The sequence below is a fragment of the Cyprinus carpio genome, chromosome A11 (genome assembly GCF_018340385.1).
Source record: "Cyprinus carpio isolate SPL01 chromosome A11, ASM1834038v1, whole genome shotgun sequence".
Lineage (NCBI taxonomy): Eukaryota > Metazoa > Chordata > Actinopteri > Cypriniformes > Cyprinidae > Cyprinus > Cyprinus carpio.
This window is the reverse complement of record NC_056582.1, coordinates 13,252,456-13,396,634: the sequence shown is the minus strand read 5'-3', so window position 1 is coordinate 13,396,634 and position 144,179 is coordinate 13,252,456. Positions and strand designations below refer to the sequence as shown.

General features: G+C 37.2%; 1 protein-coding gene across 6 annotated transcripts; it reads left to right on the top strand.

Annotated features, from left to right (window-relative positions):
- The first annotated feature begins 33,520 nt into the window (after positions 1-33,520).
- LOC109104447 (plasma membrane calcium-transporting ATPase 2-like) lies at positions 33,521-140,952 on the top strand. 6 transcript variants are annotated; one of them, XM_042766309.1, is made up of 22 exons: positions 33,521-34,193; positions 77,902-78,359; positions 106,565-106,762; positions 108,233-108,490; positions 108,988-109,113; positions 112,326-112,451; positions 113,575-113,610; positions 116,323-116,502; positions 117,184-117,398; positions 117,551-117,793; positions 118,559-118,803; positions 119,144-119,372; positions 121,541-121,720; positions 121,801-121,888; positions 122,058-122,164; positions 123,081-123,272; positions 124,313-124,526; positions 125,059-125,270; positions 125,939-126,046; positions 127,960-128,142; positions 130,967-131,056; positions 137,795-140,952. In XM_042766309.1, the coding sequence occupies exons 2-22, from the start codon at positions 78,164-78,166 to the stop codon at positions 138,035-138,037; spliced, it is 3,669 nt and encodes a 1,222-aa protein (XP_042622243.1). In that variant the 5' UTR covers positions 33,521-34,193; positions 77,902-78,163; the 3' UTR covers positions 138,038-140,952. The 6 variants fall into 6 exon arrangements, with proteins under 6 accessions (XP_042622243.1, XP_042622240.1, XP_042622242.1 ...); XM_042766306.1 differs by having other exon boundaries at positions 130,967-131,168; positions 137,795-137,934; XM_042766308.1 differs by lacking the exon at positions 113,575-113,610 and having other exon boundaries at positions 130,967-131,168; positions 137,795-137,934.
- The last annotated feature ends 3,227 nt before the right edge of the window (positions 140,953-144,179 follow it).

Here is a 144,179-nt window from a genome sequence, read left to right as displayed (position 1 = left end):
TCGAGAGCCGAGGCAGACAACGCACAAACTGTGTATATCCCCACCCATAATGTAAAGCGGGCAGGGAGGAACACACAGCTTGAAATGCTGCCTGCCCTCGCCTAGTTTGTGTTTAGTCTTTTGGGATGCTTTTGACATGTTGGGAGGGACAACAACACTAAATAAGACTCACAAACGAAAATGGTACAGACACACACAGAGCGCTTACTGAAAGACAGAAGGTTGAATGCCGGTTTCACCGCACATGCATTTAAGCTTCTTGGTCTCAGACGTCACCCGCCTATGACGTCTAGCCCATCCATTGGTCTGATAACACACGTGATTCAGAGCCTGTCATGCTGAAGGTGTTCCCAAAGCGTTCTCCGACACAGCTCGAGTTCCTGAAGAGGAATCCATTTTTCTCATTGTCTTTTTTTTGCATTTGATCATATTGCAGTGTTTTGTAAGAATCACAGTGTGACAGCATATGATCATTAGGGTCGAAGGATCTACTGGACAAAACATGGAACTTCATACTTTGGTTCCCATGGAGACCATGTTCTCTGAAAGAGATGTGGAAACGAAAAGGAATTCCATGGAGCCATAAAATGAGCCAGGCATTTGTTTGTGCTTTCATTTTTCCTCAGCTACTCTTAAAAAAGGGGGGAGAAATATCCATTCACAAGCAACCATCAATTACACTTTTAAAGGCTGTCTACCTTTTGCTAAAGTAGCACAATGACATTGCCAGTGGGTTGGGGGTTGCAGGGGGGACCATGTTTTGTCCAGGTATGTGTGTTTGCTTAAGTGTGTGTGTATTCCTTTGTGTCGAGTGGGGAAAAAGGTCACTCTTGTAAGGGGTAAATGGCAAAAATCCTTTCTAAATCAGAGGGTCAGGGAGAAAACAAGTCAAGTAGGCAGTAGTCGTGTAGATTTTCTTATCCCAACTTAATGTGTGGCTGCTCTATGTCAGTAATAATGTACACGGTGTTTTCTATTCTAGTCACTTGCCTGGCTCTGTGGTGCATTTACATAGAAATTGCATTGGCTGATGTTTTTTTTTTTTTTTTTTTTTTATTTAATGGCACACTGTTTAGTGCTGCTGCTGAAGTCTAAAGGCATCTAGGATGATGATGGTTGGATTGCACTCTAAGAAAAGTCTGTAAAAATAAGGCACAATGTACTGTGTTAATGTAAAGGAATTTTCCGAATCAATTTTTCAGTTTTTTTCCCAAGTGTTTTACCCATATTTTGAATTATGCATTGCATTCTGTTGTGTTTAGGGTTAAAGGAAATATTCATGGATAAATGGATAACTTCCCCGCAGAAATTCACCCGATTTTTTCTTACAGTGTGGGAGTCTCTGTCTATGACTGTATAAATTAAAAGTACATTTGAAAAATTAAAAATTCTTTCTATTACTATTTATATTTAAACAGAGTAATTATGGTTAATTATCCCTTTTAATCATTAGAAACTAATTCTGCAAAGAACTAGGGCCAGTGCCGTGGGTGCAATTTCTGGGAATACTTTCTGTTCTTACAATTACTTTGCAGAAAATAAGCATTGTGTATATGTGAAAAGTGCTTAAATAAAATCACACCATTAGTACTGTTATCGATAGTCCAACGGGTGATTCGAATCAGATTCAATTTTAATACATTTTGGTAGGCTATATTTCTTACACGTGAAATTCTCTCTCTCCCTTTATACGCCAGTGTTTCAGACTGAAATACCAGCAACTTGGTACTATTTATTAAAAGAACCAACTTAAAGAGACATTCCTTTCTAAATAGGACTAAACAGATCATGCTGGTTTGACTCAGTAAAAAGCACCAGTTTAAAAGAGCTATTCGTTTTCGGAAATCTGTCTACATTGTTGCTGTAGCATGTTTTGACACACTTAAAAAAAAAAGAAAAATTAAAAACGGCTCATAGGAGTCGTTTGCTTGAGAATCAGATACACTGGTCATACTGTATGTTTTAGAGTCATTTGTTCATGGCTTGGCGTACACTGGGTTGTGCTGTGTATTTTTAATTCGATACTACTGCTGTTACAGAGTTAGTTCAGCAAAACATAGAGACACCTGCATGATGGAAACTGCTGAAAACTACTGAAAATAGACAGTAAAAGATCAGTCTTGAAAACTTAAGAATCAAATTTTAAGAATCTTTCTTTTTTTTATATGACACTTTCATAACAAAATCATGTTGACTAGTGAGTATGTGAATCGTTTTATTAGATGATAATGTTAGGCTGTCATTCCCACGGACGTTCCACCTGTTACAAAATGTGAAATGCCACATACTGATTGGAGCGACTTCCAGTTTTCCTGGTGTGCTCACTAGCACAAAATAACATGGACATGTCCTCGCCAGCTCTGCTGTCCTTCTGGAGGCACAGTCACAAATATGCACATACGTACTCACTCGGGGCCGGCCGGAGTCTCTCGGGATAGGCATACGATGCTGGGGGAGTTGCTGAAAGGTCATAGCGGATAATTGTGTTAGTTCCTACTGTGCACCTCAGTGCCACTGAGGTTTGATGAAGAACAGAGCACTGCCAGAGCATGCATGTTTATAGGGCCCGGAGTGTGACCAGTTCTCATTAGCTTTACGAGTATAAAGTGAGAGAAAGAGGAAAAATACAGACAGAGCAGAAGGGAATTAAATAAAGAGATTATTCATTTACAAAACAGCATGGAGGTGGAAGTAAAGGAATAGTTCATCCAGAAATGAAAATCTGTCATCATTTACTCACCGTCACGTTGTTCAAAACAAATCGTCATCTCCCAGAGCTTTCAAGCTTTGAGGATGCAAATACACTGTAAATGTATAAACAACTCGTGCACAATGTTCCAAGATTTCCAAAGTAATGTAAGTTATTGTAAGACACAAACTAAAATTCAAGTTTTTATTCAATGTTAATATTCAAGTTATTATTCATAATAACTGATAAAATTCTCTGCCAGCGAGAGGTTTTGCGATTCACTGAATATTCATTGGATTGTTCACAAATCATACATAAAACAGTTGAAATACTAAAATTACTAAAACTGAAATAAAAATAAAGCTAAATAGAAATATAAAAAATAAAAATAGCAAAAGCACATAACATTACTAGAACTACAATTAAAATGAAAACTGAAACGAAAATAAAAAAAACTTAAATAATAGTATAATAATAGTATAATAATATTCAAATAACAGAAATTGAACATCACTACTTCTATCATCAGTTAATAACAGATTATATTTTGGTCTGTTACTCACGTTATTGCATGCCTTTAGAAAATGTAGAATATAGTACATTAGTTGAACAAATCATATGATGATTTTTTTTTTTTTTAGCATCTAGTTCCCTGTACAATTACTTATACTCTTAAAAAAATATTATATGGATATTCCTATTAAAAGGAAATGTATTAAAAAATTCACCATTTGTGTTCTGCAGAAGAAATGAAGTCATGCAGGTTTGGAATGACATAAGGGTGTGTAGAAGTTGATAGAGTTTTGGTTTTTGTTTGTATGGAAATTTTTAAAGGTCTGAATTTTCCTCTCTCTGAGCTCTGGCACATGTGAGTCTGTATCTCGCATCATCTCTCCCTGATTCTTGTTGTTCTCACTCTCCTTTATCTCACCCCCTCTCTCTCCTTCTGTCTATCTACCTCCCTTTCTTGCACTGCTGTACGTACAGTAACTCAGCGTTAGTCACAACCAGCCTCCTCTCACCCCGCCCCTTCTCACTGACATGTTCTATTTCTGTGATTTGCGTGCAAGCTTGAGTCTGGGTGTGTGAAATGTGATATAATTTTAATCATACTAATTACAAACTACACCAACATCACCCATATTAATTCATTCTCTCAATCTGAACAACAACATGGTGGGAACTTGAAGGGGGGGATTTAGTGCCTAAAACCAAGCAGAGAGAATATGCAGTAAATGGCTTCATTTCAGGAACATTGTGGGAAAATTTCTCTTCACAGGCTGCACATTTGTGCTTGTGCCTGATGAATAACTCTAAACAAAAACAAAACGCAGGGGGAAATCCTAGTGAAAATGCCCAGAATGCTAAAGCGAGCACTTTTCATTGTTTTGGTTCTATCGGTTTTGTCCTGAGGGTGGAATCGGGTGTCAGACTGATGACTGTGTGAACTCTGCAGAGGACTGCAGGCGTAAACTTCAAACTTTTGTTGACACCTCAGGAAATGGTATTTTAAATGAGCTTCATGTTGTTAAACCCAGGGGTCAAGGTTTGGCTGGATTGGCCAATTACCCCCTGCTGGTAGATGCTGTTAATATATCTTACATATACAGAAGGCATCTTTTCCTGTGGTGAAATAGCAATTACAAATGGGTCAGTGACATGACATTTACATTTACATTTATTCGTTTGGCAGATGCTTTTATCCAAAGTGACTTAGAGTTGAGGAATACAACAAGCAATGTATTATAAAATGGCAATAAACACAAGAAGTTTAGGTTTTTTAGTTTTTCAGTGTTTGTTTAATATTTTAAAATGGTAGGAAGGAGGATAAGAGAACAGAAAAAGGCATAGAATTATTATTTTTTTTATGCTCATTTGGTTTTTTGTCCTAGCTGTAATGACTTGAAAACACATCCTCGAGGATGAGCAGGTTCTTAATTTCTGAATTAAAATTAATGAAAACATCAGGGTGATTCAGCTGACCTTATATCGCAATAAACAAAAAAAGGCTTATCGAACGTAAAATTAATTATTTTGATTCATAATCTTTTATTAATAACATAACAATAATTATACATTTTTAAACCTGAAAAGCTGCTTATTAACATTTGAAAAACTTTTGTCCACCAAAGGAAAGAAAAGTGTCATGACCAAAAGTCATGTGGTCCAAACACAACAAAAACACAAAAACTGGAAATATCGACCCAACCACTCATGCCTGTTTCAAAGTCAATTTCTTTTTAAATTTCACCTTTTGATGACAAGGCAAGGATATTTTAGGCTGTAAAATGTCACATGGTGCAATTTTCATGAATAACACATGATATTTTTTCCACTTTTTAATTTTTTTGTGGACACTCTTGTATGCCATTGACCCAAGTATATAAATGCAAACGTATCACATTAATGTACAGTGTTCTACTAGTGTCATTTTTGAGGGCTCTTAAAATTGTGAAGTGCGAAATGTATTACTGTATTGAAGAACTGCCATTAAGATGAATGGGAATGCTAACAAATAGCTTTCTCCTGCTATTACCGACCTCCTTGTGTTAAATCATACTGTGGGGATTTGTGTATGATGGTATTGGCTATGAAAGAAACAGTTAGGAGAGCTTTGTACACATATACATACCAACTGCTGCTGGTGAACAGGATGACACATTGAGTTGTGGTCCCCTAGCCTGAAGTAATAACAGCACATGGGCTGTTAATCTGAGCATGTCATCAACAAGAGCAGGCTAAACTGTCCATCAGACTTTGCCCCACACCAGCGGTAGCATCTTGTTCCAAGAACTCATGGAAGGATTTATATCTTCAATGGTGTTGGAGGAGATTATGGAGAGACTTTTCTAATTCCCCATCCTTCATATCAAGCCCAGGCTTCCAGCAAGAATGGGCAGAAACCAGCCCATAGCATCTACTAGCTGGTTCACAATACAAGCACTGGCTCAGCTAATAGATTTCTCTATTATTTTAGTATTTAGCATATAATTTTCATTTTTTCACTTTCCACGCTATATTAGTTCTACATCGTGCACCAAAATTGAAATATCACAGTTTTTAAAGACCATAGTTTTCACTACTGTAATGTATAGGCTAACCACCGTTCCTTGAGAGATGTTAAGAGGAACGGACTTTGATCATAATAACAAACAGCTGGAGATGGTCGTGCTGTTCCAAAACCTAATGAGCTGTCTCTGTACTAGGAAGAATTTTAAGGCATCACAGGCAATCTTCCTACACAAAGAGTGTTTCAAAATTTAATTTATGCCTCTGAAAATGTTTTTGCCCAATTCTATGGCAGCATCACATACTTCATAAAGAAGGCATTTTAATAATGCATCACAACAAGCACAGGGAAAAAAATAAATCCAAGATGGCAGAGAGGTTTGAGAGAGTAAATCTATCTAAATGTTTTTTTTTTTTTTTTAAATAAAATCAATACTGGAAACATTTTGAAATAAATAAATAAATAAAAATCCATCCATATTACACAAAATCAGCTGAGTTTCCAGTGTGCTCTCTGTACAAGTTTTTGCCCATGTAGACAGGCTTGTAAGCCTTTCACAACTTAAATGAGAACTGAAGTGCCTTTAAAATTGCATTTGAATTTCTGAATTTGAATTGAGGTAGCAAACACTTGAAATTCATTTGTATATACTGTAATATTTGACTAGAAAAATGAAGTTTGTCAGAGACTTTGAATGCTGACTTCACAAAGCCTTGTTTGAAAGCTTTTAAAAACATTAAAAATCCTTAAAAACAACTTCTAGAAGTTTGTCCCTTTACAGGCTTTACAGACTGAACAATAGATAAAAAGATAGATAGAAAGTATAGTATATGTCAAACAGTATATGATGTTTTCTGGATATATGTACATAGTATATGTACATGTTAGGCTTTTATGTGCTTGTGTCTGTGTGTGTGTGTGTGTGTGTGTGTGTGTGGTGTGTGTGTGTGTGTGTGTGTGTGTGTGTGTGTGTGTGTGTGTTTGTGTCTGTGTGTGAGCATACTAGCATATTTGTTTAGTTTGAGAGCGTCTGGTGTTTTATTCATAGTAGGAGGGTACAAAGCCAGCAAACACAGAAGCTCTCATCAAAAAGAACCTCACTGCTCCTCACCACAGCAAACAAAATCCCTGCAAGCAAGAGAGAGAGAGAGTGAATAACTTATCATGAAATGAAAACAATATCTCATTATGGTCATGAGGGGACCATGTATATGTGCTACTGAATCCAAATCATTTCTATCTCCTTGGATATTTACTGTTGCGTGAGATGCAGAAGGCATCTTTTGATGTCTGTGCTTTCTCAAAGACACACTGTGGTGCTCTTTAGATGCTGGTGGAATAGATTCAGTTTAGATATAAATGGAAGGTAGATCGCCCCATCTGTTAGTGCTGCTACTTTGTCCTTATCACCTCTCCCTGCTTTAATTTGGAGAGCAACACAGCTTTGTTATTCTGACATCGCACTGCTGTAATGCTGACAGCACAGTGTTTGAATCATGGAGGCTTACAACTGAAGCAATTTGTCAAAAATAATGCAGGAATCTGAGCAAAATTCAGAAATGTTTTATGAAAGAAAACTAAATGTTGTAATGATTAAGGAATGTTTTTTGTAAGAGAACTACTAACTAATGCATCATGTTTTGGTGTTGTAATGCTGCATAGACTTTTGGGTCACTGTCAAGTTATTTGATAGTGTACAGCAGCACTCATGAGCATCCTTAATAATCATAAAATGACAAATAGAACACACTACAGTCTTCAGAGAAATGAGCAAGTGAATGTCTCTAAAACAGCAAATACACATCAAATACGCCATGAAACGGCACTCACAAAACCATTCTACATCTGTAATCTGATGTTTTACCAAGTATATTAAATTTATAAATAAGTGTTTTGATATTTATTTTTTGTTTGTAATGATGTGCAACAGTGAACAATGTTCATTAATTTATTTATTTTTTTACGTTTCTTTTTTTGTGAAATATTGGAAATATTTATCATATAATACAACATATATTTATTTTTGAACAATATTGAATTTTCATTTGGAATAAGGTGCAACAACAAACAGTGTTCGGTAATTTGTTTTAAATATGGTCAATTTTGATTTTGGTAAAATATTGGGAATATTTATTATGTAATATTTAATATGATAATATTTATTATTTAATAATATTGCATTTTTATTTAGAATAAGGTGCAACTACAATCAATGCTTGATAACGTATTAAATATGATAAATTTTGATTTTAGTCAAATATTTTGAATATTTTATAATATTGTAATGTTTATTATTAAATAATATTGCATGTTGTAGTTTGAAAAAGGTGCAATAAAGATCAGTGTTCAGTAATGCGTTTTAAATATGGTCAATTTTTATTTAGGTAAAATATTAGGACTATTTATTATATAACATTTAATATTATAATATTTATTACTTATTGATATTGAAATTTTTTATTTTGAAGAAAGTGCAACTATCAATGATCAATAAGTTGTTTTAAATATAATCAGTTTTAATTTTGGTAAAATATTAGGTGTATATATATTATATTACATTTAATATTTTAGTAAGTTTATGTTTATTTATCGGAATGAGGTGCAACAACGTTCAATGATGTTATTTTATTTTTTTTATGTACATATATTTGTTTGATTTGATATTATTGTGTTTTTTCTGTGATGTGTTTTTATTTTTAAAATATACATTATTGTGAGAATAAGGGGTATTGAGGGAGGGTGGGGAGGGTCAAGGAGAGCAGTGTGTTAAGCAATCAAGCAGAAAATGGAGCAACTGATTTATGCACTCTTTCCTTTTCACATACCATTGCTCTTAATGAAGAAAGACCCTGTTTCATCAGGTCAAAAGCTACATTTTACTTCTTGATCACTGTGCCTTTGTGCTCCGAAGACATTTTCTTCAGTCCCATAAAATACACATTATTTTTCATTTAAGCCAAATGAATTAAATGGTTCTGATAGCTTCACGGGCTGTTTCCATTACATTCACTCTGTGCGGGATCCACCATTTTGTTCAGCTCACCATATATTTGTTTGGCAAAGTTCCAGCAGTATGTCGCTGTTAAAAATGTATCAAAGTGCATTTATTATTAATATGTAGTGAGTTAATTATGGATAAACATTCCTAAAGAAGGCCTAATGATATTCAGTTGTGGTGATAATTAAGGAGGTTGCCGATTCTCTTTGACTATGTCCTCTTTAGTGTCGTTTGGCACCTGCCGTGAGGAGTCTTCCCGCCTGCCAGTGAGAACCTCCATCCATCAGCTACATTGGCATTTTCACAAATGTCATCAGTTACGTTCTGCTTCTTTTCTTGCCTGTCTTTCCAGTTTTTTCCACCTCCCTCTCTCTCTCTCTCTCTCTCTCTCTCTTTTGTATCATTTTTTTTAAAACCAACACACACATCCACACATCTTCAACAGAGTGATATTTTCCTCTCATTAATCAATAAAGAATAATGTTATTTTGTTTTTGCTCTTTTAGAATAAATCATGCATGTCAGTGTTTGTAGACAGACCCTATTACACAGATGCTGCAGTATCTGTTTAAAAACTCTCCATCTCTTGAAATGACAAAATAAACCGCAATCAAATACACCAGTAATACAGAAAGAAAAAAAAAGAAAAAAAAAAAAAACTGTCAGTCAGGCATGAACTCAGGTCCCCTTGCTCTTAAAGCAAAAACCAACCCTCTGAGTCACAACAGCTCATTTTGTTTGAAGGTAAAGCTAAAGCTGAAATCCAGAATGTCCCCTGGAATGCTCTCTTGTATGATGTGTTGCATTCATGTCTGAATGAATGTCTTTACGAGTTGAGTGTCACCATAAAGATATAATTAACAGTAGGCAACTGCTGATTTTCCTTAAGCCCAGACATTCCAATTAGAGGCCATGTCAGTAAATAATTACGGCAGAAGATTTGTTCATTATATATTCTAATTGTAAATGTGAGTTGGTTTAATTTAGTTTAGTTTAGCCTCAGTTTTAGCATTGGAGTGAGATTTTTTTTTTAGCAAGGATACATTAAATTGATTGACAGTGACTAAAACGGCTGTTCTTCTCACACAATATGCAGCTGATATTTGACATTTCTATTCATCAAAAAATCCAAAAACAAACAAAAAAAAATGAATCATGGTTTCTACAAGAATATTAAGCAGCACGACTGTTTTCAGCATTGATGATGATATAATGAAAGTTTCTTGAACAACAAATCAGCATATTAGAATGATTTGCAAGGATATGTGACACTGAAGTCTAAAGCAATTCAGCTTTGCCATCGCAGGATTAAATTATATTTAAATATATTAAAATATAAAACAGTTATTTAAAATTGTAATCATATTTCACTATATCAGTATTTCACAGTACAGCAGCATGAGAACAAGTAAATCCTTGTATAAACATCAAATTTAACACCTAATGTGTATAATCTTTTTTTTTTTTTACAGAATCTTTTGTATGTTTAATTAGCATCACTTGCTTATTTTGTTGTATTGGAATTGGAATTTGAAATTGATTAGCTGTATGTTTTATTTTTTTTTTGGATAGATTATTTTGATTGGATGTATGTTTTTTTTTTCGATTTCCAAACTTGTGAGGAACTTCCCAGAAAAACTTGAGCACAGCTATTCATCCCTTCTGCATCTAAAGTGGTAGTGGTGAGCCTTGATTAGTGTTTAGCACTGAAACTGGGAATTTTCTGATCTAGGTTTCTCAGAGGAACCAGAAACACAAGTGCAGAGCAGTCATCGTTAATTAGCTTAAACGGCATTCTGTAAAATAGCTAGGGTTACAGAGTTCCCTCTTGAATCCAAACAGATTTCAAAAACGGCTTCTTTCCCCTCTTCTCCTGCTCTTTCCTTCTCATTCTCATTCTTCTCTTCCCTCTCCACCCTCTCTTTCTGCACCACTTCACACAGACCTGCTTGCTAGCTATCAGGACACATAATCAATAGAGCGAATGCCAGGGAGAGAACCACTACATGGATTTCCAATGGTTGGCCACTGGCTTAGCGGAAAAAATAGATGGACAAAAATAAAATATGAGCACTATAGCAGCACAACCACACATGCTGACCTTTCACCTTTCACTCTAATTGGGTCGAATGGAAAACTGAGGTGATCCCTGCTTTATAGCGGGCAGTGATATAGAGGAATAGATTTGTTCACAGTGTGTGATGCACAATGAAGCTATGCAGACTATAAACAGTGCTCAACAAACGGTTCAGTTTATCTCAAAAAGAGTTTCCTTCTCACTTAAATTGATGTTGAAATAGTTTCTTCCATCATGAGGGTTTATATTATTGCATTATGTTGTGTTTGGATTAATTCTTGCCAAACCACAAGTCCTGCAAGTGTCTTATCTCTCAGAGGTTATAATGTGGATTAAATGACTCATCAAGGCTGTTTAAATGGTTTTTAATGTAGAGTCTGAGTTGTTGATGAGTTGTATTCCCACCACAATGCAGATTTGGGATTGCTGATTGGTTTGGTTGAGTAACATTAGTGGTAATGGTATAGTCTTCAACAACCCTGCTGCCGTCTTATTTGGAATATCACTGAGGCAAGCTGGTGTCTCTGAATGAGTTCCCATCTGACCGTCTGGGCCATCTGACCAATCAGAGCAGAGTAGGTTCACAGAAAGGAGGGGTTTAAATAGACTGAATCTTAGAACTACTTGGAAAATGATATTAAATGCATATTTTGAGAATATTTTGACCTTGCATTTATGTAAACCTATTGTAGGAGATTTCAAAACAATATTAAAGGGGTTAATGTGATGCGATTTCAAATTTTCCTTTCTCTTTGGAGTATTACAAGCTTTTGGTGCATTAAGAAGATCTGTACAGCTGCAAAGACTACAGTCCCAAACCCAAAGAGATATTCTTTATAAAAGTTAAGGGTCAGCCACACACCCCTAAAATGGTTTGTTCTAACACGCCCCCACATCTCTACGTCACTATGTGGGAAGATTTGCATAACGCCGCCCAAATGTTCACGCAAAGAAAGAAGGCCTAACATTCCATGTTGTGGAGTTGCTGTGTTTCGTTGAAGTGAAACTTTGTTTGGCCTTCCAAAAGAGGACATGACTAGAAATCAGTGGTTAGGTTGTATTTCAACACTGTTCCAAAACATTTCAACCCAAATATTCCGATGTATGCTGCGCATTTTATGGAGGATGAGGACTGTTTCCTGAACCAGTAGCCTGCAATGCGTCGGTGGCACAACAGCTGTTTCTTCTTAAGTGGGGCAGTTCAAACTTTGCAAGGACAGTCTGGCAATTCTCACTCACAGCCTGTAGGTACATTTATTCTATTTAAATAACTTGCCAATGATGATTCAAACGCGAGTTTTGAGCAGTAGAGTAGGCTTGTTGTTTCTGCGATAACAAATGCAGACATGGTTTTATGTTTATGCAGCGCGATACGCAACTCAACACATAAAAAGACAGTAGAAATCATCATAATCTGTAATTATGTCCCCACTGGATGCAACAAATGCTTCGTTTGTAATGGGTTTTATTTGTTTTGAACTAATCTTTCTATAACCGAATCTTCTTAGTGAACCAGTCAAACCAGTTCATCAAATTTATCTGAATCATTTGAAACGGTTCGCATCTCCAGTACGCACTAATCCACAAATAACTTAAGATATTCGGTTTATAAATGTGCCTTACACTCCCTCTAACGCGAAATAAACCAATATCCCGAGTTATTTAGCTACTCCTAACAGTACATTGACTGAACTGCTAAAAGAAAACCGATCATGGGATGTGCAAGAGCAGAGCAGCTGGACTCTGGAGTCTCATGCTGCTGGGAAACGCATCACAGTATGGTGAGGGGCGTAACATTTCCGTTAAACGCTTGAGGCATTTGGCCAATCACGATGCACTGAATAGCTGGCCAATCAGAGCACAACCTCGCTTTTCAGAATGATGAACTTTATAAAAATTGCCGCGTTTCAGAAGGTGTTTTCTGCCGTGTTTCAAAAATTGCCGCATTTCAAAAACATGTACCGTTGCTCCCCTAGTAAGGGAAGTATACTCTTAAAAACATTTGCAAGTCACCACCTACTGGTGTAATAATGATGTAACATCATTTTAATCAGATAAACAAACTCATCCTGACATCACAAGACAAAGTTAATAAACGTAACAACAAAACCAACAACAAAAGTGTTGTTAAAACTGGCAAGTGATGACACTATGCTAATCATTAATACATTAAGTGCATGCTGGGAAAGGAAACTGGACTGAACTACAAAACCTTTCTTAATGTCTATATTAACTAAAAAGGCATTAATATAGCTTACCTGCAATACTTGTTTAGCAGAATAGAGCATATAATAGAATCTGCATCAAAAAATATTAAGAGAAGTGCTTTATCTAATTTAGGATGTGGAACCATTGCATTCTAGCTTTTTAATAACTCACATTTGAGTGTGCATTGATTATGAACATAATTGCATATCAAATAATAAGGGATTCTAATGTTTAGTATTGTTAAATGTGGATGTGATTGCAAGAGTGTGATGGCATCCTCATTGTAAATTTACAGCAGCCCGAAACATAAAAATTCAGCATATGCTTGGCTCCCACAGGCTTAGCCAGCGCCTTGAAGTGGAACTGCTGAACAAAATGTGTAGGTCCTCTTTATCTAGGTTAGGGATGAATAAATCTCTCTTTACAATTAAAAAGAGCAGCTGAGATTTGATTTCTACCTTAAAGCACCCTAACCATTATATAACAGCTTAGAGCAATGTAGAAAAGTTATTTGAGAAATTATTGAAATTTCATATTGTGTTTCATAGTTTTTTTTAGATTATTTAATCAATAAAAGATCCTATGTACTAGATGCATTTAGCTGAGTACTCATAATATTTGAGAGGAAGGTGAATTAATTGCAACCTGATCAGTTGCTAATAAGGCTTAAATAGCAAATCAATACAAAATGCACACTGTGGTAGCTACAATCTGCTATAGTATAGAAGTTATATCTCACAGACATTAAAAAAGAAATGCACAATCATAAATCCACAACAGGGAGTGAAAACCTTTTGAACACAGACTTTTAATGAGCTCCTTTTTTCATTCTCCACCACTTGGCTATAGAATTTTCAGAATTTCCCCAGACCCAAAATGAAAGACTTTTTCCCCAAGGCATAAGGCATGCAAATCAATTCATGCCGTATTTCTTTTATTGAGACAGCACTGTAATTTGAACTTAACGGAGTGGTGTTCATGACAGCAGACTGTAAAAGGGTTTCACAGTTTCTTTCTAGGTCATTGAGGCTTAGGATATTCATTTTTGATGGTGCTGAGGGAAAACCCTAGAAAACAGCGTAAACGGGTTCTGCATGCAAATGTAAACGTGTAAAGGTAGAAAATGTTTGCATTCAGCATCATCAGTTATCTGAGAACAGTGTGCACAGAGGCTAATGATCACAGAGGTTAAATAATTTCAAGAACAGGGTTTTCTGAGGCATTATAGATAAGACAAAAGCTCTGTGTTTCTTAGTGTTTTAGATATCTCTAAAGCGATGAAGACAGCTGTCAAACTGCTCTGTTGCTATTATTGTGATATAGATTTTTTTTATACAGCTTTTATTGTAATGTAAAAAAGTTGTTTGGAAAATCTTTTTTTTTTTTTTATACTAGAAATATTCGCAAATAAGTCGCTTTTATTGTCATTGTACTAAAACCAAAAGATTGCAATTAAAATATCATCTGGAAATAACAATATATTTGTAATATTTATTTGTAAAATCTATTAATTGTCTATGGATTTCCTATAGAAATATGTCTTAATTTGTCTATAGATCCAATTTTAAAGACCCTTGCTGTATGTTATACTGAGGAATAATGTTAACAAATTGTTCGAAGCTACCATGAAATCATAATTAAATACTTTTAACCCTAATACTTTCAGCTAATGTCAAGGATCCATCTTACTTTTCATCCATTTAATCAGCTGGCTTCATTATAGTTAGCATGTAATGCGTAGATTAGATTACAGATTGATTAAATGCTATTTCATGTTGACTTTACGCTTTAGACACTCCCCTTTAGACACTCCTGGAGATCACTGGGTTTTTTTCAGTTAAGAATGAGACAGAACTTCTGCTCACCAGTAAAATGATCAATACTTGCCAGTGTTGGATGGCAGTTTACATATTTTGCATTGATTTTTCCATTGGGCTTAATTCCCCTTTACCTGCACATTGTATCCGTCTAAATAAAAGTTGCTATTTAAAGTACAGACTTTTTCTGCATGCAAAAAATTACAAATAAAAAAATAACAAACAAACACGTGAACAGCTGTTTACAAACTGGGGTTTGCAGACCACCATTGGGCACTAGGGGGACATGTTAGAGGGAAACAATAATACTTTTAACAGTAGCTAAAACAAAACTTTCTAGAATTGCTTATTTATATTTGCATTAGCCTGTATCTTCAATCTTACAGATCTTACCGTTTTTCCCTGGCCACATTCCTGTTTACTGAGTATTCTGAGACTTTATTGCTTCCACTGTCATTACTGATGATAATGAAAAGGTCCTATATCATTTTACCATGAAAAGCAGTATAAAAATATATTGAATTCAAAATATTTCTTGTCTGACTTTTACATCTAAGCCCATAATCGGTCACACTCGGATGTACAGTATGTCATAATACTGTATGAAAGAAAAGATCTGTTACTGCCGCTGTTTCATTGCGACTTTGAAAAGTTTGAGAACCCTTGAAGACCCCAAAACTCATATGTTTGTTTGATGCAATGCGACTCCTTCAACACTTAAGCCCTATGCAAAACAACCAAAAATCATATGAATATATAAGCTGACCACTAATATCATTTATTTCATTATTATATGTATCTCTCTAGCTCTGTTATACAATCACCTGAAGGGATTCCCAGCAGCTCTCATCTCTCTTGTTATCGTCATAACTCGGTGAGCACTGGACCAGCTCCAGGCTCCAGGGACGATGACTCCCCTCCCCATGCTGACTCAGTCTGTTTCCTGGCAAACTTGTTCTCTCTCTCTCTCTCTCTCTCTCTCTCTGGCACAGAGCATCAACAGTTGGACGTTTGGAAGCAAAACATCTTTAGGACAACAGTGGGGCACTGCGGACAATGTGACAAATACAGTCTTCTTATTAGGCTGCAGATTGCAGTGATATTGAAAAGTAGATGTAGTAGTATAGCAGAAGTAGACACCAATATAGAACTCAAAAACAGTGACGGGAAGCAAATGATCCTACAAAGCTGAGGGGCAAGCTGACTCACTGGTGAGGTAAATTTGTTAGGTGCCATTTGCAGAGGAAATAAAGAAAAAAAAGACAAGATGTCACCAGAGTGGTTGGATTCTACAAAATGTGCACCTGTAAATGGGTTTAGTAATGTCAGGATACTTGAGCCAAAAGCACTGCTGTAATTCAATAAATCCAACACTGCTGCATGCTAATGCCTGCCTTCATCCAGTAACCGTTTGCACTGTCACTTTTATCTCATTTTAGGCTTGAAAGCTAAACATACGTGTACAGAATTGACTATGCTTTTTTGAAGTATACCCTTTGGTTACAATTACCCAGAATACAACAGTGCAAGTAGTATTCTCTGACATTACTGCTATGTATAGCATACAAAAGAGTTTTATTTGTGTCCATTTATTTATATTTCTCTCTGGTTTGCGTTTTTGTGTTCAAGAGACATGGTGGACTCTTTTATTCCTACTGGGTCATGAGCTTTATATGAGCTTCATATGATTACAGATGTCAAATAAACAAAGCCATCCACTGGAACTCATTCTCCAATTAATGCCCTCGGTCAAAGAAATTGCGGGAGTAATTAGAAAATCTCATTTGCGGCTCGCATCAGCCTTGAGACTCACACACTGTGGTGATGAATGGGCGCAGCCCTTTCAGGCCAGCGAGTGTATATAATGAATGCCACAGGCGTGCAGTGTGTAATTGATAGCCATGATAACTGTCACTTCGCCTGTTCTCCGAGATGTCCCTGGGTTGTATCTGACACGGAGTCATGGCATTACAGTTCCTCACACCTTCTCGCTTCAACTGAACTCCAGCTAACACAATACAACTGGAATATGTTGGCTGTTTCATACATATTTTCATCTTGTTCTGCTTGTTTATGAAGTTAAATGCATCATTAATTATGTTTTGTAAGATTTCTAGTTTATGTCTACATGTTGTCTATGTGTTAATAGTTTATTACATTAAGTAATAAATACATACAATTAGCAAATTTTTGTGAGCAGAATAGCTACCACCCAAAAAAACAGGTGTAACAGTTATGGATTTTTGTTGTGTTTCTCTTTCTTCCTGTTCACCTGCCCTATTTAGTTCTGTTGCCCTAGTTTCCTATGAGTCCTGATTTGTCTCTATGGTGGTGTATTAGTTTCAGGTGTGTCTCATTTATTTACCCAGTATGTATACTCCCTGTTTTATTTTGTTCTCAGCCGGTTATTTGCTTTACCATTGTGTGTGCTACATTTGCTCCTGGGATTATTCTGTGTGTATTCCTTGTGGATTTATAATTATAAGACTGTTATTGTTAATACTTCTTTGTCATGCGCTTCACTCACAACAACCAAACATAACAAAAGAACGGACCAATACAGTTTCTAGCGGCATTTTTCTTTCTTTTTGTTCTCTCTTCCCCACCCTACTTCACCCCTCCTCACCCATGGACCTGCCCACAGTTCAGCTGCTCTGCCTGGAGCAGAAAGACCTTTCATTGGAAAACCATACCAGGGACTTTTTAGATCTAGCACGCATCATGCACTATCCTGACTGCTCGTTCTATGTTTTTTCAGCAAGTGGTCTAAGGCACACCTTCCAGCGTACAGTCCCAGAGAGGATTTCGCCGCATTTGTGGAGTGGGTGCTGGAGAATAATGGACTACATTTCTCAGTCTCCCCTGCTGAGGAGGACATCTCCAGCCCCACTCCTGACCCAGAGCACAGCCAGCCAGCCACCACCACCCAGCTGCAAGGAGTACTCTCTGAGGGAGTACTAGTGGAGATCGACAGCTTGGAGGGAAGCACCACCCACACTCCCGCCACTGAGGGTGGGGTTGATGTAAGTGCCTCAGCTCAACCATCAGGGCACTCTGATTTGTCTCTGGCCTTACAGTCTGGACTTCACCTCAGTCCTCCAACCCATCAGCTCCACCATGGCCGTCATCCCACTGGCTCCACCGGGCTACCTCGTCCCTCCAGTTCCACCTTGGTCAGTCGTTGGCCTTCCTCCACTACGGGATTCCACTCCTCCACCTTTGCCTCATCCCTCCATCCCTCTGGCTCCTCCTTCCTTCCGGTTCCACCGTTGTCCTCAGTCATTCCATCTCCCTTTCTCCACCTCGGTTAGCTCTGCCTTGGCCCTCCAAACCTCTGGTGTCACCCTGGCTCCCAGTCTGCTCTGCTCCACCAAGGTCTCCACCTCCAGTTGCTCCATCTCCATCGCTCATCCCCATCGCTCATCCCCATGGTGTCATCCAAGCTTTCTCTACCATGTCAAGTCACCTTTGTTTATATAGCGCTTCATAACATACTGATTGTATCAAAGCAGCTTTACAGTGTCAAACAGGAAAAAAGTTTGTCAATAATGCAAGAGGAGTCATTTTTCCAGCAATAACAAAGAGTAATTTTTGGATGTCATCATCCAGTTCAGCTCTCTTCCAACACAAACCACATCCATATAAGGAAGTTTAACCTAGCACAGAAGCTGCTGAAACAGTTCTACTCAGCCGTCATTTAGTCTGTCCTGTGCACTTCAGTTACTGTCTGGTTTGGTTCAGCTACAAAATCAGACATCAGAAGACTACAGAGAACAGTTCGGATTATTGGTGCTCCCCTGCCCACCCTTCAAGATATTTATTTATAAAATTATATTTACATATGTGCTTTTTTTTTTTTGTCTGTGTGTTGTTGTTGTCTCTGTGTAGTGGAAGCTTATGTTACTAAAACAAATTCCTTGTATGCGCAAGCATACTTGGCAATAAAGCTCTTTCTGATTCTGATAAGGTCTTTCTATAGCAACTCACCTATCTCTAGCTCACTGGCCTGAGAATTTTCATTAAAAAACCCCACAAAATTTTAAGTTAAAATTTCAATAAATAAATATGAGTGTTTGGTTAATCTAGTCCTCAATGCAGCTAGCGATGATCAACAGTTCCCTTGGTCTTTTTTTTCCACAAAACATATAAAAATATTGATGACTCATCCTGTTCATTGCTACACTAAGTCACACAAATTTGTTATTGGCCTACAATTCAGAGCGGATTGCGATGCAGAATCAACAGGGAAATCACATAGTGGTGGGACAATCTTCTACATCAATGAAAGGTGGTGTACAGATGTAACAGCGTTGAAGAAGATGTGCTGTCCTGATCTAGAAGCATTTTTCATCAACTGTAAGCCATTCTATTCACCGCGGGAGTTTTCCTCATTCATTCTCATAAGTGTTTTCCTTCCACAGTTACGACAACTGATTGATCAAATCACAGGTAATGAGCAACAATACCGGACTCTGTTATAACCATTCTCGGGGACATTAATAAAGCAAATCTTTCACGTGAACTGCCAAATTACAGACAGCACGTTACATGTCCTATCAGAGACAGTAATATACTGGACCACTGTTACACTCTCTGATCACTGTCTGGTTCATCTTATACCGACCTACAGGAAGAAACTGAAATCAGCAAAACCTATAACAAGGATTGTAAAAAGATGGACTAATGAAGCAGAGTAGAATTTACAAGCCTGCTTCGAATGCACTGATTGGAGTGTTTTTGAAGTTGCAGTCACCGATCCAGATGAGCTCAAAAGGACTATAACATCATGCATTAGTTACTGTGAGGATATGTGCATTCCTACCAGGACTCATTTAACTTACAACAACGACAAACTATGGTTCACTGCAAAACTCATCAGGCCAGAGAAGATGCCTAGAGGAGTGGGGACAGAGTCTTGTATTGGTAAGAGATGGACTAACTGAGAAGGGAGGTATTGGTGGCAGAGGGAGGATTGTTAAAAGATGTGATAAATATGTTTTGAGGGATTGGGGGTGCATCAGTGTGGAAAGGACCGAAAGGCATCTCCAGTTACAATCCCCCAGCACAGTTGAATCAACAACTGGCCGACGTTTGGCTTACGTGAAAAACCCTGTCTCACACTCCACACTCATTCTGACCTTCTGTCCTAGGATCTATTAACACCACCAGCAACCTAGTGGATGATGCAGTCAACATGGGACTGCATTATATCCTACAACATCTGGACAGACCAGGGACCTATGTGAGAATCCTATTCATGGACTTCAGCTTTGCCTTGAAACACTATAATCCCAAACCTACTCTTGTCCAAGTTAACTCTCTGTGCCTACCTCCATTTGTCAGTGGATCACCAGCTTCCTGACAGACAGGCAGCAGCTAGTAAGACTGGGAAAATTCTCATCCAGCACCCACACCATCAGCACTGGTGCCCCTCAGGTTGCTCCACTGCTCTTCTCCTTCTACAACAACAACTACTCTGCAAAAGAACCCCCTCCTGAAGTTTGCAGATGGCACAACACTTTTTGGCCTCATCCAGGATGATGACGAGTCTGCTTACAGACATGAGATTAAAGAGCTGGCTGTCTGGTGGGGTTATAACAACCTGGAGCTGAACACATTCAAAACATTGGAGATGATAGTGGACTTCAGTAAAAAAAAAAAAAAAAAAAAAAAATGCACTCCCCCACTCAGCATCATGAACAGCACTGTGGCAACAGTAGGCATGGGCCGGTATGAGATTTTGACAGTTTGATAACCTTAAGCAAAAATATCATGGTTTCACAGTACCACTGTTGAGATTTTGACAGTTTGATAACCTTAGTAAATTATTATAAAAAAAAAAAAGAATATATATTTTATATATATTTTTTTTGAAATGTGTGTATTTATATAATTGATATTTTTTCCCACTGACCACAATATTCTTTTGTTTCTGAGCAATATGCAGAAAAATTTGGAATAGTATTTGTTTATTTGATTTGTTTCCTAAAAAGAAGAAAATACACTGTAAATTAAAAAAATTCAACCTAAATCTGTAATTACAGTTATTTAATTTTAGTTATATAATTCATATACATATTATTTATATAATTTCCTATCATTTAGTTATATAATTTCATATACATAATTTGATTTAATAATGAACCAATTTGAAGCAAAAACAGAATGTTCTGACTAGCTTTGTGAAATTATACTACATGCCTGAAAGAAACAAACAGCAGACTGGGTGAATGAGACGCAGATTCACTCTCTGACAGCAGGTGGCGCTTATGTAACAGCAGATACAGCGTTTCCTTGGTTTCCACTGTTAACAAAGCAGTGCTGCACTGAAACACTATTTTAATATGAATTATAAAAGACAATACAATCAAAATTTTTGTGAAGACAGTTTATAAACACATATAAACCCCGAAACCAGTATTTACGATTTTCGTTCAATAATTTGTGCATCATGAACAGTAATTGATCTGTTTGCTACAGTATTTTTCTCTTTGGGTCTGTCTTCAGTGTCTCTGTCCTCTGTTAACAGCCATTTACAGACTTCATATTTTCACATAAATGACAGTTTGGAAAATGATTGCATTGCAATGCAGTTTGTGCAAGTCCAGAATAGAGATCAGCTGCTATAAAACAAAAAACGTCCGGTTGCTGATCGCGTAAGTTCCAGGGGACGCTCTTTCTGCCATCCTACACACACGTGACTGACTGCTCGCAGGTTTTCACAACAAAAGCCATCCAATTGCTACTCAAAACTAGCCCAAACCTAGCCCAATTGCGTTTCGATGGGGGTCCCCCATTAAAAATATTTTATGGTTTTGTTTCAGGTTTTAAATTTTGAATTTTGGGTTTTAGGTGTTAAGTTTTTGTTTTTTGTTGTAGCTTAAGAAATGACAGAAATGACCCGCGGAAAGAGTGTTAAGTGTTGAGAGTTTCCAATTTAAAATGTGCAGATTTGGCAGCACTGGCCATAATAGACTTCCACTTAAGCACATTAATCGGCAAAGAGTGTTTCTCTTGATCCTCTTTCTTTCAGTGTAAACGAGAGAGATTGAGCCTCCTAAGGAACTTTTTCTATCCACCTTTTTCTTGTCATAAAATGATGTACAGTCACAATAGAAGCACATTTTGTAAAGCAGGCACTCCTTTTCTCTTACACCTGAAGGTATCATTTTCCACTTACACACAAGTTCACATGACTAGGGTGATTGGCCAGGCCAGAAAATCATTTTAACACCAATCATGCATCAGTGTTATCCTGTCAGCATATCTGCAATAGACTGTAATTGTAAAACTTTGCCGCATTCACATTTAGGACTATAACGTACACCATAATAACTGGAGCGAAACAGAGCAATGACGCAGTGGGCTTCCAGTGAATATCTGGGCCTGGCATGCGATTCAGAGCGTGCCATTATTTTGTTATTCATGCATACAGGGTCACATGGATCTCAGCTGTTAACAAATGCAAGAGTTCTTGTGGTAACCCCTGCAATATCCTCTGTTCCACAGTTCAGCAGAACCATAGTTTGATTTATATTATTGATCTGGTGCAACAAACAGAAGATGAAGCATGCCCATTGACTTAAAAACAAGCAAAAATGGCATGGTTTTAAGTGATGACTATTGGATATCTTTAATTAACTCTAAGTTAATTAGCCTAGCATGAAAAGCAGCTAATTTAAAATACATCAAACTTAAAGGGGTGATTTTAATATGTCCCACCAAGGTCTTGACCTTTTCGATTAAATCTAACCATTTAAAACGTCATAATTTTGACATAATTTGTTAAATCTATGTTCCAATTAAATGTGATAAAAGCTATTTTTAATAGTTAACAAATTTATAATAATAATAATAATAATTTGGAATTTTTTTTTTACTGTTGGTTGAAATTTACAAAAAAAAAAAAGAGCCACAATTTTGTATCCCAAATTTTGGTAGCAGGGTTGCAAAACAGCACATTTTGAATATAGAGTGCTGCTGAGGTTATGAACCATGTAAATATGTAAAAATATAGTAAGTGCATGATGAAATGGCAGAATGTAAGCACTGCACAGCGGCAGAGCCTTATTAGAATATAAAGGAGCTGGTGTTCTTTTGTCACTCTGGCTGATACTAAGTAAGTGTTTTTTGACTTGTTCCCTCTGCACTGTGAACTTATTATGATTAAAAGTAATTCTAGAGTAGAATTCTATCCGAGCAGCTCCGTGTGAAATAAGCCACTGGCAAACTCAAGCATGTAAATGGTTTGGGAGGTACATTACATTTGTGAAAAAAAGCACGATTCATGAAAATGATTGGAACCTACATGTTTGTATACTCAAATTTTGCAGGGCCACAGGCTGTTGTGGGTTTTGTAACAAGCGTATGTTTAAATGAGCATATTTATCTGTTTCACGTGCATTTGGCTAATTGAACTTGCTTACATTCATGCACAAGTTCCTGATTTGCAAACACGCCTTTTACATGTTTTGAATGTGGTATGGTTTCCTAACTGCAGTATCCAGAGCTCTGATGTTGCTGGCTGCATGCGGACAGAAGCTGCGCCTGTGTTTGAAGTCAATGCCTGGGTACAGGATTGTATGTGTGTGTGTGTGAGTGTTTGTGGCTTGCATGCTAATGATGAGGCAGTGGTACCGAGCGTGGGAGAGAGGGAAAAAGGTCTAACAGCCCACATTGGTGAGGTTACTCAAGAGAGGCTTTGCTGCAGCAGAAACACAATTTCACACTTTCCTTTTAGGATTACGGATTTCAGAAAACATATCATAATTCAAACCAAATGTGCGCTACTGCAAGCAAATTTCACTTCAGCTGTATAAAGTGGAGGATTTGATTCAGAATTTACAAAAGAAATGATTGTTATTCAACCGAGAAGACCGAGAAGAGCTTTAGGACAGCAACAGAGAACCATCATGACAAAGAAATAGATGGAATCTATTGGGTCCCATCTAAGAGTGGAAATCTATAGATGAATTCTCTTGTGTCGTCTCATGTTTCATAGTCTCAACCACTTCAACTTAAAGGCAGAATATGACTATAAGATCATCCATATGGAAGAACTGTTGCATCAGAAACGGAGAAGGTTCCCGTTTTACTGATTTACTAGCACAACCGGTCAATTCTGTTTTCAGCAAGGTCATAAAACAAGACATATGCTTGTCATAAATCACATAAAATGTCTGTGCCTTTTCCTGACTGGAACATGTTGACAGAAATAGTCCTGCACTCTTCTGTAGCTATAGTAACACTAAAGTATCCAAATGCTTTTGTTCTCGGAGTTCCAAAACTCTGAAAATGACAGTCATTATCAAAATGTCCCATGAATTTCATATTATGGCTTTAAAAATGTAAGGTATTTCATATCTGAAGGATTTCTTATGCCAGATTTGTGTTAAAATGTTTATGTAAAGTGTACTCAGCTTGTTTCATGGAGTCAATAAATCATTAAAAAGCATATGTTTATGGCCAAAATTAATTTGTGTCAAATCAACTATTAAGTATCACTGTCAAAATGATTTTTCAAACTTGTAAATAAAAAAGAAAGATCAATGGAGTAAAAATTCAATTTTAGTTCTTCAATTTAAAATTTTCATGTTTGATTCAAGGTGTTTCTTGCAGTTTCTTTCTGATTGGTTTTGAAATTTACTAGCTGTTTATGAGTGAAAATAGTTTCCCCACCCATTTTTTTTTTTTTTTTTTATATGACGATAGTGTCATTTTGTACTAAAAACCAATGAGCTCGTGCTCATAACATGGAAGGGTGGACAAAAGGAATTCTGCTGGTAGTGTGTGATGAGGTGCACTTGATGCTTATTGGAACTCTTGTGATAAGAGAAGAGCCTACAAATTAGGAAATTAGTCTCCGACACACTGTCCCGACTGTAATCACTTGCTAATTTTCAGCCACACTGTTGGTGTTCTGCTCACGGTAGATAACAATTCATTCAAAAGTCAATGAACTGAAGAATGAGAGTGCACAAACTTCAAATTAGTGTTTGGAAAAAGCTTTGTCACAGCTGCACCACAGAGCTCATGATATTCTGAGCATCAAAATCAGCCTGGCACCACATATAATTGTATTGCCGGCAGCAAAAGGTTAGAGCAACAATTGTGGCTGCAGGCCGGAAAAATATTCCTCTGAGGGTGTCATACTTTTTGTGAATTTTAAACTCCTTTCAAACCCCTTTTAAACTCCAGTTAAATTCCTGAATTTGAATTCAATTTGAATTAAAGTAGCAAACAGAATGCAGAATTGCATACATTTAATTGTATTTTTTATTTTAATTAATTTATTTATTTGTGTAGAATTTATCATTAAATGCTGACTTTTTAAAAAATCTTGAAAATGCCTTGAAGTTTGAAGTTTCCAACGTTCTGTTTGTTGTGGCCAATATAAATTCCAACTCAGACAATACATTTAATTTAAATTCTAACTCATAAACTCTACTTGAATTTTGCACATTAAAGAAAAAATCCACCCAAAAAGAAATTTAGCTGAAAATGTATTCACTGTCAGACCATCTAAGATGTAGAGGAGTTTGTTTCTTTATTGGGACAGGGGTGCATTCCCAAAAGCATAGTTAGCCAACTACAGTTACAAGTCCTGTTGTTACCAACATAGTTCAATGATTCGGTGTTTCTCGAAACCATAGTTCAAACACACATTCGAAAACAGCATCGCAAACTTACATGGTTGGAGCTACTGTACAGCTCTCAACCTGTGGTTAGACGCATAGTTATTTGTTAGTAAGACATTATGCTCTTGGGCACAATAAGCAAGCTACAGTAGCATGCAGTTCAATCTATTTTCCATTCTATTTAAATATATATACAGTTTTTGAAGAGTGCGCATGTGTAAGACCCATGAAGAATCAAACATCAAATTAAGCAAAATGACAGATAGCAAAAAAAAATAGTAAATTGGTCTTCAGGTGCCATGTTCAACACAGCAGCATCTCAGAGATCTCAAATCAATTAATTAGCAGAAGTTATTACTCCACCACATGCAACGGACTTACACTGTTGAACCCATGTGGTTCAAACGACAGAGATACAACTGTGTTTGGGAAACAGGTCTGACTAGCTAGTTTGTTTCCACAACAATGCATTGTACTGTGGTGGTTAATCAGCGAGTTACTTCTTTGTACAGGAATTGCACAGCAAATTTTCAATGGATCCTCTGCAATGAAAGGATGCTGTAAGAATAAGAGTCCGAACAGCTGAGAAAAATATCACAATAATCTACAACACAACTCCAGTCCATCAGTTACTGTAAATTCTTGTGAAGTGAACAATGTGTTTGTAATAAACAATTCCTTAAATCTTTAAGATGTTTTTAACTTCAAACCACTGCTTCCAGCTAAAATAATAGTCCATAATCCATAATACTGCTTTTTCCAGTGAAAAAGTCATCTCATCTGAATCAGGAGAGAAGAATGCACAGATCAAGCAGTTAAAAAGTGAAAACAGCCTAAAACAGTTCTAAACAAATATTTTGGTGGGTTTTGATATGAGAGGACAACGGGATAGAACCATTATGGGCTATGGACTAGTATTTTGGCCAGAAGTGACAGTTTAAACGCCTTGATGATGTATTTGTTTCTTACAGACACACAGTTTTTAACTTAACAAGATGTTAACTGATGAACTGGAGTCATATGGGTTACATGTGGATTATTGTGATGTTTTTATCAGCTGTTTGGACTCTCATTCTGACGGCACCCATTCACTCCAGAGGATCCATTGGTGTGCAAATGATGTAATGCTAAATTTTTCCAAATCTGTTTCATTTTTGTGTGAATTATCTTGATTAGCAAATAATAACATCAAATTATAGTAACAATTTACATTGCTATTATTATTAAACATTTTTGTGTTCACACCGTTTATTATAACACTTGTCATCACATCATTTAATTTTTCAGCGAAAAAATCCCAAAAGGCAATCATTAAAGGGGTCATGAACTGAGAAATCAAATTTCCCTTGATCTTTTGACATATAACTGTTCAATGTACCATAAAAACTCAAAACTCAAAACTTTCTTGTTAGTTTAAAAACAGCTTTTATTAAAACCAAGCTCAGAAAATGACTCGTTTTGGAATGTGCCACTTTATGACGTAATAGTGTTCTACATCACTGCATATATAATATATATATAATATATATATACTGAGTATTTATACGTTTTTAACCCAAATGACCCATGTTGTTTTCAGAGCAAAACTGTTAGCCAATCATAGCAGTGGGCGTTTACTTATGAGTCTTGAATGCGCCCCACTTGTAAAAACAGACCGTTCTGCAGAGAGTCTAAAAAACAGGAAGGAAAATACAGTAGCCTATTACTTCTAAATTATTTTTTTTATAACATTATAATTGAACCTCAGAGAACATTATAAAATTAAAAAAATGCAATTCATGATCCCTTTAATAGATCAAAGCATGCATACCATGTTGCAGGAGAGAAATAAAGGTTGAATTCCAGACGGCATTTTTGTTCCCACTTGGGGAAGGGGACGCCATTTGTAGGGACGTTCCAAACGAAAGTGAACAACTGGATCCTTTCGCGAAGGGCCCTTTCAGAAGTCGGTTAGCGAAGAGAACATGTGATAGCACTTCACGGAAGTGAGTTCTGTTTGTGATCATGTGATCTTCAGTTAGGAGATCTTTGAATGCTTTTTAAAGCAAAGTTGTGCTTGATTTAGACTTCACATACAAACATAAGTATAATAGGCTAATTAAATTTGTCTTTATTTTAATACAAAATATTTTTCGTCAGAAATATTTAAAATGGTAGTGTAAGCAAGTTTAAGCAAGTTTAGTTTGAAAAAGCTTAATAGTAAATAAGACAATTAGACAATTTTTGAATAAATTAATAATAATGAGAAGAAATATATATTTGCAACAACTGGTGGAGTGCTGAATGCTGCACACACGCGCAGCGTTGTCAAGGTAACACTTGGTCAGTCATTCCCTTCACCAAGGGAGTTCCAAACGCTTATTTGAGACAGCTTATATGTAATGGCCTACACCGTTCAAAGAACACACTTCAAGGTTTCTGCCCTTCGAAGGGAGTAGGGCATGGAAGCTCATTTCCGTGTGGAATTCGCCCATAGATTGCCTGTCAGAGTAGCCATGGAGACACGTGTTCCTGGGTGCACACACTCACACCCACAGCCTACCCACTCATACAGTGACAATTATGGACCGTATTATCACAACCATTGGCTCAAATTGTCTTTAATATTTTCTTGATAAGGAATGATATAATGGGTGTTCGTAATTAAGATCTTACTGAACGTTACTGAAAATGTTAAAACACATTAAGAAAAAAAAATATATGGTAACACTTTACAATAAAGTTTAATTCATTAACATTTGTTAGTGCTTTAGTTTTAATGAACAGCAATTTTCATAGAATTTATTATGGTAAGGTCTAAGTGAATATTAATTTTTAATAATTATAATGAACATACATATTGTTAATTGTTAATTCATGTTTGTTCATAATAAATTAACCAATGATCATTTATAACTTGAAATGTTAATTTCTACATATAATGTTAACCAAGATGAATAAATCCCGAATAAGTATTGATCATTATTTCATGTTAGATGAAACATTAATAAATTAGGCATTTTTCTAAAGTTCTACTAAATATAAGAGTAAAAGCATTATCCACAAATTGGTGTGAAGTAGCATGTGATGGGTTGCATTTTATGCTCATTGGAACTGATAAGAGGAAGCTTTACAAATTAGGAAATTAGTCTCTGACACACTGTCCTGACTGTGACCAATAACTTGTACTTTTCCAGCTTTTTGTTTTTCTGCTCATGGTAGTACGCAGATCATCTGAATGTCAATTAACTCAAGTATAAAAGCCCTAAGTTCTACGAGGTAAGACTGATGAAAACATATTTTAATGTGCCCTTGATAGAATCAACATAAAATAAGAGTAAATGTGTTGAAATCAAGACATCTCCATTGGTGTAAAGTCACCCAGGTTCATTGCTACCTCAGATAATTTGATTCAGAGTGACATACATTATTCATGTACATGCATTGATTGCAAGCAGCTCGCCCACTGGTGAAATCTAGGGTCAAGTGTTTAGCACGAGGGTTTAGTTTATGAAGGTTCAGACCTTGATATCTTTCCTGTTTCTCCTACTGAAATCTGCAAATTCATGTTAGAAACTCAGATTATTATTTTAACAATATCTGTATATGCTTTATAAAACATTTTCACAATAGTCCCATGGTATCCTGGTCTGTAAACAAAACTGTTATATGACATGTAGACTGTGGATAGCCTACTACACTACACTTTCATATGAAAACTGGACATGAGAAAATGTGTTAATGGAGGGAATTTTTAACCTCTGAGCTTTTACACCACATGGATGACACACTTTAGGGCATTAATCTGGGCCAAAATGTGTATCTACAGTATATGTGCTTCCTGCTGTGGTGTTTTAGAGTTAGGGACATAAATGTGTCAGGCAAATAAAATGTTGCCAAGAAGAACTGGAATGATTTATTTATTTATTTATTTATTTTGGAATGAAAATGACAGTATGTGTTCAGTACTTTCAAGATAGGTTTGTTAAATAAATTTAGAAGATAAATTCCTCAAAAAGAAAAGTACTATGCAAATAAAGATATAACTACAGTAGAGACCGCAAATGTCAATATTTCCATGAAAAAAAGTGCAGAGATTATAAATCCTATCTGTGTGTCAACAGTATGTTTACATTATGTAAACCCATTCAGTATGTGCTAAGTGCTGTTGAGAGTGATTTGATGGAAACTTTAGATCCAAAGGCTGACAGATCTGTCTCATCAACCAGCTGATCTATAACCATCACAGATACATTAGGAAAGAGCAGCTAAATGGCTTGAATTGCCTTGCAGAGAGATAAAGAAAGGTTTAAGTAACTTTAAATCTAAGAAAAGGGTTTCAGAAAACATTTTCAAAGCTAAGCTTTGTAGTTTTTCTTGGCAGCTTTCTTCAGTCGGGTGCCAGCTATAGTGAGACAAATCATGCCACAGACTGTGTGTGCATATCGGAGGCAAAACCCTAACACCCAAGAGCCCTGTTTTCTGAAGACTCCCTCTAGAGAAATTCATAAATAATAAAAACTACAGTGCATTTGCACTGACAGATAAACAGTGTGCCTTCTTTCTGCAATCATCCTTATAGCTGACACTTTGCATGTGAATTCTAACCCACTGACAAAATTTGTAATGTGGGTCAGTGACGTGATCCTTGATTTTTTTTTCATCCTATCTATTAATTTATTTAAACATACTTTAAAACATACAGTTTTGTGGGGATGTAAAGTGAAAAAATCAGGAATAACTGACAAAGAAAAAGACATTATATTCTTGGATTTTGCATAGTCATTTATTATAATTGTTATTTCTTATATAATATAGATACAATAATACAGTATTGTAGTATTGTAGTAATAAAGATTGTGGTCATTCACATGTATTTAAGATGTATTTTGCACGAATACAAAAAGTACATTACAAATAACTTAAAAATTTGGCACGTGTTTTAAACTATGAAACAACAATATACATGTATGAAGAATTAATGAATAATAATTTTAGATTATAGAACTATTGAACATTGCAATAAACCTACAGCAATAAAAAGCACCAAGAGAGCATCATGGTAGAAAATACAGTGTTCATTTCAACTGCTTTGGATTTTATGTTCTCCTGATCAGTACTTATGACCCTGCACTGTAATAGCCCATTTTCTTCCTCTAAGATTTGGCAAATGAGGATGTAAAGGCAATATTTTAACACACAAAGGAAAACTTCAATTGAGAAAAGGCTTCAGGCTGACATCTCATTTATTGTTTGCCTTCGCAAACAGTAAATTTCCTCTTGTCTCTGGATCGGCTGCCTGCTTACTCTGCTCTTGGACTTTTTTTTTGTTGTTGCAGTTTTGGGACTCCCGTAGCTTCCGCAGATCATAACAAACACAAATTCAATACTTTTATTTTCATATTTGGAATACTTATAAATCTACAAAGATGTTTTTTGAACTGGTCTCATCAACACGTTTGTCCTTTGGTGCATCTTTGAGTCATTCGGTTGCTTTGATAGCACAAGCAAAAGCAGGCTGTTTATTTGAGAGCTCTGTTTAAAAAACTCCCATTACAGAGATGAATATCGTTACTATAACAGAGTGAGGGCTGTTTGTCTTAATTGTTTAGTTAATTGACCTTGCAGAGCTGCTTCATGAGACCTAAAAGCGACAAGACTATTTTTATGGCAAGGCTGAGATGAACAATAAGTTTTGAATGAATCATTTTTTAGCCCATTAGCAATGAAGGCCCATACATCATAAGAAAGCATTGCATTTGTCATTTTAAAGAACATCTTTGACCATCTGTGCAATGTGGCTGTACTGTAGCACTCATACATCATCATTCATCCCATGTGTGTTTGGTAGGAGGACAATCAGCAGTTTATTCTTGGCTGCCGGCTGCATTCTCCAACCTTCTGCCATCTACTGCTGCCACAACACCACTTGTATCAAATGTAAATATGCCATTCTGAAATCAGATCTATGAGTTATAGGAGCAAAAATAAGGCACAGAATGTCCTTTGGGATGTCTCTCTTCACACCATACATGTCAAGTTTCTGCTTTCCAAGGGGAACATTTGTGTTTTGGGGGCCACCAATTTCTTAATGTAGTTCTTCAGATCTATTGACATGCTGCCAGTGTAAAGTAGTATGTAAAATAGCCTTGAGCAAGGACGTGAAGTGTAGACAAACAAATAACAGAAAACCAAATACAGCAGATGATTATTTACAATTATGTCATTGAAGGAACACTGATATTAGTTTTGCAACACTCTATTCGGCCTGTGAACTTTTAAGTGGTGCCTCAAGATGCAAGGAGAAGAAGATTACAACATAAAGTTTTAGTTCTCCTTAGCATTTACATAAATGATGACTTTGCACAGTGTTACACGGCTGATGTTGCAATATCATCAGCCGTGGGGATCTAATCTTATAAAAGGATCATAAATGTCTGTGCACCAATGCAACATTTCAACCTCTTGGTTTTCATCAGGACTGAGATGTTGAAATTTGTTGAATATAATTTTGGAGTATTGATATCAGTGTGAAGTTTCACGCTTTTCAAACTATGTTGGTTGCATTGTGTCCTACACATATAGCTGACATCAATCTGAATTTCATATTCAAGCATCTATGTGACATTCAGGTGAGTATATTCACTGTCCTATCTTGCTGCTTCAATTCCTGTCTTCTGTTAAGCATTAATAAAAGATTCTTAGCACTTTCATCTCAGAAAGGCAAAGGGTTTTCTTTTTAAAACAGAATTACAGCTTTTCTATGTAAACTAAACAGTGCCAATTGCACTATAATTTTGTAACTCATAAGGCCCCAGCCTCATTATATAAATGCTGCAGTTACAGAACCGTCCAAGGAATAAAAACATCTATGAATCTCAAAAGACATGGTACAGTCACCCTTTCAAGAGTATGCAATAATGACAGAATTAAAGGTAACCATGGCTACCAAACAGTAATGGGCCACCTGTGGGCAACTGGTTTAAGTGAGGAAGCCAGAATGAGCTTAGTTTCAAAACACTGATGAGATTGCATGTCTGGATATAATATAAATGCTGTTTGTTCACCACTATGTAGGCCTATTTGACTACAATTCTCAGTTATCATGCCCTTAGTCAAAATAAATAAATAAAAACAAAAATTGTGTGAAATGTGAGAAAACTTAGTTTACAATCCCTCCCATCCTCATTTTGAAATAGGTAGTTTGAGCAGTTGCCAAATAGGTATCTTCTATGCCCCAAACCATGTTGAAATAGACTAAAATCCTAAATTTGATTTTAGTTCTTCTTTTCTTTTTTTGGCATTTACAACTTCGAAATTATTGCATGTCGCCACCTACTGTAGAGGAGTGTGTAGAGGAACTTGGCAGATACTTTACTTGATAATAAAAAATAAATCACAAATTTAAAAAAATATATTTTTATTAAACAAAGTTTTTTTAACTAAAAACTAAAAATATTTTAGTTCTTCTTTTGCAATTATATTTATTGGACATTGGCAAACCAACTTAAGATGCATTTCCGCCACCTAATGGACTGGAGTGTTGTGAATTTTGGTTGCTAAATTAGGACTACAACTGCCTTCTGACTTGTCAAGCACATACACATGCATCATTGTGGTAGTGTTTTTTTTTTTTTCAATAAATACGTCTGTAAAATTCACATTTGAAGTATGCTGCTAATTTATGTTCCAGAAAAAATGAGAACGTAAGTAAGTAGCGTCAACCACAAAACTCTCTTTTAATCATAAACCCAAAACCGCTATAAAAATCTAAATAATATAAAAATAAATAAAGGTTGCTGGCTGGAAAATGCTAAATCTCTTTTGATTTTCAGGACAACAAATTAAACAGCTCTATTCAGCGACACCGCTGGCTTTATGAGTAAAATCAGGGTATTTTCCAACCATCTGTAAATATTCTAATCGTGTAAAAATATCTCTGCTCCAAACAGTGTCGCGCCACTGCGTCCATAGTTACATATCTGGCTTTATAATTTACCCTGTCTAGCAACTCGAGGTGTTTGAAATTACAGTATCTGACCATTTATTTGCTTCAATTTTCCTTATGATCCACCTTAAATGACTGATCCCACACAAGTCCCTCCCTCTCTGCCGCAGCTCTCCCAGCCCTCAGACCGAATCTCTATCTTCCCTCTTTCGATTTCCAGCCACGGCAACCAGTGATTTAAACTGTCTTTTTCGCTGCGCGGTGAAAGGTTGCGTTTATCCGGGCTGTTCCCGGCGGCTAAACGGGGTGGCAACAAATAGAGCAGTTAATACGTAGAAAACAAGACTGAAAACCAAACAAAACTTGGATCTGTTGCGTTTGTGTTCCGTAAACAACGCGGAACGTACCTCAATCTCTCTTGTGATTATTTCCTCTTTTCTCTCGAGAAAAGGCTGTTGGATTGGGTTCGAGCAGACGGGATTCTTACTTCTCAACGGCGAGATATAAAAAGTTTTGACCCGTTTTTAGCCTAAACGCGGAGGACACATTTTACATGCAGGAAAAGCGACGAATTCCATCCTGCTGCTTGACTGGCATCAATTCTAAAGTTAGTTTCCAGATGCAGAGTAAACAAACACGGGTTGCAAGCGAAAAAAGACATTGCCTAACAGTGCAAGCGTTTACTTAGAGACCCTTTGCGTCTATCTTCATTTGGAGTTTTGAGGAGAAGGCTTGTTTTTGAGGAGCAGGGCTTGCTTCTCGATGCACTGAATGAGGAACGTCCCATGTGCGGCTTTCACCTTTTCTGAAACCCTTCAGACCCACGGAAGGTTTGTTATTTTTCCTGTTTTATTCTACTCATTTCCTTCACTTTGATTTTCCTATCCACAGGTGTGCGCGTGCATGTTCCATCTTGTTCCTCAGAGCCGCGCCGTGTTTGCTCATGAGACCTGTTTTTGCCTGTTGCAAGTAATCATTTCTGCACAGCTTTTCAGTGAGCAATTTAATTGTTTACAGATATTACACTAGTACAGCTGTGAAAATGGCTTTTTTTATTGTATTCCAGTAACGTGTCAGTTATGCTTATCGTGCTTATCATGTATGTATCAGCGTATTTTAGTGTCATTTCATCATTTCTGTCAGTGCAGTCATATTACGTTGAGGTCTGCACGTTGTGCACTTCTGGCTAATATGGTCTTTTAATGTGCAGAAATAAACGGGTGTATTTCACGTGAAGAGCAAAGAGGCTGCTGATTGATAAAGAGGTAGTCAGTCGATCCCTCTGACGTCACCCCTTGGGTAACGTCCACCGCGCCTCTCTCGAGCCTCTCTGGGTGTGTCCTCGCGCTATTGCGTCGAAGGGGAAACCCTGCAATTTGTTCCCCGTGAAGAGCTGCGATTCTCTGTCCTGTGAGGAGAACAAAACCTGCCCAGTTGTGTCAGAAAGAGAAGAACACGAGGCACATGTGCTTTCTGGTTTGTGTTATGTTAAAGTAAGTTACGAATATTAAATGAAGATTCATTTGCGATATCGACGGTTTGAAGATCTCCGTCACCGTGTCTTGAGATCGTTAGCCTCAGCAGTCTGAGGAGATGATAAAACGATGACATTATTCGTGACAAATGGCTTTAAAATATCAAATACGATATAAGCCCCCCATTACATCAGTTTTTAATATTAAAGAGGTAATTCAGCTAAAAATGAACGTTTAGTAGAACGCCTCGGTTACTATTGACTTCCATTGTATGTTTTCCCATACAATGAGAGTTAATGTGAGGCTGGCATTCTGACAAACATCGTTTGTGTTTCACCGAAGAAAATTAGTCACAGGTTTTACACGACATTAGCGTAAAATTATTTCATTTTTGGATGAACTATTCGCCGTTTAAGCTGATGTTGTATATTTTGTGTACATGGTAACGTGACTCTCGTGAAGGCAACTTGAGGACTTCTGACCCTCAAAAGGCCAGGTTATGTTTATTGTTTTTAGGTTTAAAATTGTTTTTTCCTTTATCAAAAATGTTATCTTGATGTTTCGGAGTGCTGATAGTCCTATGAGACAAATCATAGCAGGTTAGTTTGTTTACCATGTCACATTCACAAAGTCTCCACAAGCTAATCTTTTGCTGGTGTGAGGATGATTTATTTTGTGGAAATTTAGGAGAGATGTTTAGTATGCGCACAAAATAACCAGAAGAGAAAGGTCAGTCCTTAAAGGGGTCATATTTGCTAAAAAGAACATTATTTTGTGTAGTTGGTGTAATAGTTTATGCGGTTTAAGGTAAAAAAAAAAAAAAAAAACACATTATTTTCCACGTACTGTACATTATTGTTTCTCCTCTATGCCCCACCTTCTGAAAGGTGTCGATTTTTACAAAGCTCATTGTTCTGAAAAGCGAGGTATGCTCTGATTGGCCAGTTATCCAGTGCATTGTGATTGGCTGAATACCTCAAGCGTGTGACGGAAATGTTTTACCCCTTACCATACTGTGATGCCGTCTCCCGGCACGACGAGACAAAACCATTACAAACGAGGCATTTGTTGCATCCAGTGGGGACATAATTACTGATTATAATGACTTATACTGTCTTTTTATGCGTTGCGTTGCGTATTATGCCGCGTAAACATAAAACCCATGTTTGCATTTGTGATCAGAGAAACGACAAACAACAAGCACTACTCTACACTGCTCAGCTTGCATTTGAATCATCAGTGGCAAATTCTTTATATATGTAAACTTACTTACGGACTGTGAGTCAGAAGCGCCAGACTGTCCTTGCAAAGTTGGAATTGCCCCACTTTATAGAAACAGACACCGGCAGGATACTCTTCCAGGAAACAGTCCTCATCCTCCATAAAATGCGCTGCACCCATCTGAATATTTGTGTTGAAGTGTTCCAGAACAGTGTTGTAGATACAACTTAACCACTGATTTCTAGTTGTGCCAAACAAAGTAGTTTCACTTTCACAATGAAACACAGTGTCTCCACAACATGGCAGCGGCGGAAACAGAGAGAATAAAAGTTACGCCTTCTTTCTTTGCGTGAACATTTGAGCGGCGTTATGGAAATCTTCCCACATCGTGACGTAGAGATGTGGGGGCGTGTTAGAATGAGCTGTTTTAGGAGGGTGTGGTTGACTCTTAACTTTTATAAAGAATATCTCTTTGGATTTGAGACTTTAGTCTTTGCAACTTTACAGATCTTGTTTACGCACCAAGAGCTTGTAACACTCCAAAGAGAAAGGAAAAATTGAAATAGCATCATATGACCCCTTTAAGAAATATGCTGTGATCACATTTAAGCCTATCCTTGCAGATCCATCATAATCCAGGAGAATCCATCCCATGGCTGAAGGATTGTTATTAACCAAATGAGAGTGATTGAAACTCACTGAGATCACTGTGTCATCTGATAGATTAGCAAACAGTACGCTCTTTACATGTTTAAATGTGGGTGCGTTGTGTGTGTTTGCACAAATACCGTTCGTGTTTCAGGGGAATTTATTAGTAATTAGTAAATATTTTTCTCGAGGACATCAGTAAGCAGATATCACAGCCGAACAACCACTTGTGTATGCGTTCGTGTGTGGGTGTGCTTGTGCATGCTTTAAACTTTACATAACCTGTAGGGTGGGGGTGTTTGGAGCTGTCAAGAAGTTTTCTTCTGTTGTTATTACTCCAGCCGACTGATGCAATTTATTGTTGTACACATCAAACTGTGTTTACCCTACAGAGCATATGTTCCCTCTAATTAGGGGAGAATTGAGCTGTTCAGCCTCCCTCTTTAGACATGGACACTGGTGGTAACGTCAGCCTATACCATGACTCGGGTCTCCCTGGTGTGACTACTAGCTATAAATGGGGTAGCTATATCTACTAGCTCAGACTGTTGTGTTAAAAACATGACTAGAGGCACATTATGAGCAGTGGAGGATTGTTTAGCGTGAAACAGTGTGGGGGATGTACCTGTTGAATTGGGCTAAAATGGAAAATAAGGCCTTTGTTAGAGGAAGTAGAAGATCCTGCATGTCGCATAAGGATAATATTTCAGGTGAATCTCATCAAACCGTGCTCTGGTATCATTTCATTGAAAAAGCTGGAAAAATAATTTGTTTAGAAATTTGTCTAAAGAAAATAAAGCCTATTTTTGGGATCCTCAAAACATTTTGCAATTTGACATTGTCTTGTTTACAAGTAATTACTGCCGCCCCTTAAATTCTAATTACCATTGTGCATTTGGACGTTTTGTAACATTTTGAATTCCCAAATTTGTAATTAGATTTTTTTACTGTACACTTTTTTAAAAAAAAATCAGCATACATTTCTGTATTATGGTAATGAGGATAGCAGGAGGTCTTTTAAAGTCAGTTGTCGTGATCGTCTTCCATATTGTGATCCAAATAAACTGCTTTTTGAAAAAATGTATGGCAGGGCCTGGTTTTGTCCATTGGGAATTGATTGGATTGTTGTTGTTTGCTAATTGCTTTGTTTTTTTGTGATTGATTGGTTTGTTGTTGTTTGATATTTTTTTCGATTTTTTGAGTCATTGTAGATGTTGTTGAAGTGGGGAAGGATTTTTTTGTTTGTGGGGGGGTGTTAGTTATATTTATTAAAGATTACGTGGTCACGGGAATAAATAATGAAGTGCAAGGATAAATAATTCATAATAAACACTGCAATAATATTAAATAAAAAATTAGAACAGTCTGGTTGATTTTATGATATCTTTAATATCACAATGTCCTAGAACAGGGCTATTCAATTAGGTTCATTTGAGGACCAGATTATCGAATTGAAAATTTGAAGGGGTCCGGGTGTGGGCAGTCATCCCAATGTCTTTTTGGGGGGGCCTATAAAATAAAAAAATAATTGGAAAGCATATTCAGCTGTAAAATTAAGAAATATTATACCAACAATAACATCTTTTGAAAGGTTAACATTAGTGCTATCAATCGATTAAAAAATAACTTATCAATCACACATTTTTTTATGTAATTAATTGTGATTAATTGCATATTACTATATTTGTGTTATCACAATTTCAATTTGAACCTCCAAATTAATGAAGAAACAACACAAAGATGGTTTATTTTAAATACGGTTTAATGGCATCTTTTTACTAAGTAGCCTACTGTTAATGAAGGCCAGTATCATTGACACCAATAATGTTACTGATATCTGTATTAAATTCATTTTCCCTCAATTTTAGCCAATAATTATTGTCTTTCAACATTACAGTATAACTGAAAGCCATTATCTTTAACACTTAAGAGGCTCTGAAAAATATGACAACTTTTAATTTAAGTAACCTTAAAACAGGCTCTATCTATAAATTGCATATGTATAAACTGTAGTTGAATATAAATTAATCTTTATTCAAACTACAAAAGTTAATCAGTGACTAGAGCAGTGGAGTGATTTCTCCTTTTTCTTTTGGACTTCATCAGGTTTCACTTTAAAAGCAGTGCTATCTCTTTAAAACCTGAATGCACATGACGCGGATTTGACGCACACATTCGCTTTTCTCCCAGCATTTTACAGTCATTTAGGACTCATTTAAGACCGTGTTTACAAGGTAACTCGCCATAACCATAAATTTTAACTAGGGCTTTGCGATATAACAAAATCATCATAAAATCACAATTTGATTGTGCACGATTTCTAAATAATTTTATAGCACGATTTTCCGCTGCTCTGACCTCCCGCAGTATGCTATCCAATCCAATCAGAATGCAGCATGCCTAAATGGAGAGCTAGAACAGAACAGACTGGGCATATGTCTACGTAACTTCAGGTTCACACAATGTCTGTGATGCGTATTTTTTCCGAGCCCCTGTTAATGGATCAGAGTGTTCACACTGCACGCAGAAAAAATGCTAAAGATGTGAACAGAAAAGGTTAGAAATAGAAAGGTGCGAAAATAATATCTAGCACATGAGCATAGAGAGAGTTGCGAGTGCACAGGACCCAGTTTGAGCGAGAGGAGACACGTTTTAAGTGCGCGCGCTCTCTCTGGGGGAGAGCAGCGTGTATCTGAGCACGTGTATCTGGTTTTGTGACAGAGCAAAGGAAATCTGCGTGCGAGCGGAGAAATTCGCGCTCACACATTATTTTAATGTGCTTTTGCATACTGCTGCATACTGTGTACTATATTGTACTGCAGACGGAGTATGTGTGAACCTGTATAATGTATAACAAATATATTTCAACACCTGAGGCACCTGTACAATGAGCTCCATGACCAATGCATGGCAAAAAAAAAAAAATTTATGTATATGTGATTTATTTAATTTTTATTTTTTTTGCCATATGTCTAGACATTTTGTAACACCTTTACTTATTGATTATTTTGACTTATGTCTGTTCTAGAGACATGTTACAACTTTTTGATAAAGCTCTAATTGGTTTTCTTTTGGAAATATGTTTCAAATTCATACTGAATATATTTATGACTGTAAAGCATGCGTGTGTGTCAAAATCGTGATTAAAACCGAAATCGCAAAATTGTTCAAAGAAATCGAGATAGGTTATTTTTGTCCCTATCGCACAGCCCTAATTTTAACAATTGTGTGCGCTTTTGTCTGCTGAAGCGGCTCAGCAGTGTATGTGGAAGGTTGAATGCGCAGCCTTTCAAAATCCATTTGACAATCAGCTTTGTCCAGTCTCTGTGCTATTTCTCGCTAGAAGATATGACTGATAGCAAGGTCATTATACCCGTTTAAACTAGAGTTGCGGATATATCATAATCCTCTCACATGAGCGCTTGTCGGTGAGTGTCTTCCTTTCTTTTTCAGCACTGAAACAATGGCCCGGGCCAGTGTTGCCACCTTATGGACAAACTAATTGGAACAAAAACAATTTGAGGCTCATGTGTGACTCTTCCCCTGGGCCGGATGAAGATGATTGGCGGGCCGCCAATTGAATAGCCCTGCCCCAGAAAATATAATTTATAGGGATTTTAATAGTTAAATAGTAATATTTAACTGTGGTTGTTTTCAAATAATAGATCTTATGTGCAATTAGCAAAATGTGATGATGATTTTATTATGCATTCATTCACCAGTGCCCTTTTCTCACTGTGATTTGCTTGTGGTATTTGACTTGTTGACCTTTGATGATGATTACATTCTAAAAAAAAAAAAAAAGACTGAAGGAAGTTTCAACCAGAAATGTTCTTTCCTTTTGATTATGGGTTAAAGAGCAGGTCATATAGGTTTTTGAAAAATATATTTTTTGCACGTTTGTAACATAGCAATCCTTCAATGTAATCGGTCTGCAAAGTTGTTAATCAAATAAAGAAAGAAAGTGCATCATAAATGAAGTTAAAAAGAAAGAGTTGACTCTGAACCGCCTTAAGTTGTCATATTTTAGAATATTCTGCCTGTTACCTATACACGTCACGTGGTAAGGTATTTGATTTGTATAATCCTGCCCACGATATACGAACACTCTGACCTGCTGACAAAAACCAAAGAAAAACAAGACGCTATGTTTTCAGTTCTCACATGTGCAACTCAAAGTTAATAATAATAATAATAATAATGAATGCAATAAAACTGCTGTCACATCACGTAAAGTACCATACAAAGTTGGTCCAAAGGTTCACGCGATCATCTTCGCTAAAATCCTCTGCGTCTCAATCGGACTCAAACTGATTAGCAATATAAACAATGCCATTGTTTACAATACAACAGGAGCACATGTAGCTGAGGTGAGGGACGCGCCCTAGAGGTGGTTTAGCCAATTACAACACACTGGGCCAGCTAACCAATCAGAGCCCATCATGTGTTTCTGAGGGAGGAGCTTCATAAATAGCCAGAAATTATCAGCCTGTTTAGAGGAGAAGGGACAGAGAGGTGTGGAATAAAGGTAAATTATGTGAAAAATAATGTGTTTTTTAACAAACGATGTTGGACTGCACCTCATAAACACAATCAAGCCTAGAACAGTCAACCCCCTTTAAAATACTATATGACCTAATCTTTAAAATTTGATCTGGACATGTTCTTAAGAGAATTTGTGAGATTCACTAAAGTTTTATTTAAAGCAGGCCACCAAATGAGATTTTGAATGAATGTATGCAGTCAAATATATTGGGCAGAGCAATAGAACCAATGTTTTTTTTCTGTAGCTGTTTCTGAACAATTATGGCAGACACTCACTTGTCCTTCTATTACACATTAACATTATCTTGCTTCAAAAAAGTAGTTTCCTGCATGCTGCTTTTTCATTTTTGTCAGCAGTATGTTACAAAGATTTTTTTTTAGCATTGTTTTCCCTGTAGTTTGCTTGTATTTAGGACATTAGCACTGTTAAATAGGATAACATTTGTACCAGGGTTAAGTGTGGCGGTGTAATGATTACAGAGGTCAGGTGATTCTTAACATCTGCGTGTTGTTTTCCTCTCTTCTTGTCAGATGGTGTGGCGTGCATGCTCAGGTTTAACGGCATAACAGCGTGACCAATGAACCTTGCAGGGATGCCGCGAGTCACATTGGCTCAGCTTGGGTGAAATGGTGAATGCGCAAATAAATGCATAAGTAGTTTTGCATTTGCAGTGGTGTTCCGTGGAGCATGGATGCATGTGGAAGTGAGGTTGCCCGGCATGGAGTGGCAGGAGAAAGATCTCTACTGACTGAGATAAAGAGAGTGGCCTCCCTGTAACAGATGCTCATACTCGTTCGCCTGGAAAAACAAACATGCTTTTTTATTTGTACGTTCCACACGTTCAACACTTGTGTTGTTATCATTTGGAAGATGTACCCCCGAAGGTGTGCTTTTTTCATCTAGTTTTTTCCCCTCTTGCCTTCATTCACTCACTGCATTACTCTTTCCCCCCTATTCTTTTCTGTCTCTATTTATCTTTCACCCTCCCACTTCTGTGTGATGTTTAATGAAATACTAGGGGTGTGTTTGTGTGTATGATGTTTAAGTGTATGTGATTGCTGGTGATTCAGCAGTCTTTAACTGTGTTTGCAGTTACATCAATAGCTAGTAAGCGAAGAGAGTGTGTGTGTCATTAAGTGCGTGTTTGTGTACATGACAGATACCATTACTGGGTACCTAGTTGGGTTTCCATAGAGGATGTGTTTCCAGGTTCTGTTTCTACTCTGAATGTAATCACAGTGCAACATATTGGCTGCTTGAGTAGGTGCTGCATTACATAGCAAAGTGGTTGTCATACTTGTCTGATTAAGTATGCCTGACCAAATCAGACCAAGCAAACTCCCCTTACAAACTGTGTAAGGTGTTCAATCTCTTGAATCCTCCCCCCAAAAAGTTAAGATTGCATGTTAAGTTTGGAGTTAGTATTTGTTTTAAAGGGGTCATATGACGTTGCTAAAAAGAACATTATGTTGTGTATTTGGTGTAGGGCCTAATGCAATGCGTTTATGCGGGTTAACAGTGTTTCCTCTAGGTTTACGTCTTTGTGGGTTCTGTTTTTATTTATTTTTTTCTGGACTCCTTTTTAATGGTTACATTAATTTAAAGTATGTTATATGTTAAAGTATGTTGTCATTTATGCAACAATTCATTCCAGTCCTTGGATTTTATTGGCCGTGTAATTGGCATGTAAATATTGTTTACTCATGGTTTTGCTAAACCTGAAGTTTAAAATGCTGCTGTTGTGTTTTGTACTGTGTGGGGTTATCAGGCGTTTAGCATAAAAGGAAAATTGGAGATGCACAAAGCAGCCAAGCAAGTTTTCAGGACCTAGTTTACACTCCAAGTGAAGCAGTGCCTTCAAAGGCAGTACTTACTTTAACATTATTCAATATCAAATTAACCTTTTTATAATATTCTGTTATACTGGTGCTGTTTTTTTATAATTCCACGAGAGAAACTGTCCTTAGCTCAACGAGACAGCAGCCTTCCTGGCTTTATTAGAATGATAGCGCTACTTCTGCAGCCCACGCTGCAATGGCAGTTGCATAACGATCACTGATGTCTCCCCGCGCAACTGTTAGAGTCAATTGACAGGTCCCACATTCAACCTCCACTGCTGGCCTTGTACTGTGGGCCATGGTGGGCGGTATAGTCGATAACTTGAGCCTGGGTAGGAAAACAAATTAAAAAAGACCATGAAAACAATGACAAAGACTTGTTGTGAAAATTCCCAACCAGGGCAGCTTACAGAGATTGCATTCATTGTATCGTTTTGAAAGACATCATGTTCTCACTTATGGTATATTTAAGGAAGAGAATGTCCTAATTGAATAGGGTATTAGTCTGGGGTGTAGTGGTAGGGATCATCAGCCACAGATGAGCAAGAGCCTCAGAGGTAATACTCTTCAAGGACAAATGAAGCCGCCAGAGGCACTTTGTTTGTAATTGCAGGCCCGAAACTGATGTGAGAACTGTCATGATTTGTTCTTTGTTATTATTGGCCCATATTTAATTCCACTGGTCTTGAGAGAGATTCACTTCATGTGCTGGCCATGTTGTAATCAAAGCTGCTAATGAACAGAAAACAGTGAAATAAGCATGGACATATCCACTGTCACAAACACCATTCCTCAAGATTTAGCTACCTTGTCAGCTGTTTAATCTGAATGAGGAATCTATCTCTGGCATTTTCTGACTAACACCAAATCCCCCCCCCCCCCCGCTTCATTTGAAAGATCAAAGCTGTCAGATGCCCTTGTGAGGCAGTGAGAATGAGATGCGGATGAAGAGAGAGAAGTAGGGTGAAAGGGATTAATGTCTCAGACAGTTTGACGGACCCGTTAAACAGATACTGTTCGATTCCTAATTAAATGTTTTAAAAGACAAGGGTGAGGGAGTGCTCAATAAGTCTTGCAGGTTGGTTACAGCACACAACCAACAATGTCACAAATAGGTATGGGCCGATTGCCGGTTTCAAGGTATACCGTGATTAGAAAATTTCACGGTTTCAAAACCACTCATATTTTCTATTATACCGTTCCTGCGGTATGCGCTGTTTTCCATGTCTCCTCAATGACAGAAAGAGTAGGAATCCCTCAGGCTGAGTGGAGTGTAGAGAGTAACACTGACCCCTCCTCCTCCTGTAGGTGCGAGCGAGCGGTCAGTCACGTGTGTGTAGGAGGGCCGAACTGAAGGAGCTGCCCCTGGAACTTAAGGCCCGGGTACACTTCACATGCAGCGTTCCTTTCCGTCTAGCGTACGGCGAGTATACAGTTTACAAAAGTTTACTCAACCGCAGATGAGCCCGGACGGATGAGCTCGACACATGCGCAGTACACAGGGTGTGCGGCTGTCCACAAGCCCTCTTTATATATTGAAAATAACATAATGCCATCGGTGAGCGGACGACCAAAGTATACTTTGGCCTTTACACGATCAGCAACCGGCTGTTTTTTGCCTTATTGCAACTCTCTGTTCTGGACTTGCACAAACTGTGTTGCAATGCAGTCATTTTCCAAAATGTCGTTTATGTGAGAATATGAAGTCTGTTAACGGCCGTTAATACAGGCCAGAGACGCTGAAGATGGACGCACAGAGAAAAATACTGTAGCAGGCGGATCACTCACTGTTCATGAGGTACGAACTATTGGAAGAAAATCCTCAATATTGATTTGTGGGTTTAAATGAATGTGTTTCTGAGGGGAGCTGACTGTCTTCTGAAAAGTTTATGTGGTATTTTCTTTTCATCTCGTCACTATAGTTCATATTAAAGCAGTGTTTCAGGGCAGCAGCTTTGTTTACAGCAGTAACCAAGGAAGTGCTGTATCTGTTTCTTTGTGTATGTTGTTTCGTATGTGGTTTTTGATGTGAGAGTGTTGATGTGAGTGTGTTTATGAGCTTCTGATGTTTGTTTCGTTCAGGCATGTAGTATAATTTCACAAACTTGTCAGAACATTCTGTTTTTGCTTCAAATTGGGTTATTATTAAATCAAATTATGTGTATGATTATTATTATATAACTAAATGATATGTCTTGATATTGATATGTATATGTATTTTAATTAAATAACTAAATTTTTGTTATTACTGTTTTTGGTTATTTATGTTAGTGTTTTCATTTTTTTTTTTTTTTTGTTTTTAGGTAAAAGAAAAAATAAACTAATTCTAATGTTTCTAATATTCCGTATGTTGCTCAAAAACAAAATATATTGTGTCCAGTGGGGAAAAAATATTTTTTTCTACCCAGTCATTTAAAAAAATAACACATTTCAGAGCTGTAACAACAATAACGTGAAACCGTGAAACCTCAAAATCTCATACCGGCCCATGCCTAGTCACATATAGCCTTTTGACTTGTACTTATTTACATAAGGGAAATATGAAAACTTGTTGATTTCCATTATGTTGGGTATTTGTGATGATATGGCAGAAAACACTTATCATTAGGTATTGCATCAAGAATAGCATGAAAAATGAGGTTATGGAAGTAAAAATTGCAAATCCCTTAATCAAATGTTGTGATTCATTTTGGGGCTGGTTGATGGGGAAAATGAGTAGGAAAATACTTGAGGAACTGAGGCTGCTTAAAAATGGGTGCTCACTGTGGCATTCAATTAGGTTCTACTTCTAATTGGTTTAAGCTAAACTGGATTTCAGCACATTATAACATTGCTAAAAGTTAGTGATGGATAGAGTACTAAGACATTGTACTTTAGTAAAAGTATTGCTACTTAAGGAATAATTTACTTGAGTACAAGTAAAAGTACTGAAAAATAATGACTCAAGTAAGAGTGAAAAAGTAATTTGTTGAAAAAAGTTACTGCGTTACAAAGTACTTGAGTATTATTTTTCAATTTTTACCCAAAATGAGATGATGTGAACATTATTTCTTTATACCATTCTTTATACTTATTTAACATTTTCAAGTTTTTCCACAGATAATAAAAGTATGAAAAAATATTTTTAGTCATAGTTCTGCTGCCACTGAAAAACATCTGTAAACTGTTGTCTGTTTTAGGGTTTGCTGATGTGTTTCAGGATGTTCCTCAGTCTGCAGCTGTAAAAGGAAAATATAATACACTTAAAGCAATGGGCTGAGTCTGACCAAATGCGACATTAGATCATTGAGACCAGCTAAAATATAACTTTTCAGTAAATAACAATCCTTAGCTTTTATAATAAATTTAGATAAGATTGCATATATTAAGTGTATATCAAATAGATGGAAACAGTACTATTATTAAAAACACTTTACAATTAGATTTAATTTGTTAGATAACATGACCTAACAATAAACAATAGTTATATGGCAGTTATTCTTCTTAGGGTTAATTAAAAATGTACTAATACATAAATCACAAGTTAAGTATGTTAAAATTATTTATTGCACAATGAACAAACGTGAATGATCAACTATTTGTAGTCAATAACTTTCAAAAACATTAATGAATGTTGTAAAAATATATTGTTCACTCATTGTAAGATGTTACTAGAGCTAACTCATGTTAGAAAACATTAAGTCATTGTACAGTAAAGTCTATACAGGAGATACAATTTGACTGTGCTTTTATTTAATCCAAATTGTGTTCATATTACATTTTAAAGGGCTTTTAAAACCTGCTAGAGATATTCAGACAAGAATTACAACTAACTAAAAAAACTAAACAAAAACAACAAAACTTTCTGACGGACTGATATGACACAAACACTGTTAACCATACATTTGTACATTCTCTAACATGCATATTTTGGATACACAGTTCATTTAAAAGCCTCTGGCGTGTAAAAATAGAAAATACCTTTATGTCCTCCTGTTTTTTTTTTTTTTACAGTAACAAAAGTTATAGGAGCATTAAAAAGTTAAAGAAACTTCATTCTAATGCTCATTATATTAGTGTTAGCCATGCTTATCAACGATTAACTAAGTATACGCTAATGGCGATGTTTATTTCAATCCGACATTCAAATTAAAATATGGAATAATATTCATAACAGAAGCTCTAAATATTAAAAATGTAATTGAAGCTTACCTGCTTGAACTTGATCGGGGTGTTTTGTTAGTTTGATCTCTTTTCCTCCTCTTGAGGTTGCCACTGCTTTAGTGCTTTTTTTTTCACAACAAAATCCGCCCAATTACATTTTTTAACCCGTGGACAAGAAAAACAACCCACGGCAACAGTGTTAAAATAGCCCAATTCCACAGGAAATCCGTGGACTTGGCAGCACTGGAAGAGGATAGCTTTCGGAAAGCCCATCGAGAACCGGGTTGACCGGGTACTCTGTAAACCAGGTCTTTTGACAACACTAGTGAGCATTATGGAGCAGGCGTGTTTTATTTTTTAGCGTTTGAATTTTTATGATTCCGATTCTTGTCAATTCCTAATTTCAATTCCAATAAGGTAATTAAGAATACATTCAACTGAACTATGTGCATGTTTTTTAAACATTCATAAATGTTTGACCCCGCAGCTGAACTGGAAGTTTTGATTGGTTTTGCACCCCATTATGAGACTGTGAATTTTGTATTCATAATTCAAATGGTCCACTTATTTGATATTTGTCTGAAGCCAGTCGTTGTGTAATCGCTAACGGAACCCATGTGGAGGAAGATAATTGTATTGTATCTTGACTTATTGCAGGCTAAAGACGTGGAGCAGAAATAGGGATAAGACCCCACCTGACTAGGTGGTCCTGGATACAAGAAAAGCTTGCTTATCCTAGCTTTATATGTGCTTTTTTTTTTTTTTTTATAAATCTTTGCAGTTCAGTGTCCTACATGTGACAAAAAAAAAAAAAGTTTACATTTTTACTTTTTTTTTTTTTTTTTTTGTGCTGTTCTTTGCCATGCTTTATGGTGGTAGTTGTTTGTGCCTCAGGGGTGCCTGGCAGAGGGATGGTTCTAATTTAGTTGCTAGGTGTCATGCCAAGTGGAAAACTCTTGGGCATGATGTCTCCTATCGAGGCCCTCCCTGATCTCTTTTGCGGGGCTACGGTGTTGGGATCTGTGTGAACTAAGGCTGACCAGTGCAGCTTGTTGATGGCAGAAAAGTCCGTCCTCACCTAGCCTCTCATTAACAAAACAGTTATGCTGCAAAATATGTTAGAGGTCACATCATGCATTTTTTTTTTAATTGAGGTTTTTTATTTCCCTGAGGTCTACTTAGTGTTAGTGAACGTTTTTTTGTGTTTTTTTGAATTACTCAATTTGTGGAAATTCTTGACCAGCCCGCAGAGCAGAACAAAGCAGTGAATGTTTTAATTTAAATTTATGGGCTTATAGGGTATCTCTTGAACGGCATGAAACCAAAAGCATGGTTGCGATGTAACATTTGCCTGCTAACCAAGTATTTCTCTTGTAAACAAAGCTTTGTACCTCACTTGTCTCATAATATTCACGTAAACAATGTTACATATGAGCAGAAATGTATTCTGCCATAGCACTGCTGGTGGAAGCGTATGGAGTTAGAATTGTGTCTTTATTACATGCGAGAAAATAAAAGAGCTGAGAGAAAAAAAAAAGTTATCACACTGATAGCAAAAAAGCATTTCATGAGAGAAAAAAATAATATTTGAGAGAAAAAGTTTTCATAGAAGCGGTTCACTGATCACGCAGCACAGCCCCACACGGCGTATATATTTTTTTAAATGCCAATAATATTAATTGCAAACATTGCGACTATTTTAAAATACAACAACGAGCACCATGAAACTATTTTAATATGGCGCAGTCACCGTGACAGGATATGAAACAGCCAACAGTAACCTCCATTTACAGTAAATGTGCCACTGCAATAGACGCATTTTGCAGTAAGACAGTTAACGTTTAATTAATTAATTGGTTGTTAATTTAAATGACGATCGATCATGGGAATGGTCGAAAATTGACATCCCCAATCGTGACAATTGTAAAACAATCTGAGCTTGAAATGTGAATGTAAAAATGATCAGGGACTTAAGATTGTTTAACAAAAATTGGGAAGGATAGAGTGGCAGGTGTGCACACAGAAAGTACTGTATGTCTCTTATTTAAAAGTGAGCTGTTTTTACTGGTTAGGGTTTTTTTTTTGGACTGGGAAAAAGTTTGAGTTCTTAAGTCAGTGTTTTCATAGTATGGAAAAAATGTGGCTCTAAAATGTGGTTTGTGAAACTTTGATATCTGTCTCTGTCATCAAAAGCATAATTGTGTTAGATTATTTTGTTTTGTTGATCTCATGCTATTCCTCAAGATGGATGCAAAATACTCTGTCATGCCTTTTCACCGCTTGGCAGTGATGTACATTGCCACATTATGTTTCTCACAGAGATGGAATAGCTTGTTTGGTTGGTGGATGAGGATGTGGCGTACACACATTGTTCTTTTTAGTGTTTACATAAGACATTTTCCTTTGAAACCTTATTTTTTGACACATCGATGACAGGTAATCTCCATAGTAACAGGGTTTTTTTCTCTCTCCAAAATTCAGCAGTGATGAATGCAATGTTTTTTTATTTTTCCACATTTTACTTTTTCTTTCATGTAATCTATCTTCGCTATATCACGGGTGGAAACTTGTGATGTTGGTTCCATTCAGTGTGACACACCCAATATATTCATGGTTTGGTAGTGGATGTGGAGGTAGTGGAAAGCAAAAAAAAGCACAGGGAAGGTAAAATGGGTCAAAAATGCACAAGTTTCCAAAACCCATACACTTGCTCTCCACACAAGAACTCTGCAGTATTCAAGACAGGCTGTAATAAGGAATGAAATGGTACCATGTGAGGCCCAAGTCAGAGACGACTGGAAGAAGGAGCCTTTGTAGATCACCATCTCCTTCCCAACTTTTTCCATTGCTGCATAAAGCTGACTGTTGATTTGGTTTGTGTGTGACAAGCGGCATAGGAGAATGTGGTAAGATACGCCTAGTGTTGGACAAGAATTTCTGTGTTTTTTTTTTTTCAGTCCTCATCACCACTGAAAAAATGGGTTTTACAAGAAATTCCATTACCCCATTTAAGAAAAAATGGTTCCCAAATGTTCTGTGTTTGTGCAGTTGCTAAGTTGCTTAATGGTCAGACTTGTGAGCTCTGCATATGCTAGCATCTTGTGACGTGCATTTATGCAAGGGGAGCATCTCTGGAGAAGGCACCCTGTTCTCAACCATATGGTTTATTTCAGACATCTGAGCAACTGAGAGGTTAGCGCCACTGAATTTGTGGAACCATTTCCAATTCATTATAGTGCAAATGATACATGTTTCATGTAGCTTGGAGTTTGATCTTATGCAGCAGTGTAACAGAATGTCTGCCAGAAGATGGACTGCTTTGAATTGAATTTCCTACAGGGTCATTGGCTGACATTGGGTGTGCCTCTGTGGTCAAGCCTCCTATCAGCCAATCTCCCTGCAGATGTCAAAAACCAACCCTAAGATGGATGGGAGCTCACGGGCTGCAGCTGGCCTTCAACTGAACAAGTTTAAGGTCTTTTGGAAGCTCCCTGCGGCTCAATCCCAAGTATTGACGGAGCGAAACAGACAACAGATCAGATGTGGCAACTGTTGACCTCCTCTCTCTCAGGCGCCACTAGAGTGCATCTCATGACACTGCAGAGGGCCTTTACTATATCAAGATGGACTAGACTTTCTTTGATAGCCATTGTGAAACTTTTCAGTTGCTAAGCCATCACATCAAGCTGTCCTTTCAATTAAAGGCAGGCAGTGCTACTTAAAACGTGTATACGCTATTATAAATGTAAAAAGAAAAGACATTGAAAAACCTTGACCCTGCTGTTAAAAATAATTTGGAAAATAAACAGCAACATATTTTTAAAGTAATGTGGTTTGTTGAAGGAGATATGTGCTTAGCAATATGTGCTACTTTTCTAAGCAATTGAATATAACAGATGAAGTACCACTCAGATTTTCTTAAAAAAATCTAAGAATCTAATAAGTAACTGTAGCTGTAATATACTGCTGCTTTCGTGTTGAGTTTATACACTGGGGTTGTATTGTCAGAACACAATTTTCATTCTAGTAGAGATGATCCTCAGAGGAAAAGATCGTCTTAAGATCCGATGCTGTCATGATGTTAAACTTCTCATAAAGTGGCAGGCTTTTTTTGCAGTTGTGTGTGTGGTGTCGGGTTTGTGTTTTGGGTGGTGTCCATTAGGAATAAGACTCAAGCATTTCTATAGATGCGTTGAATGGAACAAAAGACAGAGAAGTCACAAGGGTGTGTGTCTGTCTGAGTCTTTCAGCCATTGACATTTGGTTTAAAAAGCCTCTGTTGCTGTCTAATAATTTGTAGCATAAAAGGGAGCCTCAGCAGGAGCTCTGCCTAGTCAGTGAAGATAACCCTACAAAGATTCCTGTATGTACGGATAATTTCCCCTCCAGAGCAGAAAGGGCCTTACAAGCATAGAATGTGACATCTGTAGACATCGTCAAGACTCCATCCGTCCATCTCTACCCAAACAGACATGCTGAATTGAAAGAAGCTCAGCAGAGAAAAACTGGAAGGCAGGGAGGGTTGAGCGAGAGCAGAGATGTGGTGGGGTGGGGGGGCTATGGTTTCAGACAAGAACAAATGACATTCATTCCAGTTATTGCCACAACTGTTGATGTAAACTGAGCCACATTGATTGCACAGACAAATCCTAGGTAGTGTTACAATGTGTTTAGACATGTTTTGCTGGTGGTATAATTTTCACAAGCTGCAGTGGTCTTGAACTTGCTCTGTGTTGAGAGAGGGCATGTTAAGCTAGCGGAAGAGTAAGAGAAGGGCACACAGTTGAAGGAAGAGATTGTGAAACATAGCTTTCGGGCTTGCATGTCATATGTTATGGCCAGGCAGGCGATGTTTCTTCATTGCCATTACAGAGAGGGGAAACTGCTGAGGTGTCACAAATGGAATATTTTAGTTCTTGAAAAACTCTATGGAGCGTCATGATTAAGACACTGTGCAATATTTTTCCATGATTCATATCATTTATTTGTAATAGTGAATGTTTTCTGCAGTATCTGCATTATTGTTGCCTTAGGACAGTTTTGGTCATTCAGTATTAGCAGACAACTGCTATAATGCTGCTGTGCCTGTAGAGAACCACTGATAATGTAGCACCGACTCTTATGAAGCAGTTTTGCCCATTAGTGGGATGTGTTTATGAATGCTGGATCAGTGCCTTCATTAAAAAACATTATTATACTATTTAAGTGATTATTATACTACATTAAGTGATTATGATCTTACAGCCATGAATTTTGAATTAAATGCATTCACACTGTTATGGATGCTTTTTGTAGATGTTTTCCTCTTACCTAGCAGAATGTTCTGCATGTTTAGCAGAGTAATGATGAGTCCTGCCATTTTTTCCTACTGTCATGTTAGCAGTCCTGTTAAGAGACCAGAAGTGTGACAAACTGGCTTTGATATTATAGTTAGAAGTCATTAAATGGTCAGTTCACATGCCAGACATTGGTAAATCTTTTTTTTTTCCCTCCCAGATGGACAGGCAAAATAAAGTTGTTGGAGTGCTGTGCATGCATGTCAAACTCACAATTTTGCATCCGATAATGAAAGCTGTTTGCGTAGCTTGTCAGTGAACTACAGCTTTGTAGTAAATGCCGCTCCATCTGAAAGCCCTAATGTTGGATCCCTAATGTTTATTGTAAAATACCTATGGTGTTTTAAGATTATATTAATTTATGTGACCTTTCCAGGTATAAAAATAACACTATTATTTAAAAATAGATGATAAAATCATTCAAATGAGCTAAAACAACTAAAAATCCCACATTATTTTAAGTCATTTTGCAGTCATGTTGCTGAGAACCCCTTTCCCCTAGAGTATAAACTCACACCTAGGCATCCGGAATCATCTCAGTGCATTGACTGTACTGTTATTACCTGACTTTACGTGTTGAAGAACCCACCCAGCACAGAAAAACAGCACAGACCACACAGTGAACACTGCTGCTCATTAACACAACTTGACAATTAAAAAACTGAAACCTCACATCTGATGTTGCATTTCAAAGCACCTCACTTCAAAGCTCTTATAGTCGTCACTCAGGTGAGATGGCGCTATGTCAGGCTGTTAGGAAAAGTGCCACACTGCGAACTAGGTCATGTTGATTTATCCTTTTTGGCAAAACATGTAAGTCATCTGTCAGTACTGTTACCTGGGAGTTTCGAAGAGATTGGACTTTAACTTGTATCCAAACACTTCCTGAATAGCAGTGATGTATCCTACAGCTGGTGTTTGAGATCCTATAGCTCCTGAAGGCTTCACTATGCTCAGTAAACAGTTGCAGTTCTCATTTCATTATATACTAAACATTTGAGCTAGATGTCTTTTATCTCTGTTTTTTGCCAAGGCTTGTTGCTTGTGTGTTTATGTTCAGTTAAGGGATGCTGCAGGGGTGCTGAGGAGGTTATGCAACATAAGTTGTGGCATTTTATTTTAAAACTCAACTGCGGCTCAGCCCTTGCACAACGTGAATGTCAGCATGCGTGTCGATTGTTTTTTGTTTAATGAATCTGAAGTTCATCCAGTTCATCTATCAGTCAATTTTCCGTAACAAAGTACACATCAAGAAGGCACACTCTCGATGCAAAGGTCACAAGAGTGACAAGATGTTAATTCAATAAGAGCGACCAGGGTGGCTGATCTGCACGGCTGCAAATATATTTTTTTTCTTTCTTTTTTTTTCTTTCCTAATGCCAAGTCTTGGATTGGGTTTAAACTTGTGGAGTGTGTCATTAGCATGGAGGTGGTTGACAAATATGGCTTTGGACAAGAAATATCACGCAACTACTTAAACGCCTACATTAGAGCAGGGTGGTGTTTCTTTTCAAATGTATTTAAGTTTCCCTAAAGTCATTTGGAATTTTTCCTTTTCCCTGTTTCCTCTTCCTTTTTTTTTTCTTAGTCTGTAAGGTAGTATTTTTCCGCCTTCTTCCTTCTTTCCGTAGCACGTCCTCTTTCTTGCCGGCTGACAGCCTGGAATAATTTCTAATTGGAGGCTGGGCACACACAGTCTTTTGGGAGTGGCTTGGAATGACTGGCATTAGCGAACAGTCGTATTTCTCTGACTGCTACAAGTCTGGAGAAGTGGAAAGGGGGAAGAGGGAAGGTAGGAGGAAGAGAGAATGGGCTGGTGTGCACTGCAGAAAGTTTTCCTCACCAGTTTATTAGCTAGCAATTTAAAAATTCTCACAGCAGAACTGCATGAATGTGCATTTTGTGTTGTGAACTGCTTTGCCGAATAGTTTGGAATGTCTGCTTGCCTTTGCATTTGGCTGGTGTCTGAACTGCAAGACAGGACTGGAATGCCTGGAATTAGATTCATTTCAGTCTTTGGTTAGGGTTTACAGAGCTGAACTCCTACAACAAACCCTTTCACGCACTTGTACTTGTATAAATTCCTGTACAATTCCAGACTTGTTGAGTGGCATTCCAGGCGACTGTGAGAGAATCCCATGACGCAGGTGCCAAAACATGCCTGTCTTGTTTAAAAAGTGCATGAATGCCACCGCCGATTTGTTATACTAATTATAATTTTCTTCACACAAAATAAATAAATAAAAATTAATAAATGCAAGGATAAAAAAAAAAAAAAAAAAAGTCAAGTCAGCACAGTCCCAGTTGTTTTATTTCAGTCGTAACATCTGATGTGACCGAAGTTGGGAACGATTCAGATCTTGAGGAAAGTGCTATATTTGTACAAAGTACTAATCCTCTTAACCAAGTATTGCAGCATCTTTACTGCTACCAATTTGTTGGACACAACTGTGGTGATAAAAGGCCATTGATGCTTCTGCATAGGGCTGGGCAAAAAAAAAAAAAAAAAAATTGATTAATTGTTTTTTTTTTTTTTTTTTTTTTTTTTTGACGCCGATTCGATACCGATTCTCAAAAGCCGTGAACTTTTTTTTTTTTTTTTTTATTTAAGCAAACATTTAAAAGAAGATCTGATTAATGTGAATCTTTTCATCAGTCTTCTCTACTAGATGTGCAATGTTACATGCTTATCAGGGGGGAGATAGCAATATGTGTGATTTGCAATGCTCAGGTAAAATTCCATAGTAATAATAAAAATCTGCAGAAGCATTTGACATCACGTGAAAGACGCCATGATTTCCGCAATGAATGAATGAATGAATTAATGTTTTGTTTACACAAGCACTGACGACACTTGCAGTGTTTTCAGCCTCTGTCATCTCACTATGATAATATGAATACACTAATTTCATTCCCAGCTAGGGCTGGGCGATATATCGCTTGCGATTGTCATGCGCATTTCGTCAGTAAAGCCGGTTCCCTGATTACCGCTAAATCGCCATCACCTGCTTTCAAATAGAGCGGCATTTAATAGACAGAGCCGTAGTTCACTGACAAGCTACGCAATTTTGCATTCATTATCGAAGGCGATTCATCTGTGATAATGAACACGATATTGCATAGCTTGTCAGTGAATTACGGCTCTGTCTATTAAATGCCGCTCCATTTGAAAGCAGGTGATGGCGATTTATAACACCCAGCACTATTCCCAATTGCTCTGAGAGTCACTTTGTAACGATATAACCGTTTGTAGTACGGGAGGTGGGAACCGGCGAACATTCAAATAAAACTTTAATTACAAAACAAACATAAAACAAAACAAACCCCAAAATAAAACACAGGCCTGGTCCTCTCTCGTCTTACACATTCGTCGCTCCTCCCTTTATCCTTTCGGAGCTCCTCTGTGGGACTCGAGACCGGTGAGTGGCGCAGGTGTTGTGCATTCTCATTAACTGCACCGGCCTCACTCCGTTCCCACGGCTGTTTAATGGAATGATATGGGTTTTTCAATAACCAATACTGATATCTAAAGTACAGGGTGACTAGTAGCATATAATGTATATTTATGCCAATGTAATTTGAATTATATTTTCTTTGCAATAAATTACAACAAACTAAATTACGACAATCCAATAAACACTGCTGTGATTGTGTTTTCTAATGCAGCTGTAAATTTGGCTTCTTTTCCTTTTTCTCTCTTTTTTTTTCTTTTATTCTTTTGGGTCCGAGTGAAATGTTCCAGCGATGTTAGAAATGATCCTGGAATTTTGCTTTATTTTAATTTATTAAATTAAAGTAAATTAGAGTAAATTATTAATTTAGTAAAAACACACTCAACTTTTAGACTAACTGACCCCAACTGATTGATGTTAAATGCAACTTGTAGGTGCAATTAAACTTTAAATATGGTGTTTCTGAATTATTTTTAATGTTTTCTTGTTTTACTTCAAACAGTTTATGATATTCTATAAAATATAAAATAAAATATAACTGAAGCTGCTGAAAATTCAGCCATCACAGCACAGCAATAAACTACGTTTAAAATATATGTAAATAGGAAAGTTATTTTAAGTTTGTTGTAATGTTTCACAGTACTGTTTTAACAAATAAATGCAGCCTTGGTAACTCAGATTTTAATATTGGTGCATCCCTAATCTCCCTACCGCTCCTCGTGCATAACATGGATTCTGATTGTGGAAGATGACAAACATTGGATATTATATGACAATCCCTGAAGTTCAACAAGGAGAATGATTAAAGGTATTAAGCTTGGATAAGCATCATGGAAATCATTGATTGGGTCTTGTCACATAGCATTTTGGGCAGACAAATTGTTTGTTGCTGAAATTTTTAACACTCTTTTCGCAGTGTTGCGTATGGTTAAGACATGGTGTTAGACTGTGAAACAAATTCTTTTCGCAGTTTTTAAGGCAGTGCGGAGTTCAGCATTGGAGAAACAGTTGGCACCTTTGTCTTGTTTGCACCTGTATGCAATCCATCTCACCCCTCCACCTCCACCCCCATGCCTTTTGGCTGGCTTTATTTTTTTCACTTCCATGTTTGATTTGTGTCTTTATTCTTACTTTTGCTCCTGTGGCATGATATCTCCTGCTACCCACGGTCTGCTAATGGTGGGTTTAATTGCTTTTTACTGACCTGGTTGTTTACACAAACATTTGGTACAGCACTTGCTATCTGTGCTCGATGCCTCAGTGAATTCAGCATGTTGCTCATGAAATGACAAGCTCACTCTTTTCCAAGATACACTCTGTGTTCTGATTCTTTTGATGTTACCATGCATGCTTTAGTTTTTTTCCCCTTCTCAACTAAACACCCTTCATTCTTCCCCCCTCCCAACTCTTTCTCTCTCTCCCGTTTTCCCTTGCTTCCATCTTTTAGGCATGTTATAGTTATGAGAGATTCTGAGATTGTGTAAGGGATTTCCTTCCTCACGTGACTGCAGACAGGGTGTGGCCTTTTCCAGGCAGACAAGCTGTTTATGGCAGTGAATCAGTGTTCATGCCAACCCACCACCCCAACACACACATACTCACAGTACTGTATGCACACACAGAAAGAGATGGGTGTGGCCATTCCTGCCACTCTATCCGGTCTACATCAGAATCAGAAAGAGCTTTATTGCCAAGTATGCTTGCGCATACAAGGAATTTGTTTTAGTGACATAAGCTTCCATATCACAGAGACAACAACAACACACAGAAAGAAAAAAAAAATACACACATAAATATAAATAGACAAATGTTGAAAAATAAACTTTATGAACAGTTGTGCTACAGATGATAAAATGGAATAGAATAGAGTGAGATGCAGGGATGTACTAAGATGGAGATGGTAACAAATAAATATAAGGTTATTGCACATTTTTCTTGCATAAAGTGGGGAACATTTAACTGTTCATGAGGTAGATTGCTTGGGGGAAGAAACTGTTCTTGTGCCTGGCTGTCCTGGTATTTGTGGCTCTGAAGCGCCAGCCAGATGGCAAAAGTTCAAAAAGGGGATAACTTGGATGTGAGGGATCCAGAATGATTTTCTGAGTTTTTTTGCTCACTCTGGATGTATACAGTTCTTGAAGGGTGGGCATGGGGGCACCAATAATCCTTTCAGCAGTCCAAACCATTCTCTGTAGTCTTCTGATGTCTGATTTTGTAGCCAAACAAAACCAGACAGTTATTGAAGTGCACAGGACAGACTCAATGATGGCTGAATAGAACTGTTTCCGCAGCTCCTCTGGCAGGTTATACTTCTTCAGTACAACCTGTGTTGGGCCTTTTTAACAGTAGAGTCAATGTGATTGTCCTACTTCAGTTCCTGATAGATGTTGGTTCTCAGGAATCTGAATGACTCCACTGCAGCCACAGTGCTGTCTATTATGGTGAGTGGGGGGAGTGCAGGGGGGTTTCTCCTGAAGTCCACTATCATCTCCACTGTTTTGAGCATGTTCAGCTCCAGATTGTTAAGACTGCATCAGACAGCCAGCTGCTCAATCTCTTGTCTGTAAGCAGACTCGTCGCCATCCTGGATGAGACCTATGACTGTAGTGACTGCAAAGTTCAGGAGCTTGACAGAGAGGTCTTTAGAGGTGCAGTCATTGGTGTACAGGGAGAAGAGCAGTGGGGACAGAACACATCCCTGAGGGGCACCAGTGTTGATGGAGCAGCTGTTTGACATAAACTGTTTGACATGACTAGCTGTTGCCTATCTGTCAGAAAGCTGGTGATCCACTGGCAGATAGAGCTAGGAACAAAGAGCTGGGTCAGTTTGGTCTGGAGGGCTGTTGGGATGATGGTGTTGAAAGCCACACAAACAGGATCCTCACATAAGTCCCCGTTTTGTCCAGATGTTGCAGGATGAAGTGCAGAAACAGGATCCTCACATAAGTCCCCAGAACCGTTTTTTCAAACGACTTCATGACGACAGACGATAGAGCCACAGGTCTGTAGTTGTTAAGTCCTGTTATCTTAGGTTTCTTTGGAACGGGGATGATGGTGGAGCGTTTGAAGCAGGAAGGGCCTTCACACAAAGATGGGGGGTCAGCTGGTCAGCACAGGTTTTTAGACAGGCTGGTGTAACACCATCCGGACCTGGTGCCTTTCTTCTTTTTGGGGATTGCAGGAGGCAGGACTCTGAACCAGTTCAAGGAACGGAAACCGGAAACAAACAAAATTTTGACAGGAATAGAACCAGAAACAGAAACAAAATCAAGTTTTATAGTTCCCAACGGAATCGAAAAATTGGAATGGCCATTAACCAGTTAATAACATTATTCCATTTAATATTTGAAATTTGCTGTCAACCAATCACAAATTCCAGTAGAACGTCCTATGCAAATGTGACCCTGAAGCCAACGAGTGAAATGTACGCTCATCTGTGAAATCATCATAGGTAAGTCGCAATGACAATGCACCACCCTTACTGTGCATTCACACCAGAAGAGACTTGCGCAAACAAATCGTGCTATTCACGTGTAGCTGGACACTTGAACATTTTGAGTTTATTTGTTTCATTCGGACGTGAAATTCATTTCACAACAGATGCGTATTCGCATCATGGGAGGGGCTTTTGCCAGTTGAGTTCACGCAGCATTGTGATTTCAACCGCCATTTATTCGGATAATTTTCAAAATATTACTGTTATCATGTCATGAAATGTAGCTTTAAAAGTATTTCAGGCGAGAATGTAGTTGTTTTAAACTCAAATATGCGGTTTATTTATAAAGACAGTGCCTATTTAAAAATGTGTTTCGCCGATTTCTGAGACGATCTGCTCCACGCGATCAGCGGGAGCTCAGTTCTCATGTTACCGACGAGAGCACTCTCAACTCGGCTAGTCCTTCTGACATTTGCCGCTGGCTCTGATGTCTCTTTAGTGGTTAAACATAAAATATAATTAGTTTTGGGTAAATCTAACAGGTAATCATTGGTCTTTATTCAATTAATCTGTTAAAATGAAAATAAAAATAAAAAGAGGCAATACTGTTTGATATAATATTTTGTTTCATTGTAATGCAGGCTATATAGGCCTACACATTTCCCTGAACTACTTTTATGTTTCTGTTTATTTTTTTTTATTTAAATGTAAAGTAGGGGGTGGTGTTTTTTTTTTTTGTTTTAGTTTGTTTTGTTTTTGTTTTGATATGTTGAGTGGATGTTTCTATAAAAGTACGAAGATGTATCGTACAGCTCCGGGTATCCACATACAGCAGCGATGATTTTGTCCTCCATTGTTGTTTCAGATTTCTGCCTCTGCTCGCTACATCATAATCACGTCACTAATAGAGCAAGCTCCTTATTGGTTAAGGCAGCGTGAATTTTCGCCAAAGTTCAGATTTTTCAACTCGTGCGAATCACACGTTAGCGAGGGTTGGTATGGTTTAGGTTTTAATGGTAATTGATAATGTTAGTGATACTGTTTGGATGTGTGTTGTTTTGGTTTTATTGTTATTGGTACTTTTTGTTGTGTTTGTTGGTTTTTTTAAGAACAAGTTGAGAATAGAATTAACATTTCTTTATTTTTTTAATGTAAAATTAATAAAAAAATATGAAGAATTTATACGTAAGTTTATTAGATGGGGGAGATTTTAAATTTGTTTTAGATGGGGTGTTGAACACTTTGCATTTCTCTGTCTGCACATAATGCACTTTTGAAAGATGCTTTGACAGATCGCTTGTGTTTCCGCCCTTACATGCAAAAATTTGTTGCACTTATGACAACGAGCGTTGTCTGCATCAACTCTAGTGAAGTATAACCACACTTTGAAATGTTTTGCTCTCTCCGCCATCGTCACTCTTTGTATTAAGTGTGAGTTTTCGTACTGTTATGCGTGTTCATGCGCCGCGCTCGTTCTTGTGTGGTGTGTGGTGGTGACTGACAGACAGCCTCCGCGGCGCGCATGAGAGATCTCGCAGATCTCACAGACAAACGTCTTAATAATATCGCAAATTAGAAATGTTTGGTAAGATAAAATGTGCACGATAACATTATTAAGCAAATCTCTTCGCCATCGTCACTCTTTATTATTAAGCGGGAGTTTTCGTACTGTTATGTGTGTGCGTGTGCCGCGATCGTTGTGGTGTGTGTGTGTGACTGACAGACAGATCTCACAGACAAACGACTTAATATGATCGCACATTAGAAATGTTTGGTGAGATAAAATGTGCACGAAAACATTATTAAGCAAAAATACATAGTACATAAATTTTTTTCCCTCCAGTACCGAAAGCAGAACCGATAGCGTCAGATCTTACTGATACTACGGTCTTTCATAATTTAGCCCCGGGGCCAGTTTAATACCGGGTTTCGGTACCCATCCCTATATCCAGTGGGGAAGTTTGAACCGATAGCGTCAGATCTTCGCCGCAGGATGTCTATTTGTGTCTTTGCATTGACTTAACATGTAAATCACTCACGCTTAACGCTTCATTTGCGTCTGGTGTGAACGCACCATTAGAGTTTATCTGAGGATAGTGTAAGATGAGTTCAACAGATCATACGCACCTGCAGCGCTTCTGTGAATGGAGAAAAAAGAAAAACTATAGGCTTACATAAAAAAGACATGGGCACATACACTAAATATATTTCACTTAAATCATATTGACAGATTAACGAAACAAAAGAAAAAATGTACTAAATTACAGTTAACTGTGACACACTCCAAAGTTTTCAGAAAGGAAAACGAAACAGCAGAGAGTAGTTTTCTTTACTTTGCAAAGCTTTACAGTTTTAATTATTTTTCAAAAGCTTGACAGCTTTGAATAATGTCTTGCTTCTGTATAACCAACCAGCGTTGGTATGACCATAGCGCTGATGCCTTACGTGCACACACAACATAATTTTGCTATATTGAAGAAACAAATAATAATAATAATCTGCTCCGTTGTACAAAATTTGTTGCGTTCAACGTGACCGCGCCTCGCTGTGCTGATATAGCCGATGCGAAGGATGATGTTTTATGTCGATGAAAGTACATACACTATATAATAAATAATATTTAGCATCCAGATACGTTGGGAATATGGAAACATTTGGATATGTGCCGAATGAGAGAGGTAGGCATGTAGTTAAATAAATCCTGGTAGGAATGCATATATCCTCACAGAAACTAAAATAGGATGTTACAGTCTCTGTGAGTTTCATCCAGATCGGTGGTAGCAGCTTCAAAAACACTCCAATCAGTGAGGTCGAAATAGGCTTTTCGTTGGTCCATCTCTTAACAGTCTTTACTACAGGTTCAGCAGATTTAAGTTTTTGCCTGTAGGTTGGTATAAGATGAACCAGAAAAATTAATAAGATGAGCAGAAGTTCTTTGTCCTTTTTGTTGGGTAGATAAACAGGATGTTGTCCATTTCTAGCTAAAAGTAAAATAAATTGTCAGTGCAGTTGGCCAGTGCAAAACTTGAAAGGGCTTCTGAGTGTTTTTTGTGTGTGTGTGTGTGTGCGTGTGTGTTACTATGTGGTTGATTATAAGATTCTTTATTGTAGGGCTGGTCCGAATACCATTTTTTTGACGGAGGGAGGGGGCTGAACATATTCTTCTCTCAACACTGTGTCTACAACGGATGCTGCGCTGTGACAAAATACATTAGAACCTATTATGCTGTCTACACTGGATGCGGCGCGGAGTGGCCGGACAAATTCCCGACAGTAAACTGCTGCTGCGTTCTATTTATGATTTACTGACACAAATTTCAAATGATTTTCAATGGTTGCTTTGTCACGTCCGGTGTAGACAGTGTAATAAAGGCAGGAATCTCTGTGTGTCTGTCTGTCTGTTTGCATTTGTATTATGTAGAGAACCGTTCATCCAAGCGACTTCACGCGTGGCGGGTGTGTTGCTGCAAACCCAAAGGAGTGCAGTGTCATGTTTTGGTGCAATATGGACACGCGACACATTCCGAATTAATAAACTTTTAATAAACTATAGATCAGCACAAGCCGAAAGCGGCCTGACTCATGCGAGCAGGGCTTATATGCTCCGAGAACGGACACTGTGACTGCACTAGTGATACAAAACACATGGGTCTGTTAGGAGCAATACTTTTAATATAGACAAATTATTATTAGGCTGGGCTATTTTTAGGGCTGGGCGATATATCTAACGATATAATCATGCGCATCTAGTCAGTAAATCTGGTTCCCTGATTAGCGCTTAATCGCCATCACCTGCTTTCAAATAGATCGGCATTTAATAGACAGAGCCGTAGATCACTGACAAGCTACGCAATATCGCGTTCATTATCGAAGGCGATTCATCTGGGATAATGAACGCGATATTGCGTAGCTTGTCAGTGATCTATGGCTCTGTCTATTAAATGCCGCTCCATTTGAAAGCAGGTGATGGCGATTTGGCGGTAATCAGGGAACCAGATTTACTGACTAGATGCGCATGATCATATCGTTAGATATATCGCCCAGCCCTAGCTATTTTAAATTTTTTTATGGCTGCCATATTCGCAAGTATTTTCCAAGCAAATTAACTGCATGTTTTTATCATGTGTAAAATTACTGATTAACATGGCGGATAAAAGCAGATAGTTTTTTTTTTTGTTTGTTTGGATCAAAATTGAAAATCGAATTCCAACCAACCGAACGAATATTCGAATAATTGTATATTCTGGTCCAGCCCTATTTTATTGTAAGTTCATAGAAAGTTCAAAACTATTTATTTGAAATAGTGTTTTTTTTTGGAATGATGTAAAGTTTTACTGTCATTTTGATCAATTTAAAGATTTTATAAAAAAAATTACTCACACCAAACTTGTGAAAGGTACTAGACCTATGTGTGTGTAATTCTATACTATTGTGTGTGTGTGTATGTATATATAGATGTGTGTGTGTGTGTGTTTCTATACTATTGTGTGTATATATATATATATATATATATATATATATATATATATATATATATATATATATATATATATATATATATATATATATTATAGAGAGAGAGAGAGAGAGAGATTGAGATTTAAACAAGGTTGAATTGAAGCTTTAAGTGAGGACTCTTTGTTGAACTTGCAACTTCATTTAGCAAAAAATACATTCCAAGTCCACAGGGAATAAGGTTGTATTCGTATACAAATAGCAGTACCTGCATACTGCAGTCTTGTGCCTTGACATATAGTTGCAGAAAAAGGCTTTAGTATACTACACCCTTGAAGTACGGGCATCATAACTCAGTACGGTACAATCCCCTTACTAACTCAATGGCATGTTGCAACTTGGTGGTGGTGGTAGGTTACTTACTTTTGGTTAAAGGTATTTTTGTGTACAGCAGGTGAGCGTGAGTCGGCTGGATTGCTGCAGAGCGAGCAGCTGGGTCCAGGGCGCCGCATTCTGCCGCTTTAGTATGCAAGGCAGGTGTGGCTGCAGTCAGAGGGAGGGTGGGGCCGACGCCTCTGCACACAGACTGTTTCGCTCCCAGCAGCATCCAATTACACACCCCCTGTTACACACACACAACCCAGCACAATCATTTTCTGTTCTTTTTTCTTCCTCTTTCTATACACCTCATCTGTCTGTTAAGCATGCATTCTGTCTCGCATCCTGCTGTCTTAAACTCTGTCAATGTCTATGTCTCAGCATCCGTCTCTTGCAGTTGCTTTGCAGCCATGCCTTCTAAAAAAAAAAAAAAAAAAAAAAAAAAAACAGACAATCCTTGTCTATTTTGATTCACATCCACTGTCATCTTTTTTTTTCTTCTTTCGATCAAGCTTCCTTGTCATCTGTTTCAGCCACAGCTTATTTGGTTCTCACTCTCCCTGTCAGGGACCCAGAGGCATCTGATGAATGAAAAGCTGAAATTTAGGAGCTGAGGGAAGCAAAGACGGATGACCTGTCTGTCCAGAAATGTACAACCCTAGTTAGAAAAGGGAATAGGGATGACATCCATCTTTCAGGTGCTGTTGACTGGTCAACACTCTCTTTAGAGGGTTAAAAATGAATACATAGTCAGTGCTGGGCATCTGTTGCTTTTCCAGCATTACAAAATGAGAGTTCACAAGTTGCTTGCGTATTTTGTTTATTTGCGCACCATTTGTCTCACTCTCCCCAGGGAGCTGCTGGATGTCTGTGAGCCCTCCAAGCCATTTCCCTGATCCAAATGTATGTTTTTCTGTATTACAATTGAAGCCGATGCTCAAAAATAAATTGTCCTGCTTTTAGCATACTTCCTGTAAATGGCTTCCCCCCATCTCACCTGAATTGAACTTCATCCTTTTAGAGGTAATTTAATAGCTGTCTCCATCCGGTGCTCCACCTTTAATTATTGGGAGTGCATCAGACTGTTTGATTTTCCCCTCCGGCTTTGACGGCTTGGACTGGCCTACTTTGCTTCGTTGCATCTCCCTGTAGTCATATTTCAGAAATATGCAAAAAAAAGTTGATATGTCCGTCCCACTCTATAACACACGCTTTTGAGGTGAATTACATAGCCTAATTTAATTGACTTCCTGATTAAAGGCAGATAAAAACTACATAGTCTAAAACGATAAAGCAAGCATTATTAGGTTTTTGGTCATGGCTGACAAGCTGCACTCGGCAGACATTTAAGCAGCACTGAAGAAGAGCATTATTGTAATTTTTAGACATTGACATTATAAAACAGCTTTGTCTGTAGGGAACTGTAATGCTTGCTCTTCTTTTAGGTGTGCACTAACTTGCATGTTTTACTCAAACTTTTGAGATGCAATGTAGACTGATGAGTCACTCAAATAAAAACCTGACAGACAAAGTGAAAGGGTGGAGGGAGGAAAGAAAGAAAGACTGAAGAGGTGGTGAGGTAGTTCAGGGTTTGTGGTGTTGCAGAACCCCAGAGGAGTGGAGGCGGATACTAAAGGCCTGCACTGGCACCACTGCTGCAGGACAGCAAAGGAAGCAGATGTGGCAAGATTTACATCTGCTGCCTACCAGTGACTGCTCATACGCTTTAATCTCACAGCAATGCCTCGCTCTTATTTCCTTCCTCCCTCCCTTACTTTGGCATCTTCCGCTCACCCAGATGTCCCTGCCTACTTTTGCACTCCCTGGAGTCTCGGCTGGCCCCCCTCCATTACCACCACATATGCTCCCCACCCTTCATCATCCTCTCCAGCTTGATCCACACGTACAGCCTGAACTCAGATGCTTTAATCCTCTCATTGTCTTACCATCCTCCTCACACTCACAATGGGATGCGGAGTGTGAACTACTTGGTGCACCCTCTTCTTCATTTACGGAGCCATACACTTCCGCCACTGTTAAGATTTTTAGCAGAAGCCGACCTCTCTTTTCATTTAATCATGTGTTTGGTGACTGAAATGCATTAATGTAGAGCATCGCAACTGAAATGAGCTTTGAATTCTATTTTGGCTGTGTGCGCTTCAGTTTGCTAATGAACTTTCTATAGTCTTTACTTTTTATAGTAAATTTGGATCACAGCAAGAGGTCCTCCAGGCCACTGTGTCATCTGGCCAGAACATTATTCTGTGTTGTAGTCAGATGTTTGTAGCTTCATATGAGGTCATGGAGACTGCTGTCATGGTGAAGACATACATAAGTATCTATTTGTAGGAAGTGAGGTCACTCAACTCCTTCAATGACATGTTGTCGCTGATGTTTTTAAGTCAGACTTTCTCTGTAGGATTTCCAGCATTTGCATGCTGAGTGCTTGGGTAATCAACAATGCTGAAAAAAAAAGTTACTCTGTGTTGTATTGTATTAATTGGAAAATCTGTATTTTTACACAGCCTTAAATTAGACATAAATCTTTTGCTCACGTGGACTGGCCTATAGTAGCCCTTTTCTTTTCACATATATTAAACTGTGACAACTTTTTGTTCTGTTTGGTTGCACATTCACCAAATCTACACCCAGAATGAAAATGCTGGTTTATGCCAGGCCTTGTTGCACCAGCCTGCCGCTGCTTCATTTTGAGGCATGCAAATGGCTCTTTGGGCTGAGCTCATCCTCTAAATGCATTGAAGGAGAGCATTTAAAATGATTTGTTAAATGCATCTCAGGGACTATGTGATAAATTGTACCGTTCTTAGGCGAAAGTCAGTGCAACTGTCAGGTCTGCACATAAAAGGTCTGTTGTCAGATTGGTTTAACAGTATGACCTCGGCAAACGGGTTATAGTTATCTTGTGTTTTTCATGGAATGTTGTATCACCCGCTTGTATGGTACGATACTGTTGGAAACAGCCCTGTTTTTCATTCTGGTTTTTCAACAGGTGATGCCTAAGTTTAAAAGGGTGGCATGAGAATCTCAACAATGTTACAGAGACGATGAAGGGTGAAGCGACTTGTATTGCTTTGTGGTTTTGGCACTGTCTTACTGTACTACACTGATTGCTTGTGTTACAGCTGCTAAAAAAAAATGCAATTTGACAGCTTTGTACTTCTACCTGGGTGGTGTTATTCGATGCTTGAATTGAAGTATGCTTGTATAGGGGATAATAGCATTGCATACACTAAGCATAATTTAAAAGCATTTTTCACCCTGGTTCATACAGTGCAACAACTAATTGTAGTGCTTGCATGTTAATCACAAAGTTGCGAGAACCATCTAAATTAGTGGTGTTTGCTAAGGCAAGTATCACTATTATTATTGCTCATACTTGGGTTTAGGAATTTGAACAAACTCCTAAAACTATTTATTAAACTTTGGTGTGTAACTCAGCCAAGGTGTTTGTGCTGCAAACAAGAATGATTCCTCAAAACGTACAGCTTTTTGAGGAGAGGTGTCCTATTGCTTTTTGTAGTTGAGCAGAAGTCAGTCGGTAAAACTTCTCTTTACCTTCACCACTCAACCATTTTAAGAACTGTAAATTGTTCTATTATGAACTGTAAAAAGTTCTATTATGTTTTTAATAGAATAAGATGCAGTGTACAGACATATTAGTGAAGCAGGTAAGGGGTTGATGGTCTGGGCATTACAGGGGCTGGTAAACATTGGGATGGGTTTTCCAAGGTGTGAGTGGAGAAAAGAAATGAGAAGAAAACTAGTTAAGCAGGATTAGAAACAGACTGTGAGAATTTAACTGTAGGTCTGACTAAACAGATGAGTCTTCAGTGTAGATATACAGATAATGGGTCTGAGAAACTTTGCTAGGTGGGGTTTTTCCAGTCTTAAAAACCCTGTTAGAAGATGCTCTTCCTCCTGTAGTGGATTTAGCTGTCTTGGTATATCAAAAGATGAGAGTTTTAAGAACTCAAAGGGATGCCTCACTAAAATTTTTAGCAGCATAGCTGTTTTCAACATTGATATTAAGAAATGTTTCTTAATTATCAGATCAGCATAGTAGAATTATTTCTGAAGGAAAATGTGACACTGCAGACTGGAGTAATGATGCTGAAAATTCTGCTTTGACGTCACAGGAATAAAAGTAAAATAGAAAAGTAATTTTAAATTGAACAAATATTTCACAGTGTTGCTGTGTTACTGTATTTTTTTCATCAAATAAATGCATGGACTTGCATGCATGTAAAATGCATGGAATGTTGGTGATTATATGGTGAAAGAAAACCCAAGCAGCTACATAGAAGCATTTTAAAAACACACTTCCATTCCTGTTATCAGAGATTAACTTGGGTGGGTCCTCTTCAGCATGGCATGTGACATTGCTTTATAGATTCATTTTTTTTCTTCTTCTTCTCTACAGAAGCACTCAAACATTTTATGTGCTCTGCTAATCTGAAGGCTCAGTAATGGCCTCTCTCAATGCCTTGGGCAATGGATGACATTTGTTTGGAAACACTGTAGTGCTTGTTCTTGTGGCATTTACACATTTAGACATTTACAGACATCCGTTACATTAGTACTAATGTTAGAACTAAATTCAGTAAACTGTATTCTGACCTGACTAATGTGGTTTGTGCAAACACACACACATACGTAGAACATTTGATATGTTTTTAAAAACAGATCTCACTTAAGGTACTTTAAACTATGATGGGACAGGGTTCCCGCAGGTCCTTAAAAAGTCTTAAAGTCCCAGGGTATTTCTGCAATACCAGAGGCTGCAGTTTCAGGACCGCATTTCTAGGAACCTATAGTTTTCAACCTATAATTTAATTTTATTTATTATTTTTTGTATGTTTGTATGTATTAGCAGCTCATACTATTTTATAGCACTTAGTATTTTTAAGAAATTATGCAGTTGTTTAATTGTATACACTTAATTATTGTCCTAACCAACTACTAACCCTAAATATACCTATTGGTAACCCTCTTGAAGTATTTACCCTAATTTATTTCAATATGTTCTTATATACATATATATCCTGGTTTTAAATTCAGTTGTCTTGGAAAGAAAGACTTGTATATGTGTGAGACTTCAGTTCATTAGCTCACTGCTTCACGTCTGATGTGTGACCCACTTAAAGTGCAGTAAATTATAAAATAATTGCGGTACAAATTAGTGTGATTATTAGTACTTCAATAAATGTAAAATAATTTGAATACAAATACTAATTTACAACATCCAGCAGCACAATGATCTGATTTGCACAGCTAAATAGGCTAAATGGAAAAAATAGGGTCATAGTAATGTGGTCTTAGAACTGCAGCTTCCAGTATTGCAGGAACATTGGGTTGTTTTTTTGTTCAGATCAATGCGAAAATCGACCCATGTTTTTACCCTGCAAACACACAGGACTGTAAATGTGAACTGGATGATCGATAAGAAGATAATTCATTTAAAACGTAAAATGTGTTTGTGTGTTAATTAATATAATAATTTATTGTTTAAATTAATATAATAATTATTACTTTTGACTTATCAATTTTCTTAAATTATATAAAAGCTGAAATGTGAAGTGTATCATTAAAAACCTTTTTTTTTGTGAAAGCTTGTATCTGAACTGTAAAACATGATTTTGACAGTCTTTTTACAGTTTAATAGTTTACCATAGACATTTCATTATACCTGCTCATATGGTATGAATTTTATTTGTGCAGGACTTAAAGGGGTCATATGATGCGATTTCAATTTTTTCTTTCTCTTTGGAGTGTTATGAGCTCTTGGTGCATAAATAACATCTGTAAAGTTGCAAAGACTAAAGTCTCAAATCCAAAGAGATAGTCTTTATAAAAGTTAAGAATCAATCATTGTTTGATACTATAATCGTAGTTTGAATGTTTTTGTTTCAGAGTAATTTTTATTTTAATAATGTTTTGTTTACTTGGCCAGCATTCAGTCGCTGCTGTGTTCACACTGCACGATGGATCGGCGACAGAAGGTTTCATACTGCATGACTTTTCAATAGGAAGAATCGCAGACAACTCTATCTGGCACACAAACTACGTTTCACAACCAAACACATGCGAGATGTGACAAGGAAACAACGCGATATCACGCGTGCAAGACCGGAGTTCTCACGTGAGACTGGGATTATTATTAAAAATGGTAGCCGCAAGAAGCTTGCAATACGAATTGCCTGTGCGCTGATTTGCAGCGAAAACAAGAAAAAGAAAAGAAGCCATGCTTGCTGATATTGTGGTCTATAACTCCTCCCCGAACTCCCCGCTGCTCTGTGTCTCGCTCTCTCATTGGCTGTCGGTCATCGCCGACGTAGTTTTCAGTCAGAACACTTTTCACACAGCAGGATTTTGAATCGCCGACAAGTCCAGATATTTAGCATGCCAAATATCTCACGGGCGTCGGTGACTCATCGGCGATTCTCTCAGATCGCGTCTTTGCTCATTCACATTGCGCGATTGTCACTCGCGTGAACGAGCACCGATTTGCCTGTGATTTCGGGCATTTGTCGGCGATTTCTCAAAACCTGTCGGCGAGCCAAAAACTGGGCTTAAATCATGCAGTCTGAACTCGGCTTTACCTAAAATGGCTCATTCTAACATGCCTCCACATGTCTATATCATGATGTATGAAGTTTTGCATAAAGCCACCCAAATGTTCACGCATAGAAGGCGTAACTTTTATTCTCGCTGTTGCCACAGCAGCCGTGTCGTGGAGATGCTGTTTCTCATTGTAAAAGCGAAAATACTTTGTATGGCCTTCCAAAATAGGACATAACTAGAAATCAGTGGTTAAGTTGTATTTGCAACACTGTTCCAGAACAGTTAGTTCAACCCAAATATTCAGATGTGTGCAGCGCATTTTACGGAGGATGAGGACTGTTTCCTGTGAGAGTAGCCTACCATGCCAGTGTCTGTTTATATAAAGTGGGTCAATTCCAACTTTGCAAGGACAGTCTGCACTTCTGACTCATGTGTGTTTCATTTTTTTACATATTCCACTGATGATTCAAACGCGAGTTTTAAGCAGTGTAGAGTAGAGCTTGTTGTTTGTCGTTTCTCCAATGACAAATGCAGAAATAGTTTTATGTTTACGTGGCGCAATAGCAACGCGTAAAAGGACAGTATAAATCATTATAATCCGTAATTATGTACCCACTGGATGCAACTAGGTATGTCGATTTTCGATCATTTCCATGATCCATCTTCGTTTAAATTAACGATTAATTAATCGATTAATTGTTAACCTTAATGCTGCAAAATGCATCTATTGCTGCGGCACGCAGTCACTGGCATGACAGGAGTGGCAAAAGAATAAAATGCTAGTAGCAGGATTATAAAACGAATAGATGTGATTAAGATCATTTGATAAAAAGAAGAGAGCACGCCGTATGTTTGAGATCATTTTCTTTGGTGACTGTTTCCCATCACGGAGACCGCTGAACGCGCCTCTTTAAATGGTTTCGTGGTGCTCGTTGTTGTATTTTAAAACACAATTGCAATGTTTTCAACTGTTTTCAAACGTATGGTCTATTTAACAGCAGAGTGGACCGGTATACGGTCTTAGGTTGAGTGTGTTTTGTTTTGATGTTTGTAAGATTGCGATGTAAGTTTCAATTGCTTGAATATGTGGGATGTGTGCACGTGAGGCGCGATCGATCAGCTGAAACATTAAAAAAAACTCAATTTTGGAGTAAGATATAATCTGCAAAAAGTGTTTAACTTTATTTTTGGACACTCACAATTAAAAAAAAAACAGAAGATTGTAAAATAAAGCAAACAAACAGAATGCGTGTTGTCATTTTTTTCATTTCCATGAACTTGTTTATGTAGCGCCGCACCCAATACATACATACATACATACATACATACATACATTCATTCATTTCATTACAAAAAATATACATTATTTTTTATTTTAGGCTTATTACTTACATAGGCTATACATTTTCCTTAAAATATCCCATTTTGTCCCCAGGGCTTGAAAACCTGTACCCTAGGCTAGTTAGGTCCATGCAGAAACTTGTGAATGATGTTCTTATAGTTGTTGCATTACCGTTTAGTGACATCATTGAATGCTCTGGAAAAAACCTATAGTCCATGTCGGTCACAGCGCCTTTTAATCGCTGTTTTGAATCAAGCAATTATTTATTTACAAAATTATAAGCTCTGATTATGACAAGTGTGGTATAAAAGCTTTGTTTATTATAGGAATAAATTGGTTAGTTGGAAAATGTTACATCGCACCATGCTTTTGGATGCTTTTCGAGCCCATATAGCCTATTTAGGCGGCTTTGTTCTGGTTTGCTGGTCACGAATTTCCACAAATTCAATAAAATTTTGACATTGTTTCTTTTCCCAAATCCTCACCGTCTAACTCTCTAATTTTGCAGGTTTATTTTATTGCATAATATATGTATGTGTACAGGGTATATTTATTATGTATATATAAATACACACAGAGAAATTAAAGATTTCATGGCCATGAATTAAAAATTCATTCGATTTATTAATTTGTTCCCACATTTTAGTTAAATCATGGGTTAAGGAACAAAATTAATGAAATATGGACAGTGGCCGACGAATTAACAAGTTGTAGAAATGAATAGCCTATATCTAGCCCTGCAGAGCGCAGAGCTCGATATGAAACAATTATCTGGGGAAATGACTTGGTTACTACATTTCTATCACTTTCTATGTTGAAGAACTTTGTGTTATTTCTATTTTACACTCTTTTTTTCACATTTTTGTACTTGTAATGTTTAAATCACAATAAAAGCTTAATTTGTACATTATGAATGAATGATGATGCATGCCGTCACTTCACTCACAGCCATTCGCACGTGTTTTGTGCATGAGCCGCACACAGCCCAAAATTAAATCGCTTAATCGACTTTTGAGAGCTTTAATCGATTGCATCTCTTTGCAATCATTGATTAATCATTGGCATCCCTAGATGCAACAAATGCCTAGTAGAGATGCACCGATTGCAACTTTCTTGGCCGATTCCGATTTCCTTTTTTTTTTTTTTTTTTTTTGTAAGTGCGATCTGCCGATACCGATTTTTGCTGATTCAGATTTTCTTTCTAAGAACTATAATTGAGAGCATATACAAACAAAAATGTACTTTTCTTCAAAGCAAAATTTTTTTCTAAGAACTATAATTAAATGAAACATTACAATTTCCCAAGTTACAGGATCTTTTCTCACTAAAACAACTCAAAAAATAAAAGTGCTCTGTGACTGGAAAGAAGTAGAAAAAATGTACTTTTCTTCAAAGCAAAATTTTACATAACAATCAACTGAAAACAAAAAAAAACTTTATAAATTTAACTTTTTTATTTGTATTACTGAAGTGTAAAGTTCTTTTGAATGTAATAATATTGAGTTTAGTGGGTAATAAATGATGTTTTTGTTGTAAGTGGGTAGTATATCTGCCTTGTCACCTGATAATCGACTTCTCCTTTCATCTATCACATTTCCAGCTAAGCTAAACAAGCGCTCACTTTCAACGCTTGTACATGGAGCAGAGAGGTATGCTCGGGCAAGTGGAGCAAGCACAGGGAAACCATCTTTTTTTGATCCTCCAGTAGGCCAATGCATTTTTTGGGGGCAACTCGGAGAGGTAGCTCTGTACCTGCACAGATGAGGGGCTGGCCAGCAGCTGCTCCACCTCAGTATTCTCCTTCAGTATTTCATCATGTACTGAAAGTAGTAGACTACATGGCTTTTTGGCTGCAGGTGCTTCTGTGACAAGACCAGGTACTGCAGATGCTCCTGCAACAGGTTCATCAAATGCATGTCTGGTCTGCCCCTTCAGCATAGCCAAAAGCGCCTGTTTTACTTGGTCTTTAACTTCTGCTGGAAATTAGCGATTCTTGTACCTTTTGCATAAACAGACAAGGACAAGAAGGATTAGTCAAATGATTGTGTTTCAATTATAGCTAGGAAAACATAAAGCACAACTATTAACCTATAGCTATGTTCATCTAATTCGTTTTATATTTTAGGCTACACTCAAGTTTTTAATATGATGATGATTTATTGGCAATAATTGTTTTGTTGTTGTAGTATTATTATTATTATTATTATTATTAGTAGTAGTAGTAGTAGTAGTAACCGTAGTAGTAGATAATAGTAGCAGAAATATTGCTCATCATCATCATTTTTTTTTCTTTAATATATAACTGTTGGGAATATAACGTACCTGGGATCAATAACAGTGACCAAAGTATACAGTAGCTGCCTTTCAATGTTGCTGAACCACCTCTACACCCCCTCCAGCAGTGTGGTTTTTGCAGTGCCCACTCCACGATCTGTCTGCCCCTTTCTTCAGAAGCCGTCTAAGTGCAGTTATGGCTGGAATGACGTCAGCAGCTGTTGCGGTCGAGGAGCTAATTTCTTTTGTGAGTTCCTCAAAAGGTGTGAGCAGGCTCATAATGTTCTCAATAAGCCCCCAACTGATGCGTGTTGAGTGTGGCTAGCAGATCGTGTTCCGCAGTGTATGCCCCCAAAGCACGTCTCTGTTCCACCAGTGACTGCGGCATAAAGTATGTGGGACTTTCTTGTTCGACCTATGTCTGCCTGAATGTCATGAAGTTGTGAATAGACGAGGGTTGAGTGTTTAAAATGTCCGACAATCTTCCTTGCAGTTGCCACCACATCAGTGATGCTTCGCTGGGACAGTAGCCCCTCATTCACAATGAGCTATAATGAATGCGCAATGCAGGGCAAACTTGGCAGGTTCCTTTCGTCAAGCACTTTGCTTATGTTTCTGCCATTGTCACAAAGCACAACATGAATCCTGTTCTTGTCTAAACACCACCGCTGCAACATCGTGTCAAATGTTTTTGCTATGTTGGCAGCAGTATGAGACCCCGTCATTTCTTGACAGTGCAAAAGTACTTGTTGTCGCTGGAAATGTTTGTCCACCCAGGTAGCAGTCAGGCTCAACATTGACATTAAGCTTATGTTAGATGTCCAAATATCAGTTGTAAAACTGATTGCTGTTTCGGGCTTGGCTTGTTACAGGCTGCGTATGTGACATGGCACGAGATTAAACAATTCGGGCAGCACGACATCTGAAAAGTACCGCCTACTCGTTATTGTGTATTTTGGGCTGAGGAAATTTATCAGATTTCTGAAGCCTCTGTCCTCAATTATGGAGAATGGCTGGTCATCCAGAACCATGAATTCCATAATTTTCCTGGTAATTGCTTTGGTCTTTTCACTGCTTATACCAAGGAAAGATAGGAGAGGCTGCTGACTTGTGGCTGGCTCTGAGTTCTGGCCAGCTTTAGCCGTTTTACCTTCACTACCTTCTTCAAACTGGGCATGTTCTGGGCAAACTGGGTGATGTTGTTTTAAGTGTCTAATTAGGTTTATTGTGTGCTTTCAAGGTGCTTCCCCCGCGGTTTATTTTAGCCTTACATGACATGACGTCACGTACGGCTTAAATAAACATGACGTGGTGTATAGTGAAGTGTGGTACAGCCAAGTATAGTGACCCTGCTCTGCTTTTAACCCATCCAAAGTGTACATGCACAGCAGTGAACACACACACACCGTGAACACACACCCGGAGCAGTGGGCAGCCATTTATGCTGCTGCGCCCGGGGAGCAGTTGGGGGTTGCAGTTGCCTTGCTCAAGGGCACCTCAGTCATGGTATTGCCGGCCAGAGACTCGAACCCAAAACCTTAGGGTTAGGAGTCAAACTCTCTAACCACTAGGCCACGACTTCCCCCTACAAGTTTTACAAATAGCAAAATTTGTGTCGTCTTTACTCACAGTAAAAAACTTCCACACCAACGAGATGTTTGCATGCGGCTGTGAGCGCGAGCGTGGCTGTAACGTCAAAGTCGCGGCCGCGCTCGAGCTCACAGCAGGTACGTAGATGGATCGGCTCTAAATCGGAAAGACGTGAGACTGATCGGCCGAACATTTCGTTGGTGTGGAAGTTTTTTACTGAGTGATTCCAATCCCTGGCCGATCAATCGGTGCATCTCTAATGCCTAGTTTGTAATGGGTTTTATTGGTTTTGTCTCGTTGTGCTGGGACATGGCATAACAGTATGGTAAGGGGCGTAACATTTCCATCACACGCTTGAGGCATTCGGCCAATCACAATGCACTGGATAGCTGGCCAATCAGAGCACACCACGCTTTTTTGAATTGTGGGTTTTGTAAATGTGTTCGCGTTTTGGTAAGGGTTGTTGTTGAGAAACAATAATTTACAGCATGTGGAAAATAATGTTTTTTTTTAAACCATAAACCACATAAACACATTGCATTACACCAAATACACTAAATAATGTTATTTTTAGCAACTTGATATGAATCCTTAAAAGGTCTTAAAAACTCTTAAATTTGAGCTTAAAAATCCTGCAGCAACCCCGTGAGACCTTAAGTGCCAGGTTAAAATAATAGTAAAGAGAGGTGAGAATCCTTGACCTCAACAGTTAAACAGAATCAGGTCAGTTTGATCAGAATAAAACTACTGGACTGAAGTCTCCTCTTTTAGAGGTTAAGAGGTCAGTGCAGTGTACAGAGGCTGAAGCTTTACTGACACTGAAGGAGGAGTGGACAGTAATCCAATCTGGGTTAAAATCCACCTCAGGGCTTTCCAGTTTCAAGTGCTTTGCTTTTTATGGCTACCATGTCTGACTGTACAAGTGTGATAATGAGAAATTGGCCATAGCGCTGGTAGATGAATCCCAGTCCAAAATGTCATCTTGGATCACTGCAAGCACACATCAAAGAGTGACCTCTATTTTTCATAATCCGTGTTCATTAGAAAACCAGAAAGAGTTGGAAGCTCCCTTATCTCATATTGACACAGACCCCTTAGCTCGGATACGAGCAGAGTATTTTTTTAGCTTATTTTTTTTTTTTTTTAGCTTATTTTAAATCACAGACCCCTTAGTTTACACTTTCTACCTCTGTGTTTCCCTCCTACCCCTTTCTGTGGGCTTGGAGACCAGTGGCAAAACAGTAAACACTTTAATTTGCTCCCAAACTATGGATTCCTATGGGGTTAATTATTTATGTATGACTGCATGGACAGAGTCTGGGAGATTCCCATTAGATAAGCAAACTAGGAACCTTTTTTGGGGGGTTGCATCTGTATATTGTGATTGTTCAGGCGCATGAGGAAGTTCAATGTTTCCCACAGACTTAGACTCTATGTGTGACGGCACTTGTGATTGTTCAGGCGCATGAGGAAGTTCAATGTTTCCCACAGACTTAGACTCTATTTGTGGAGGTAGTTTTTTTGGCTGGTAGTGGCGGGCCGCCACAAATAAATCAATGTATTGGAAATCCAGCAGTTGTAGAACTGCTGTGTGGGGGGGGAAAATGAAAGAAGCAGCTCTGTATTTTGTAACATTTTGTCTTTTTGTCTTTCTGCTGTTTTATTACAACATGATGCTTTATTCACAAGCACAAGTGGTTCTAGTCATTTAGATGGTGTCAACATTTCCTGTCTGTTCTGTCACAAAATGTTAAAAATTAGGCCATTTTTCCACTGATTTGCAAAATGATTTAAATCCTGTCTGTTTCTTGCTCTATTTCAGTTTCTCTGTGGTACATCTTGAGTACAATACATCCCTTTAATACCTTGCTGCTGCAGTAAAATGTCTTACCTGGATCATCCCCTTCAGAAACACTTCCTCTGATGCACGTTTGCTCTCAAAACAGTTCTGCTCAACGTCCTGGCAACTTGTGAACACTGTATCACCTACCTGAAGCATTCCGTCATCGTCCAGTCTTACGTTTACAAGTGGATTGATCCGAAGTCTCACGTCCTGACGCGTGACTGAAACTCAGCAAGTCAAAATGGCTAACAACACTGCAGACCACCCACCTGGGAACTCGGTCGCCGAGGTCGACCACGAAGGCGACTTTGGCATCACGACGATGCAGCTCCGTGAGCTGATGGAGCTCCGCAGTAGCGAGGCAGTCAACAAGATTGCAGAATGCTACGGAGACGTGCAAGGGATCTGCCGCAGGCTCAAGACCTCACCTGTCGAGGGTAAGAAGCATTGAAGATCTACACCCACACAATCACAACCACTTTATGCAGTTGTGCCGTATGCAGGAAGCACTGGTACATGTTGCAAAATCACTCAGACACGTAGCCAGTTTTTTATTTGAACTGAATTACATTATAGTTGTTTTTGTTTTATTTCAAAGCACTAAAACTCTGTAACTTTTAATTGATGTATATTAGAAACTTTTATTTACCAGAAAACTAAAATTAAATCTGTTGCATATTTCATGTATATAGTTGAATCCCTTTCAGCAAAGAAAGCTTTAAATATTTAGCTGAGATAGATCCCCACAGCGTGACTCACTGTAGGCATGGTGTGATGTTTGTGGGGAGAATTGTGCTGTCCACGTGCTTTGGAAAAGCTCTATCATTTTGTCATCTGACCACAAAGTCTTTTCTTATGTCACAGCTGCGTTACACGGGCATTTGTGGCAAACTCCGGACATGCTTTGCATAGCTCCTTTAGAGTAATGGCTGCTTTTGTGCCACCTTTAGATATGTGCCAGAGTTATGCAGAGCTCAATTTTTGTTGTTCTGTTCTACTGAGCTCTGTGATTGTTCGCTGCTTTGTGGTTTCATATTAAAGAACCTTTCACACTGCGATTCCGGAAAATACATGGGTAATGTGTTCCGGCAATTGTTCCCGGGTTGCTAGATTTTGCACTTTCACACTGCCAGTGATTACCCAGAATATGTGCGTGCGTTCACACACAACCCGTAAAGGTCCCGTGAAGACACGTGATATCAGGGTGTGACGTGTAATGTACGAGTCGAAAACGCTAGGCATGTTAACTTTTGCTTAAGCTGGCGAACGATCTCAGCTTCAGCACGGAAAGTGAGGAACTAACTGATCTCTGCTTCGTTACAGTTTGCACATATTTGTTTAATCACAAACGTTGATCTGCCTACAAAACACCCATTAAAAGAGTCACGCGATAATGTGCGTCATCACTACGACACGGCATTAGATCTGGCTTTTGTTCACACAGAGCTCGTTCCGGGACTGAACCCGGCAATGTTACTAGGTCCCCAACCCAGGATCAATCCGGGAATCAATCCTGGGATGTGATTGCGTTCACACAGAAGGCGACCCGGCAATGTTCCGGCAGTTTTCCGGGTCCAACGTGCAGTTTGAAAGGGGCTTAAGTCTGCTTTTCTAGGCAGTGTTTTTATAATTTTATGTTTCAACCAATTTAAGTATTTTTGGGTATTTCTTGGGTTTCACAGCTGACCTTCAAATTCACTACCTAAATATTTATATCTTAAGGGAATATTTTGAGTTAAGTACATAATTTGGGTTAAGCTCTATTTATGCCACCTACAAAGTTTATATTTACTTTTTTTTTTTTCTCTGATTAACTTATTTTTAGTTGACTTATTAAATTTTGTAATTGTTTACCTATTTGTTTACTAATTTACTTATTTACTTGCTTGTTAACTGTATGGTTAATCAAAATTGTTTTCTGTGGTGATCAACAGCACAACACTGCTGTCAGTATCTTAAGTTTACCTTGCGTTTGACCTGTGATATTTATTATTTAGATACAGTCAGATAGCGGATGTACCCAGAAATGCGTTTGATGGCAATACCTGGGTATCACCTAGGTGGCGCGGTGTTGATTTACATATATAATGAATATAATAATAATTATATATATATATACAATTTATGTATAAAAGTAATGTATGTGGTGATGTTTATATTATATATGTTGTGTGTGTGTGTGTGTATATATATATATATAAATGAGCAATTAAAAAAAAAATAAAAATAAAAAAAAATAAAATGACATATATATATATATATATATATAATATATATATATATATATATATATATATATATATATATAAATATATATATATACAGTACAGCCCAAAAGTTTGGAAACATTACTATTTTTGATGTTTTTGAAAGAAGTTTCTTCTGCTCATCAAGCCTGCATTTATTTGATCAAAAATACAGAAAAAAAATAATACTATTGTGATATATTATTACAATTTAAAGTAATTGTTTTTAAATTTATTATACTTTAAATTATCATTTATTTCTGTGATGCAAAGCTGAATTTTTAGGATCATTATCACATGATCCTTTAGAAATCATTCTAATATGATGATTCATTATCAAAGTTGGAAACAGTTCTGCTGCTTAATATTTTTTCAGAACATGTGATACTTTTATTAGGATACTTTGATGAATAAAAAGTCAAAAAAATAAAAATAAAAAAAAGAAGCTATGTTTTTAAAATATAAATATTTTGTAATAACAATATACACTACTGGTCAGTAATTTGGGGTCAGTAATTTTTTTTCTTTCTTTTTTTTTTTTAAATCAATACTTTTATTCAGCAAGGATGTGTTAAATTGATAAAAAGTGATAGTATAGAAAATATATTATTAGAATATATATTATTAGATTTTTTTTTTGAATAAATGCAGTTATTTTTAACCTTTTATTCATCAAATATATTAGACAGCAGAACTGTTTCCAACACTTATAATAAATCAGAATATTAGAATGATTTCTAAATGATCATGTGATAGACTGGATGTTACATGTGACACTGCAGGCTGGAGTAATGTTGCTGAAAATTCAGCTTTGCATCACAGGAATAAATTTATTTTTTTTTAAAGTATATTCAAATAGAAAACTATTATTTTAAGTTGTAATAATATTTCACAATATTACAGTTTTTTCTGTATTTTTGGTCAAATAAATGCAGGCTTGATGAGCAGAAGAAACTTCTTTCAAAAACATTAAAAATAGTAATGTTTCCAAACTTTTGGTCTGTACTGTGTATATATATATATATATATTTAAAAATAGTAATGTTTCCAAACTTTTATATATATATATATATATATATATATTTGTTTATTTATTTTTTTGTGTGTGTATATATATAATATATGTGTACAAGGGGCTATATAAGGGGCCCAGGGGGTTGGAGGCCATCCCAGTCTCTTTATGGGGGGGTCTATAAAATAATTAATTAAAATTAAATGCATATTCAGCAGTTAAATGAATTAATATTACCAACAGCAATGTCTATGGAAGGTTAACATTTGAGTAACCTGTCAAAAAAAAAAAACTAATCACACATTTTCTGTAATTAATCATAATTAATTGATTATCCATATAGTGTCATCATTTCACACTGAACCTCCAAATGAATGTAGAAGCAACATAAATATGGTGTATTTTAAATATATGTTTAATGGCATCTCTTTACAAAGTCTCTTTATTAAGAATTTTTTTGGTAATACTGCTGATGATGTCTCTATGAAACGCATTTTCCTCTCAATTTTAGCCATTAATTATAGCCATTCAGCATTACAGAATAATTGAAAAGTGTTAGTTATTAATATTTTTCTAGGCTCTGAAAAATATAACAACTTTTAAGTAAGGTGAATCTAAAACAATCTTTACATAAACTATAAATTGTATATGCATAAACTATATAGATTAATCTTTATTCAAGCTACAAAAGTTAATCAGCCACTAGAACAGTTGAGAGATTTCTCTTTCATTTCTGTGATTTCAATCAATGACAGACTTCAGCAAGTTTCACTTTAAAAGCAACACTGTCTCTTTAAAATCTGACATGCATGGTGCAAATCTGACACACATCCAGTTTTCTTCGAAGTCTTTACGATTATATTGGCCTTTATAACTAATTTAAGGCCATGTTTACAAATAATTCGCCCAAACAGTGCATTTTGACATTATTGTGTGTGTTTTTGTCATTTGAAGTACTGCTGGCCTTCTTGTGTGAAGTGGCTAGCCAGCATATATGTTTAGCCGAATGCACAGACTTTCAAACTATACTGCATTTGATAATCATCCTCGTCCAGTCTGCGCTATTTCTCGCCAGACATTATGACCGATAACACTGTCTTTATACTCGTTTAAACTGGAGTTGTGGATACCTCATATCTCCCTCACACAAGCGCTTGTCAAAGCTGGCGTCTATTGATGTTGCGGTCTCCTGTAGATTGTTGTTGTTGCATCTCTTCCTTTTGTTTTTCCATCTGGCCCGGGCCAGTGTTGCCACCTTGTGGACAAACTTACTTAATTAGTGCAAACAATTCAAGGCATATGTGCAATCTGCATGTACTCTTCTCTTTGGGCTGGATGAAGATGATTGGTGGGCCGGATTCAGCCCGCGGACCCCAAATTGAATAGCCCTGGTCTAAATAAAACAGTTTGGAACTATAACTGTTGTATTATGTTGTACTATACACTAGGGCTGTGTGATATGGACAAAAAAAACCTATTACGATTTTTTGATCAATTTTGCGATTTCGATTTTAATCACGAATTTGACACACACAGACATGCTTTACAGTCATAAATGCATTCAGTATAAATTTGAAACATATTTCCAATAGAAAACCAATGAGAGCTTTATCAAAAAGTTGTAACATGCCTCTAGAACAGACATAAGTCAAAATAATCACTAAGTAAAGATTTCAAACAAAATGACTAGACATACTGTATGGCAAAAAAATTAAAAATAAAAAAAAATAAAACCTGTGTCCAGGGCTTTTTTTTTTTTGCCATGCATTGGTCATAGAGCTCATTGTTGCGGTGCCTCAGGTGCTGAAATATATTTATTGCCCGAGGTTCACACGTACTCCGTCAGCAGTGCGTATACAGTTTGTGTGTGCGGTTCAGAAGCAGCAGCGAGAGCGCATTATTGTAGAGCGAAAGCACATTAAAATAATGCGCGAGCGCGAATCTCTCCACTCGCCCGCAGATTTTCTTTGTTTTGTCACAAAACCAGACACGCGTGCTCAGATACACGCTGGTCTCATCCGGAGAGAGTGCCTGCAATTAAAACATGTCTCCTCTCACTCACTCACTCACAACTCTCTTTATGCTCATGCGCTAGATATTCAATCTTTTTGCACCTCTCGATTTCTAACATTTTCTGTTCACATCTTTTACCGTGTGCAGTGTGAAGCTCTGATTCATTAACATGGGCTCGGATAAAATACGCATCACAGACAGCGTGTGAACCTGCAGTTAGGCATATGCTGTTCTGTTCTGTTCTCGTGCTCCACTTAGGTGCGCTGCATTCTGATTGTATCGGATAGCATACTGGGGAGGTCGGGACCGCGGAAAATCATGCTATAACGCGATTTAGAAATCGCGAACGCTCAAATCGTGATTTTATTACGATTTCGATTAATCGCACAGCCTTACTATACACGTGTATTCAATACTTTGTATTATGCTTTTTATAGAGTGTGTGACTTCACATGCACTACCCCCGGTGGCAGTAGACTGTCACAGCCCTAATAAAATGGTACTTTTTAGGCCTTTCTGACCTATTAAAGGGATAGTTCACCCAAAAATGAAAATTAGCACATGATTAACTAGCCCTCAGGGCATCTTAGGAGTATCTGACATTCCTCTTTCAGACGAACACAATCGCAGTTATAATTTAAAATTGTCCTGGCTCTTCCAAGCGGTATAATGGTAATAAATTGTGCCCATTTTTAAAGCCTAAAAAACTGCATCCATCCATCATAATACTACTTACTACACACGACTCTGGGGTGTTAATAAAGGCATTCTTAAGTGAAACGATGCGTTAGTGTGAGAAAAATATTGATTTTTTTAATTTTTTTTTTATAAACTAATCTCCAGCTTCCAGTTGCTCAAGTAGACACGTTCACGACAAGGCGTTTGAGTATATCATAGGCTAATTTTAATTTTTGGGTGAACTATCCTTTTAATTCACCTGTATTTAGCCCACAGCTTGATGTATACTAACCACTAGACCATCGCTGTAAATGTAGCCTGTGTCATTTTCTAATCTCTCTTCTCCCTGTTTTTTGTTCTCATCACATGGATGGTGCTGTTGAATTGCCACCCAAAATTAGTATTTTTAATTCAGGGGAATGGTATATATAGTTAGGCATCTAAATTATTTGAAGTTGAAAAGCCAAATGAAATGTTACATATGTACAGTTTGAGTTGAGTAATTATATCGCTCAATGTGACGAAATAAGATAATTCTATTCTCGGATGCGGCTTTGTTTTGCGCCGTGGCCCTGGAAGGTTGTTTACTATCAGACCTTGAACAATTCTGTTGATTTAAGATACTTACATGGCACTGAAGGTGACATAGCTTATCTAAAGAAAAGCTGGACCATCATGCTGACCTTTTAAAGATATTCACAAGCAGTCCAGTTTACAGAATGGCTCTACATTCCTCCTACCCAACGACCTTAGTGATATTTTATCATGAACAAGTTTGTCACGCCATCAAGGCTGTCTTATTTCACCTCAGTCAGCGCAAGGTGAGATTAGGCTTCTCTGTCAGCCCGATGAACAGCCTGAACGCCTGAACTAACCAAACACTGACAGGCGTCTCATCTCCACTTCAGCATATGGGCTCTGTTAGATCATTCTAGCAGTGAAATTTGCTCCACACCGTGTCCTTAATTACATTTTAGATCATCACTCTGTTCCATTTTGTAATGAAGGAACAGCTGTACAGACTTCCCCACACAAGAAATGACTCATTTTATTGAAGGGGGAATAATTATGTTTTCTCTTTTGCCCTTAAATGGAGGAGTAGGTGGAAAAAGTAGTATTTCTTTTAAAGGTGCTGTGGAGACTTTTTGACATGGTTCTTGTCACATAACATAAACATATTTTGTCTGGGGCTCATGAGTCTGACTGCATTTATATACTTGTTAAAAGAAAAGAAGAAAAAACATTGAAATTGACAGTAGAGGTGTATTCGCTTGGCACTGGACTCCATGTTAGCTCTTGTTGCATTCTTGGCTTATGAGGGAAAATGAATCATCATTGGTCTGCTGTAATATTTTTTGCCCCTTTTTGCATTACACCCTGACACAGACCGCTAAACACAATACTATTACAGTCCATTCAACAGCTCTCAATTCAGCAGCCATGTGCTTTGTGTGTCCTATTTATGGTCGATGAATGTTGTGGCCTCCTAAGAAAACCCAAAATCAAAACAAAAGATGTTTAACCTCTTATCTCGGCCTTTAGACTTTGCAGGTTCTACTTAACTGCTTCTCAAATTCCCCACTGAATCAATACAAGTTGTTTTCACACCCATGGCTCTCTGTGGACTTTATTTGTTCAAATTTTTTTTTTTTTTTTTTTTTTTAGAAATGTTGTCCAGATATCTTTTTTTGGAAGGTATCCCTTGTTTATTTGGCTGAATGGCTAACATTGGCTTTTATCACTTCCTTTCATTTGTTTCCTGTTAATATATACAGTCTTTTGGCAGCTGTTCCAATCACGCCAAGGCCTGAACGTGGAAGACCTACTTGTTTTGGCCCTTGCAGAACAAGTTATTATAAATCAAATTCTAACTGAATACATTTCAAAAGGTAATTTATTCCTATAATGGCAAAGCTGAATTTTCAGTCGTTACTCCAGTCTTCAGTGTCGCATTTATTCATAGATGTTGATTTCTTGCTTAATCAACCTTTTCTGTTATTAATGTTGAAATATATTATATATATATGCATACAGGTGCATCTCAATAAATAAGAATGTCGTGGGAAAAGTTTCATTTTTTTCAGTAATTCAACTCAAATTGTGAAACTTGTGTATTAAATAAATTCAGTGCACACAGACCTAAGTAGTTTAAGTCTTTGGTTCTTTTAATTTTGATTAATTTGGCTCACATTTATCTCAACAAGTTAGAATAATTAGAATTAGAAGGCCAATAAAAACAAAAAAAAAAAACATTTTGAGTGAATTGTTAGCCTTCTGGAAAGTATGTTCATTTACTGTACATGTACTCAATACTTGGTAGGGGCTCCTTTTGCTTTAATTACTGCCTCAATTCGCCGTGGCATGGAGGTGATCAGTTTGTGGCACTGCTGAGGTGGTATGGAAGCCCATGTTTTATTTGACAGTGGCCTTTAGCTCATCTGCATTTTTTTGGTCTCTTGTTTCTCATTTTCCTCTTGACAATACCCCACAGATTCTCTATGGGGTTCAGGTCTGGTGAGTTTGCTGGCCAGTCAAGCACACCAACACCATGGTCATTTAATCAACTTTTGGTGCTTTTGGCAGTGTGGGCAGATGCCAAATCCTGCTGGAAAATGAAATCAGCATCTTTGAAAAGCTGGTCAGCAGAAAGAAGCATGAAGTGCTCCAAAATTTCTTGGTAAACGGGTGCAGTGACTTTGGTTTTCAAAAAACACAATGGACCAACACCAGCTGATGACATTGCACCCCAAATCATCACAGAATGTGGAAAATTAACCCTCTGGAGTCTAAGGGTATTTTTGGGGGCCTGGAGAAGTTTTGTCATGACCTGACATTTGTGCTTTTTTTCAGTTTCTTATAAATATCTAAATGGCTAAAGTCTAATCTCACTGTAATCAGCACGAACTAGGCTATAATAATATGTGAGCAGCATGTATGTACATGATTGTGTTTTTGAGAAAAAAAAATGTTATGCGTGGTTAGTGAAAAACTAAAAATGTTAAATCACTTCAATAAGGCAATAAAACACATACAGAAAATTGGTTCCCAGATATTTTGAGAACTGGAGCTTGTAGCCTAGAATTTTTTTTTTCTAAATGATGTGAAAATCATCTTGTTTACTCACTTACAGAAAACAATATATTGATTTAAATTTTCTAAGACACTTTTTTGTTGGTAAAAAAGTCATATGCGAGTAGGCGTCAACTATCATGAATTCACACCTGAGAAGACAAAGGCCTGCATAATGAGCTGCATAATGAGCCATTCAGTCAGCTGTGTCACTGAGAGGGATGAGTTACAAGAAAGAATGTGAGGACCAAAATAAATCTATATAATTTTATGTTTGTAGTTTATTTAGAATATATTTAATTATCCCACAACATAATTTAATATTCACTTGTGAGTGCAGTTAAACAGTTTATTAGGAAAAATCAAAGCTGACTTTCAAACTGAATTTTTTGCATCATTACTCCAGTCACACAATCCTTCAGAAATCCTTTTAACAATCTTATTTTCTACAAAAAAAACATTTATTGTTATTATTATCATCATCATCATTATTATTATTATTATTATTATTATTATTATTATTATTAATGTTGAAAAGAGCTGAGAATATTTTTTTTTAGGTTTTTTAGGGGGATAAATTGAAAGAACAGCAATGATTGTTACATTTGTTACAGTTACATTTATTGGTACATTTATATTATTTACATCAAGCTTTTGAATGGTATAGTAGTGTATATTGTTATTGAAACTTCATAATATTTCACTTGATTATACATTTAGTCAGGAATTATAGTTTGGAAAAAGTCTTTGGAAAAAGTCTAACTAGTAAAATGTTTACACGTTATGTGAAAACTAGTACAAGTATATAAATCAATAAAAAGAGACTTACTCATGTTTATGATCTCTGCTGAATAAAGTGCTTCATTCTTTTTTCTGAGGAAATCCAAATCTCAAATCCTCAACCACATCACATCTTTTTGGGGTGAATTATGTCTTATTCCTCTCATCGCGAAGCAAACAGTAAAATAATAAAAACTTGAAGAACAATCTCGCTGCGTTGTCTTCTGTTGTGTGGGCGTATTCAAAGCCGCGCGCTTCAGTGAAACATTTGAATCTCAAAAGCGCGCTCCGCGCGGGGGCGTGGTCGCATTATAAGATAATGAAGGGAGACGTGAAAAACGGACATCGCGTTGTTTTCATATGGATTACTTTATCACAGAATATTTGTTTTCAGCAGCACTTGTTTAGTTTAAAAGTAGACATGTCAGGCTTTCTATAGATATCTGTCTCATGTCTCTTCGTTGAGTATTCACTGAGTTACAGTTCATTTTAATGACGCATTTGTATCTGAAGATCAGCGCAGACAAAGGCTGCAGACAGCACTCCTTGTTTGTTATCTTTATTTTATAAGTGCACAAAGTTTTGTTGTTATTATGTCTGTATACAAAAAAAAAGTAGACCCTTTACAGATTCGATTGATGTATTGCACTTATCTGTACGATCAAAACTGAAAGTGTAATTTAAGTTATTTTCGGGGTTATCAGGAGAAAATACCCCAAAACGCGTATACGCGTTAATCGACTCCAGAGGGTTAACACTGAACTTCAAGCAACTTGGGCTATGAGCTTCTCCACCCTTCCTCCAGATTCTAGGACCTTGGTTTCCAAATGAAATACAAAACTTGCTCTTATCTGAAAAGAGGACTTTGGACCACTGGGCACCAGTCCAGTTCTTCTTCTCCTTAGCCCAGGTAAGACGCCTCTGAAGTTGTCTGTGTTTCAGGAGTGGCTTAACAAGAGGAATATGACAACTGTAGCCAAATTCCTTGACTCGTCTGTGTGTGGTAGCTCTTGATGCCTTGACCCCAGCCTCAGTCCATTCCTTGTGAAGTTCACTCAAATTCTTGAATCGATTTTGCTTGACAATCCTCATAAGGCTGTGGTTCTCTCGGTTGGTTGTGCATCTTTTCCTTCCACTCATATTTCCTTTAACATGCTTTGATACACCACTCTGTGAACAGCCAGCTCCTTTGGTGATGAGTGTTTGTGGCTTACCCTCCTTGTGAAGGGTGTCAATGATTGTCTTCTGGACAACTGTCAGATCAGCAGTCTTCCCCACGTTTGTGTAGCCTAGTAAACCAAACTGAGAGACCATTTTGAAAGCTCAGGAAACTTTTGTAGGTGTTTTGAGTTGATTAGCCGATTGGCATGTCACCATTCTAATTTGTTGAGATTTTTTGATGAGATGAATTTGGTAGGTTTTTGTTAAATGTGAGCCAAAATCATCACAATTAAAAGAACCAAAGATTTAAACTACTTCGGTCTGTGTGCATTGAATTTATTTAATACATGAGTTCCACAATTTGAGTTGAATTACTGAAATTAATTTGAGCCAAAATCAGTCTTAGACTCCAGAGGGTGCACCTGTGTGTGTGTATGTGTGTGTTTGTGTGTGTGTGTGTGTGTGTGTGTGTGTGTATGTATATATATATATATATATATATATATATATATATATATATATATATATATATATATATGTATGCCTGAACTTAAGATTACATACATACATACATACATATTTTATTTATTTTAAACATACATACATACAGACACACAGACACACAGACACACACACACACACACACACACACACACACAAACCCGATTCCAAAAAAGTTGGGACACTGTACAAATTGTGAGTAAAAAAGGAATGGAATATATTACAAATCTCATAAACATATATTTTATTCACAATAGAATATAGATAACATATCATGTTGAAAGTGAGACATTTTGAAATGTCATGCCAAATATTGGCTCATTTTGGATTTTATGAGAGCTACACATTGCAAAAAAAAGTTGGGACAGGTAGCAATAAGAGGCCGGAAAAGTTAAATGTACATATAAGGAACAGCTGGAGGACCAATTAGCAACTTATTAGGTCAATTGGCAACATGATTGGGTATAAAAAGAGCCTCTCAGAAGTCAAGATGGGCAGAGGATCACCAATTCCCCCAATGCTGCGGCGAAAACAGTGGAGCAATATCAGAAAGGAGTTTCTCAGAGAAAAATTGCAAAGAGTTTGAAGTTATCATCATCTACAGTGCATAATATCATCCAAAGATTCAGAGAATCTGGAACAATCTCTGTGATAACCCTCTGCGTAAGGGTCAAGGCTGGAAAACCATACTGGATGCACGTGATCTTCGGGCCCTTAGACGGCACTGCATCACATACAGGAATGCTACTGTAATGGAAATCACAACATGGGCTCAGGAATACTTCCAGAAAACATTGTCGGTGAACACAATCCACCGTGTCATTCGTTGCCGGCTAAAACTCTATAGGTCAAAAAAGAAGCCATATCTAAACATGATCCAGAAGCACAGGTGTTTTCTCTGGGCCAAGGCTCATTTAAAATGGACTGTGGCAAAGTGGAAAACTGTTCTGTGGTCAGACGAATCAAAATTTGAAATTCTTTTCGGAAAACTGGGACGCCATGTCATCCGGACTAAAGAGGGCAAGGCCAAGTTGTTATCAGCGCTCAGTTCAGAAGCCTGCATCTCTGATGGTATGGGTTTGCATGAGTGCGTGTGGCATGGGCAGCTTACACATCTGGAAAGGCACCATCAATGCTGAAAGGTTTATTCAAGTTCTAGAACAACATATGCTTCCATCCAGACGTCGTCTCTTTCAGGGAAGACCTTGCATTTTCCAACATGACAATGCCAGACCACATACTGCATCGATTACAACATCATGGCTGCGTAGAAGAAGGATCCGGGTACTGACATGGCCAGCCTGCAGTCCAGATCTTTCACCCATAGAAAACATTTGCCGCATCATAAAGAGGAAGATGCGTCAAAGAAGACCTAAGACAGTTGAGCAACTAGCCTGTATTAGACAAGAATGGGACAACATTCCTATTCCTAAACTTGAGCAACTTGTCTCCTCAGTCACCAGACATTTGCAGACTGTTATAAAAAGAAGAGGGGATGCCACACAGTGGTAAACATGGCCTTGTCCTAACATTTTTGAGATGCCATGAAATTTAAAATCAACGTATTTTTTCCTTAAAATTATACATTTTCTCAGTTTAAACATTTAATATGTCATCTATGTTGTATTCTGAATAAAATATTGAAATTTGAAACTTCCACATCATTGCATTCTGTTTTTATTCACAATTTGTACAGTGTCCAAACTTTTTTTGTGATTTGTTTTTTTTTTATATATTTTTATAGTTTTCAATATGCTACAATGACCTTTTAAAGTTGTTATAAATAGGAACCTGTGTGGAGTTTGTATTAGACGTGCCGTATTCGGTAATGCGATATATCATGGTAACGAATATGCACGATATTGTTATCATGGGCACTTCTAAATACCGTGAATAATTTTACATAACAAATCATTCAGAATTTGGTATGCATTTTAAGAAAACTTTTCCCATCAGCTGGTCAAAATGCACAACACCGCTGTATGCGTGTGCTCTGATGTAAACAAGCACGCATGAGAAGCACATGGGGGAACACGTGAGAGATGCTCTGAATGAAAGCACATTCACTCTCTGACAGCAGATGGCGCTAAACTGCAGAAAACGCAGCGGTTACCCTGGAAACCCCATAAATAAAACAGCTGCACTACTTTCTAAAAACATATTTAAATAGATTTAAATAGCCATTCAGATTTGTGGATTTGCTATGGTGTTCATCACAGTGCCAAATACTTAAATATTTAGACTTACTAGGCTATTCATTTTTTTTTTTTTAGTATTTTTTTTTTGTTTTGTTATTTGATTTAAGTGGAATATATTTGGAATTTTTTTCAGTTTACATAATACTCATTACGATCACAAAGTGTTTTAACAAATGCAGGTATGAACAATTACTTGCTGTGTTTTAAGTATGATTTGTACTTTAGGTTTGTTCGATTATTTCAAAATATAATTTCTTTTCCTTTTTTACAATTTTTTTTTGTGTTTTAGGTTAAAATAAAAAGAAAAAAAAACAACAAGGGCAAAAAAAAAAAAAAAAAAAAAATAGAAACTATATATATCCAGGGAAAGAACATGTGTCTTAGGTTAAACTCAATCCTTAACAACCTCAGATGACTTATTCTATTCTCAAATGACTTATGGAAATGATTATAACATACATACACAAACATATATTATTAACATATACATTATATATTAATCTTGATCTATTTAAGTATAGAAGCAAAATCTGATCTTCTTTCGGATACATATGCAACCCAATTCCTCCACTTTTCCAGAAAAACATCTCTCTTTAAGTTAACAAAAAAAGGTAATCTTTTCCATCATATAAATCTCTATGGTCACATCTATCCAGTCATCTAATGTCGGTCTCTCTTGTTGCAACCATTTGCGAGTGATTGCCTTCTTACTGGCTGCTAAGAGGACGCCCATCAGATATTTGTTATCTGCTGCAATAGTTTCTAAGCTAGCACAACCAAAATACAGTAGTTTGAATTCTAGAGGTATGTCTCTTCTAAAAATATGTTCAAGAGCATCCTGTAATTCTTTCCAATATTTCTGAATATGTAGGCATTCCCAAAATATATGATAATGGTTTGCTTCATTGCATCCACAGTTTCGCCAACATTTTGAAGTGTTATTACTGTATTTGGCTGTTTGTATTGGTGTTATAAAATATCTAATAATGTTTTTTCCAACAATACTCCTTCCAATTTAGTGACCTAGTTGATTTCCACTGAATTTTCCATACAGTTGACCATTCTTCATCAGAAAAAATATTCCACTTTCTGTCATGCATTTCTTTTTGATATAACTTGTAGAGTGTTTTTTCATATTTATTAAGCTCTTGTATATCTGAGAGACTATCTTATATCTAATACCTGATGTATATGCTTTTTTAAGCAATTCTATTAGTGGATTAAGATTATCTTTAAATTTCCCTTTTATTTTTTTATCATAATAACTTCGAGCCTGAAGATATCTGTAAAAATCCTGATTTTCTAATGAGATCTTTTCCTTCAATACTTGAAAGCTTAGAATTACACCTTTCTCAATGATTGTGCAAAAAGAAGTTATTCCCTTATTTGTCCACAACTTGAATCTATTATCCGACTGATTTGGAGTGAAGTCTGAATCATAAGCAATCCATTTAAGAATGGAAGTATATTCCAATAATTTAAATTCTTTTATCACAGATGCCCAAACATTTAAAGTAAGCTTTGTCCATGGGTCTTCTAGCGTATCTATATATTGTCTTAAATTATTATCTGCTAATATTGCTTGTACAGGGATATTCTTTGTAGTATAGTTTTCCATATCCTTCCAAGGAGCATTATAATGTGGGTCACACCAATTCACCACTGTCCTAATTTGCGCTGCTGTATAATAGTCTTTTAATGAGGGAAGAGCCCACCCTCCTTTATCCTTTGGGAGCTGCAATGTTTTTAAAGCGTACTCTGGGCTTTTTCCCTTGCCAAATAAAACGTGAAAGCAATTTATCCCACTCTATGAATTGTTTTCCGGTTATTTCTACAGGTAGGCATTGGAATAGGTAAAGATATTTTGGTAATACATTCATTTTAATTGCTTCAATCCTTGAGCTAAAACTAAAAAAGGGAATTAGATTCCATCTGGCTAAATCTTCTCTGATTTTTACAGTTAGTGGATCAAAATTCTTTCTTTGTAATTTTTCTATATTTTTCGTCAAATGGATACCTAAATATTTAAATGACTTTGTATGCCATTTTAACAAATATGTATTTTTTATATTTACAGGGGGATTATAATTATATGAAATTATTTCCTTTTTTTCAATATTTAATTTATATCCAGAAAGAGGGCCAGAACTCTGAAATTGTTTCATTAGTTGAGGCAAAGACTTGGTTGGATCTCCAAGATAAATCAGTATATCATCTGCATAGCAGGCTATTTTGTGTTCCACTCCTTTTATACTGATACCTTGAATTGTTTTATCCTGTCTGATGCTTTGTACTAAGGGTTCTAAATATAGTGCAAATAGTTGAGGTGACCATGGACATCCTTGTCTAGTGCCCCTTTCCAATGTAAATGATTTTGATAAATAACCATTAATCTTTATTTTTGCAGTTGGTGTATCATAGAGTGCCTGTATGCTTCTAATTATATCTTTGTGAAAACCAAATTTATGTAGAACCTTATAGAGATAAGTCCAATTGACTGAATCAAAGGCTTTTTCAGCATCTAGACTTAGAATCATTGATTTTAATTTATTTTTCTTGATATAATTCATAACTTGCAGTGTACGCCTAATATTATCCTGTGTCTGCCTCTGACGGATAAAACCTGATTGATCTTGATTTATTAGGTTAGGCAAGAAATCCTCCATCCTTCTGGACATAATTGATGTGAAAAGTCTATAATCGACATTCAATATTGATAAAGGTCTATACGATCCACATTCTAGCTTATCTTTGCCTTCTTTTGGAATAATAGATATAACTGCATCCTTCCAGGATGGAGGAGCTATTGCATTCTTTAAAACCCAATTAAAAGTGCGGACCAGAATAGGTATTAATTCCTTTTGGAATACTTTATACCACTCTCCAGTAAATCCGTCCGGTCCTGGAGATTTATTAGATTTTAGTTTAGTAATAGCCTCTTTTACTTCATTTGCTGTTATTTCTGCTATCAGTGTTTTATTTTGCTCATCAGTAATGGTAGGTAACTCCAATGTATCTAAAAAACAATCAATCTCCTGGTTCCTATCTTCTGGCATTTTAGAATATAATTTTTTATAATACCTTTCAAAAGTATCGTGAATATTTTCTTGTTTGGTTTGTATTGTATTGGTAATAGGATCCTTGACTTTGTATATAGTTTGATCTGCTTGTTGTTTTTTTAATTTCCATGCCAATATTTTCATAAATTTAGATCCATTTTCGTAATATTTTTGCTTAGAAAACATAATTTTTTTCTCTATTTCTTGAGTACATATTAATTTCATTTCGTTTTCTTTATTTGTTCTAGTATTTTGGGGGTTTGCTTGTCCTTATGTTCTTTTTCTAATACATTTAATAGATGCTGTAATTTTTTTAACTCCTGTTGTCGAGTTATTTTTCTAATAAATTTAATAGATGCTGTAATTTACCTCTTAATACTGCCTTTGCAGCATCCCACAGTATGGGGGGTGTGACCTCTTCATTATCATTAGTTTCTAAATAAGAATGAATCTCATTTTTAATACATATTTTAAAAGAAGGATCATTAAGAAGATTCGAATTAAGTTTCCACAAAGTATCCTTAGATTTATTATCTAGTTTTACTGTTAGGTAGATTGGGGCATGATCACTAATATCTATCGTTCCAATATCACAGCTTGTCACCCTGGTCCTATCTCTATTAAACATGAGGTAATAGTCTATCCTGGTGTAGACATTATGTGGAGGAGAAAAATGTGTATAATCCTTAGTATTCGGGTATAGATCTCTCCATACATCAATTATGCCAATATCATTCATCAATGTGTTAATTTTCCGATGGATGGGTTTAGAAAAAATAACTTTTTTGTTTGAAGAGTCAAGCTCAGGCTGTAAATGTACATTCAAATCACCTCCACAGATCAATATACCTTGTGTTTCAGAGGATATAATCTGAAAAATATTTAGAAAAAAGGTGACATTACTACCTGGTGGGGCATAAATGTTGAATAAAGTAATATATGTTCCATTCATCACTCCATGAACAAAAATAAATCGACCCTCTTTATCAGAATACTCATATTTCTTTTCAAAAATAATCTTGTTGGATATCAAAATAATAACTCCTCTTCTATGCCCTGTATGATATGAAGAATAATAGATCTGGGTAAATCCCATTCTTTTCAACTTTTCATGCTCAGTGTTACTCAGATGCGTCTCTTGTAGATATACAATATGAGCATTTTCTTTTTTCATTTTGCTTAAGATTTTTTTCCTTTTAATTGGGTTAAGCAAACCATTCACATTGAAAGAAATTACTTTTACTTCGTTATTTGCCATGTCTGTTCAATATAACATTGCAATCTAAAGGATGATAGAAGGCAAGGCACAATCCCTGGAGAAACAATAAACAACAAACATAACGTGCTTCCAAGATAGGGGTCAGGAACATATGACCCTGTAACAAGTTAGTAGTGGCGTCTGGCATGGAGGGAGAACCTTCTCTTCCATAGTGGTGATTGGGGCCCTCCTGTTCACCGTCTTTACATGAGATATAAGAGAACATAACTCACGTGTCCGACGTTACGACGTAGATATGTGCTGTCATTCAGTAATACGAACAGAGAAATTAAATTAAGATCTATCCATCGAATCAAGGTCCAAAAACAGACTTTTTCCTCTCTTTTTTTTTAAATCGTCAGCTTCGCATTATCTTCTATATGCCTGTAGACGTTCTCTGATGTCTGTCGATCTCGGTGCCTTTCTTCCTCTCTTTTTTTCGTTGTGAAACCGTCTCCCAAGAAGTGCGCTCTAGTTGCTCAGCGAGTGATTCAGTCAGCGATGTTTTCTCCACGTTGAACCCTCTTTTCTTAAGATCCATATACGCTTCGTCAGCTGTGTTGTAGATGTGGGTTCCATCCTCATAGAACACACGTAGCCTGGCCGGATAAGGGGTCTGGAATCGAATCTTCTTTTCTTTTAGCGCTTTTTTTACCTCCGTGTATTCCTTTCTTTTTTGCAGAACCGCAGGGGGATAATCATGATCGAAGTAGATTTTTTGTTGACCCACAAATATATCCTTTTTCATCCATGCTTTCCGGATCACTTCTTCTTTCATTTTGTACCTGAGGAATTTCACTACAATCGACCTGGGTCTCGCGTTCACTCCAGGCTTGGGTGCAAGTGCTCGGTGTGCTCTCTCCACATGCAGTTCTACCTCCGGAGGAAAATCCAACGTGTCTCGCAGAAGTTGTTCAATGTAGTCAGTCATTGGATTTTTTTCTCTGCGCCTTCTGGCACGTTGTATATCCTTATATTATCTCTTCTCGATCTACCTTCTTGGTCAATCTGTTTGCTTTCCAAATGCGATTGCATTTTTTATCATTTTTTTGCATTATCTCTTCCACGTTTTGCATTCGTGTTTCAGTTTCTTCAATGCGATCTTCTGCGTGACTAATTCTTTGGTTTGTCTTGTTTAATTCAGTCTTAATTTCATCCAGCTGACGATTATTCTCTTTGCGAAAGCTTTGAATCTCCTCCAAAATTCGTTCCAGATTGGTTTGCATGTTATCTGAGGGAGCTTACTGACGGTTAGCATCTTGCTTTTGAGCTAACGCTAACGTATGTGTTGCGTCGGCTACTTCTTGCTGTCTACCTTCGGTTTCTGGCACCTCCGTGTTCATTTTCCTACTCTTCTCTCTCGTTTCCATCGTTGTCCCACTATTATAGACTGTTTTTAAAAAAAAACTTTCGTTTTTCTCAAGATTTAGTGGACTTTTTAATTAGATCGTCGGAGGAGACGATGAATTACGCTGCCATTCACTCGGTCGCCGGAACCGGAAGCCTAGGCTATTCATTTTCAAACTTTTTTTTTTTTTACATTTTAATCTGGACTGCAACATGCCCTAGATATTGTTTGAAAGTGTTCTGATTCTTTATTGTTTGTTCACACTTTACATTAGGGCTTCATTAGTTAATTCATTAGTTAACATAAACTGCCAATGAAAAGTTCTTCTGAACATTCATTCATCTTAGGTATTCCAATATTTAATAACACGTTGTTAAAATTGAAAGTTGCAACTGTGTTTTTTTTTAATGAGCTAACATGAACTAAGACTTGTATTTTTTTTATCAAAGATTAATAACTTCTGTAGCAAATGTAGCTATTGCTCATTGTGAAAGTTAATGCGTTAACTAAGGTTAACTAGTCAGAGTGTAAAAACCGAGCTGTGCTGTCTTATAAGAGGTGTTTACACGCACCGTGTGCACGGGGATCTGTATACAATCGATTTAATTCATTTATGCACGTCATGCGGTGTGTGTAACTTATATTTCGTTCTCTTGTGTAGTTACTCTTGTGTGTGTATAACGTTATATGGGTCACAACGAGACGTCCTATTTTGGTGTCTGCATTAAAATAATTTTACAAAAGTGATTTTGTATATATACTTAAGCAAGAATTCTCTTCAAGAATCGGCTTAAAACACATCTCTTCATCTTTATTTGACCCTCTAACTTTTGCACTCACTATTCTAATTCTATTTAAAAAAAAAAAAATCTAACTACCTTTCTAATTTTTTTGTATTCTATCTATTTTATTTTCATTTATTATACAATTATAAAAAAAAGACCTCTAACACTAGCTTGCTCTATTCTTTTTCTATTCTTTATTTATTTTTATTTTTTTTATTTATTATATTATTTAAAAGCCCTTGCTACGTATGCTGCGTTTAGGCTAACTGAGACTTGTTATAGCACTTATATATCATTGCTTTTTTGTTGTTTTTGATTGCTTCCATTGTCCTCATTTGTAAGTCGCTTTGGATAAAAGCGTCTGCTAAATGACTAAATGTAAATGTAAATGTAACTAATGAGGTCTTATTGTAAAGTTATACCTATTGGTCTTTATAGTTCTTTTGCACTTTAATCTGTGTAAAACGTTTAACTTGATATATTTTTCTGTATTGCTTTATTGTATATAAATATTCAGTTATTTATGTTCTAAGAGAAAACTAATTAACCTTTTATACTGTATTAGATCACGTTTGTGAATTAAAGTACTACAACCTTGTGCAGGAACGGCAGGGGCAGAAACACAAAACTCACACTCGAAGACTTTCTCTCTCAATCACACACACACACACACACACACACACACACACACACACTCAAAAACACACACACACACTCACACACACACACACACACACACACACACACACACACACACATATAGGGCTAACATAGTTAACACTCTGGGGGCTGAGGGTGTCTTGGGGGCCTAGAGAAGTTTTGACATGCTGATACTAGTACAAATTTATAGAAAAAAAGAACACAATTACCACATAGCACACATATTATCAGTGATATTTACAGCTTACTTGATACATTTACACCTCAGAGGATCCCGGGTATAACACATTCAAAATACTTACACCAGAGTAGATATTTATGAACAGAAGCTTAGTCTAAGTTTTGTCTAACCATTCTTACTGACATTAGGCTAGCAACAATATTTTTTTTATATTGTATTGCTGTTTATGTTATAAAAAACAAAAAATAAAAACATTGTGGCATGGTGAGACATTTAGATGCTGTGAATGAAACTTTATAATGTTTCACTTGATTATACAATTAGTCAGGAATTATAGTTAGAAAAAAGTCTAACTAGTAAAATGTGTACAGGTAATGTGAAAACTAATACAAGTAGGATAAAAAAAACAAAAAAACAAAAAAACACTTACTCATGTTTAGGATCTCTGCTTGATCTCTGCTTGATCAAGCCACTGCATCAATAATCCAAAGCTTCTTGAGGTGAATTCTTTCTTATTTGTCACAGTGAATCTTTTCTGCAGTGAATTCAGTCTCATTTCTCTCAGTGCCAAGCGAAAAGTAAAATGTAAAAAACTCGCTGCTTTGTTTGTTGTTATGGTGCGTTTACCCGGTGCGAGCTTCACGTGGATCATTATAATGCCAATAGTGCGCTGGGCGCCTGGGCGTGGTCGCATTAGATATAATGAAGGGAGACGTGAAAGACGGACATCGCGTTGGTTTCATATGGATTACTTTATCACAGAATATTTGTTTTTAGTAGCACTTGCTCAGTTTAAAAGTAGACATGTCAAGCTTTCTATAGATATATCTCTCATTTCTCTGTGTTGAGTATTTGCTGAGTTATAGTTCATTTTAAGTTAAGTTTTGTTGTTATTATGTATACAAATGAAAGTAGACCCTTTACAGATTTGATTGATGTATTGTTCTTTTCAGTACGATCAAAACTGAAAGTGTAATTTAAGTTCTTTTCGGGGTTATCAGGAGAGGATGCCTCAAAACGTGTATCCACGTTTGTCGACCCCAGAGGCTTAAAAATGTGTTTCTAAATGAAGATCACCGCAGACCAAGGCGGCAGACAGCGCACCCTGTTTGTTTTATTTATTTTATTAATGCACAAAGTTTTGTTATAATGTGTGTGTACAAATAAAAGAAAACCCTTTACAGATTTGATTGTTGTATTGCTCTTATCTGTACGATCAAAACTGAAAGTGTAATTTAAGTTCTTTTCAGTGTTATCAGGAGAAGATGCCACAAAATGCGTATCCGCGTTTTTCAACCCCAGAGGTTAATTGCGACAAAAATTAAAACAGTTGCATTTGCTACCAAAGATATTAAATTGCGAGTGAAGTTTTTGCTGAGGTTGCCACTGGCGACTTAGTCTCGTGTAGCCAGACCTTCAGACTGATGGCTAAAGGTCTGGAATTCATGGCAGCTTTCATTGGTCAAGGCCCGCCCATGAGGCTGTTTGACCGACATGTCAAACAACCAATCACAGCTCGTTTCGTTCATCGTCACATTTTGGGGTGTGGAAATGTCGCCACAATAACAGACCGATGTGTAAAACTCTCTGACATATTTTAAAGATTATATGCCGCGAACTTTAAATATTTCACATACTTTTGAAAATCCAGTGTTTAGTTGATCCTGATAAGCGCTCGTCATCACAGTTGTTAACACGACGGCTTTCTTCTTTTGTTAGGGGGTTTGGCGTCACGGTATCTTTGTTTCCAGATGGAACGTTAAAGAACGGGACACACGTGTCTCACGGAAATCCTGTAGAATTCAACGAATCCAATGATGACTTCGACACTCCTGAAGTGTTTCCACTTTTGTGCCCCATATGCATCAGATGTTTAGCCAACTGTCTGTGGGCATGACGTCTGAGGCTGAGACTACTGGCGACTAGGCCTATGTATTAACATGTTATAACAAAAAAAAAGTAGCATGTAATGCCTTTTTTCCTAATTGTTTTGCAATCTCATTATTTGCTATGTTCATGTATTAAACTAAGATGATGCGCATCAAATTTTATTGGAAAAAAAGAGTTTCAAACAGTCCTCATCTCTGCTGTGCAGCAGCGCTGACACCAGTTTTGCCAAGGCTGCAGTTTTCCCGCATAATTGGGCTACTTTAACACTGTTGCTACGGGTTGTTTTTCATGTCCGCGGGTTTAAGCGACCCCAATAACGAGATATTTATCCCCTATAGTGCGAATTTTACTGGGGGGACCCCACCAAAAAGTTTATTTTACCCCACCCATATGCGATTTTTACCGGGGATCCCTCTCGAAACGTGATTGGGCTAGTTTTGAGCAATCTACAACAGGTAAAGCTGTCAGCTGTGTGGATATTGGCAATATCGTTAACCATTCTTGTTTATAATTAATAATATGGCTTCTTCTTAAGATCTTAGGTCTATGCTATGTTCTGTTAATGCGTGAACTTCATTATTTGAAGCGCACTTGCCGTCCAGTAATCGCAAAAAGCTTTGTGCTTTGTTACTTTTTAATAAACAAAGTATCAGCTTTAAAATTATTCATAATTCATAATGAAATACAAACAATAAATAGTTTTTTTTGGCGCTCTTTAATGCGGCAGGTGTGATCGCTTTAGCGTCTCAAGTGGAAAGTAACCCATCTTATCTTTCTCTTTACTGCTATAGTACATAATGAACATGAATTAACATCAAAAGGTAGGCTATTTTATAAGAGAGCATACAGTACAACGTACTGAAATGTGTTGTGTAAATTTTTGGTTCTACAAAGAACCATTCAGTTAAAGGTTCTTTAAAGGACCATCTCTTTCTCAACTTTGTATAATCTGAAGAACCTTCTTTCGCCACGAACCGTATGTGAAATGTAAAGGTTCTTCAGATGTTAAAGGTTCTTTATGAAACCATTTAGACAAAAAAAGGTTCTTCTATGGCATCATGAAGCACCTTTATATTTTAGAGTGTATGACAACATTTACAGGATGTAGAGGGGAGGAGCCCAAACTACACTCAGATAATGAACAGATAATGAACAATTCTTTGTGACTGTATATTTCAATTTGGAAAAGACATTTAGTTCTTGCTTTAAATGAACCTTAGTTCCCAGGTCATCTACAAGATGGATTAAAATGGTGATTAAGTCAAGAAAAGATGAGACATAAACACATGACAGTATGATTAAAATGTTAAAATAAATAAATAAAAAATTATAATAATAAAATTAATAAAACAGGTTTATTCTGTGGCACCTAAAAAAATATTTTGGCGCCTAAGTTTTTTTCTTGTAGGAGCCAATGGCTCCTTACTCATTTTTTTTTTTTTTTTTTTGGAGCGCTGCAGAGTAATTTTATTTATACATGTATATGTATAAAACTTGCACAGATTACAATAAACAGCCTAAGAAAGGAGGACATGGTATGTTATCCAGGTGTACTTACTGCTAGGCTGTGTGCTTCAGGTTGGTAGTTTTCTGAGAGAATGATGGCCATGTTCAGAGAGTTGATGTATCTGTAGGGGGTGTGACTGGCTTTCCTCCAGACAGCCACAGCCCTTATGCTGTCCATGTGTTCACAATCTCTCTCTCACCTCTCATCCTGGCCAACAGAGCAAAACAAAATGCAGGATTTTTAAGGTGGAATTCAAGTTTTGATACAATTTTCTTGCATGTCTTGCATTAAATGAGTCTGGTTGCTAAAATCCCAAAAAAAATAAAATAAAATAAAATAAAAAAATTTCATTGAATTGAATCAAAATATTATTATAATGTAAAATAACTGTTATTTATTCCAGGCAAAGCTGAATTTTCAGCAATCATTACTCCGGTCTTCAGTCTTCACATGATCCTTCAGAAATCATTCTGATACACTGATTTGGTGCTCAAGTAAAATTTGTCATCATCAGTGCAAGAAATGGCATTTGTTTAAAATTCGATACTTTTGTAACTGATAAATATAAATGTTTATTAGTTATATAATTGTAACTAATAAACTTAAGAATGTCTTTACTGTCACTTTTGTTCAATTTAATGCATCCTTGCTAAATAAAAGTATTTATTTCTTAAAAAAAAAAAACATTTTAACAGTCGTATAAAAATGGTTTATGAACTCTTGTTAAATGGAAAAAAAAGCTTTTGTATTCTGTTGAGAAACTAACAGCACATAAATTTCAAGTGACTTAAGGATGAGTAAATGAGGACACCGTTTTCATTTTTTGATGATCTGTCCAGTCACAAATTGGTCAATCTGGCAGTGACTAGGCACAATCTGTGCATCCTAAAACATTGAAGGATTGAATCCCATAATATAGGCTCGATCAATACTTCGTCATTTATGTTCATGCTCTTCCCCTGCCCTTCCTCTCTCTATTTCTGTGTTTGAAGAAGACCTCTACTGCCCAAATTGTCCAAAGCATGTGACGCATCACAATGTTGCCATTTGTGGACATGTCTTGTGACTGCAAATATTTGCTGATGACACAGCAACTCAAACCTCTCTTTCACGCTTCTCCATTTCTGTTGCATTTATTGTATATTGATTAAAAACCATATACTGCAAACCAAGGTGAGTAATGTCTTTTATGAAGAAAATAAAAGGCTGCTGTATCTGTACATCTTTCCTTTGTGAAGTCATTTGTGTGCCGAGTTGGAATGCAGCCTGTTGTGCTTGGTTGTCAGCCCGGCCCTGCTGAGCTCTGAAGCCGAATTAATGATCTCCTCCATTACCATCACAACCGTCTCCCCTCAGCATCCTCGTTCAAAGCCTCTGCTTCAGTCACCTTGACACCAGACCCCTGGCAACAGCCTCCCAGCCATAGATGTAACTGCAGTTGTCTGGAGGCAGCCAGCTCTTGTTAGCCTCTAGCGTATAAAAACATGAATAATGTTTGGGTGCCTGTAGTTGATGATCTCTTGAATGGAGACCTCCATCTGTCAGACCTTACGTCATCAGATTACTACTGTTGATTTTTTATTTTTTTCTCTTGCTTTTGATTTAAAGGTATGATGGACAATTCCATCATTTTCCCCACTCTACACAGCTTTTTGAGGCCTTAGTGCTCCTCCTCGACTTTGCATCCATAAGCCACAATGGGACTTTTGTTTACCTGATTTGCCTGACAGACTGCTCTCTTCCACATTGAAACCATTCTGTTGACAGGGCTGGATGTTGAAGTGAGTAAGGAGTTTTGTGGGAATACACCTTGTTCATGGACTGATACTGCATCTTTATGTTGACGGGTATGAAAAACAACATCCAGCCTAAATAAAGAACTCAAGATGATGTTAGAAGATCCTCGAAATGCTTAAACAAACACCACTTCAACTTTATATTCCACACGGTGGGCCAGGATGTTTGCGGCTTAATTCCCAATCTCGTAAATGTCGACATGTATATAAATCACTCATGGACTGGCCTGGAATGGACCGTTAGTTCACCAAGAGATAAATAGATGGGGAGAAGTAAAGAGAGGGGGCAATCTCTGGAAAATCAATTCTGACCTTCAGCTTGTTTAGAGTAGAGGGCAAACAGAAAGATTGCTCGATTACCAAACAGGATCCCGCTGTTAGAGAAATATTTGATCACAGCGATGCTTATGAACAGGACCGGATGCAATCTACAGTCTGCAATCTGCAATCTTTTTACTTTTTTGGTGGGCTGATTTTAAGGGAGAATAGTTTTAAGAATAGTTTTAAACATGGTAAAATGTGCTTAATGCAGCTGAGAGTGCTACACTAAAGGTATAATCAAATTATAATGTCCAACTATTTAATAAATAAATGTAATGGGCTAATCTGTAAAGACGATCCAATCTTTCATGACGTACAGTATGTGCTTCTGTGCAACATAAAAGATATTTTGAAAAATGCTTTTGTATATATGACGGTCATATGAGTCAGTGGGGTCCAAAACAACAGTTGGACTTTCATAGCATGGACAAAAACCAGACATTTTTCAAAATATCATATAATAAAAAAAATAATAATAATGAAAAAACTAGAACGCACAGGTTTGGAACAACATGAGTAAATGATGACGATTTTCAGTTTTGGGTGAACTATCCCTTTAATGAATAAGTTAAAAAAATAAGCTCTTATTGTATCAATCCTCTGGTTCTTATCTAAAATCTCAGCTGCTAGCTTTCAGTTCTCTATCCCCCTGGAAGCCTTGCTGTAGTGTCAATCATCAACAGGCTGGTCAATCGACAGCTGCGTCTCTGAGGAACAATGCACACATGCTTCTGCCCTCTCCCATGTTCCTCTGTTGCATAATAATTTATTTAGCAATACTGGCAATATTCAGTGCTTTTTCAAAGACCTGCTGCTGGCAGAGAGCAGTCCATCATATCTGATCTGTCTGCAATTTGTGAATGTGGATTGATTGTGAGAAAGGCACATCTTGACAGAGCACTTTTTTTCAGGGGAAGAAATCACAAGTATGGGCAGATAAAAGAGAAAAAATGACTAACCTTGTTTCAAAATGGTTTCCGTGCGAAATCCATTTAAAGAAATTTCTATTTAGCCTAAACCCTCCCAAACCCCATGTGCTAGTTTCGGGTTGATTATAGCAAAGGCTAAAACTCATTCAATATTCTGGGCTTATCGGCTACAAGCGCTCCCGGCTCTCAACACTGATTAATTGTTCCACTGCTCCTATAAACCTTGACACACACATCCATGATAATCCACCTGAAACGCAGAAATATCTGACTGCTTTTATTGTGTGTGTGTGTTAAAATAATAACCCCATGAACGTGTGCGTTGGCTATTCCAACACTGTCTACCACAGAATGCATTGATGAAAGTTGACATGGCATGGAGAGCATTTTACAATTCATAGTTGCCAGCCAGGCATTCTTAATTGTTTCCATATTAAATTAATCCAGGTATGCAATTAGTTGGCTTGCTATCCTTGCCACTTCTGAGGTTTTTTTTTTATGTATTTATTTTATTTTTTTTTTTTTTTTTTTTTTTTTTTAATTTTACATGCAAAAAAAAAAGAAAAGAAAAGAAAAGAAAAAAAGGCACTGGATACTCATCAGTACATCTCATTTGTCTGCAACTAGGGATGCTCATTTCGGTTAATTTTTTTACAAACCGGCAACCATTACTTGTTATCCGAATATTAACTGTTAATTATAATATTAGAATAATAAATTAGTATTAAATAAAAAATAGAATGGATGAGTGTCTGTGACCCATTACAAATACCAACAAAAAATTTCCACAGGTTTATTTTAACGTGCAAATAGCAGCATACAGAACAACGGAGCAACAACAGATATATTAATTTTCTTCTGTTTTACTTTACAATAAATTTTGAATCATTTATAACTAGGGTGCATGAATGGATTATCTATGGTCTAAAAGGCAAACAGGCTACAAATAAGGTGGCACATTGAATGTCGGTTGAAATAACTTATTGATTCAAGTGTGTGATCAATCACTGATTCAAAATACCTCCGTTGAAGGTATCAGAGAGCTAATTTTACTTCATGTTGGTAACCCAGTGTATTTATAAAGAGATTTGCCTTGTGTTTAGTAATAGTTTATTAGCATAGAAATGTAGACCTTCTGCATTAATATTAATTCCATTGATTTACAGTAACGGGTATAGTTTAATCAAATTTCAGAGTCAAAACTATACCTTTTATAAAAAAAAAAATAATACTGTTTTTATTTTCTGCAGGCCTCTCTGGTAACCCTGCTGATTTGGAAAAGCGTCACACGGCGTTTGGTAAAAACTTCATCCCCCCCAAGAAGCCCAAGACCTTTCTGCAGTTGGTATGGGAGGCCCTGCAGGATGTCACCCTCATTATTCTGGAGGTGGCAGCCATTATTTCTCTCGGCCTGTCCTTCTACCATCCACAAGGGGAAGGCAACGACAGTAAGTAGTTGCTTTAAAAAGATTTTAATAAGTCTGTTTCAGTATTGTTTGGATTATTTTCCTACACTCAAACTACCTTATAAAATGTCAAAATAAACTGATATCATTAATACAAAGTAAATGGAAGTATACTAATAATGTTCCTTTTAGTATATTTTATATAGAAATAAAAATATTTCAAAAAATCTGAAAATATAAATGATAGAAATTTAGTTTTAGTATTCATTGAGCATCATAAAGGCTGGTAGGAAACTGCAGAGCACTCTTAGTGCTGTACCTTTATCTTAATTTCTTTTCATAACAGTCTTGCTTTAGTGACAGAGTTCTGTTAGTTCCTAAAGTGATTGCTTATCTATTTTTACTAACAAAAACCACTTAAACTAAACTAAAATTAGAAAATGCCAAATACACTACCGTAAAAGTTGGTAAGATTTTTTTCTAATGGTTTTGAAAGAAATTTCTTATGCTTACCAAAGCATTTGTTTCATTAAAAAGTTAAAAAAAAGCAATAATGCAATATATTGTTATTACAAATTAAAATATTTGTATTCATTTTATTAATTATAATTAAGAAATGTAAATTTATTCCTTGATGTCAAAGCAGAATTTTCATATGAATTTTCCTCAGTCTTCAGTGTCACATGAGCCTTTAGAAATCATTATAATATCTTGATTTAGTTATTTTTATTATCATCAATGTATAAAACAGATATGGTGCTTAATACTTTATGGTAGCTTTGAAACATTGTTTTTTCAGGATTCTTTGATGAATATAAAGTTGACAAGAACAGCAACATAATAGCATTATAAATGTCCTGACTGTCACTTTTGATCAATTTAATGCATCCTACCTCAAAAGTATTTATTCTCAAAAGGAACAAAAAAAGAAAAGTTCTAATCCTAAACTTTTGATCCCAAACTTTTTTTTTGAATAGTCTTAGTTAGGTTCAGGTAGCTTTGGATCAGAAACTCTAATGATCTAAGGAACGCTTTGGCCTTTTGTTTTCTTTCCAGAAACCAGTCTAATGTTTTTCATTTTGATTCCGACTTTATAAGTGACTCAACATTTTGGCGTCTTATATTTTAATAACAGCCTCATTTGGGACTTTTGTTGAGAAGCACCGCTCTGAATACCGGAGAACTTGAATTTGGCTGCGACTGCAGGCTCTTCCTATTACCCATATGTCTCAAACCACACGGATGACCTTAGACAGTCATCAAGTTCTCCAGCAGGAAATTAGGTCAAGGAAGTGTAAATCTGCGATAAAACATGATTCTGGCAAGAGAAAACTTTCCAAAGAGGAGACTCTGATAAAAACATGAGCGTGCAGCAGCTGTTATTGCTTGATCTCTAAAGGTTTTATGAACCTGTTTAAAGGTTACATTTAATTTAGATTGGCGAGATACGGGTCTTTTGCACAGGATGTTGTAAGTGATTGATTTGCTCTTGGTGTTTTTATGTAATTCCAGACTGTGGCCAAGCATCTGGGGGTGTTGAGGATGAGGGTGAGGCCCAGGCAGGCTGGATCGAAGGTGCTGCCATCTTGTTCTCGGTCATTATCGTTGTGCTGGTGACCGCCTTCAATGACTGGAGTAAAGAAAAGCAGTTCCGTGGGCTGCAGAGCCGCATCGAGCAGGAACAGAAGTTCACGGTCATCCGCATGGGTCAGGTCATCCAGATCCCGGTGGCTGAAATCGTTGTGGGAGATATTGCACAAATCAAATACGGTGAGAGTTCACGTTTGAGAACAGAGGAAATCCGTTGTAAACCTGTTGATTTATGTCTACAGTGTGACGGAACTAGATGTGAATTCAGTGATCTCTGGCATATTGTGCTTTATGAGTGCTGCGGCATTTATAAAGCATAGTTTTCCCCCAGAACCCTTTGCCTTTGTATTAAACCTCAGAGGTAAGTTCCTTATTGAATTCGCCAGCGGTTTTGATGGATCATATGTGACTGCCAGTCTTCTCTGAGACACAAAGCATGGCTCATGACTCATGCTTACCGGCTTGCGTGAGTCACTGCGCTGCTGCTTATGGTGCCTGCAATGTGGGCGACGCGTGGGTTGTCCAAGAGCCACAGGAGAGATCTGTCATCATGGTCGCCAAATCAGCCTCTGTTCCTCTCCTTGTCTTGAATTGCTGAATGTGTCTTTCTCTGTATCTCTTCCTCTCTCTTAAAGTCATCCCACAGTCATTCACCACCCCATGTTCTTTTCCATCAGGTGACCTTCTCCCAGCTGATGGTATTTTGATCCAAGGTAATGACCTGAAGATTGATGAAAGCTCTCTGACTGGGGAGTCCGATCATGTCCGCAAATCTCTGGAGAAGGATCCCATGCTTCTTTCTGGTGAGATAGATTGTCTTTTTTCCTTGGTTGCATGCCCTTGTTAACATCTGTTGTAGGGTGTGAAAGAAACCACAATCTAGGATTAAACATGGACAAAAAACAAAGTATTAGGATTTTTGAAAAAAAAAAGTTGTTTAATGAGAGGTCAGCTTGTGTGCTGATGTCATTAAAAGCAAAAATAAATAAATGTATATTTTTATATTAAATTTATTGTTCTCCTGTCAAATTATTATTCTTGAAATATAATTTTTAATTTAAAAATTATATTAAATAACTTTTGGACCCCACTTCAGTGGAATAGACATGAAGTATTTTTTGAAGTATTGTCATTTAGAACGTAAGCAGTCATTTAGGACATGCTTTTATCTAAAGCCACTTACGGCGCTTTTCCACTGGATGGTACGAGTCGGCTTGGCATGGCTCAGTATGGTACGGCACGGTTTGCGTTTCCACTGTAGTTTAGTATCACTTTAGAGTGGGCGGGATTATTCACATGTCGTTATAGTTGTGCTGCCTCTACTGCCACGGCTCCTAAAAAAAAAAAACGTTTTCATTCCGCATCGCCCAATCAAGCTCTCGCTGGATCCGCTCCTCTGCTGTCAACAAGAGGAACGTCTGTACTTCCGCAACAGACAGTGAAACTTTTTGGTTGTTAAAAAAATGTGTGCTCATTCAAAACATTTGTGTTCGATCCTTCAGTGGCTGTGCTGATTTAAATCTAGCGATTCTTTTGTGTTTGTGTCGCAAGTTTAGTGACACAGGTAGTGACGATTCTCTCCGGCCAATTCGTGATCATTTTTTAGACATTTTTCACAAATATATAATTGTCTCACCTTAATGTTTGATTGTACAGTGCATTTTTGTTTTTATGATGAGGCAATTGCTGCACAATAGCTTACACACAGCGCAAGCCTGATTTTGTGAGCTGTGAGGTGACCTTATGTGTGCTGTGAGTGTGCATGAGCACACCGATTTCTTGGAGAGCGCGTGAGTGCTGAATGGTTTAAACACTGGTAAGACTTAAAAAGAAATACAAATTATAAACTTTAGTGACGATGCAACACTGCCTTGATTGTGCAAGTGACAATTCCTGTGTCAGCTGTGCAGCGTGCAGCTCGTTTATAGTTCGGATGTGATGTGGTGATTTGAAACCATTTGTGCATTTTGAGAGGTAAAGAGAGAGAGAGCGTGTGGTGATTCACTCATGCTGTTTGTGAAATTACATCTCTCTGAATGTTTTCAAATGACTTTATTAGTTATTTAATAAATTTGAATTGTACCTCACCTTCAGCATTATAATTATTTTCCCTGTGCTGGGCAGAGATTGAGACGGTGCTGCTGCATGCAAGCTTGAGATCTGTTAATGAGATCAGATAAACTTCCCAAAGCGATTATCGGCCGATAGCGATCGGTAGCTGATCAATCGGAGCATCCCTAATTTTAATGAATCAGAAAAGATGAACCACTCTTTGGCCAACTGATATTTTAGGTGTGGAGATGAGGTTGGGATTAGGGCTGTGTATTGCCAAGAATCTGGCGATACGATACGCATCACGATAAAGGGGTTGCGATACGATATGTTGCGATACATTGTGATACTGTAAGCAAGGGGGTTTTTTTGGGATTTTCTTATTTTAGGAATAGGATATATTTTTAGGAAAGCTGTCATTAAGAACACACCACTATATGCAAACCTTTTGCATATTATTTAACCAGTACACAGTGGGATCTGAATTTGCAATAATCAGTCCCTGTAACATTCAACATTATTGAACCACTTTTTGTGCAGTACGAGTAAAGGGGGAAAATAAAGTTGCTTGGAAAAATGCTTGCAGGATGCTTTAGTTAAATGTATAACACATATAAAAATATATTTTAATAAAAAGACAATATATATTTTTATACCTTGCTTTAAAGGTTCACAGTTTAAGTTTACAATTGTAACATACAATGTCATAACATTTTGATCTGAACAAAAGAATTACATCTGCTTAATATCAATGAAAAATAAAGTGCTTACGGGATTCCTAAAGAAAATAAAACAATTTTAAAACAATAAAATAAATACAGATGCTGAACCTTTCCATTTGGATTTCACAGGTTTTTCAGTTTGTATTTATGTTCCGCGTGGAATCACAGAGACCGCGACGTAAGCACCGCCCCAACTGCACAAAACGGCAGCAAAATGAGAGAAAGCTGCAGCCGCGCAGCGATCCTACCACCTGTTGCGCCCCGTGCGAGCCTCTTCACACGGGACGCGGCAAGCGGCGGAACCGAGGCAGCTCCCGCGCCACGGTCCCACAGTGGACGTTACCACAAAAGCCCAATTGCCGGGCACACTTCAGCTTTGTACACCGAAACAGGAACTGGGATGATTTTCCTACTCTGTTACTAGCAGAGAACTATATTAATGCTAACATTAGTGGCGTGCTTTAATGCTAGTATTTCCTGTCACTCGGGATTTGTTCAGAGATGAAGACTGCCATCAAGCAGTCAGGATATAAACTCAAAACGAAACAACTGCCATGAATCTTGATTTATTTATTTATTTATTTATTTTTAATATCGATATTCTGTTTTTGAGAATCGATACAGTACTATGCAAACAAAATATCCCGATACTCACGTGTATCATTATTTTCTTACACCCCTAGTTGGGATCATGCTTTTTCGGTAGCACTACATAGCATAGTACTAGTATAGTACTAGTAGCACAACGTGACTGTATATTAGTATTGTTTGTTGATTGGATCATGCTTTTTCGGTAGCACTACATAGCATAGTACTAGTATCATGATGTCAGACGTAATACCTACCTTACCAACCTTTTTAACTATTTTACACCACACTACTGTCAGTATTTTGTTGTTGTTTTTTATTTATTTAGAAATAACAGTTTATTAATATTAATCAAATAGTATTATTAGAAAAATCTAAAACCACTCACTAAGTGTAAATAGCTTTATCAACTTTACTCACTTATGTAGAAAAACATTACTTTCTTAATTTAAAAAAATACTTGAAGACCTTCAATTGCAATTAATATGTAGATTATTTAGTAAATGTTTGTTAATATTTAACAATTAAAAAATGTCAGTTTTTGTTATGCTAGTTGTTGCTATGATATTGAAATTGCTATAAAAAATTCAATGATATTGGTATTGACTGGTAGCTACTGGTATCGTGAAGGCTTTCCTTCTGCTTTCTAACAGGAACTCACGTGATGGAGGGATCTGGCCGAATGGTGGTCACTGCCGTGGGCCTGAATTCTCAGACTGGAATCATTTTCACCCTTTTGGGCGCCGGCAGTGAGGATGAAGAGAAGAAGGTGAAGAAAGGTGAGACAATAACCTACTTTCATTCTCAATTGGATAACTCTCTCTCTCTTTGAGTGAGTAAACAGCCTACCTCTCAGTTTGGGAGGTTACCTACCATCAGCCTGCCAGAGGTAAGAGCTATTTACATAATTGTTGAATTGTCTTCCTCCCCCAAAATGCCTGCCGCTCTGAAGGTTTAAATTTTCCATTTATTTGGGGAATAATCACAGTATGTCAGTGAAGACTTACAATGTCCCTTGAGTCATTTTCCATTGTACTAACTCTTTTATCTTAAATATTTTGTTTTTCTACATTTTTCAGTTAGCTCAAGCTAAATTTGAGCTAGTTATTTCTAATTGGCTAAAAGTTTTTGTAAACATTACACGCATAACACTGAGATGGTTATGATAATTGAACAGTGAAAGAAACAGTCATACCTGTCATGTTATTCTGTCTCCAATTCAGCATGCAGTATGTCCCTACTGCATGCACTGGTCCTCCAGGGTGTCAAATAAAAAAAAAAAAAACACCTGCTTTCAGCTCACAGTGTCTCTTTCATGTTCCTGTTTGTTGGGTCGTAATTCAGCAGTCAGACTGGTCTAAATGGTTTGCTGTCTCACTGCTAAAAGAGCAGCTCTGAAACTTTGAATATTTCGATTCCTTTATTTTTGTTAGAATGACAATTCCATCATTGTCTTTTAGTTAGATAATTGCCGTAATTTTCCCTTTCCCCTCATTTTCCAAAAATATCTTTCTGTCGAATGTGTTTGCCAATGAAAAATGAGAGAACTGCTTTTTGGTTTCAGCCAAACCCTGTTGCCATTATCATAGTTCGTGATGCAAGCGAACAAAAAATTGGAAATTTATGAAACCGCTAAATTGTAATGAGGTTTTTATCAGCTGTATGCCACAGTCAAAAACAATGACCAAGCCGTCAGTGTACCCTGTATAAAGCCCCTCCAGTCCTTGTCTTTTTCTATAGATGACACATCCAATCCCACATATACTCATGTAATGTAGTGTTACTTATCTAGTTTTTATACTTTTGTTGTTGTGTTTCTTTCTTTTCTTCTTCTGTCTTTGGTTTATTTACTTTGAGCCATGTAATATCAGCCCTCCGCCCTCTCTCTCTCGTTTTAAACAGGTAAAAAACAAGGACCCCCTGAAAATCGCAACAAAGGTAACCTTACCCACTCCCTCTCCCCTCTCCCCCCTCCCCCCATTCAGCAGCAAGTCTCGGAGTCTCGTGTCAGTCCCACTCACTCACTTGCTCACTTTCTCTCTCTGTCTTTCTTGCTGTTGCTTACCCCTTCCTGCTGAGCCTGGGGGAGCTTCTCGCCTCGCTTTACCTATCAAAGGGTGCAACTCTCACCTGCTGGAAACGGCACTAAGCAGCCAGAAGACTTTGCAAGTCCGCAACTCCTCTTTATACATACTTTATCAGTTGCTATAAATAATCTTGATTAGTCTAAAATTAGTTTAAAATTTTTTCCTCATTCTTGAATTTTTCTGAAATGGATATACACTTTAAGGCAAAAATATTATTGATAAACGTTTTATTTTTAATGCTATAGTGAGATATGCATTGCAACAATGGAAAAAAAATCGCTTTTTTTCTTTTTCATCTAGACGAACAAAGTCGTGTGACGAGTACTTCATGTTTGGACAACTAGTCGACCATCCTACTCATCCCTATTTTCTGCAATGTTTTCTGCTCATAGATAATATTTCGACGGACATACTTTGATATTTAATTTCCACCATAAAATGCCTTTTGTTTAATGGACTGGATTTGATAAACTCAGCCTTAAACCTTAAACGTATTGTTTTAATATCATACATGAACATGTTATCATTGGCAACCCTAATGATTGCATGTATCAGTTTTACTTCTGTAGATCTAATTTTTCACTAATGTGACATTTAGATGTCTTTCCTTTCCAGAAGGCAAACTATCTCTGTGTTCCTTGCCGGGTCATCTGCAAACATTTGTACTGTTTTTCAGAGTGTGCCCACTCTGCCCTGGCTGACCCCATCAACCCCTCCCCAGCCCCACCCCCTGTAGCGCTCGGGGACTGAGCATCTGCTCCAGACAGAGCTGCTATTTTGTCTGCACAGATCTCCTTCCCTTTGCCCTTGGTCTCAAGCACACAAACACTTACACAAGCTGGTATTGGTTTAACACTGAGGATGTGAACACAATGTCTTCCCCTGGTCTTAAAGTGTTGGCCAAAAAGCTATTTAGGAAGATTTAATCATGTTCAGGTCTTGCTCCATAGTCTGATCTTGTACAAAACACCCACTTTTCACAATTTAATCAATTCCGGATGGATGAAATGAAGTCCAGCCTTTTTTTTTTTAATCATTGAATGTCCTGTTTCACTCTGAAATGTATAGCAAGAACAGTGTGTTACGAACAGGACCTCATGTTGACTTATTAATTGTTGCTATTCATCCATGAGCTTTTGTGCAGATGCACATTGCCCAGTACAGTGTCTTCACGGTTTCATAGATGGTTTATGACGTGAAAGTAATGCTTAGGGGCGTGGCTTATGTGGGAGTTGCACCCTTGCAAAATGGACCGGCTGTGGGTTGTTGTTTTTGTCCATTTCTTTACTTTAGCTCTTTGTTTTTCTCACTGTTGCTTCTTTCTAGGGTGTGGCTCAGGACTTCATGCTGTCTTGTACACTGTTCTCTTGGTCAAAATTTGACCTTTTCTTTCTCCTTTACCCTCTTTCTCTGGTACCCCACTCTCTCTTTTGGGAGTGGAAAAATAAACCAGAATCTCTCTGATCTTTTTTGTCTTCCTTTTGGTCCTTGTTTTTCTCGTGGTGGTTGTTTATCTGGCTGTTTGGACCGTTTTTTTCTGTTTTTAAGTTGTTTGTAAATCACTCTCTTGTTCGTCGTGCGTGCCTCTGTTTGTGTTGTCAGTCAGACAGTCAGTCCGTCCATCAATCCCTGATTCATGTGTGGTTGTTTTGGTCAGCTCTGTCAGTTCTGGTCAGTTGTTTGTTGTGACTGGTGGTCAGGTAGGCTCTTGGAATGTTTCTCAAACTCCACCACTACAGAGTTTCAGCCTGTTGCACACCATGTTTGAGAAGATACATAGGCTAACTGCACTAAAAACAACTTGGCCTCTTTGTATCTTTTAAAATGAAGACTTAATGGGAATTGGGGGTGAGGGATCAATGTCTATCCACAGCAAAGTGGCTGAATTGGATCTTCGACTCAGTTAATTTTTTTTATTTTATTTTATTTTTTTAAACTAGCAGCTGGTTTGCCTTGATAATTTCTTCTTCTTATTATTATTTTTTTAAATGTATTATTCCCTTATGTCTGTTCCAGTCTGGTGCAGTTAATCATAGCACAATGTTGCACAAGTTCAGTAAGTTGCTTTTAAAAGTGAATTGAACGTCAGCAGATGCAACTAAAAGAGGAGCCATGATGGCACAGTAAGACAACCATAAGAGAAATGAAAGGCAAATTTAGTTTAGACTAATCAGCTAATAAATAATATTTATAATAGTATTGAGTAGCTCATTGTCCAGTGCCAATGTAGAGTCCGGTTTTCTTGAAATGGCTTGTGTGCTGCTTGGATCCTACTACTTCTACCCACCAGGGAATGGCTCTGTGAATTTAGAGTTTTCTCTTCACCAGCCCAGATTCGCTCAAGCAAAGTCAACTAACATTAAACAAGTGCTTCTGGTATGGTTCTTCTGTATAATTCTCTAGGGACCCACTGTATGACTTGCCTTCTAGCTGTTACTGAATTGCCCATTCTCTCCCCTCTTCCCCTTTTCCCCATTCCCCCACCTCTCATCTCCCTCCATCCTTTTTTTGGCATGTTCCTCCCTTGTTCCCATAACCACTCCTTACAAATCAACCTCCACAGCTAAGACCCAGGATGGCATTGCTTTGGAGATCCAACCGCTGAAGAGTGAGGAAGGTGGGGAGTCAGAGGAGAAGGAGGAGAAAGAAGAAAAGGAGAAAAGGAAGGTCAACGTCACCAAGAAAGAAAAGTCGGTCCTTCAGAGCAAGCTGACCAGGCTAGCTGTTCAGATTGGAAAAGCAGGTTAGAAGACAACAAAACTGAGCATCAAGTGTGCCTGATAAACTCCCATACCATCTCTAAAATGGTTAAATATCTCTTTCCCACAGTTTTTTTATTGTCCTTTTTGCAGTGATTTTTGTTATTGATTTTTAGAAATAATAATAATGTCTCAGAGTAAAAATGTGTTTTATTATCAACTCTGCTTTAAACTTCATTATCAGAAACGGTGTTTGAGTTGGTTTGAGTCATTTGAGTCAACACAGAGAAGTAGAACTTTAGTAGAACTTTGAAAAACATCTTTAAATTTATCTCTGCCTACATCTGATGACTCCAAGATGAGTGCCATGTTTGCCATAGCAACTGTTTGTGCTGCTTTAAAGCACAATATTAATACGAATTAGCTATGTGTTCACTTGTACAAAAGCACATATTTTTTTTAGATGCCCTTCCTGTAAATTAGTTCATTTGGTTCCCAAGGATTGTTTTACTTACTGCTTTAAGAAATAGTGTCACCCAGTATGGAAACAGGCTTGTCCCTTTGGGCTGTGTTCCACCTAATTATCCTACTTCCTACAGTTACCCAATCAAATAATATTCAGATGGAGCATATCAGACCACAGCTGTTGCTGTTGCGAACAAAAGTCAGAAGACTTTGTTTCCCTCTGTGCCATATTGGTTTTGAAACTCTCTCTCATCCGGCAGGTCTCATCATGTCTGCTGTGACCGTCATCATCCTCATCCTGTACTTTGTCATTGATACATTTGGCGTCCAGGGCCGCGAGTGGACAGCAGAGTGCACTCCAATCTACATTCAATACTTTGTGAAGTTTTTCATTATTGGCGTGACCGTGCTGGTGGTAGCCGTGCCTGAGGGGCTCCCTCTAGCTGTCACTATCTCCCTGGCTTATTCTGTCAAGGTGAGAGCCTCTGGGTTAGTTTACCACCACAAACCTGTATAAGTCAGTAAATATTGCTTGATTCTTTACATTAGTGCTAATCTATGTTTGAGGGCTAAAGCACACTCCTTTCCCTGAGTATAACCACATTAATTCCTGTTTTTCCGCAACAGAAAATGATGAAAGACAACAACCTGGTGAGGCACCTGGATGCCTGTGAGACCATGGGTAATGCCACTGCCATCTGCTCTGACAAAACTGGAACGCTGACTATGAATCGCATGACAGTGGTCCAGGCTTTCATAGGTGACACACACTATAAAAGCGTTCCTGAATCAGAGGCCATTAATCCAGAGACTCTTGAGATGCTGGTGAACAGCATCTCCATAAACTCAGCCTACACTACCAAGATCCTGGTAAGAATTAGCCGTACGCAAATGAGATACAGATGAATGAATGATCTGTTTTGTTTTCCGTTTATTTATTAATTGTAGGGTTGTCAAATTAGAAGTCCACAATGAGCCCCAGCCAAAACACACTTACCAAGAGCAGACAGCACAAAATGACTAACGAGCCATTCGCATCAGGCATTTTAATTGCGTTAAATAATATTAATAAATTCAATATAAACAGGAATATAAAAAAGACAAAAGCACAACAAAAATTGCTAAAAAATAAAGTTACAATGAAAAATGATCATTTAAAAATAATATTCAAATTCAAAGTATTATTAAGCTTTGTACTATATACTTTATATATACAGTAAATAATCCTGAAATGACAATAGTCTGAACTACTTTTTAGGCTACATCAAACAGATTGACAACTCAAACAATTAGCAAAATGGATTGTGGTCAGGCAGAGAAAGACTTATGTTCAAAGATGTGTAATAAAACAATATATGGACGTTTGCAGATATTTTTCTTATGTCTGTTCAGTACTTTACTCGTCTGCCACAATATGTTTCAATGATTGCAATTTGGGGTTTTTTTTCTAAGAAAATATCAATGTGTTTGATTAAATGCAATCAATTTGATAAAATAAATGCCATATCATGTAATGTATTAAATTCCAATTAACTGACTTTTATTTTATTTTTATTTTTTTGATTGACAATATCAATTGTATTCTTTTTGAACCTTTCTTGTCTACTATTTACTATGTGTCTTTCTTTCCCATAGCCTCCTGAGAAGGAGGGAGGTCTGCCAAGGCACGTGGGTAATAAGACAGAGTGTGCCCTTCTCGGTCTGGTATTAGACCTGAAGAGAGACTATCAGCCTATTAGAGATGAGGTTCCTGAGGAGAAACTTTATAAGGTTTACACATTCAACTCCTCCCGGAAGAGCATGAGCACTGTACTAAAGAACACCAGTGGTCCCGGCTTCCGAATGTACAGCAAAGGCGCCTCTGAGATTGTCCTGCGCAAGTATGCTAAATAAACTTATTCTCATGCTCTTAAAGGGGTCTTATTATAAGGAATAAAATTTGACTTGATATTTAGAGATAAAGGAGTTTGATATACGGTGAAATGTTCTAAAGTTTTTGGCTTTCTAATGTCACAAACCTGAAGCATTAAGGGGGGGCTTCTTAAAGGCACAACAGCAAAATAATTTACGGTCACTTTTTTTTTTTATTATAAATGGAGGAGAAGGAAATTCAATTGCATGAAAAAGATATGATGAAAAATATGACCCCATCTTCCTCCTGCAGCAAAATGTAATCATTGAAGTTTGTAGTGATTATTCAACTTTTCTCTTTTCTGTCAGGTGTTCCCATATCCTTGATGCTTCAGGCCAGCCACGTGTCTTCAAGGCCAAAGATCGGGATGAGATGGTGCGGAAAGTGATCGAGCCAATGGCCTGTGACGGGTTAAGGACCATTTGCATAGCCATGAGGGACTTCACAACAGAGCCAGACTGGGACAACGAGGCTGACATTCTGAATGACCTGACCTGCATCTGTGTTGTGGGCATTGAAGACCCTGTTCGCCATGAGGTGAGAAATGGTCCAGTTTGCTAATAACGATGTGCTTGTCCATAGTGCAGGAATTACACACTTCACATGGGCTGGAGATTTGTATACTTGAGGCCTCTGTTCATAATGAGACAAGACAATCATTTAGGGGCCGGCTTGTCGCGACTGGGGCAACCCGCCACATTTCATGTAATGAAAATGTATTGATCATGATTATCATGTGATGATGATGGATTATTTGCAGAGTTTCAAGCACTATGTGAAAGTGTGGACAGGAATAGCCTCATTGGTGGAGGGACAAACTGACCTAATTCCCTTGAAGGTGTTAAAATAAGTACACGACAGGCGATGTGCTGTTTTTGATTATAATATTGGATCAGTGCAGAATTGCTGTCAGCTTCCCTCAAATGAGGTGGCATATATAATTCTATAATGGAACACATGACTGATATTTAGGTTAAAATGTTTCCTGCAGGCTTTATTGATCCATTTGATCTCTGTTCCCTTCTACAGTGTGATTAAAAGTCATCTTTCTATATGTCCACAACTATACAATTATTTTTTTCTGTTAAGCATCCCGGCTTGGCACCATTATGAGTAGAACAAGGGCAACAAAAAGAAAAGCCAGTAAGTTTTAGCCTTGAATTTTTAGAGAAATTTTCCATTAAAAAAAAAGGCTTAAGTCATTGAGTCATGAAAATGAACAAAAACTTAGGGTTAAGGAAATTTCCTTTTTTTTCTCCCAGTTGCTGTAATCTTAAATATTTCCTTGTGTAGAAACTGATTTTTGTGATTTCATATAAAATTGTATTTAAAAATCCTTATCGAGTAATCATAAACCAACTAAAAAAAAAAAAAAAATGGAAATATAAATTCATGGAAATTAATCGCAGTGTACAACGGTTGCTGTTGTTGAATCAGTTGTCCATTTACGATGCAGTCAGATGCTCTGCTTGTAAGCCAGTCTTACATACTGGATTCTGTCTGACTATCATAAGTGCCACTCTAAAGGTAAACTTGCTTTGAGCTGGTAAAAAACACTGTCTCTTACAGTTGGAGTTTATGCAGAGGGCAATATTATGTTAAGGCATTGGCCTGATAGTGGCGCTAGCCCATTTACAGCTTTGAAATTAAATTGTGGAACCATGTAGCGATGATAAGAAGGGCTTGAATGTTTTTGTCCTAGTGACAATGACTCTCTTGCAGTAATGTTCAGAAGCATCTGTATCTTATTTGGTTTATTTCTGCTATTGCAGGCAAGACAAGAGTCAAGTCTAGAGTTTATTAATGCGCACACAAATCATCTGAATCTTCCTCACATGCATTCCTTGTACAGTGTCTCTGTCCATGGAAACACTGGGAGGTTTTTAATTATCTATAAATAAATGAGCTTATTGGTTCTAATTACGGGTATGTTGTGATTCATCGCAAGACTGAGTGGGGATAATTACATAGGACTCCAGCATACACACACAAAACCTCTGGATCCAGCCTCTTCATGTGTTAGGTATTCTTGGTACCCCTTACTGCTTAACACACCACGAGCTGACAGGATGCCTCACCAAGAGTGACTGTAATGTCCTCATCTCTCACTGATCAAGGGCAGCAGTGACACAGAGGAAGAAATTTGTCTTGCTTTCAGCCATGAAGTCTATAATGGCAGTGGAATGCAGGGGACCTCTTTTCCATGGGGTTCAGCCTTGTTATATAAAACATTCATTAAATATGATTTATTACAGAAAAACAATTTTTTGTGATATTGTCAGACGTGAAAGTGAGTGAGACCATAATTTAGTAAACAGAAGGATTCAGCGAGTAGTTCCTTAGAATGACATTTGCTCCTGACAAGACTTTTAAATCTATACGCAATGGAAAAATGGAGAGTATAGATTATTAACTGTTTATTTATCATAGATTTTGTCATTATTGAGCTGGGGAGACTGGGGCAATGGATTGTAATCTTGATAATTAATAGTGAAATCCTCTGGTATGGATTTTCTAACGTAGCTTGATCCAAGTACATCCAGACTATTTTGCATTGATCTCTTAATTATTTTTCTAATTATCAGATATATTTATCTCCAGATTCAACACCGAAGTGGCTGAATGGATATGGCAGTGGTTGCTAGGCTGCACAACATGCTTTGTATCAAGCCAAATAATGGTCCTTCTATTCCTCCGGTGTGCAGGTTCCTGAGGCTATCTCTAAATGTCAGCGAGCAGGCATCACTGTCCGTATGGTCACTGGAGACAACATCAACACAGCCCGTGCCATCGCCACCAAATGTGGAATCCTGCAGCCTGGAGAGGACTTCCTGTGCCTGGAAGGCAAAGACTTCAACCAGCAGATTCGCAATGACAAAGGAGAGGTAAAGAGCTAAAGAGCTGTATCTGCAGATGTCCAAGTCTACATTTAAAGTGCTTATTTCAGTGTTGCCTTCATCTTTAGGTTGAACAAGAGCGTCTTGACAAGGTCTGGCCCAAACTTCGTGTTCTGGCTCGTTCCTCGCCAACAGACAAACACACTCTGGTTAAAGGTGAGATCTTTACGTATGGTTGGGTGAGCTTCTAGTTCACCCTTTCACTGATAACATCACTATTTAAGGTAAAATTATAAAGCAAAGGGTTTGAAAACCAACTGGTGGAAGGTATATTCACATACATTTTGGTTTATCTTGAGACAGTTTCGGTATTGTTGTCTTTCAGGCATCATTGACAGCACAGTTGGAGAAACCAGACAGGTGGTGGCTGTGACTGGAGACGGCACTAACGACGGACCTGCCCTCAAAAAAGCGGATGTTGGCTTTGCTATGGTAAATAATGTGCTATTTTGTATGTGTTCCTATAATTGTACAACTGTTGTTTTTCTTACAAATATGGTTTTATTCAAACATATACTCTCATTTTTATGACTAGTATTTTTTAGACTACTTGGTTTAGCTATTAAAATGGCTGTTTTGTCTTTATACTATGTGAGACGGTTGCCGGATGAGAGTCTGGCTCATTCAGTAAGGGTTTGGCAGCAAATGTTATACTGTAGCTTAAATTGCTTTAATAACCACAGAGGTTGCATCCTAATCCCTGCCTAGTATCTCTTGGTCTGCACCAAGCCAGAATGCCTCAGGGCATCATCACAGCATGCTGTACTGCATGCAGGTTGACCCCTGCTTGTTGCTCAGATGACTCCACAACTTAAGCAATGATATAATTAATATGTGCTTCCAGAAATGCATTTTATATAGAGTGAATTAAAGAAAGGCAATTCATATTTCTCACTCACACACTTAAAATATGCTCTTAAAAATCGAAGAGTGTCTGTTTCAAAAGCAGTAGTTGGTGCAATTGTGCTAACTGCCAACTGAAGGACATTAGGTTAGGGTGAGGGCAGGCATAGTAAATTGTTTCAGAAATAGACACCCTGAAGCTGTCTAAGATGTGGTTTAATTTGGGTAATTTATTTACTTTGCTGTTTGCACCCACATAACTACCACTTTGGTCTTTTCTCCAAAAATTCATTCAGCTGAAATGCCTTTATTTAAAACACATCCTTAACCAAGAAAATGCCTAATTAAAACTCTATTTGTAGTTAGTTTTTCTGTCTTTCAACTTTATTTTTATTGTGTACCATTCCATTCCTAAGAATGAACCTGCATCTCCAGTTATTCATGAGGTAGACTGCTCTGACATTTATGCAGGCATTCTAAAAATCTTTCTTTCTTTGTCTAACAGGGTATAGCGGGCACAGATGTTGCAAAGGAGGCCTCTGACATCATCCTTACCGATGACAACTTCACCAGTATCGTCAAAGCTGTGATGTGGGGGCGCAATGTCTACGACAGCATCTCCAAGTTTTTGCAGTTTCAATTGACTGTCAATGTGGTGGCAGTGATTGTTGCTTTCACTGGGGCCTGCATCACACAGGTAAATTTACATCATTTGACTTAACTTCCTCAGAACTAGCATATAGGTTTATGTCGTTATATAATTAAGTATTTTGAAATAAGAAATATGAATCTTGAGGGGGGGAAATCTTATGATAATTTTCATATTTTGACAATTTTGGGATATTTTGTCCCGTGTAGAGTGCATCAGGTCATTTATAAAATAAAACATTCAGGCAAGATGGTACAGGTAAAAAAGGTACTGCAAATATATATAAATATCTGTAAATAATTTGTTTGTTTTTTCATTAGATGTTAAGACAAATTTGTTATAATTAAAATGTAGAATATAATTTTTTTTTTTTTAAAAACAAATGAGCTGAAGTTGTCCTTGACAAATCATAAATAATGTTGTACATCTCAAAATTAAAAAAAGAGAGAGAGAATGTGGTCTTTAAGTTAAATATCAGGACGTTTAATGTGGCATACTGTATGTAGTCTTAGAGAAATTACCATTACAGAAGACAAAAAAACAAAGGTAACCCTTTAGAATAGGGAACACATATTCACTATTAACTAAGGGTTTCCCTCAATAAACTCCTAATGTGCTGCTTATTAGTAGTCAGTAAGGTAGTTGTTAAGTTTAGCTATTGGGTCAGGTAAAAGGATCTTGAACATGGTCATACAGAATAAGGCGTAAGTGTGTGCCTGTAAGTACTAATAAACAGCCAATACACTAGTAATATGCATGCTAATAAGCAACTAGTTAATAGTGAGAATTGGGCCTTAAAATAAAATGTTACCAAAAAGATTGCTGTATTTCAGGAGTATAAACACAAGAGTATTTGGTGGTTAAGCATGGCATTGTGGGAGACAATTTATCATAATGTTCCATAACAGAGCTCAGCCAAGTATTTTATGTTTACAGAAACATACTGAGGCCATTTAGTGTTGGTGCCAGACTTTGGCTAATAATGGGCCAGCCAGTCTTGTTGTGTCCCTGCCTAACTACATTACAAATGACAATACTGTAGTGATGGCCTTTCTGTGGAGTCTCATTTCAGTTTGTTTTGTCTGTAGGACTCTCCACTTAAAGCTGTTCAGATGTTGTGGGTCAATCTGATTATGGATACACTGGCTTCTTTGGCTCTGGCAACGGAACCCCCAACAGAAGCGCTCCTGCTGAGGAGACCTTACGGACGAGACAAGCCACTCATTTCCAGGACTATGATGAAGAACATCTTGGGTCATGCTGTTTACCAACTTATCATCACATTTACTCTTCTCTTTGCTGGTTAGAGGCTTCTGTATTCATGATGAAGTCCAGATGAAGTCCAAATGAATGTCAATAATAATAATAACTACTATTATTATTGTTATAACTAATTTTTTTTTTTTATGGCACTTTGAACTGTAATGAAAATTCAAATGGGATGGATGGTTGCTTAGCAACTAGCATTTATATTTTGCAATATTCAAAACATTAGAATTTGTCTTAACCACCAATAAGTTTTACCATGAAATGTCAGTATTGGACAGTTTAGGGAAAAACTTATTGTGAAACGTTCGTCTCAAATCTCAGTTGATCTGAAGGTTTGTCTCTCTGCATAATCATATATATATATATATATATATATATATATATATATATATATATATATATATATATATATATATATATATATATTGCATTTTTGTTGAGTATTTTTTCCACAGTAGCATGTATTTATTGAGATCATCCTCCTGACATGCAACACTGGCTTTTTAAAACGGATCATGATCTTTCACAACACTTATTTACGGAAAACATTTTTCTATGCCCAAAGGTGAGAAAATCTTTAACATTGATAGTGGCCGCAACTCCCCTCTACACTCCCCACCATCCGAACACTACACCATAATCTTCAACGTCTTCGTCATGATGCAGCTTTTCAATGAGATCAATGCCCGCAAAATCCACGGAGAGAGGAACGTGTTTGAAGGAATTTACAGGAACCCCATTTTCTGCTGCGTTGTTCTGGGAACCTTTGCTCTGCAGGTATAAAATTAAATGAAATTAAATGTAAAAATTTGCATTACATAAAATAAAAGCATCATCTCTTGCAATGTCTTTAAGTATGACTATATAATCTTTATAAAATGGGATAGTTCTTGGCTTAGGGTAATAGGGTACAAATCGGTGATGAAACTTAAAAAAAAAAAAAAAAAAGAGGAAAGAGGTTCCCAACAAATAGTCAGGTAAACTGCTTAATCTGCTGATTGTCACCCTCAGGATACAACATTTTGATGCATTATATTGTTATACACATCTTCAGCCAGTTGCATAAACACTGGACTAGTCTGACTCACTAGCAGTTAGTAAGGGTGCAATCAGTCTTACTTTTTGTATTTAAATTAGCCCGATCCATTTTTATGTAACTGACTTAAAAAATAAATAAATAAATAAAGACCAGTCTTAAAGAAACATTGAAACTACTGACTTGTACGACTAGTCTGAGCAGTTTATGCAACCAGCCACTGATGTGTTTAAAACTAGCTGTTGCTATTGCATTATAAAAATACACCAAGGTCGTACATTACAGCTATTTTCACCACAACTACAGAGGTTTAAAGAAATCCAAATAACATCTCTTAACCATGTTAAAATTGCTGTAACTCAGTCTCTTGTGGCTTATTGCTGGACTAATGGAATACACCTTGTTACAGATAATCATAGTGCAGTTTGGAGGGAAGCCGTTCTCTTGCACGGCCCTCACCATCGATCAGTGGCTCTGGTGTGTCTTCATAGGAGTTGGTGAGCTGCTTTGGGGCCAGGTAAGGCAAATCCTTACAAAATGTTGTTGTTCATCACTAATCAGTACCTCAGTGAAAAAAAAAAAACGGCAAAACAACTAGTTAGTTACATGAGCACATTTACAGATGACAGAGAAGGAGAGAGATCCACAAGCTCCTGAGTGGTGAAGTAATGAAAAAATCACGGCAGAATGCACATGCGTAGGTGATGTGGAACATCTTTAGTTCTCTATTCAATCCCACTGGGAGGGCAGGGGAGGGGGAGGTGAAGCTGTGTGTGATTTCAAACCCGTGGGAGGGAATGAGGGAGGCTGGCAGACGGCTACTTGCTGCACAAATCCAGAGCAGTTGCCGCCATCTCAAAGTTCGCCTCAGAAAGAGGACAGAGAGCTGTGAGCATTATCATCAACCCAGCAGCACAAGAAAGTTCTTCTGCCTCCATACATCCATGCTTACAGTACACTTATAACTCCATATGCAGGACTGATGCATCATGTTAGGTCATCAAAAGGCCCGGGGAAGTTATCAAGTACAGAAAAAGCCTTTAGAGCTGCAAGCTGTCTGCTCCTTCTGGCAGTTGCATCACACACAAGCCATTTCCTACTGAGTTTCTCAGCTGGTTTTTGTGCATGCAAGCTTTTGTTTGTGCATATACACATGTGCAGCCTCACAAACCAGATGCTGAGAACTTAGTGGATAGAGAGCATGCTGCTTCTCCTCCATGTCTATGTATTAAGTTGTCTCTGTGATCTCTCATATCAAACAGCATCAACAGAGGCACCTACAGAGGGGATTGCACAGAAATATCTAGCTATTTTTAAATACTATAGGTGGTAGAGACTTGCATGTGTCTGTGTATGTGCATGTGTATCTGTGTTAGGAAGCTCCTTTGAAACAGTAACTTTACAAATTACTTAAAGAGGTTCAATTATTATTATTGTTTAGTTACCAGAAAAGTTACTTATAAATAGTGCATATCTACATTGAAGCCATGGGTGGCTTAAATTAAATGTATGACATTAAATGGGTGTCTTCTAAATTATAAAACTGCATAATTTATTTTAAATCAGAGCAGTATTCATCTGGCACACACACACACAAAAAAGGATTTCAATCAGTGACCAAATTAAACTTGAAGAGATAAATTATGAATTTAAATATGACTAATAAAACACTCTTGTTTTACTTCTCACCAAGGCCCTGTTTATTGGATAAAAAATACAAAAAACTGTAAAATTGTAAAATATTATTACAATTGTAAAAATATATATATATATATTTTCTTTAGTTTTTTTTTTAATGTAATTTATTCCTTTGATGGCTGAACTGAATTTTCAGCAGCCATTACTCTAGTCTTCGGTGTCACATGATCCTTCAGAAATCATTCTAATATGCTGCTTTGGTGCTCAAGAAACATTTCTTATTATTATCAGTGTTGAGAAAAACTTTTGCTGTGTAATATTTTTGTGGAAAAAGTGATACATGTTAGTTCCAGGATTCTGTGATGAAAAGAAAGTTGAAAAAGAACAGCATTTATTTGAAATACACATCTTTTGTAACATTTATGTAAAAAATCTTTATTGTCACTTCTGATCATTTTATTAACCTCAAGAAGTAGTATATATTAATGTATTGGTGAATAGTTTAATCACAAAATTGGGGAACATTTTTTCAGTTAATAAAACCAGCTTCATGTTCTGTGTAGTTTGTGCTGAAAATTTTCAGTCACTAAAAGGCCTTTTTGCTGTTTAACATAAAAAGAACTTGTGGTTAAATGCCATAAGGATTCATTAAAGCTTTGCATTTATGCACCACATTATCAGCATCCTGTTCTCGGAAAGCCATTCATAATCTCAACCACTGTGCTAATGACTATTTGATAAGTTACAGTTGCCATCACTTGACCCTATTCCACCCCTTTTCTCGTCCTCCAGTTCATCTCTGCCATCCCCACACACCGCCTCAAATTCTTGAAGGAGGCTGGTCACGGCATCCCCAAAGGGGACATCTCCGAGGAGGTGCTAACCGAAGGTGCAGATGAAATTGACCTTGCTGAGATGGAGCTGCGCAGAGGACAGATCCTGTGGTTCAGAGGACTCAACCGCATTCAGACTCAGGTAAGCTGCTCTTTGCTTATTCTCTCCTTCCTGTCTCTTCCAGCAGATGCCCCAGGACAGAGTAGAAATGGCTTAAATACAGCAGCAGTGACCTATACGCCACACTGCCACTATAGATTTTGTTTGGAGAAAATGTATTTGCTCTTTGGTATCTTACTGTTTAACAGTTGCTACGCCACTTTGTTGTTTCTACACTTTAAAAAAAAAAAAAGTCAAGCAATTTTTTATTGATCCTTACTTCATAATCAGAATTATATTTTTAATATTTTTCTTAATTCTTAACATTTTATAAATTATGGATACAGAAAGAGATTTGAAAAATGTACAATTTATTATTTGTTTAGCTAAATAAAAGATTATTAATCAGTGGGATTCATGTATCCAATCTGTTTTGCCCACTATTATCATCAAAATTTTCTGATCTGCCTAAAAAATGGGATGAAATCATTTCTAGCATTTCAATGGTTTGTTTTTAATTTATTTGGAACATGCTCCAAACACCATGTATGTTGCTCAAAAACTATTAGTGAACCTTCTAGACAGCCGGTGGCTGTTTTTGTGTAGACATCACCCTAGTGGCCTTCAAGCATCTCCATGGGTTCATTTGTGGAAAAGCATCTCCCTTAAGACTTAACAGGGACTTGTGAACTGCTTAGGTGCCCCAGGTTGAAAAGCAGTATGTGCCCTGGAGATGACACTCATGAAATGCCAGTGGGGCAAGCCATGTCTCTCTGACTGTATGCACAAACTGCCTGGAGATAAGTGGGGACTGTACAGCAACATTCACTCGCTTTCATCAGATGATGTACAAGTAAACGACTGGGAACTGACTTTATTTTTTTTTTTGTAAGCTCTGTTGATGGAGGCCGTGTGGGAGGACCTCCTTTCACTTACCATTGCCTTCATACATGACACAGTATTGCTGTTTATGAACAATGAGTGGATTCAGTGTGAGGGTTCACAGATGTATTTATCTGGATCCTCCAGGAGTGTGTGTTGGTGGGCAATCATTCTGAGAGGGCGTTCTGTGCCTATTAAGAATGTTCTATAGCAAACACTATGGTAAACCACCCACCAAAGACTGCAATGTATTCCACAGGCACTGATTTATCCCTGTCACTTCTGAAAACAACGTATTCGTTTTAGCTTTGTTTTCAGTTTGTATCATTAAGAAATGTGTAATTTGCCTTTCAGCATTGCGCCAGGTCATGGGGAATTCATGTTGCCGTATTGGATCATCTTAAGCCCTTTTCTCTTTTGTTCTTGTTCTTTTTCTTTTTTTTTTTTTTGTTTTTATTTTTTAATTTTGTTGTTTTGTTTTGGTGTTATTGGTGTATATGTTGGAGTTAGTGATGTGTTTGAGAAATTAGATTTGAAGTGAACGTGACATGAAATAAACAGCCTACAAAGCATCGTTGAAAACATTTTGTTATCCCTTTATCTAATCGTCTTTAATTGACTTGTTCTTATAAAAGTAGTTTTGAGGATAACAGAAAAGAAATAAAAAACAGCCGTTTTAATTGATCGTTCTAGTAATGTAATATGTAATCGTCTGGGACCATGCTAAGTATAACAGTAATTAAAAATTTATTTATTTATTTTAATTTGTTACACTGTATGAATAATTGTATATAATTTAGGAATGCAGGATATTGGATTTTTGCAGATATCCCACTGGATATTTGTCAATTTTTCAACTCATTTTGGCCAATTGCTGATACCAATATATTTTCTTTTGTTTGGAAACACCAAATCTCTCCTCTGCGGAGATTATGAACAAATGATTTATAATTTTGTTTAGTTTTTAACAAAAACATGCGTGTTAGATTTAAACAATAATGCAGATCTTTGATAATGAGAGTACATTACATTTGTGTATTTTACTTTCATTTTATTACAAGTAGGCCAACAGCACCCCCTAAATAAATAAAAGACTATTTTTATTTTTTTTTTATTATTATTTGGTATATTATGTATTTTTTTATCATAGATTTTAAATATTTTTAGTAGGCAAGACTAGTATTTTTCTAATCTAATTAATTTATTATTTAAAAAAAAAATATTTTACATTTTTCTAATTTTACAGTCTTCTATATTGTTCCCATATTATCCTAAATTTCAACAGTCTTAAATAGTGTACTTTCATTTTCATTGTAAAGTCTTCTTTTGTCTTGTGTGAAGGGGAGGGAGAGTTTTAATGTGTATGTGCCCTGGATACGCCCAGACCCCCTGTGGTTTCAGATCACCACCCCTGCTAATTCTACCAGACTCCCCTCCAAGCCCAGATGAAAAAGAGGCCGAACAGTCCCCACCCCTTCACTCTTATTCCAGATTAGGAGCTGGTGAAGTGACCGCAAAAACACTAATCTACTAATTAGCTGCTTATCTCTCACCCAAAGTCCCACCACCCCACTTTTAAAATCCTCAAGGATTTCTATTTTATATCTGTCATGCATGGTTAGTGGTACACAAAGAAAGAAATAATTGGCACACGTACGATTCAGACTCATCAGTACTTCTTAGAGCTAGTTTCCTTTGTACTCCCTTTCTTTTCACGGACATCTTCACAGCATTTCCTTTCTCCTGGAAAAAAAAGTTTGCCACATAAAACTTTCCTTTTTATCTTCCTGTGCCAGCCCTTCTTCTGCCAGACTCTGTACTAACCAAACTTTTTATTTGTGGGGTGAGGGGATGTTCTATTTTTCTCTTTCAAATAACACATTTATCTGCTCTAACCACTCCTTTTGGCCCTTGGTCTTTGTCTTTCTCTGTTTCCTTTTCTTCCTCTGTTTTCCCCCCCTCGTCCTCTCCCTGTTCTTTGCAGATGGATGTGGTTTATACATTCCAGACGGGCCAAACGGCGGTGCCTGGGGCCCTGCGTCGCCAGCCCTCCGTGGTCAGTCAGCAGAACGACGCAAAAACTGTTTCTAGCCCTACCCATGTAGGGATTTCCTCTTCCTCCCTGTCCGCCAACTCTGCTGCGGCTGCTGGGCCGCCCGACCCTGCTTCCTCTTCTACTACAGGCAGTGAGTGCCACATAACACACCAGCAAACTAGCAGTGCTGTTGCATGATGGCAATGCTGAATGCTAAGGTGCTGAATGCTTTCATGACCTGCCTGTTACCCTGCAGTAAACCTGTAACCACCCTTTTAAAACTGCTTTTTCTGTCTCTCTTCCTCTCTTCATTCTTTTTTTTATTTCAGTCTGTCCTCACAGTCTCCCAACTAAAGCTCCTTATACTCATTATTTATTTCTCTGTCTCATTCACTTTGCATTCCTTCCGACGCCTGAATCAGTGTGTTGTGTGTGATTTCAATGTGGATAGTCTTGTTGATGTCAGCAAGTGAGTTACCAGTGCCAGGACCATTTTTTTCAGGATGGCCAAACATCATTTAATTATTTAGTTTCCTGTATTAGGAGAAAGGGGTTAATGGCTATTAGTGATGTCCTGTTCACGAACGAATCGTTTTATTTAACCGGATCTTTGTGAACCAGTCGAACCAGTTCACCAAATCGCACTGAATCGATTTGTGTCTCCAGAACGCACTAATACACAAATTACTTAAGTTATTCGGTTTATAAATGTGCTTGACACTCCCTCTGATGCAAAATAAACCAATATCCCTAGTTATTCAGTTACTCCAACAGTACATTGACTGAACCGCTGTGAAAAGAGAACCGATGATGGGATGTGCACGAGCAGAGCAGCTGATAGACTGAGCATGAGTGCAGTGAATGTACAAGCCCACTGCTAGCGGTTCTCGTTCTCGAGTCAAGAACCGGTTGCATCCGTTTTTTCTTTTGGACACGTCCGATTAGAGAACCGATGAGCTGATGATACTGCGCAATGAGTGTAATTTTTCAAGAGGATGAAAGCATGCTATTCAAGTATTTTGTTAAACATCAGAAAGTGTGGTTTTATTTTTTTTTTTTTTTTTTTTTTTTTTTTTTTTTTTTTTTATGTATATTCATCTGACCCGAACTGGTTCTTTTGAACAATGTGATGATTTGGATTCTGTGCTAATGCTATGAGCGTGGGTAAACCTAGGAATAAAGGGCAATCTGGCGAAAAATAAGTTTAATAAATAAATCGCAATGGATTATGTATAGTAAGTGGATTATGGTTTCTGAGCTGATGACAACTAATTAATTCATTTTATATCTTCAAGACGTAAATCCTCGTATGCACATCACTACCTGTACTTGTAACTTGATTGTAAACTTTTCAGATCATGATTATGATGTTTTAACTGACTGAAGTTATGATTACTGACTTTATATATTTGAATGTCTATTTTTTTTATCCCGGACCGGGGTCGATAGACTTGATATCATTATGTCATTGCCAATGATGTCATTACATTAGGGCGTAAAAGTACCGATGAATCAGATGAATTTTTTGAACTGGTTAATTGAAACAAACTGTCCGAAAGAACCAGTTCAAGGAAAAGAACCAGACTTCCCATCACTAATGGCTATACTGCAGGGTTTTCTTTTTTTTTTTTTTTTTTTTTTTTTGCTTTTCTTAGGTCACTCTTTATCTTTCTGTTAAGTAGGGGCAGTCGTGGCCTAATGGTTAGAGACTTGTAACCCGAAGGTTGTGGGTTTGAGTCTCATTACCAGCAGGAATTGTAGGTGGGGGGAGTGAATGTACAGCACTCTCTTCCACACTCAGTAGCACAACCGAGGTGCCCTTGAGCAAAGCACCGAACCCCCAACTGCTCCCAGGCGCCACAGCAAAGATGGCTGACCACTACTGTTCATGGTGTGTGTGTGTGTGTCTGTTCACTAGCTATGTGTGTGCATTTGGATGTGATAAATGCAGAGCACAAATTCCTAGTATGGGACACCATACTTGGCCTCAAATTACTTTCACTGTGACAATTCATTGCTACAATTTATGCAAGAATGGTTTTACAAACATTTTGCACATAAATTATTCTGCTTGTGTTTCATGAATTCTGCTGTATGATGTTATTTATCATAGTTGTTGACAGTATGATTATTTATCATAATGTGCAGACTTTTCAGACTAAAATGCTAAAATGCAACTCTAAATAGCTGTAATTTATACATCAAATATGCTCTGATTGGTTACGATTTTGTCACTTTGCACACCATTTAGCTGTCAGCAATGAAAAAAAAAAAAAAATACCATAGTCCTATTTGGGATGAGGCGTTAGACCTGAACACACAGTCAGTAGAAGACTGAAAACTGGTTTTAGTGCAGACATCAAATTACTCAGTGAGCCCATCCCTATGCTAAAACAGAGTGGGGATAAATGCCACAAGATACAGTGTTCTACTCTGGTCAGTCATTTATTTTCGATGACCTTGGTGTTTCCCACAATTTTGTTGCATCTCCACACAGCCTTGTATGTTGGTGACCTGCAAGGCACTGTCTGATGAACCACCAGACAGAGAGACAGATGCAGGCCACTTGCAGTCCTTTTTTTGTTTTTTTCCACTCTCATGCTCTGTACTTCAGTCACGTCACAACTCTTCCCTTCTATGTCTGACTCTCTGCCTTTCTCTGGATGAAATCCAAAGGTTTTTTTTTATGCCCTTGAAGGGTACTATGGGAAGGGGATGCTGCATTTAGGATCATTATAAATGAAAGTGAGCAATTGTATCGCTTCATTAAGAACCTTGTATTTAATAAACATACATAACATGCATAACAAATAAATATATATAAAGCGTCATTTGCATTCAAAATACATTAATAACAAATGCAAAAGTGACAAAACAATGAATTTAGGTGTCAGCAATAGAGGTCCATCGACAAGGTTTTTTCTCTGGCTGATGCAGATATTTAAAAAACAGGGCAGATTGGCCGATTTTCTTTTTTTTTTACCCCTTTTATCTCATAAAAAGAAGAGTTTGAGTAAATGATTACTGCAGGGCACAAGATAGTAATAGTAGTAGTAGCCTGATTCATAGTAATAATACATGGCTCAAAACTTAAGCACCTTCTTAAAACAGCTCTGAAGCATGCTTTTTGTTTATGTTTGTTGACAGACACCAGTGTTTCCCCACAGACTTGCAAATGCAAATTCATCCTCTACCAGCAGGAGATGCTGCTGAAGCAGGAGATATAGCGGTTTCCCCAGTAACGGCTGTAATCAAATAAAAAGCTACTTTATCAGGCATTACAGGTAAAAATAAATGAAAATGACATCGAAGCTTTTCTGAAGACGGTCGGTTCTTTTCAAAGATACATACATATAAAAACACCAGTGCTGCATTTTAATTTTGAAATAAGTAATGCCTCAGTTTATCCACCTTTTTGAAAATCTATTTGTGGCGGTCAGTTTTGATATTCTGACAGGCCGCCAAAAATAACTGGAAACTTTTGTATAGGAAACACTGGACACTGCTAGAATCAAATAGCCATAATCTAAGTGATAACAAAAATGAGGGGGGAAAAAATTATAAATAAAATTACTCATATTAGCATGAAATGTCGCCCGATTATGTCAAACGTCATTTGCTCACTGAATGTCATGACAACAAATATCATGAAGGAAAAGTTTCAGTATCTCGCCTTTGCTTTCATTTCGGACCATCTCCATAAAGACATTTGAAAAGATTTTGATGGTACATGATGCAAATATATATATATATATATATATATATATATATATATATATATATATATATATATATATATATATATATATATATATATATATATATATAATATTTATTTATTTAGTTTAACATGCATTTATCAAATTAGGAAATATAATTAGTGGTCTAGAAATATGAATAAACATGAATTTTGAGAATTTGTAAGCACAGGAACATATAGATTTGATGATGGTGTAACGAATGCACATATGAGCCCTACAGCCTCCAGAGGGCTCACTTAAAGTACTTTGCACCCCAGAGTGAATAGGGGTCATAGTGATGCTTCCCTTTCTCTCTTCCCCTGGCTGGCTCCCTTTTGTTTTAACACCAGGCCTCTCCCTCTTTTCACAACTGCTTTCACACACACACTTTTCTCTGTCTTTCTTTCTCACTCTTTTCCTTTGCAGCCCCACTCTCTCTCTCATGCTTTCAGCCCCCTCATCACACCTTGTGTCTTCTGCTCGGTCTTCATCTCTCTTCATTGATATTCTAGAAGGAACTATGAGTCATAGCTTGTTTTTTTCCTGCCATCCTTATTTAGGTTGCATCACTGGTGCTTTTGCATTACACATCTGAAAGTTTGTATTCACACACAAGGCAGATATGGGGTCAGAGTGTTCATTTCACCAAAGATGGGAGCGATCCAAATATACAGACAGCTGGTAGGAAATTAAAGGGTCAATATTTTTTTAAATAACAAATAGACAGATGTAGTCCAGCTATATCCTGCCAAGCAGTGCATTAAAATGTTAACTGGGTTTTTCTATTTAGTACAGAAATGTGAAATGTTCAGAGTGTTTTTTAGTGTCAATATGCAGTGGCTATGGCAGTGTTAGGTGGTAGGTTCAAATAAGACTATATGAGAATAAAAAAATAACTAATTAAATGCATACATATTAATAGTAGTAGTGTTATTGCTCGACCATATGGTTAGAATAATAACCATAATAACCAATTATTGCAGCTTGGTTTTTATGCAAGGTTTTCTCTGGCTTGGAGGAGAACATCGGGAGAGAAAGCATGACCAACATAGCTGCATGGTACAAGAATGTAAACCTGAGAAATAAACAGGGATTGAACAGACTAAGCCACTGCTGATTGGCTGAGCTGGCAGGGCAGAGGGTTCTTCAGACGTGTTTGTTACCATGGGCTCCATGTGGGGAAAATCCTTCAGACCCTTGCAAAACAAGTTATACCAATTCACATTTGTCTTTATGGTTGTTCTCAAGGTTGAAGCCATAAAAATAGCAAGAGAGCAAGATTAGTTTCTGACGTTTTACCACACAGTGCAGAGAGTCTCTGAAAGATCCAGAGCATATGTATTGAGGGATTGGATGCACATGCTATGCATTTTAAAGCTGACAACTTGTATTCCTAAGAGTATATTTTGAAAAAATAAAAATCCTCCTTCCACTTTACAGTTTGAATTTGTCCTAAGTAAACATTAAACAGCCATGTGCTTACCACAATAAATATATATATATATATATATATATATATATATATATTTTAAATGGAAATATTGAAGTGTGTGTGTGTGTGTGTGTGTGTGTGTATGTGTGTGTGTGTATTCGTGTTTGTTTCACTTATTTGACAGCATCTCTTCTCTTCTCCATGCTCTCTTGATTTCACCCCTTCACTGGTCTTACCTCACTCTTTTACAAAAGCATGAAATCCTACTGCTAGGGGTGGGCGTTAAAAGCAAAAAATGAAATTGAAAAAGAAAGTAGTCCATGAGAGTACCTCTAAAGCCATGCCGTAGGTCAGTGGTTCCCAATCCTGGTCCTGGAGAACCCCAAACACTGCACGCTTTTGGTGTCTCTCTTATCTGACACACACATTTGAGGTCTTGGAGTCTTCACTGATGAGTTGAATCAGGTGTGTTTGAATAGGGAGACATCTAAAATGTGCAGTGTTGGGGGTTCTCCAGGACCAGGATTGGGAACCCTTGCCATAGGTGATTGTTCAAAAATCAATTGTTGTTAAAAATCATTTCCCCTTTGGAGAAAACAAAGGGGACTTTTAAATGGCATTTGCCATCTTTTAAAATGTACACTTTTATATGAGTTGAGCCATGTTTGGTGCCCATTGCGATTAAGTAATTAATCAATTAAAAATTTATGAAAATCTCCTCAACATTACTTTGATTAATTCAAACATAAATAAATTAAAAGCAACTGCTTTTATTTTGAAGTAAACTTTTTATAAACCCAGTTTGACATTGTGGATGAAGTGTAGAGTAGAGTTTAGTGACACTTACTGGCTATAAATAGTCATTTAATCCAGATGTCTCTTTATACTTGCTATAGTAATTCACACAATCGGGTTGTTTCTTGCTGTGGTTGAAGACAAATGTTTGTATGAAAGCTTAAGTTAGTAGCAGTAACTTCCTTTCCTTTCCTCGTTGAATGTAATGTGGTTTGGCACTTTTTTTCCCTTCCTTTTTTTGTTTTTTTTTTTACAATGCAGCAGCGTTTTACAGAATACTCTGCGGTTGACAGTTTCTACCGGTTTAGTGTTCCAACTGCTGTGTCGCCCACCCCTATTGACAGGCCTTCATAAACTCAAAAGGGAAGCTGAACATCTGCCATTTTTGGCTCCTTAATAGCTTATTGAACAAACATCATGTCCGTCTCGTCTTGCAGTGGTTCTGTGATTGTGGTCATCTTGTTTGGAATGTTTTGAAGTTTGTGACTGATATGGATGTGTCCCACTTACGGTTTTATGCTGTGCCTGATTTCCTCATTCACTTGCCCCAAATAGAAAATTGCATCACATTCGTGGTTTGTTTTCATTTTATCCCTGTTTCTCTATTCAACGGTCTGTGCTGTTATTTTTGTGTTGGTTTTTATTTGTTTGTTTGATATTTCATAAGGAGCTTGAGTGCTATTGTGGAAATGAAATCATCACCCACCACTGACCATATTTTTGTTCCCCTCCGGATCCAATGCATACCTCCCTGAAGCAGAAACCACACAATACGATTCCACTAATTCCTCCTTGTCTTTTTCTCTCCAGATTAAGGTGGTGAACGCATTCCGCAGCTCCCTATACGAGGGCCTAGAGAAGCCAGAATCCAGAAGCTCCATCCATAACTTCATGTCCCACCCTGAGTTTGTACCCCTCTCCGAGGAGGAACCCCACGTCCCCACAATAGATGAGGGCTGTGTAGAGATTGAGCACCGCCCCTCCTCTTCCAGAAACGGAGGTGGCGGTGAACCCCCGGACCGCTCTCTTCACAGCCATGAATTCTCTGTGTGACCCTTCCATCATTCTCCAGTGCAACTGCCCCAAAATCATCATTTTTTTGTTTTGTTTGTTGTGTTTTTAAAACCTGTGCACCACTCCTTCGGTGGAGCCCTGCTGATGCACATCTGAGAGACAGCACCTACAGCGGCCGATGGGGCGACTACGATCCCTTTCACCTCTCCTCCATCCTCCCCACCCCTCTGCCCCTCTCAACTTGCACTGTGTCAGCGACAGCAGCGCTCTGTAAGTACATGCGGCAGTGCTGCAGCCCATGTGACGCATGGCCTAACTTACACACTAGAGGGCAACGCTGTGGCAAATGTCCTCTCTCAGCCTGTCACTGGCATTTTTATCTCTTCTACAGTTGTGATTTTTCTCATTTTTATATTGTCACGTCTCTGGTCTTGTGTAATGCTGTAATCATTTTTGTTATTTGTCCCAGGACTCTGTTACATAGTTTTTGTTTTGTTTTTTTGCTGATACAGCCGATTATGTTCATGCACTCAGTTGCTGTTTGAATAGATTTTGCTCTCTTTTTTTTCATCTTTCGATTTGCTCTGTTTTAAGGTGGATTGAAAAACATGGCAGTGAAGCTACCTATGTTCTTTTAGTTTTTAAAATGATTTTATGATCTAATAGATGTTTTAAGTAGTTCAGACACACTACATTCTTGTTCTGTTTTCCGAGGTTGTCATACAATGCTGTTTGGCTCATTTTGGGTTTCCTGTCACTTTATATGTACAGATATAAGGCTGCTATAGTGAACGTTAGCAGAATAAAAGACTAATAAACTTATTTGATAGCTAAGTTAAGAATACCTGATTGGCTCTTAAGGGGGCAGGGAGGGCCATCTTACACATCATCTCATCGAAATCACACCCAATGGGCATCTCTAGTCTCTTGTTAATGTTCATCTGCCTCAAAAGAAATGCCTGGCTAATTGACCAAGTACTTTATCAAAGGTACAGCACCTCATCATAGTGTGCATGTATCTGTCTTTAGGTTCATCTGTGTCTGATTGTATGGGAATGGTTAATTGTAATACTAATCTTTATGGGATAATGACTAATGAATAGGATTTTCCTTTTTCTTGTTTCCTCTTTCAGAAAAAAAATGCGATAGGAATGATTCTGTATGTGTGTACTTTCAAATCCAGTCTTTTTCTCATCTCAGCTCTGCAGTTAGGTGTCCTCCTTGTTATCTAACATAAGGCTGTGCTCCACATAAGCTCCAAGTTAAGCAGACGGCACTGGTAGAGCTCCAAAATCCCATCCCTGAACTTAGCCTGTGAGGGTAAGGATACTGCACGTACTGTAGTAAGCATGCTTTTGCTATTACAAAAAAAAAAAAAAGAAAGAAAACACTCAAACACACAATAGCATGCAGCAAGGGCCTCTGTTGGACCCTGTGAGCTCTGTTGAAACCTGGGTGACAAACTAGATTGGACTGTTTTCATAAGAGTGCGGCCTCAACGACATGTGCTTTTTATTAGCCGAAACATACTACTACCATAGACCGACCTTCCTCTCATACCAATCTAGGTTCGATGGATTCCTCAAATTATACCTTTTTCTACTTGCTCAGAGCCATATTTTATAGATTGTTCTTTTATATCCCATTTTTGCAGTTTATTTTATATTTCCAACCAAATTCTAAAAACACACAGAGAGTCACTGCCTAAAGAAAAAAGGAAAAAAATCCCTGGATGGACCACTTTAATGTTTACGGAAAGGTTCCACAGCAGTCGGCTGATGCTGCACTTCCCCCTACTGGCAATTTTTGTTATTTCACTTAAGTGGAACATGGTATGTTATTGTGGGTAAGCATGCATGAATTTCATATAAAACTCAATGCTTTGTTCCTTTTTTACAATTGTTCTGTATTTTTATATTAAGTACTTTTTAATATTTTGGAAAAATATATAAATATAGGTGTATAGGCCAGAGAGTTTGGTGACATGACAAATTAGTAAAATAAGCAGTTTAGTATTTATATATGTATGCCGTGTTTGTAACCAAATGCGGTGTCAGATTAGATGTCCGAGCTGAGAAAGTTCTGTGTTTACTCTAAAGTCAAGGGGTCTGGTCGAGTTCTCAATTTAATGGCCTTATCCTGAATTGTGTACTCCAAATCTGCAGCCATAGGTTAATGTGCTGGCTGTGCAAAGTCTTTAAAATAATATTATTTGCCACCTAATTGGAATCTATTGAACTAAAGTCGAGAAATGTTAAAGGATTTCAACTTTTATGTTCTTTCTGTGAGATTTCTGTATCACCCATTAAAGTGGCAAAGTGTTGGCTATCGAAAATAGAGATCATTACGTATTCTCTGTGTTGTCATCATTTTAACTTTGATTTGTCTTTGTGAAAACATTTTTGTCATATGCAGCTCTGGATATAAATTAAGCATACATACTGTATGTTACACGAAAATACAAAATGTATTTGACTTCATTTGGAAGCAGTCAGACGGTTTCCAGTTAGAGCTTTATATAAATTCTGCCAAAGTGTTGCTTTGTACAGTCAGTTCTGACTTATGTCTTTGTTCTTGTTCATTTGGAATAACTTATAACTGGATTTCATCCTTATTTGGACATTTCCTTCCCATGAGGATCTAAAATATGCCCCTTCATTTTTATTTTTTCATTACTTGATCATAATGGATGCAGAAAAAAGGGGGAAACGATCAAAGCCATTGTCTTTAATTTTCTTTTCTGGTTCCCTTTAACAGCTCCTTCTGTTATTGCACATGTTTTTCTCTCTCGCATTGTGTAAACTGAGAATCGCTTCAAGGTGTCGTGCAATAACTTAGAATTTTAATGCATTACTACTCTACTGATGTTGTCTGACAGTTCTTGTTTGCTTGGTTGGGGACGGGAGGAAATTATACACCACAGCTGTAAATAAAAGATCGTTTTAAAACTGGAATATAACATTAAGTTAACCACTTATTTTGCATATATTTAATCCAATTACATCTGATGTTGAGTGAAATGACAAATTGTATTTGATTGCAGGGAAAGCAGTCACCAGAACATCCGATTTCTGTAATTCATATGAAACACAGTAATATACACTGGTGTTATTTTTGTATAAACATAATATCATCTATGTGGCATGCATTACTTATTAACAAATTGGTGGTTCAAAGCAATATGTACAACCTGGTGCGATTGATATTTTTAGTGTCCTGTGTAGCTTAAACCACACTGGGGTTGGGGGGGGACTGCATTGGAAAAAAATTGTAATTGTTCAATATATGTGTTCAATGTTCTGCATGATTACATATGGAATGAGGCGTCCCCAGATGTTTACTTGTTTCCAGAATGAATGTGACACAGACACACTCACATCAATAGACTCTGCAAAGGAAACACACACTGACTCAACGCTGTTTTCAAGAAAGAATGTTCTGTACTGCGGAGATGAAAGGGTCTCATTTCTTGTCTAGACATCATGAGAGAGCACTACTCCATTACATTTCCTAATAACTGGGGTGTGGGAATTGGGGAATGACTGCCAGAGTATGTTTGAACAATCTGGTCTTTTTACCAGTTACGCTTCGTTTCGTTACTTTTATAGCCATAAGCCGTGGCTGTCAATTGAACTGCTTGATTGCAGAGTGGTACGAGCTTTGATGTTCCGTCACCTTATTGTGTAGGTTACCAACTCCATCCAGACAGCTCCCTCTCATCCATGCATGATCCATCAAAGATGAAAGACATTTTCAAGGTAGGCAACAGTCGTACTCGAGTCCCCATCTCCCTTTCCTGATATGCACTGATTCCCTTTACTCTCTTTATTGCTACCCTTTGCCTCTATTTGAGGGCTTTGAGAGAGAGAGCATTGTTTAATAATCTTATACAAGGTAGGTTTAGTTATTTACATTAGTTAATGAATGTGTAGTCTTAACAAATCCAGAAACGCAGCTGTCTTATTTATTAACACATGGGAAATACACTCTTAAAATTAGGTTCTTTATTGGCATCTATGGTTCTATGAAGAACCGTTAACATATGTGGAATCTTTCCAATCTGCAAAAGGTTCTTTAGATTAAAATGTTCTTTATACTAAGAGGCCGTTCACACAGAACAATTTTTCCCCCGTTCCACTATGCTAAATTCCATTGTTTTTGAATGTAAACGTGCTAGACGGCGTTATAAAAATGCAGTACTCAAGTTAGTCAAGTAAGAGGCCTTGCATTTTTCTCCATTCCACTGCCAGTGTCTCGTGTTTTTCAAAGCTAAAACACATTGTGTGAATGGCCCCTAAGAAAAAAAAAAAAAGGTTCTTCAGGAAACCCATGTTTCTTCTATGGAATCAATGTGAAAACACCATTTTTCAGCCTTTATTTTTAAGAGAGTAGATTATAACATATCGATTCCATTTATTTATTTTTGTGTGTGTGTGAGTGTGAGGCATTCATAATCAGAATGACTTAAGCTATTTAAATTAGTTTTCTGTGTTACTTTTAATACTTTTACTGAACAAGATCTCTTTGAAGGACAAGGGCTTTGCATAGTGAGGGACAAAATGTCACTTTACAGAGACCGACATTTTTACATCTCTAGGATCACAGAAGTGCCAATGGATCACATGGACAACCTGCACCACTGTGTCTGACTGATTTAGTCCCGAGTTATTGATTAAAAATGAGAAAACTGTCTTTGATCATTGGTTTTGGGTAAGTGTGGTGGCCTTAATTGATTCCGGCTGAAAGTGAATCTAATTTGCATTTATTTGGAACAATTTAAATTAAAATGCTGACTGGTGGATCTAAAAAGCCCAGTGTGTCCCAGTGTCCTGTCTGCTTACAGTCTCTTTAAAATGACATGAATATGTGCTCACCTAATGTAATGTAGGTTTAAGGGCTATACAATGACAGTAGGGGGATATACTGTTGCTGAATCTGTCTAATGATAAGTTGATTCAAAATGTTCTTGTTGGAAAGCAGTGTACAATCACTTGGTTTGTTTTTCCATCAAAGTGGGAGTTGAGCTCTTTTTGATCCATGCTAAATTCATGTAAAGTTGACCCAGCTGTGTCAACCTTATTGCTGCATGAAAGGGAAAAATCACCCTAAGCAGCTGAATTACCATTTCATTAATTGTCAGTTTGTACTTAGAATGAATAATTGAGTATGTGTTTTGGATTCAGACAACAAAGTGTATGCGTGTGTGTTAGAGAAGATCTTGGTCTGACGGTTATGAATGGTGTTTTTTTGGGTTGGTGTTTGATTTTAATTGTTTGCAGTAAGAAATTGTATGTTTTTTTTGTTGAGAAATTTATTTTGCTTTTTTTGTTGTGGTTTTCATTTTGATTTTTTGGTAATGGTTGTTTTGATGTATTGTTAGGATTCATTGGATTTAAATATGATGAATTATTTCCTATTATTTCAGCTGTCATAACAATGCTCTCTCTCTCTCTCTTTCTTTCTCGGTTTCTCTCTCTGTACGCTTGCTTTCTTTTGTTGAAGTGAATTCAGTCATGCCCAGATTTCATTATACTAACGCAAGTGTATTATCTATGTAATGTATGTGTGTGATGTACACACATTCAAGTTTTCTTTACTTTTTTGTAATATATGATCATGTGGAATGCCTTGTACTTTGTCCTGTCGTTTAAATCTAACAGAACAAAAATGAAAAAAGGATAATCAAGCGATTGAAGTCAGTTATTATATAAACCATATATATACAAATCTCTCTATATATATAAATAAAGCCATTAGAATTTGAAATACAATAAGGCTCATGTCCTTGTTTCTTGTGATTTCATTTTTGAGGTTTTTTTTTTTTTAACATTATTGAAGGATGAAAGCTAGGCAAAGATGCCAGTTTACAGCTGTGATTAGTTGTATTTAGAAAACGTTAGAAGAATGTTACTATAGAAACTATTAAAACTTTTTTTTTCATCTGACTTCCTAACACGGCACATAGAAAATCAATTGTATGTGTATGTAGTCTTATTATTAAAAAAAAAAAAAAAGATATGATGGAAGATGCCCCCCTTAATATCAAAGTGCATTTACTTTTAAAATGTAAAATACTTAGCATGTGCAGGATGATGTTGCATCAGCCAATGTAGAAACATTCGCTAATTTAGTTATAGCATGAAATGTTAAATTATTCAAAGAAGCAATCTTACCATATATA

Excerpts from the sequence above, each read along its gene's own strand:
- LOC109104447 (XM_042766309.1), top strand. The coding sequence starts at position 78,164 with ATGGCTAACAACACTGCAGACCACCCACCTGGGAACTCGGTCGCCGAG. Across the intron at positions 113,611-116,322 it reads CCCTGAAAATCGCAACAAAG|CTAAGACCCAGGATGGCATT; the intron begins GTAACCTTACCC and ends CAACCTCCACAG. Across the intron at positions 125,271-125,938 it reads TGGGAACCTTTGCTCTGCAG|ATAATCATAGTGCAGTTTGG; the intron begins GTATAAAATTAA and ends ACCTTGTTACAG.